The 127,589-nt window shown below is 40.9% G+C and overlaps 5 protein-coding genes across 8 annotated transcripts; 3 read left to right on the top strand and 2 right to left on the bottom strand.

Moving 5' to 3' along the window:
- Positions 1-10,784: 10,784 nt before the first annotated feature.
- On the top strand, positions 10,785-62,368 carry itga11 (integrin subunit alpha 11). The gene is made up of 30 exons (XM_018092493.2): positions 10,785-10,949; positions 20,248-20,359; positions 34,159-34,268; positions 34,682-34,773; positions 35,091-35,205; positions 35,437-35,564; positions 35,643-35,791; positions 35,978-36,122; positions 36,958-37,126; positions 37,907-37,977; positions 38,577-38,721; positions 43,796-43,944; positions 44,081-44,221; positions 44,484-44,687; positions 44,842-44,972; positions 46,679-46,845; positions 47,600-47,745; positions 48,096-48,206; positions 49,021-49,106; positions 49,811-50,018; positions 50,228-50,326; positions 52,271-52,347; positions 53,902-53,991; positions 55,417-55,507; positions 56,220-56,330; positions 56,422-56,508; positions 57,167-57,277; positions 57,603-57,698; positions 59,698-59,811; positions 60,341-62,368. Exons 1-30 carry the CDS (start codon positions 10,898-10,900, stop codon positions 60,398-60,400), a joined length of 3,567 nt encoding a protein of 1,188 aa, XP_017947982.1. The 5' UTR covers positions 10,785-10,897; the 3' UTR covers positions 60,401-62,368.
- A 7,317-nt stretch (positions 62,369-69,685) lies between these two features.
- On the bottom strand, positions 69,686-76,182 carry fem1b (fem-1 homolog B). Its single transcript, NM_001251841.1, is given in 2 exon segments — positions 69,686-74,388; positions 75,929-76,182. Coding segments are annotated over 2 exon segments (1,890 nt in total). The 3' UTR covers positions 69,686-72,752.
- A 282-nt stretch (positions 76,183-76,464) lies between these two features.
- cln6 (CLN6, transmembrane ER protein) lies at positions 76,465-85,629 on the top strand. Its single transcript, NM_001126758.1, is given in 7 exon segments — positions 76,465-76,625; positions 78,596-78,710; positions 80,535-80,633; positions 80,732-80,920; positions 82,455-82,510; positions 83,249-83,371; positions 83,941-85,629. Coding segments are annotated over 7 exon segments (906 nt in total). The 5' UTR covers positions 76,465-76,572; the 3' UTR covers positions 84,212-85,629.
- A 120-nt stretch (positions 85,630-85,749) lies between these two features.
- calml4 (calmodulin like 4) lies at positions 85,750-91,595 on the top strand. Its single transcript, NM_001011117.2, is given in 5 exon segments — positions 85,750-86,052; positions 86,895-86,925; positions 88,025-88,165; positions 89,056-89,244; positions 91,044-91,595. Coding segments are annotated over 5 exon segments (462 nt in total). The 5' UTR covers positions 85,750-86,049; the 3' UTR covers positions 91,142-91,595.
- A 2,246-nt stretch (positions 91,596-93,841) lies between these two features.
- Positions 93,842-117,460, bottom strand: pias1 (protein inhibitor of activated STAT 1). Of its 4 annotated transcripts, none has more exons than XM_002932944.5 (14): positions 117,358-117,460; positions 109,577-110,018; positions 104,036-104,120; positions 103,750-103,797; positions 103,097-103,187; positions 102,877-103,011; positions 102,375-102,480; positions 100,811-100,884; positions 100,301-100,461; positions 99,761-99,891; positions 97,526-97,706; positions 96,629-96,771; positions 96,404-96,441; positions 93,842-95,758 (listed from the first exon to the last, which is right to left on the bottom strand). In XM_002932944.5, the coding sequence occupies exons 1-14, from the start codon at positions 117,379-117,381 to the stop codon at positions 95,471-95,473; spliced, it is 1,947 nt and encodes a 648-aa protein (XP_002932990.1). In that variant the 5' UTR covers positions 117,382-117,460; the 3' UTR covers positions 93,842-95,470. The 4 variants fall into 4 exon arrangements, with proteins under 4 accessions (XP_002932990.1, XP_004912647.1, XP_004912646.1 ...); XM_004912590.4 differs by lacking the exon at positions 117,358-117,460 and adding an exon at positions 117,217-117,334 and having other exon boundaries at positions 95,397-95,758; XM_004912589.4 differs by lacking the exon at positions 117,358-117,460 and adding an exon at positions 116,601-116,741 and having other exon boundaries at positions 95,397-95,758.
- Positions 117,461-127,589: the final 10,129 nt, after the last annotated feature.

Genomic DNA, 127,589 nt, shown 5'->3' with positions numbered 1-127,589 from the left:
TTCTGTGCATCACTGTAAAGTGACTCATATACCATGGCCACAAACATATGAACATGGTGTGGATAGATCCAGGCTGTGACCACACAGTGATCTCTGACTCCCATGTGTGTTTGGGTTTGGGAAGTATATGCAGGAAGAGGAAATTTAAAGGATGTTTGTAACATCCAGTGAGAGAAATTTCATCTCTTAATTTACTTTAAGTGATTTAAACATGACAAAAATATTGATGAATGTCGGTAGAAAGAATGACAAGCTTTGCAGCTGTAGCAGAACATCTCCCACTGAGCCCAGAAAGAAACAGCAATACATGAAGACTTTGTTAATAATTAAGATTTTTGTTGTACAGCAGAAGACTGGGGGTCATTTACAGAGACTCTGGGTGCAGTGCAAGAGCACTAAGTGCCCAAAACTGTGCCCCTTCATGCTCATTATCCCTGGGGTCTGGCTGCACTGTGCCCCCTCATGCTCATTATCCCTGGGGTCTGGCTGCACTGTGCCCCCTCATGCTCATTATCCCTGGGGTCTGGCTGCACTGTGCCCCCTCATGCCCATTATCCCTGGGGTCTGGCTGCACTGTGCCCCCTCATGCCCATTATCCCTGGGGTCTGGCTGCACTGTGCCCCCTCATGCTCATTATCCCTGGGGTCTGGCTGCACTGTGCCTCCTCATGCTCATTATCCCTGGGATCTGGCTGCACTGTGCCCCTTCATGCTCATTATCCCTGGGGTCTGGCTGCACTGTGCTCCCTCATGCTCATTCACACTTGTCCCTGGGGTCTGGCTGCACTGTACCCCTTCATGCTCATTCACACTTGTCCCTGGGGTCTGGCTGCACTGTACCCCTTCATGCTCATTCACACTTGTCCCTGGGGTCTGGCTGCACTGTACCCCTTCATGCTCATTATCCCTGGGGTCTGGCTGCACTGTGCTCCCTCATGCTCATTATCCCTGGGGTCTGGCTGCACTGTGCTCCCTCATGCTCCCTCATTTCACAAATTTTTCGCCGTTTCGCGAATCTTTTGAAAGATTTGCAAATTTTTCTGCGAAGCGAAACGGGACAGATTTGCTCATCATTAGTGCCAAACACAAGCATCGCTGTATTCATCAGTTTGGCCAGTTTTTTACACTTTGTACCCTACGCTGCATTTAATAAATGTTCCCTAATTTTGTCTCTATGGTCAATTGGATGCAAGTACTGGGGTCAATATTTTTTGTTTGTGTTCGCTGATTTCTACAAACCTGTACAATGGGCTTGTTCAGGAGGTGCACAGCACAGCCAAATTGTAGCTTGCTGAATTGCAAGTGCTTGCTTCTCACCTGAGTCAGGATTGGAATGGGATGTGCAGAGCCCACCGGGGCTTCTGCCTCAGGGGCCTCTGCACCTTCATACCCCCCACCCCCGCAGGGGCCCCCAACACCCGTCCAACGCCCTCATGCATGTGTAAATTAAACTTACCTGTGATGCGTCGGGGGAGGGAGATCAGCGGATCAGGGGAGCGCCTGCGGGGATCAGGTCCGATTCTGATCTGAGTACACACAGCCAATTTACAGACGGTTTTACAGCAATTAGTGTTTTTAATTTAGAACTTTTCAAATGCATTTTATTAAAGCCAAGCATATGGGCTTATTTATCAGATTTCCAGTTTGTGACTTGGAGAGTTTTTTCAATTTTTTTAAAAAAATGTTTGCTTATGTGTTAATATTGAAAGATTGTATTAATAAAAATTTGAAAACCTTGAATTTGTGAGTTTACAAACTGGAATTTTTTTTGAAAAACTCTTGAATTGAAAATATTGCTTTGACTTTGCAAAGAGCAACTCCCATTGGCTTCTGCTCGCAAGCTTTTAGATGCTGAAGTTTTACATTCGAGTTTTCAGGTTTTTTGGGCTTAATAAATATCGGGCATTTGAGTTTTTGAATTTTGGGTTTATCGCTAAAAAACTTGACTTGTGGAATAAATTTGTTTGATAAATTACCCCCTACATTTGGAAGTATACTCAATGGTTTTCACGTGTGTTGTGAATGCTCTCTGTTTAGTTATGGGGTGGAATACATGTAAAATATAGGATGAAAACATTAAAAGGAGTATAATGAATTAGACACCTTTAAGTACAATAGCGTAATGTATCACGTGAGTAGTGAGTTGTGTTCTTTTCTGTTCTGCTTTTTCTTTATTCTCAGTCATTACCTTAAGGTTTGTTATTACCTTGTGGTTCCTACTGATGTGTATTATTATTACCAATGGTTTCCCTTTCTTTGTGCCCCCTCCTTATATTCTCCATACAGAAGATCTCCCCTTACTCCCTAGTATTCTTTTTGTCTGCTATACATTTCATCATTTTCTTTCTTCTACCCTCAATTCCCAAGGCCCATATTTTCTTCCTACTGATTCTCCCTCCCTTCTCTTGCTGCCTTCTCTCATATGGTCAGACCTTTCTCCATTTTCCGTATTTTCTTGCTTCTTCCCCATTAATAAGAATTTAGGGTGTGAAAGGTTAAAGAGTTTAAGTAACTGGTGGGCTGACGCTCAGGACATTCCACGGCTGTGTGGAAATCTCGGTTATGAAGATGAATCTCTGCTGAGCTCATATCCGTGGCATTGTGCAGCAAAGAGAGGCTTTATCATCTGTCCCTTTATTGGCACCATTTTTTTACTGATTTACAGTGGGTTCCTGTGATCCACATCTGTCCTGAGCTGCCTGTTCCATTTCTTTCCCCTGTACATTCCTGTCTGTCCCTCACATTGCGCAAGGTATGCCATAAACAGATAAAATATCCGAGTGCAGATTCTTTCCAAAACCTCACATTAGCCTGAGCCGAGAGATCCCATTAATTCACATTAAGTCCTGGGACGGTAGCGCTCATTGCTGACAGATGATACCACATGAGCAGTGCAGCTTATCCTGCAGGAAGTGGAGAGTTAATAGTGACATCATTTACGTTTCTGAGACCTGTACAGTGTTTTGCAGAGTAGAACTAGAACACATCTATTTAAGGGCAAAAATGACAGCGAGTTTAATGTTTTTTTACTTCAATACTTGCTTGGTGTGCCATATTTCTTCTACCTGTGACATATCTTCTGGGCTTACGTAGTCTATTTATTTTGGATTTAAGCCTGAAGCCTGGGAGGCATTTCTTTGACCCCTGTAATTAGCTCCCTCTTTCCATTTTTAATTCAGAGTACATGTTATAGACATTAGTGTAACTCTACCTTGGCCTTAACCCAGTGTTCCCCAACCAGCAGCTCGGGGGCAACATGTTGCTCACCAACCCCTTGGATGTTGCTCTCAGTGCCCCCAAACCAGGTAGTTATTTTTTAATTCCTGACTTGGGGGCAAGTTTTGGTTGAATAAAAACAAGATTTACTACCAAATAAAGCCCCCTGTAAGCTGATAGTGTGCATAGAGGTTGTCTAATAGCCAATCTTAACCCTTATTTGGCACCTCCATGAACTTTTATGATGCTTGTGTTGCTCTCCAAGTCTTTTTACATTTGACTGAGGCTCTCGAGTAAGAAAGGTTGGGGACCCCTGCCTTAACCGATGCTTTGGCTACTTCTAAAGCAGAACATGGTGTCACTATGACCCTCTCTCTTAGCTGCTCCTTGTGATGTTGTGTGGATAGTTAACCATTAATCAAAGTATATTGATGAGGTACTTTGAAGAAGCAGGGACTTTGAAGAAAGCAATTGGACACAGTATCCATAAGAGAGTCCATTGATAACAAAGCAGATGTATACACTGGCACTGCTGTGGAGACAGGTGAGTGGATAGGCTTAGGTTGGGAGAGCTACTCTCTGTGCTATCAATCCAATGCTGAAGCATAACAGTTGCCAGTCTTCGCTTATCATTCTTTTGTAGTTCATTTAGTGGACACCCAATCTGTACCACTTTCTGGTGGTTAGGGAAGATAGGTAACCAGTGCTGTTGCCCATGGCAACCAATCAAATCTGACAGTAGAATGAAAAATATGAATTGCTGATTTGTTGTTATGAGCTGCACTTTTTTGCAATTTCTACAAGAGCTGTTATTGTCTACCCTGTTGGATCTTCAATTTCCTCATAAACCCCGGCCATTACCCCTTTGGGGCATGAAAGAGACAAATTATGAAGACAGGGCAGGTGCCTATAACTACTGCTTCTGAACCAGAACATTTTTGTTTTATGTGGAGCAATTTCATATCACTAGAATTTGTTTTAGTGAGCCAGTTTCTTTTATAGGATATAGGCAAGATGTATATGGATTTTATGAGTAAGGTTTCTGCACCATAATCAGACTTAAAATATTTTGATTATGCCAAAATGTCCAAATTATAGCCATTACTTCTCCACATCAAACATCTCTTTGATTTGTCAGGAATGTTCTAGAAGGATAATAAAGGAAACAGCTATTTATTGCTCAATGTCAGCTGTTAACCTTGCTACATAAGCCCTAAAGTCTTGTCAGTTTATATACTGTAACTGCAATAGGTGTATGTGCACATAAGTAACCAAAGTAATTTGGTTGAAAACACAAACACACATCAATCAAGTTCAATATTTACTCAAATAATTACTATATAAGTCATGTAATTAAGTCTGGGCCTGTCTTTCCTTATTGGGTCATATCAACCTGGTGTGGAAAATGGCTGATCTAACTGGATGAAAATAGCTTGGATTATATCTTGCAATGTCAATACATTGCGACACTACTGCTATTACAATAATGCAGTAGTGCATTTAAGTAGTACATTTAAGGTATGGAGATCCAAATTACAGAAAGACCAGAAAATCCAAATCCAGAAAAACCCAGGTTCCAGGCATTCTGGATAACAGGTCCTATACCTATAATGCCTATTCCCATATGTTAAGGATAGTTAGGTATTTTGACACAGATAGAACCCTCCCCCCCCCACCCCCCATACACACACAAATATTTCCTACTCACCTTCTCGTGGTTCCAGAGGAAGGGAATCATTTCCTGTGATAGTGTCTCCATTTGGTCTAAGGAGTAAAAAAATATTTTCTGACTCAAAACCAGCAGTCTCATGATCCCCTGATAGTGTACTGTGCTGTGAGTATTCATATGAGTAGCCTTGGATGTTCTCATTAGCAGAAATAGCATCCCAGCCTCTGATCACACTATCTATTCTGTCAGTGCAGCCATGTCACAGTTCTGGCTGTAAAAAACATTTCCTCACCTAAAAATGAATTCTTCTTTCTTCTAATCTCCGGCAATGCTTTTTTGTCCTGTACAAATGTCTATTTCTGAACCAAAGAGTTTATTGTAGAGACCCTTGTATATTTAAATCTAATTAAGCATCTGTTCATAACAGAAAACTCCATTCCTTTTTTTTTTATTTAGTCACCAAAAATGTTGGACACATATCTGTCTGATTGTAGGGAAATCAGGGAAGACCTGCGTCCTTAGTTGCATAAGCTACTCAACTAGAATCTATAGCATCCTCTTAAAGCACATTCTCTAGGAAGTCACACCCCATGCCACCTATCTATGGATCCCCATAATTGTCATTTTCGTAGTCAGAGGTACGCCAGCCACCCCCCCCCCCCAGTGCTTTGGCGCTCATGCGGACTAGGGGAAGGCAAGAGAGGCTCCTGCCTGGCGCCCTCTAATCGTTGCGCCCAAGGCAGCTGCCTCTCCTGCCTACCCCTAGTTCCGGCCCTGCTTGTAGTCATGTTCTGTTGGGTCCATTATACTGACATGTCCTGTCCCCAATTAACCACTTTACCATTACTTAATTCTCTTACACCCTCTGGACAGCTAAGATCTTCACTTGCATGTGTTCCTTACCACAGCTATTTACCCATTTACCCATGGCTGCTTTCAGTTTACATCTCTTCAGCTCCCCAGCAGCTTACCCCCTCTGGCTTTACTGTGCATGCCCCTGCCCAGACCAGGATGTAGGGGAAATTCCCCAGGCTGGTGCAGTTTTTAGCAAACAGAAGCAATGGTCCAAAGTATTAGGTAAGTGCTTATAATTACTGGAATACAAATTTAGGGGCGGCATGCTGCCCTGCCGCACCGGAATTTTGGAATTTTGTTTAAATGTCTGCTCATGCACGCTCTCGCGGCGGGGGGTGTTAGCGAATGCACATGTGCGCGGGGGGGGGGGTTTGGATCGACAAATGGGGGTGGTCTCAGGGCACCTGAATAAGAAATCCGGCGCTGGGTGCCAAACATTTGGCACCCCTCAGTGGTTATAACTTTAGTTCTCCTTTAAAGGACAATGAAAGGTTAATATAAATTAAAAGTAAGTCTAAAGGCATTCTTTTTAAGTACTTACTGCATATCTAAATTCCCAGATCCCTGCTTGCTTCTCTGAGATATGGTGCTGGCAGCCTACAGCAGTGTGAAGCCTACAGTGACATCACTGAAATGTCTCTGTCCTTCCTGTGGGTGCCAGCGGCAGCCTTCCTATTCTCTGAGCATGTGTGTAACTTGATCCTGTCTCCTGTTCTGAGCTACACATGCCCACCAGCCAATCAGAAGCGGATCTGGCAGAGGGGAGGGAATGAAACACATGTGCAGTATGAAGCAAGGAAGGAAGAGAGAATACCTTTTTAGAGATGGCTGCCTGTTCTAGAAAATGTGAGTAAGTAAGTGTGAGTAAATATTTGATTAGGTGAGCCAAAAGTGTGGCGTTTTTACTAAACAATAGGAGGACTACTGGGCAGTATGCTTTTTACATTTTGACTTGCATTCTCCTTTAAACTGCCTGTTAAGGGTAATACAACCTTGGCATAGATATCTGACGGGACCATGGATATAGAGAGATTTAACCACATATGCCATACTTTATATATTACCATACATTTATATTACCGTATTATCACCTTACAGATCACAAATACATGTGTAGTGATTGAAGTCATAGCCGTCTATAAGGGCAGTAGCAAACAGTAAGATTAGTCTTCTGTATGTATGTATGTATGTATATTTTTATTTATAAAGCGCTACTTATGTACGCAGCACTGTACAGTAGAATACATTAATACAAACAGGGGGTTAATAAGATAATAGATAAATACAAAGTATAACAATAAATACAAATAAATACAAGGTACAGTTACAGTTGCAATAAGTTAAGAGTCAAAGACACAAGAGGATGGAGGTCCCTGCCCCGTAGAGCTTACAATCTATATTCTGTGGTTAAATCTTACCTACCACTGGTGACTAATCCCCCCGAAATGCCTTTACACCAGCAATAAAGGGAAGGCATACACAGCGCTTCATTTTCCAAAGTCACCCAAATTTTCCTGTGGGATTTAAAGGAAAACTATACCCCTGTACTATGTAGGTCTCTATAAAATATATTGCATAAAATTGTTTAATCCTAAATAGAAAATTGCCATTTGAAGTACTAAGAGCAGCCCCTGTGATTATATGTTACATTGTCATCTTTCCTCCTGGGCTTTTGCTGACTTTATTTGGAGATTGGTGATGATTTATCTGCTCCAAAGGGAATGAGGTTAAGTCAGCTGGAGATCTTATTCATTGGAACACCTGCAATACTAAGCCAAACGACTAGCTCCCAGAATGTAATTTAGACATTCTAAATTATAATAATAATTAATAATTAAACATTATTAAATATTAAATTTCTTTTTATAATTTTCTTATCTCTTTTTATGGCAGAGCTTTCCCTTAGGAAGCAGGTTGGCCTTTAGGCTAGTGGTGCACATGGCAATGGCAGAAGATTTGTTTGTTCTCCTCCTGGGTAAAAAACACAGACAAAAGCTGCTCATATGCCACGTGTGCCACTAGCCGTACTGCTCACAGGTGGGTATGGAGTCATTTTCCTCCTGCCAGTTTATATATATATATCACTTCTGTTAGTATAATACATGCATTCAGTAGACATAATACCATATATAATATTACCCATATATGGATATATACTTTTAGTGCTGAGTTAATAGAACGTACAGTGAAATGTGAGAGATCGGAATATTTATCATTTTTTCTTTGTGCAGCTGGGTGCTGATTTCCTCAGTACATTTCTTTATAGACAGATCTTTGCTTTGCACATAGGACTTGTCTGCTAGTAGACTGTGTATATGTACACACAGCTGTTCTTTTTTGAGGGTTGGTATTTGATGTGATTTTTGAGTCACAGCATGAGTACCTATAAACAGATCTAATAATAACACATGTTGGTCAATGGTAAGAAACAGGCAAGCAATTCACATGCCTTCAGTGTTAGGGTATACATAGTGCAGAGTTTATTTGATAAACATCAAGATGGGACTGAGCTGTCAAACACATCTATACATCTTTTCTGAGGCTAAAATCAGCTATTTAAAAAAAAAAAAAAAAAAAAAATATATATATATATATTTATATATATTATCCACCAAAAAAGTCCTGCACTCCAAACACTTTATTGTTAAAAACATATAGAAAAAATGCCTTTTTTCTATGCATTTAATAAAATAAAGTGCAGGACTTTTTTGGTGGATATATATATATATTGGCTGCCAGGGTCAGTGACCCTCATATAAAAGCTGAAAAGAGGCAGAAGAGGAAGGCAATAACTATACAAAACAAAGACCAGTTGAAATGTTAAAGGAAAAGTAACACTAAAATTTTTTAAGTAAAAAAGCTATTCTACCCTGCACCAATAACTGCCCTATCCTGCAAACCACTTAGTATTTTAAATGCTTTAATAGAAAATACCTGCTAAAACTTGGCTTTCTGTAAATTGAACTACGGCGATACGGCAAAGGAAGGTGTATGATCCCTTAACAAGCCTTCAAATAACTTGCCCACCATGGATGTCAAACTTACAGGCCTATAATTGCCAGGCTGAGATTGCAAAGCGAGTCTGAGAATATCAGAAACAGAGGCCACTGTAATTCTGCCCCTAGCTCTCTCAGTACCCGAGGGTGTATTCCATCTGGCCCAGGTGCCTTGTTCACATTAATTTTTGAAAAACCACAGACCAGATTGAGCTGAACCAACTGTGTAGCTATTGGGTGGGTCCTGGCACTCTGGCTCCTCCTTTGTATATACTGAAGAAAAGAACTGATTTAGCACATTTGCCTTTTCTGTATCAGTAACAATATTGTTACCATAATTTAATGGAGCCACACTTAACCTGCATCTTTTTACTATTAATATACATAAAAAAACATTTTGGGGTTAGTTTTAGCCTCTTCTGCAATGCGCTCCTCATTTTCTATCTTTGCCTTGCGGATTGCTGTTTTAATCCACATAGGGTGGTTCTTATCGCTTCCACATTTACTTCTTAAAGTGATACCGACACAAAAAAAATACTTTTTAAAATACGAATGTACATTAAAAGTTGCCTATAGGTCATGTTGATGGTTTTACACTGATAGGGCTGCATTTGTAAGTAATTGTTACTTGAAGTTCCTAAACCTGACTGTCCCTATAGCTTCTAATTCTAACGGACTCCTGCTGCACAAATATGGCCGCCCCCTCATAGAGGAACATGGGGATCAGACAGGTAATGTAAAAGCATCAGGCAGTACTTTTATGGTAAAATTATAAAGCTTATGCAATGACAATGTTAGAATATATTCAAATAACCATTTCATTTCAGGCATCAGCATCTCTTTAAGTGCATAAATTGAAAACAGTAATGATTTAATATCATTTTAAATGACAACCATTCTGTCCATTTTTTTTAGCAGAAAACATAATGCCCCAATCTCTGCTCTGAAAATTCAGTGTCTTTGTTGCCCCAGCATATATTTGTTTCCTGCACCAAACATCAAATGAAATAACATTATGGTCACTATTACCCAGGGGTTCAACCACTTGCACATTTGCTCTACGTTCTGGGTCATTAGAGATCACTAGATCTAGTATAGCATGGTTCCTGGTTGGCTCCTCAACAACCTGTGACATAAAGTTGTCATGCAGCAAGTTTATAAACTTGTTCCCATTTACTGCCCTGTCAGTACTATTGATCCAATCAATATCGGGGGAATTAAACAAACATTTTTACACACATTCTAATTCAGCATGATATATCATGGCACACTGCTAATAAACACCCATGTAAACATATCTACACTTGGCACAGGTGCTTTGTGTGTGTGGTTTAAAAGCCACAATTTTGCCCCTAGCTTATAGATGTAGTCAACTAACTTTTTTTTCCCCATCGCCTCTCCAGTTTGGAATTTCTACTGCTAGCTGGTTGCTAGGGGCAGTAATCCTAGCAGCTATATACTGTATGTGGTTGAAAGTCAGAAATAAACATGAATAGGAGAGGATCTGAAAAAAGCAATAATAAAAAGAAAGCTTAGCCTTTGTTTTCTCATTGCTGGGGTCAAGCACCAACCGTATTCACAGTGACGTACAGTGACATACAATTCATACAATTAGTAATAGATACAGGTGCAGACAGACTCATGTACAGAATGTGGTATAGTGTAAAGTGTAAAAAACAAATGCAAGGCACCATGGTTTTGCACTTTGCATTATGCCCAGTTGCCAGCACCAGTGGGCGCAGATCGCGCAAGGACTTGTGCTTCCACCGTAAATACAGCGCTGCCCACACTGCCAGTTGCACAATTTCATTGTTTTTTCCATCTCTAGAGTATGGAAATGTACTTTATGCACATATGATATATGTACAGTATATATATGTATCAGGTAGATTCTTTATATTTACCTTAGATTTGCCCTTAAATGAAAGCTTTGCCCCCATCTGCTATTAATGACTGTATGATTAATACATTTACTCCATCCATTCTTCTCATGTCCTTTCCCCTGTGGTACCACTTACGCCTCCTACTAAAGTCTGGTCCTCCCACTTCCTCAGTCTGCTATGAAACTCTCCAGCCTTGGAGCCAGGGAATAACGGGGACTGAAGTGGGGAAGTTGCAGCATCACCGGCTACCAGTCTGGCAGAGTGAGTGCTGCTGAGAGCATGGACCTGTGTAGAAGACTTATGGCTGCCTGGGCTCTGTGCCTGCTGCCAGGTGAGTGGGACACATACAAACTTCCCTTTCATAGATACAGTGGCATAGTGCACATTATCCTGTCCTTAGCACCCTGTGTGCATAGAGATGCATTTCTAATGTCATGCTGTGCCTGCACAGAGAGGCAGAGACTGGGATAATGCCATTGAACTGTGTCCAAAATACCATTAACGCTAACAAATATTTTCTGACCTATGCAATTCATTTGGTGTTCAAGGAATTCCCATCTAAATATGACCTTAAAGCTATCATTTTAGATGATCTTGATAAGGAATCTGCAGCCTTGTGAATTTGCAAGTAATGGTTCAACTACAACTTTCACCACAAAGTGCTAATGCACAGTGTTTAGTATTAAAATATATCCGCCGATAATGAGACAATGCTATTAGATCTATGCTTTAATTGTTTAAATTCTTTGGGGAAGGAAAGAATTTTTGTGTTTTTCCAACTTATTTTTTTATGGCAGCTGTGATACTAAATAAATCTTCTGAGAAATGCCTGGATTCAGCCTGGCTATTGGATGAGTAATCTTGCTTGTTTGGCTAGCAAAGGGTTAAAATGTTCATATATGTGGATTGTAATAACCTTGAGGAGATGTGGAGTTTGCAAAGAAAGGGACTGGGGCAAATATATGAAATGAGAAGGAGTTAGCTGTATGTGCAAGCTACCAATATATTTTATTGGAGCAAGTGCTGTTAAACCCCAAAGAAATAGCTGTGTGTGAGAGCTGCATATTATTTCAGCAAATGTCCGTCAGTGCCAAGAGCTTTCCAAGAAAAACTGAATGTCACAAACAGGCCGAGTCGCCCTATGCCCCTCACATTGCCTAAATGGGTTGCTAGCAGGCTGCTTGGGTTATTATAAGTCACAGACAGTCTGTAAACCTCATTGTCCCTTTAATGAGGAGGATTCCTCCCTTTCTCTCTGAAGCCGGACTCTCCCCGAGACCTCAACATCTGGCAGCAACTGGAAAGAAAATCTCCGTCAGCCAAAAATCCCAAAGCAAAGCAGAAATGTGAGGAGCGGGGGGCTGGAGAGATGAAAGGCAAGAGCGGGGGACAGATTTGGGCAGGGGGGTAGGGGTGCTGAGCTTGGCATCTTCTGGATATTGTGTAGTAGAATTTGGGGAGCTCAGGACCGAAAGGAAGCAGAGGAGGACAGGTCTGAAAGCTCAGGGACTCCAGGAGCCACAAATATTTCAGGAGAGATGCGGTTTAAGTCGAGGAGAGAGGCTTTTGAAAGAGGATATAGGGAGAGTTGTGAATGGGAAAGAAATCATTGGGGATGAAGGTGACAAGGAAAAGTGAATTATTGGGGGAAAAGTCTTATGGGAGCGCAGCCGGCTGCATTTACTAGAATGTGCATCTCTTTAAATTCACTGATGTCAGTGACAGCAGAAGCAGGGGCAGGCCGATGGAAGTTTTAGGGAGAGGTTATGTGGAACAGCAGGAGACGTTATGGGGAAAGGGTAGATGTGGCAACAGGAAGAATTATAGGGAGGGGTTACATGAACTAGTTAAAGGGGTTGGAAGAACCGTGCTGGGAAAAGTTATATATGAAAGTTATATAGAGCTGTTGATGGAATATAAGGAATGGTTCCAAGTGCACTTGGAATAATAGGAAGGCTTTTATACAAAGCCATAGGAATGAAAAGGAATAGGAGTTATTGAATGCATTCATAGAAATTACAGAGCAGCTGGAGGTTTTTATATTGCTTACTGTAAGATCCAGCTGTGTGGAGGGGCAGAAAGGGTATCATTGTAGTGGTGCATTAGGGGTAGTGTTAATAGAGTCTGAGTAGGGTTATTGTATGAGTGATGCCCTTAGTCTGTCATTCCATTGCGCAATATTTTCAAAAAATAGATGAAATGTTCTGGTGCTGATTCCATTATACTGGGGCAGTGGTGTAGGATATTATGTGCTAGTCTCTTATGGGTCTTATTTCTGGCTGTTGTTGAAGAGACTGGCTGGCAGTTGTGTACAGTTGCAGTTTACTAACAGCTTGAGGGCTATAAGTTGGACAACACACAATTGTGAAGCATTGTCTCCTGTCATTTCTTCTATATTTCCCCCCAAGAGAATATTCTCTCTCCTACCTTAATCCTGGTCCTGTTCAGCCATTTGTGGATATGAGTAGCTTTGGCACATCAGGGATTTCTAGATGTCTGACCCCAGATCATCAACTTTATTACTTTAGGCATTTTGGGAGGAGGTGTCAGTCCCACTGTGTTATGAATGATGGAGACACTTGTTTCTTGACAGAAAACAGCTCTGGATTCCCCACTAGAGGCATTCTCGCTCCCAGCTCTGTAATTATCCAGCTACACTGCAGCGCTGGGAAGCCACAACAAGCACCATGTAGCCTGACACATGTGGATAGATTAGACGCACTGCTGGTTCACCCGTTATACATTGCCTTTCTATTATTTGTCCTTTTATGCTTTGTTTTCAGAATGCTACTTGGTTGCTGGGGTGAGTTATGTCCAGCAACCAGAGAGCAGCTTTATTCTAAAACCTTTCTATTCTCTGCTCTGTTGGTTCTCACTTTTGAAAAAATGTAGTAGAAGCAGAGTAACAGACTTGTGAAGGTTTAGTTTCAAGAGACAGAATCAGCTGTGCACAAAGAGACAGACGGATATTTGTAATGAATGTTGGAAAGTTGCTTAGAACTTTCTTTCATTAGGCAAAACAGTTTTGTGAGTTTACGTCCCCTTTAAGGGTCGCCTGTTTGTTGGCAATTGATCGCTCACATTGCTGCTAATGACAGTGCTTCCGGAATAGGGCAACATCTCCAGCCCATTCTTCTTAAAGAATTGCATCATTTGGTCCTTATTCATTCCATACAAACTGCATTATAATGTGGGGCAGCACCCTGTTAGGGTCGAACTGAACCCCAGCAACTCATCCCTGTCAAAGAATGGCAAAAATCCCTTTTCCAACAGCATTTCTATCCAAGAGAGAATACCATGATATGTATATATTTTAAAAGTCTGTTCTCTGGTTCATTAACACTTGGGGTTTCACTCATTAGGCAGCACTTTTGTGTTGCAATTTCTCTTCTTTCTTAAACAGGGGCAGAGATTTACAGGAGGATGCTAAGCTCCCACCAGGGGTTAATTCCAGTCCAGCTCCAGTTTAGATCCTTTTTACGACATTCCTGTGGGTTCTGCAGTAGAGGTTTTCTCAGGACAGAATTCTGTATGAAGCAGTATCCCTCTCTGTGGTTGTATAATGCCTGATCCATAGCAACCATAATCCCTGCATTCCGGGTGCCCTCCACAGATATCAGAACCCCATGCTACTGTCTTGGCATCTCCAGCACACAACATGTACACGCACAGGGGTTTTAAAGAGACGCTAGAAACAAAAGAAAGAGCCAGGACTTGAGCTTTAAAACATCTAAGAAGAATAGTCTGAGAAAAAAAGCAATTAACATACAATTTTTCTTCCTTTAAAACATAAACAGCATATTTCTCATACTTTTTGGCTGACTGTCTTTATTCTCTGCAGCCATTTATCCCCCAATGTGATAAAATAGTTGGTCAGATAAAAAAGTTACGCAAAGTGAAAAGAAGCAAGCAATATCTGGGAAACAATATCTGGGAAACTGCAATTTTTTTGCATTTTGAGTGCATAGAATTGTAAGCAGCTTTTCAATAGACATTAACCATTCAATGGTAAGTGTAAATGCAATTGTGTGATTGCAAGCAGCATTTGTTCAGCTGTTTACCAGCACGCACCCCTATAGCAGAGGTTTGTTACTTCTCAAGGTCTATCAGTCTGCTGGCTAGTCCTACATTTGTTCATGAGTCAGAACCGACAGTGCAGAGAATATACAAAGACAGGTGTTGCTTTTAGTTACATTTAAAACTGAGTTTCAAATCATTGTCATTTTTAATTAATGTATATAAGAGAGTGGCTTAGAATTACATTTTCCTTTATTATGCTACAAAGCAGTTTTTGGGTGATGGTCTTTTCTAAAATATGAAGTTTTTTTTACAGCATGCAAAACTAGAGCTTAACAAAGGTATAGATGCTACTCTTTATGTTTTGGGTTTCTGTACTAGCCCAAGGCACCCATAGCCCTTTAGCAGGGAAGATCTGTGCCCCAGTTACTGAGCTTAGGGACTGACGCACAATATACTGTGTATATAAAATATAAATGTAAAAATTAAGGCTGATAAGTAATCCATTCAGAATTCATGGCAGTTCTGAAACCACCACAATTAGCATCAGACTTGAATAATGAACCCTGTATCATCAGCCTCTTTGACAGGCCAGCCTCATTTTCTGCTTGATAATTTGTGATGACCCCTAAACTTAGCTTCCCAACAGCTGCCCAGAGCCTACTGAGCATGTGCAGTGTCACTGACACTCCTAACAGAATCCAAGAAAAGGGCTCCTGTGACAACACTGAAGGTGCTGCTGGTGCATTAATCTCAGGATATAAAATATGGCATTTCTAGCCATACACATGTTAATAATAAATGGAAATTTGGGATGACTGGCAGCCACTGTAATCCTTTACCATTATTTGTGCTAAACCCATGCCATTACTTGGGCTGCATATTGCCCTCCAATTTTATATCGCCCTAGGCTCACTACCAAACTCCAAAGACTACTTTGTATGAACTATAGTTGGACTTAGTATACAACCCCCCCTCCCCGCCATGGGTAAACTGCCAGTACACTAACCAAGCTGACTATATACACAGCCAGTGGGCACAGAGCAGGGCCAGTGAGTCACCCAAACAGCAGGATAAACTGGGAGGGACATTTCTTTCTTTTAAATAATCATGTACTCCCACAAGTATGATCATTGCTCACATGGATTTACCAAGTTTGGTGGATAATTTAATCTGCCCTCTGCAACCTGCTTTAACCACTACACAGATAAAGGCAAACTTCTGTAACCAGTGCCATGCATTTAAAGGAAAGCTATATAATCTGCTTTGTCCTTGCTTAGGTTTATAGGGTTTTAGTTGTGATATTGATGTGTAGGTGCCATCTCAGTGCATTGTGCCTGAGTCTGAGCTTTCAGAAGGAGCCAGCACTTCACAATGGAATTTCTTTCGATTAAGCTCTTGTTTCTCCTGCCCAATGTGACTAAAGGAGTCACAACTTTGCTGAGCCTTGGATTTTTACTACTGAGTGCTATTTTGATATCTACCACTAGGTGGGGCATGGGAGTATTTTTAGCAATTCAGGTGTCAGGGAGCTGCTATCTTGCTACCCTCCTATTGTTCTGCTGATTGGCTGCTGGGAGGGGGGTGATATCACTCCAATTTGCAGCGCAGCAGTAAAGAGAGACTGAAGTTTAGCAGAGCACAAGTCACATGGCTGTGAGCATCTGAGAAACTAAGAATATGGCACTGAATTTCACTGAATTTCAAAATTAATTTCAGTGCAGGATTCTGCTGGAGGAGTGAAATTAACTGATGTGTTTTGAAAAAACATGTTTTCCCATGACAGTATTCCTTTAATGATTGGTTAAAGGAACAGTAACATCAAAAAATGAAAGTGTTTTAAAGTAATTAAAATATAATGTGCTGTTGCTCTGCAAAAAAATTGTGTTTTTGCTACAGAAAAGCTACTGTATAAATAAGCTGCTGTGTAGCCATGGGGGCAGCCATTCAAGCTGGAAAAAAGGAGAAAAGGCACAGGTTACATAGCAGATAACTAGTAGATAAGCCCCATATAATGGGGGTTTGTCTGTTATCTGCTAAGTAACCTGTGCCTTTTCTCCTTTGAATGGCTGCCCCCATGGCTACACAGCAGCTTACTTATATAAACTATAGTAGTCTTTCTGAGGCAAACACACCAATTGTAGCAATGCAGGGCAACAGTACATTATATTGTAATTACTTTTATACACTTTCATTTTTTGGTGTTACTGTTCCTTTAAGTTTACTATATCAATACATCTTTAGTTTAAAACAGCAGTTTCAGTGGATAATGGGGCTTTATAGCAGTGTTTCCTAAATTGTGGGCACTGGCTCCAAAGCAGTATCATGGGGTGTCAGGTCACTTACAGTGAGAATGGAAGGAGTGCATATTTCTACTTTATTTTTTTTCTTTTAATCTATGGCCACATTTTCACTTACCTGTAACCTAAAGGGTACAGCCAGGGGCGGGTCGAGCCGACGGGTGCCTTGGCAGTAGCGATAGTTATAAGGGGGTGATAGCGATAGTTATAACGGAGCACAGACTAGGGGTAGGAAAGAGAGGTTCCTGCCTGGCGTCCCCCAATCGTTGCACCCTAGACAGCTGCCTCTTCTGCCTACCCCTAGTTCCGGCCCTGGGTGCAGCACCTTGAACCCTCAAAGGTTTATAAACCTGTGCTCCAGAAAAAAGCCACCTATTGATGGATGAACCCCAGTGTCTGTGATCTCAGTTGCTTGAGAGAGGAATTTTCCTCAATAGTATTTTGGAAAGAGCTGCTCAGTGATGTGTCGGGGGAAGAGATCTTCTCTAATTACCAGCGAGAAGAAGGGAAATGTCTGACATTGCTCAACTGCTCCTTCATTTTCCCACATTAGTAAGAAAAAAAATCATTGGCGCACGTCTGCGGTCAGTGTGCAACATTTTTTCAGTCACTTTTGATGCCTTCTGTTACGGTGCAAAGGGCTATGCTCGGAATCAATAACAGCTGATACACATCTCTTTTTGGAGAATAATAAGATATTGTTTAAAATAAGACACTGTGTGCAAGGCAGGAATTAAAGGGGCACCAATCAAAAGGAAAAAAAAGCAGTACAGAGATGCTGTAAAGGTAATTTAACTCTTTTAGTGTCAACTATGTTAGCACTGTGGTAACTCCATGGAAACACTATAGATTCTACATTTCCAGGTCTCACTTTGATCTATGCTTCATTGTGTGTTTACTGGTAACCAGCAATGTAAGAAGCAAGCAGGGAAAGGGTTAAACAGTTAAAAAACCAAATCAGCTTAACATATTTACACATATTTAACAATAATGTAACCTTTGGTAATGATGCCACTTTAAAGCTAGAATCGCCTCTTGGCCTGTGTCCTTAGTGCCGATCGGGAAAGGGAAGGATCAGGCAAATAGGTTTCAGTCAACTGTAGGTCAGGTCACCAGATATAGTCCATTACTTGGATTTACTGTTAGTAACGTAAACTGGAGATGTCTTAACAAAAACCATCATGTAAGAACATTAGGGACATGGAATCTTTGTTTTATGGAGGTGAATAGAGTTTTGTGCAGGGGATTCTAGTGGTTTGGTGACCAAATGTAATTTAAAATGTAGTTTTTTAAACCTCAGCTGTGTGTATATGATATGTATTGGTAAATATTACTGTGTGAATTACATGTGTGAATTATATGTTATAATATAAGGACAGAAGATTTCCCAAGGGCAAGTACCTATATAGGAAAAAGAAACCACTTGCCTGCTGCCAGACACAGCTGAGGGGATGGGGTGGTACAACTCTCTTTGGCGATTAATGCATTTGCAATGTCCTGGGCGGTGTGGGAGGAGATCTGGTGTCTAAGGCAGCACCCAACTTGCCTGGCCCCCTGTGGGTGTTCAACCTGAAGGCCAGTTATAGTGAAAATTGGGTAGAATAGCCATTTGGTCTCCTAGATATGCCTGAAAACCAAGCTTGAAGGTCAGTTATGGTGAGAGTTAGGGTGAATATGCATTTGCTCCCCTAAATATCCTTGGAACTCTGATTTAATGACTGATACACCAATATTTTGTACTCCATACACACTTCATAATGTATGAGGTCGGGGTCCCTAAAGAAAGGTTTGACTTTCAAAGAGGGCCCTGACCAAAGCTTGGACCAAAGCATGGGGTTGTGAAATAAAAACACTTGACAACCACTGAACTAGAAACATACATTCCCAAATATGGCAAGACTCATCCAGACGAATTGCTCTGCAGTTGAAAAGCCCCAATAAAAATACATACATACAGCTATTGGCGACACTTTCTAATGCTGAGCTCTTTCTCAGGGATGTTGAACTGCTAGACTTGAAATTGTGTTGTGGAGCTTTATTTACCTCAAACTTGAGTTGCTCACAGTAACCAGTTAGATCATAGGTTATATTGATGAATTATAGCGTTTTGGTTTTGGATCTGAAAATGATGATACAAACCTCTGCTACTGCATTAACACTGAGATAGTTTCGGCCAGTAACTGCTTGGAGGAAAAGGGATGAAATATATTCTTATCAAATCCAAAATGTCACATTTTTTGGACACCATTCTAATGGCATGAGTTATCATCATTTACCCGCTTCCTAAGCAGAGTTGATTTCTCCCATATGCTCTTGGTATGTGCAAAATCAGTCGGCAGCCATTCAGCAGCACAGGAAATCCACTTAGAAGCACAGATCAGTCAGGCTGCACAAGGGGGCAATTATTTTAAAAGACCTACCTGTGTCTTTGTTTGTATAACCTGACAGCCTGCTGGTTCACAGATCCTTCTGGATTATGACTTAATCTAATCTAATCCTATGGAGTGTAAGGTTTCATAAATTCAGTGTATTTTATCACACAATTCAACTTGTTATAATATTGTTCTGTGGATCAGCTAATGCGAGGTAGGAATTATTTTATCTTTTATAGCCTCGGTGCACCTATAGAGTATGGGAGATTGTATTTAATGTACAGTGATGGACCTGTTACCCAGAATGCTAAGGACCTGGGGTTTTCTGGATAAGGGTACTTTATGTAATTTGGATAACCAAGAATAATTTAAACACTAATTAAAGCCAGTACACACACCCTAATGTCACACACTAATGATGGTCCCAGGTAAACGCGTCAATGTTTATGGCAACTTAATGGAATAATAAATATTTTGTATGTTTTGCCAAATGCCGTAAGTGCTTTGCTTTTAATCTCTCTCTCTCTCTCTCTCTCTCTCTCTCTCTCTCTCTCTCTCTCTCTCTCTCTCTCTCTCTCTCTCTCTCTATATATATATATATAATGTGTGTGGTTTATCATATGATAATTTTTCATTTTCTAGTCAGTGGTGAGTAGGATAGGCCAGCTGATGAGGAAAAAATGTTTGACTGTTACTATACTTACTACTGTATTAATTACTGAACTTAACTATCATTTCCTGGGGAGTGAGCCATATTAACAACTGTCAGTTACATACAAACAGTCATTAGATGGAATTATATTGATATTATGAAGGCAGTTCTTTCTACCTGTGAGGGTTCATTCTGTCTGTCCATCTGCAAGACTTGACACCCAACTGACATTACACAAATGACCTTACTCACACAAATGATCTTAAGTTCATGCTTCTTATTCTCTAGGCCTCACCGACACATTCAACATCGACACCAAGAGACCACGGATCATTTCGGGCTCTAAGGACGCATTCTTTGGGTACACCGTGCAGCAGCATCAAATTGCCGGAAAAAAATGGTATGTAAGAATTTGCAGCTTTGCATTATTACAATGAAATAGACATCTGGGTTAACATAAGGCAAGAATGTGTTTATTATACAAGGCATCTAGCAATTTATATGTATATCTGCATTCAGATACGTATGCATTAATGGAAAAAAATGAATGTTACCCTTTATTATATAATGTCCCATTATTACAATAATTACAGTTTATTTGGTTTGCACAAGAGGAGATTATAGACCTCTGTTACTTATGTGTCGGTTGGATCTGTATAATCACTGTTCTATAATCACTGTTGCATCAAGTTCAATCCCTCCAAACAAACCCTTTAAGAGCAAGGTTCCCTTTATACTTTGTGTCTGCTTCCGATTTAGTGACTGGCAGCCAACAAGGCAGGTCAGCTTAGTCAGCCTTAAGTACTGACTCCCCTACAGTGTACAAATGGAGTGTCCAGATTTCATAGTATGTCTGCTGAGGCAGATCTAGTTTTCCCTTTATTGGAACCAGCAGTATCAGTACAGGATCCATTGCAGATCATCACTCATGATCAGTGTGCAGAGCAGAACTTAAAGTGACACTGGCATGAAAAAACTGCTTTTCAAAATATGAATGTACGTAAAAAAGTTCCCTATAGGTCATGTTGATCATTTTTCACTGATAGGGCTGCTTTTGTAAGTAATTGTTACTTCAAGTTCCTAAACCTGACTGTTTTGCCAACCTGACTGTCCCTTCCCAACCTGTCAGTTATAGCTTCTAATGCTAACGGCCTCCTGCTGGACAAATATGGCCGCCCCCTCATAGAGGAACATGGGGATCAGACAGGTAATGTAAAAGCATTCGGCAAATACCTTTATGGCAAAATTCTAAAGCACCTGCAAAGACAGTGTAATTATATATTAAAAACAGTTTAATTTCACTTGTCAGTATCTCTTTAAATTCTGCATAGAAGCAATGAACAGGAGTTATTGGCCTTTTGTCACCAAATGCAGCTGGACATCTTTATTGGCCTCCCAGGTGGAGGAATCACTATCACCATTTTGCTGAGGTGCCACCTCTGTGTCCTTGAGATGATTTACATTGGGATGACTGGGTCACAACATGTGTTACAGTAATTCTATAACAATTTAGTGGGGTCATGTAATAAAAACAAAAGGGGGCAACGTTTGCCCAGTAACCCATAGTAGCAAACCAGATACTTGCTTTCAACAGCTGACCACTCAACACTACTAAACCTGCTAATTGATTGGTTGCTTTGGGTTATTAAACCTCTAACAAACTTTACATCTTTTAAAGATTGCTCCCTTGATCTTTATATCATGTTGAATTAATCGAATTTGTGATCACCCATATGTAGTCCGTGGTCCCACAGACAGATTCTATAGAACCCACAGAACTTCATGGTCTGATTTACATGGGAGACTAATAGAATAAAGCTGTGAGAATAGTTTATACTAATGAGCAATGTTTGTGTCTTTTATAACAAATTTCCTATGGGAGAATGGTGCTGTGTATAAATACTGACGGCTAAAATACAAAAAAGCGGAATAAACACAAAAGGCTAATACAACAGTTCATCAGTAATTATTAATATCCCCATGGATAGAGTATAAAAACAGCCCAGCTGTCAGCCTGTTATTTACAGTCCTGAATTAAGTAGCATGTAGATATTTCTCCAAAGCCTTGACATGACCCTCCGGTCCCAAATTCACTAAATCTAAAGGGAAAAATTTGACATAAAGTCTGAACAAAATCCCATCAGAGCCTCTGCGGTCAGTGCTTAGTGCAGGGAATTATATGTGCATAGCGTCAGAGCTGAGCTCAGGAATTTAGAATTCAGGAATGAATGCTTAGGCAGAAAAAACTTTCTGATCACATCTCACTATATGACTCATGTTGAGAAATATGTACTCTATATAATATGTTCCCAAACAACCAATCCAGTGTTTCATATTATCTTCAAACCAGCCTAAGATGTGGCTTTTTAAATATCTGACATATAGAGGGGAGGGGGGGGGGGGAAGGCATCAGCACACTTTTATCTTATGATGGCACATTGGAGGGCTACTGTATTTTTATTTGTAATTTCCATTTGATGCTGTTATTAAGAGGTGAGTGGGTTTTATCAATTTTAGGGGCATTTACTAAGCACTGAGATTCAAGAGCACTAAAGGGCAAAAACATTTTTTTTGAGCCCCTATGTGCTCATTTGAAAAGCAATTGAGTCTGGGTTTAATTAGGGTTTGCACCTCAAACTGGCAGATGAAAGGCAGCCCTGTTCTTATGACTTTCTATAGGGCCTCCCCCGGCCCTCCCTTCGTGGATACAATGCTGCTGAATGCAGGTAGTGCTGTATTCATGAGGTGACTGTACATGTATTGCACGTTTTGCTGCTCTTTGCACCTAGGGTTGCCACCTTTTCTTCTGGCCTTTACCAGCGATGATGTATGGGTGGCTTAGAGAAGGGGCATGACGTAGTGGGGGCAGAGTTGTGATATTGCTGGGGGGATTTACGAGGCCGGTCCGATTTCTATTTGGGGGCACACAGGAGTATGGAAGCGAGGCTATTAGGGTGATTTGTAAGTGGGCCGGGAATTACACATTTACCGGCAGGACAATGCACAATCCCCTGCCTGTCCCTTCATACATATACACATATTTAAGTTTTGAATGTGTTATTATCTCAGACATAACCTGCCTTCTATCCCTGATGTCCGATCATTAGGGATTTATTTCATGAATGTCACTGACCCACAGAGTACTCTCTTTGCATGGGCTGCTATTCTTTTGCATTGGATTTAGCATTACCTGATAATAAATATGACAAGTATGTGAAATGGCTGATTGGTCAGGAATGGATCATATAGAAAGAATTTTTTTTGCATGCCAAGCTGTTGTCTCTCAAATGGCAAAATCATTATTAGAAACTGGCATGAATAATTAAGCCTCAACTGAAAACACATAAAATTCTCAATTACAATAAACCAAGGACTTGCCCTAGGTTCAATTACTCCAAACTCTGTATTACTTGTGGCTCAATATTTAATTCATGGCTTTCATATACACAATTCATTAAACGCGACAATGTTTGGGCTTTCATTGCTGAATTAATAATGATTAGGACATTATATCAAATCCCCCTTAGCCATATCTAGGCACATATCTGAGATGAATTCTCTGTCTGCGAGTGGCACAGTGGCTAGTATATAGGAATATATAGGTATAGGACCCTTTATCCAGAATGCTTGGGACCAAGGGTATTCCGGATAAGGGGTCTTTCTGTAATTTGGATCTCCATACCTTAAGTCTACTAAAAAATCAATAAAACATTAATTAAACCCAATAGGCTTGTTTTGCCTCCAATAAGGATTATTTATATCTTAGTTGGGATCAATTACAAGGGACTGTTTTATTATTACAGAGAAAAAGGAAATCAGTTTTAAAATTCTGAATTATTTGATTAAAATGGAGTCTATGGGAGATGGGCTTTCCATAATCCAGAGCTTTCTGGATAATGGGTTTCCGGATAAGGGATCCCATACCTGTACTGGCATACTGTGTTAAGTACAGATTCCTGCAAGGAACTTGTATGTTCTGCCCATATCATCACAGAAGCCCAAACAGCTCCCCCAATAGCCTACTAAATAGTGACATCTACGGCATCTTACAGCAGCATCTCTGGCATTTGTGAGAACCCACAGTCTGGACCTACATGTCATGGTGATTGTCATCCTTCCTCCTATACCAGAAAGCCCAAAAACAGAAAGGAAGGTTAATTAGCTACTAATTAAACTGACCATAGTGTGTGTGTGTGTGTTTAGGGTAGGGACCTTACATTGTAACTGGGGCAGGGAATGGAGAATGCAACAGCCACTGTAATGAACTACACAAACATGCTGGACTTATATATTTAAAGGTTCATAAATAAATACAGAAAAGAGACAAACATTCCAGCGCCACATTGCCTAGACCATGACTGTTATTGATGCTAATCAGCAAACAAATGTAGCCACAGGATTGTATGATCTATTGCTGGCCACTGGTATCTGTAGGGTTAAATGCATCAGGACAGGAAAAGAATTCTCTATTTGTTTATAGAGTTTGTGGTGAGTTTGTATCTCTCTGGGTATCGGCAGAAATCTTCACAGCTGACAAGACTTTATTTTGAGCAGCTTTACTGAATAATGGAATTTTATTCTGGCAATCAGTCTAAATAAAAGAAAAAGGCCAGTTACCGGAAAAAATACATTATCAGCCAGTCTTACACCCACTGAAATATGCTGTCCTAAAATGTTCTATTAAAGAAGCATTAAAGCCCTATTCCCACAGCAGGCACTGAAATGTATTTGATTTAACATTATTTTTACCCATAACATACAAAACCTGCTATGCTATGCTTTGGTAGCGCCATGCCAGGTACTGCAGGGACTGTACAAGCAGCGCAGCATGACAATAAGGGGCACCTGTCTGCCTGGCTACTCAACATGTCTATTTTGTTGGTTATTTCATTTGTGTCAAATATGTATTTGACAGAAAATAAATCTTCTAAGGTACATCAGTGCTGCATAAGGATACAGATGCACTGCTTGGCCATCTAACCGGAAGCTCAAAGAGTTCCATCTGTCAGTGAAAGGTTCAGCTCCTGGGGTGGCAGGTGTCCTATAGGCAAAAAATATGTTATTCTCTGTCTCTTTCTTTTGCTCTATGCACCTTGCCTGCCATTTGTGATAAATGAGCCTCGTTGACACAGTCCTCTGGTAACTGCCACATCTCTTGAAACAGACTCTCAGTTGAGTTCCTATATACAAACCTATAGATGTAAGGCTTGCTTTTATAATACTGAATGGAGTTCAAGCCCCAGTGCACATTTATACACTTCCATATACAGACTTATCTATACAATTACATATATAAACTATGCATACCAATACCTATACTAACTAGCTCTAAATCTTGAGATAACTATATTTTTGGATATTGTGCTGTTTCAAGAACACATCCAGGCCCCTCTTAAAGGCGTTAACAGAATCTGCCATTAACCCATCACTAGGAAGGGCATTCCCCAACCTCACTGCCCTCACCGTGAAAAACCCCCTACGCTGCTTCAAATGGAAGTTCTGTTCCTCTAATCTAAAGGGGTGACCTCTGGTGCGTTAATCATTTAACAATTAATCAATTAAGAGAAATCATGTCCCATCGCAGGAACTCCAAGTTTGACAGTTTAACCCCTTACAAGTTTAGTTGCAGTCTCTGCACTCTCTCCAGCTCATTAATATCCTTCTTAAGGACTGGAGCCCAAAACTGCACTGCATACTCAAGGTGAGGCCTTACCAGGGACCTATAAAGGGGCAAAAATATGTTCTCATCCCTTGAGTCAATGCCCTTTTTATACAAGACAGCACTTTATTTGCTTTAGTAGCCACTGACTGACACTGCCTAGAGTTACACAGTTTGTTATCTACAAAAATCCCCAGATCCTTTTCAAATAAGAATGTTCCCTACACCAGCAAGGCCCCTAGGCTAATATTTTCACAGGCCCCCCTTTTGGGCTACTCCCACTTCCAACAATTTTACAAATATACAACAATTAACTTTCAAATTATTAACTCTTAGTAATAATAATAAATAAAATAATGCATCTGGCCTGGGAGGAGAAGACAGTAGGCAGGAAAAAAGGAGTGCGTGCAATCAGAGGCCCATTACAGTTTGTATTACGCTAAATGTCTAGCTCATCATAATTCAGATAATCTGACTTTTTGTTGCTTATTACTTTAAATGAAAAATAATTCTGTATACTTTATTTGTTTTTGTTATGTAAACAAAATACAGGCATGAGAACTATTATACAGAATTAGTAAATGCCAATAAATGTTTGTAGAATATTAATTGGTGCCAAACACATCATGAGTGAGGCAGGTAACATCCTGTAAGCACAAATGCCAAAGTCCTCATAGAAGCAATGAATCCCTCAATACACCCAACATCATAACTGTGAGAAAAATTCCTCAGAAGAGTTAATGAAGATGGGGGTGAGATTCAAATCAGCTCTCGGTCAATATGTCCATATGTGCATCACACATACATGCAACATATGTACATCCGAACTTTCTATGCCGGGTCAGGTTCGGCGTGTGCTAGTGATGTGATTGGTGCTCATAACCCAACCCGTCATATACAGCTCAGGTACACTCGCATTGCATGCATGGATCTGTACATCCCAGGCAGGTGCGTTATTAAATGTAACTTATTGTTTTTGAGATAAAGATTCGGAGAGAGTACAATGGGCCCCTGATCATATTGGGCCTCTAGGCTATAGCCTAGGAATGCTTGCACATTAATCCGCCCCTGCCCAACACACTACCATAGTGTATAACTCACATTTATATTATTCCTACTAAGTGCATAAGCTTGCATTTATCCACATTGAACTTCATTTACACATTTGCTGCCCAGTTCTCCAATTCAGCCCTACTTTAATAAGTCAAGCATTTGCTTAGAGCTTTCATAGACCTTTTCAATTACAATAACGTTAAAATTAAATATTTCCCAGAAATGGCAGATCTTCCATTTCAAACATCTGGGATAAATAACATATATTTGTTATTAAAAACAGTCAACATATTTAATAGAACCATTATGAATTCCAGGCTTGCAGGGCCATAAGAACCATTTGCCACTGTGAAGATGAAGCTTTGATTGACTGTTCCTTCTGAGCACAGACCGCCTGTATAATGCATTATTAGAGAGAGAGAGAATTATTACATGGCACTTTCCATAGAATATTTAATAACTAACATTAGCACCTGTATTAGTGAAACTCACAGTCTAATTTGCTTACCGAGATATCATTTAATCTGAAATCATACTGCTTAGGAGAGTGGTATATGGTATAATGTTACGGCACATATGCACCTAATGCCCATGGATACTGCAGGATGCATACACATTATTTAGGCAAAGCTGCAGTATTTTTAATATGCTCCATCTTTCTTTTCCCACATAAAACCTAAGTCTCCCTCTCAGGGTACCTGATGGAAACTACTGCAGACATATCCCATCAACTCTTTCATTTCTACCATAGAGCTGTGCCATACCAATATTATGTAATACATGCTAGTCACGTGTTTGTAGCCTTATTATATGATCCACGCCATCAAGCAATTCCCAGATAGTACTAGATAAGACTACAGTGTTTGGATGTCTGTTCAGCTTCATTCTTTTTATTTTGTGGATTTCCTCCTTTCTCGTTCTTAATTCTTGGTTAGCCACATCTAGTTGTATACAAATAGGAATTATATTTTAAGGGATACAGTCATCACCCCCTTTAATTATAATATCTTTGAATTTCTTACTCATGTGTTCTTTTATTTCTGTCACTTTAGAGGTCTGTGTTTTATATAATTATATAGCTGAATGCCTAATTGCTTCCATTGTTGTTAAACCAGCCACAGGCATTTCAAGTAGTAGTGTAATAACCGTTAGTAAGCCTGATACTTGTGTCCAAACACTTGAAAAATAGAAAAGTAACATCCAGTTTTACCACATCCCCCAAATACCAGCAAACGTATAGCTATCTGTTCTCAGCTACTACTGGCTGGCTAAGGAAGGAAGGGGGGGTTGAGGGTTATAGTTTAACAAAAGCAGGATGAGCAATATAAGGACAGTCAATTTATTCTAAGAATCAATACCTTGGCATGAGCACCTTCCTGTGTTCCATACACAGTTCTAGCACATCCTAACTGCTTGCAGGTTCTGTACCTCCTGTAACACATGCTGCCTGTCTCTGCCCCTGTTCTGCAGTTGAAATGGCTAAATCAGAATTAAAGATGGCTGTGTGTTCCACAGTTGCTTAACTGTCCCGCCAGTGGGACCTTTTCACTGGGCCCAGTCCAGGGTATTTCTGTATGGGCACCACTGAGTAATCTTCTGCTTCTTCATACTTTAAAGTTCACCTGTCACCCCTACAATAGTTTTTTTTAAAAAAACAACTATGGATCTATGGTTAACCAGTTTTATGCAAACAAATGAAGTGGCTGATATGGTCATTCCATTCCCTACACCTAAGATACTAACTTCAAAAGGGATTACTTAGCAAGCTAAGCATTCTACCATTCTACGTGAGATTTTGGCCCCTGGATGACACCTTTTTTTATCTGATTCAATGAATGAGCTGCCACTGAGATGCGTTGGGAAACATTTCTCATAAGCTGTTCATATATCTAATGATTTGTGCAGCCTTTGTGCAGTTTTTGTCAGACGTTTGTTCCACTCAACAGATTAGCCAGTGCCAAATTTATTCTGCAGAGACATTTCCTAAGATAAAAATACTTTAAATATGCCAAGTGAAAGTTACAGTAGACTAATCAACACTGTACAGTCACTGTGGCACGCAAAGAACAGATAAGGCAAATGTGGTGCCCACTGCAGGTCCTGGCATCTCATGATTAAACTTCTAAGCATATGGAAAATAGTTATGTGACAATAACATATTAGAAATAAATGTTACAGAAATATGTAGAACTGTAGTCCTGAATGAAGCCTTTTGCTCTTCTCGACACTATTATCCACAATAAATATACAATTGCTATAGATATAAAACATATCTCCTATAAACTACTTCAGAAAGATTTGTTTGTTATCATTTTAACACACAACATTGAAGTCTCAGTCTATTCATTTATAAAATAACTAATTGCGCCCCATGGTGCTCAAACAGTCAGAACAATATTTTTGACAACATCACAAACATCAATAGGCAGGCACTCCGGGATTTCAATAGAGAGAATGGCAGAAGTTCACAAAAAGTGAAGTAAAATCACAGTATATTCATTAAACTAACACATGATACAGCAAGCCTTACATGTTTCGTACCTCGCGGTACTTAATCAGCCTATGATTAAGTACCGCGAGGTACGAAACGCGTAAGGCTTGCTGTATCATGTGTTAGTTTAATAAATATACTGTGATTTTACTTCACTTTTTGTGAACTTCTGCCATTCTTTCTATTGAAATCCCGGAGTTCCTGCCTATTGATGTTTGTGATGTATCCATGATGGCTCCCTCTAGCTGAGGTCGGGGGCATGAGCACCTGGGCCCAACTATACTACGGGTGAGATCCGATGAAAAACTTTTCCTTCTTATGAGCATATGTACCTCTTTATTTGTGCTATATTAATATTTTTGACAAGTTTTCTTGCTGCATTAAGGGGATTACAACTTTTTTTTGTCTTCTGGATATCTGGTCTTAATAAATCCCAGCAAGCAGCTTCAGATGTGCTAAATCTGGAATGTTGGTTAAGTGCCTATGTGGGAAGTAACCTAGTGACATCAATATAAAAATCAAGTGTTGTTTTGGGTCTAATACTTAATACTTTTTCTGAGGATGTTTAAAATGTATGGTTAAGGGATCCACCTATTAGTATGAATCCCCTTTATGCAGCAATCCCATTTCCTACAGTATACTCTTAAGTACATTTTTTTGTTAATTGCTTTGGGTTTCTTAATGTGCAAAAGTTGTTTAGTAGATTTTAGACATGGAGCTGTTATTACAGAATGATAATTTATCTGTAGAACCTAAGGTCCCAAGCATTATATTTTTACCCTCCTATTCATATTTAACTCTCACTATTAGACAAATGCCTGGCTGCTCGTTTTATTAAACAATTTAACTTTTGACTTGTACATGTGCAGAATAAAGTGATTTAGCCAAATCAATCATCCGGCTGGACTTCAAGAAAAGATTATCTATGCAAATAAGAATTTACCTTATGTATCACTATACCCAGCCTATAGGATTGGTGGTATTATGGCCCAATAATAATAATTGGAAAAAGCACTGTAAATGATACAATATTAATATAAGAACTAAATTAGAAAACCGGCAGCCAATTGGCAAATGCACTTTGGTAGAAATAACATAAATGCAAGTTACACACTAAATGGTAGTGCATTGGGGGAATCCTTAATTGAAAAGGATCTGGGGGTTTTTGTGGATAACAAGCTGTGTAACTCTAGGCAGTGTCATTCAGCGGCTACTAAAGCAAATAAAATACTGGCTAGCACAGAATAGGGCATTGACTCAAGGGATGAGAACATAATTTTGCCCCTTTATATGTCCCAGGTAAGGCCTCACCTTGAGTATGCAGTGCAGTTTGGGCTTCAGTCCTTAAGAAGGATATTAATGAGCTGGAGAGAGTGCAGAGACTGCAACTAAACTGGTAAAGGGGATGGAAGGGTTAAACTATGAGAAAAGACTGTCAAAGCTGGGGTTGTTTTCTTGTCCACAGTGGGACATGATTACTCTTTACAAGTACATTAGAGGATACTACAAGCCATATTTCCATTAAACAGCATCTTCTTTTTCAGTGCATAGTGACAGTGGATGTTCCTAATATCAGTTTTTCTGTAAAACTTGACTCACCATTTTCCTTCTGTTACAAGGTTATAAATATAACTATTTATAACCTTGTAACTGAAGGAAAATGGTTGTTTTTAAACGGCCCACAGTACAATTGTACAGGCTGTACACACCAAAGGCCACCTTTGTTTCTCATTCCCAGAGGAATGTTTTAGTTAAGTGTTTCTATGGAAACTATAATAAATCTGCATTTCATAGAAATTCCAGTATTGGAATCAAGTATTTATTAGTAATAGCTCCAGCCAGTAGATTTCCCTACCCACTCATACAAATTCATATTTTCTATTTGTAGTCTATACTTACCATTGCAGAGACAAATTTTGATAAAGGCCTTAACTTGACCCCACACTGATTGCAAGCCGGGATATCTGGCTGATGGCCCACTGCATTGATTGGACATATAGTCGCACAAATAAGCACCACACATGGGGAAAATATAATAAAAGTTGCAGGTCTAGTATCCCATAGCCGTTATTTAGCAGGTAGCATTTACTGTTGACCAAGGGCTGCACTGAGGCAACCATTCAGATGTCACAATTGTGCTCTCAGCACTAGAACAGATGACATTCTGATTTAAAAATTGGAATCTTGTCTCTTGAATTTACCAGGAGCAGATTTTTGCTACCCCTGGTAACTTGCGAGGGGAAGGGGGGGGGGGTTCTCAACTGGCCTCATGGCAGTAGCTCCTCATGGTAGCTATGGGTTCACCAGGCTGGCCACATGTGGATCCTGGCAAATGCCAGGGTGCTGCTATAAGATGCCATAGACAGTCACTATTTATTGGGTTGGTGGGGGCTGTTTGGGCCTTTGTTTGCTTGAAATGTTAGCATACATACTTGTATGGGTTACTAGACTGGTGCAAGCTTTGTAACTATAATTACATTCCCCCATAAAAGATGGTCAAACCGCACACATCCAAATGATCTTCCCTGAGATCTTACCTGCAAGTTCAGCTCAGCCAGTGACCGGATACATTAGTGCAGCAAACAATGTCATCATTTTAGTGCACACACACATTTAAGATAGTACATTTGTGAATGGAAAAAGATCAAATAGCATCAGAATCTACATATCCTCACATTTTTAGTGATTTTGCTCAAATTCAAATAAGCAGATCAGGGTTCAGATCAGGGTTCAGATCAGGGTTCAGATCAGGGTTCAGATCAGGGTTCAGATCAGGGTGCATCCCTGGTATGGATAACGAGAAAATATACTTTTGGTGCATTACAAAGACAGTTTGGCAGCTACATGCAGGAACTGTTCTGTAGAACGGAGCATTATTTTTGTGAGTAATGACATCTCTCTGCAGCTTGGAGGAAACTAAAGTGATGTAAGGAATAGTTTGGTGTAAACAAGCCACTTGGCACTTGTGTTTGCACATGCACATTGATTCATTATCGGGCTGTAGTTTGGTGCAGACATGATCTGTGTAGCAGCGGCCCAAACACTTCTTGAAATGGAGAATCCATTGTTTCCCCTTTTAAAATAATCTACATTAGGGACAAGAAGGAAAGTTTGGCATTTGCTTTAAAGCTTTAAGTTGTTATTGGCAGGAGATCTCACAGAAAGTGCCAGTGCTTGGCCTTGTCCGTGACATCAGATAACTCCCCATTCCCTTGCTGGTTCTCATCGCGTCACTTTAGGGCCAGTGCCTGGAAACTCACAGTCACTCAGTTCCAGGTAGCGCCAGCTGCATGCAAAGTGCAGTCATTTTGCAGCACTTCTTGAAATTGTTATAACTGTTAATGTCTAGTTTCCAAAGCGGAAAATGCTATTTTAGAGTTCTGGCCTCTTAATACACACAAAAAATAGTGGTAAAAAGAGCAACCTGTGTAAAATTGTGATGAAAAAAGATGTGTAGTCTGTACTCCTATACACTAAAATAGGTGCAAGCATGGGTGGAGTTGGTTGGTGGAGGTACCAGTACAAGAACATTCTGGGATCCGATTTTAACAATAGGCAAGTTGGAATTTTAGTGTAGTGTCAAGTTGCCTATTATTGGTCTATTTCACTGAAAATCTGTAAAATTAAATGCATGTTTTTGTTTTTATGACCATTAAGGTGGCTTGGGCTCAAGTGAATCTGTCTCTGCTTTATAAATAGTGGTTTCACAATTGGATAAAATACTGGTTCCATAATATTCCCAACTATTTCTAACTCTTGAGTTTTTTGTGTTGTGGTTATATGATATTGGTGGGATCTCTGGTTCATCTTTATGTGGAGGTTTTTAGATTGTCTTTTCACTGTATCCTATGTATGGGGCCTGTGCAAAGGGCAATATAATTCTTATTGGCTGCACAAATCTAACATGCAGTAATATACCAGTGCAAAATCACTGCTGCATTCTTGACAGAATATCTTCTATAATGGAAAACCTATACGAGTAGGATAAGTACTACATTCAGTGCCACAATGAGCTCCCCATAAATATATAACCCTACCTCTTCTGTGTTCCTTTTACAAGTAAATCAATAACACTCTAGTTGCATAAGAGACCGTAATGGAGTATGATAATAATCTAGACTTTTAGCTGGCACATGGTTAGAAAACCACTGCCTTTGTTGCTCAGATTAATCCCTTGGATTGGCAGCTGGGCCCATGAGAGAGACACAGAGGGGACCATGATTTGGGCAGCTCTGTGCTGGAGTTTTTGAGTTTAACCAGTTGCCAGGTAACAGACTAGAGCGGCTAAGTTTTTCCTGGCTCAGCTCCCTTTACCCAGATGTTAGAAGGTTCCTCCTTAATGTCTGTCGGTTTTGGAATGTCCCCATTGCCGGGCCACGTGTGCAGGGTGAATGTGTGTGTAGCAGGGGGAGCTTGGATTTATTTGTTCTATTCTTTGTGCCTTCCTATACCAATATGTTCAGATGTTAACACAGTCAGGTTACACTGGCGGCTCCTCTCACAGTGTTGTACTGAGCCAGTTGTAGCTGCTGCCTAGAAGCATCTCAGGCTCATGGATAGATTGCCAAACCCACTGTGATGCTTGCATTCATGAAATGAAAACAAATACACTAAAAATGCTGTCATTCTGTTCAAAATGGAGCGGTAGTGCACAAATGGATGCTGAAACCTGTAGCCCGGGAAGCTGCTGTAGTGTCGGCACTTGTCTATGCATAAACTGACCTGTAGAGTCGCAACAGTTATTTGCACATCATGCAAGATTTAATTTTTCTAAATTGTTAGTTAGGAGGATATTTTTTTTACATATCTGGTATAAATGGGATCCATATGCCTTTCAAAATATACATAATAACATAATAAGCAATACTGTACTATGGTACAGTGCTCTATACTTAGTCTGGAGATAACATTGATATCAGAAATTTAAGAACATTTTTTTAGAAGAAAGGAAGGTTTTGATGACCATATAGTTTTAACATATATTTTTCCTATGCAGGTTGGTGGTGGGTGCCCCATTTGATGTCAATGGTCCACAGAAGACTGGTGATATCTACAAATGTTCAGTCACCAATGATACTTCCAATGACTGCACCAAGCTTGGCATCGGTAGGTGGCACAGAAAGATCATGGTGTATACAGTATATTATAGTATATTATATATATGTTTTTATATATAACTGTATTCATATGCCATTTTTGGTAGAGCTGCAATCATTAACCCTCTTGCACCTCGAGGGCCTGTCCAAGCGTCATATTTTGGGTAACAATAGTCAATATTGCTTTTCAAGGCCCAGTATAATTGTACATCCTATCACAGTGAAATGAAATAGTTTTATAAAACCTCAAGTATGTCTCTGTGTCCTTAAACTAAATATATGATTGTTTAGTACCCTGCCAATTGCCCAGATAAGGCCTGTATAATAATCTGGTTATATCTTGGATCTTTACGGAATTTATGTTTTCCTGGTCTCTGTGGAATTTTTAAATGGCTTTATGTATGGTAACTGGAAGTTTCTTAGGCAGGGTGACTCTGTCCAATGTCTCGGAGAGAAAGGATAACATGCGCCTGGGAATGAGTTTAGTCACAAACCCCAAAGATAATAGCTTTGTGGTAAGCTTTGCGCAAATCAATTACCATCATGTTCTGTTTACCTTGTTCTATTCTAATACATTCTTGCTATATTTTTTCCATCTGCATTCATGACTTTTAAACCTCTTTCTGAGCTTGTCGCATCACTCTCTACTTGCAGTGGTTTAAGCCTCAGTGTATTATGGCGCAAAGCTTAAACCTCTAACTATGGCATGCAATGCTGGAACTTCCTCACATTTTTCCTGGAGGCCGGAAATCTATCTAGGCTTGCATTTATTAGCTTTCTCTGTTCTTACACTTTGTATTATTATCTGTCATTTCAATGTTCTCCTTAATAGGCCTGCAGTCCTCTCTGGTCCCATGAGTGCGGAAGTTCTTATTATACCACTGGGATGTGCTCCAGAGTCAACTCCAACTTCCGTTTCTCCAGGATTGTTGCTCCTGCCCTACAGAGTAAGAAATAGGAGTTACTTGCCTCCTACAAGTAATGGGATGGGATCTAATGAGCCAGGCTTTGCATTTAGTAAAGAGGGATCTTGTAGAACGGGCTAACCATTTTTCTATTTACTCTAAATGATAATTGTTAATGCTATGTACTGTAAGAGTTAGAAATGGATCATGGTGTATCCCTCATGGAAGGCTCATCATATTGGTTTATATATTAATGTTTGGCTCCACCCTCAGGGTGCCCCACTTTCATGGACATTGTTATCGTGTTGGACGGATCTAACAGCATCTATCCTTGGGTGGAGGTGCAAAGTTTTCTTATCAGCATTCTGCAGAAATTCTACATCGCTCCAGGGCAAATACAGGTAACTGGATACAACAAAAATGGTTGTTGTGCATAGTATTTTGTAGCAAGCCCAAGCTCACTGAGACTTTCCCAATAGGTTGGTGTGTTGCAATACGGAGAGACCGTAGTACACGAATTTTATCTAAACAACTATCGCTCAGTAACAGATGTGGTAGAGGCTGCAAAACGCATTGAGCAACGAGGAGGGACGGAAACACGCACTGCGCTGGGGATTGAAAAAGCAGTGTGAGGAGATATGAATATTTGTGTGTGCAGACAGGGAGGGTAAACGTTTGTGTTTACATTTATATATATTTATAGAAATATAAAGTCTGTGTATACTGTAGGTTAGCTTTTTCTCTTTATTCTGATATTCTATAATACTGTCATTATCATGTTACTGTTATATAATGTTATTATGAATCTTTGCAGCACAGAAGCATTCCAGCGTGGAGGTAGAAAGGGAGCCAAAAAAGTCATGATCGTTATTACAGATGGAGAATCACACGACAGCCCCGACCTACAGAGAGTGATAGAGAGCAGCGAAAAAGACAATATAACGCGTTATGCAGTAGCGGTGAGTGTTCCTCTACATTACATCCCACAAGCTCCATCTCTATCCTTAACAATATTGGTCCTTATGCTGGCAAGTGTGACTGCAAGCTGTTATCATATCCTTCACTTCTTACAACACAAGGTTCAAGGCTTTCCATACCTGTTATTACATCTGATTAAAGCAATTAATAATACTCTGCCTACCACAGATGCATGGGATGCGAGTCATAGATCACTTGGGAAGTCTAGCAGTACTGGCTTAACTAGATGTTACTGGGCCCCAGTAACATCTAGTTACAATGTAGGTCCTTAATATATATTGAAAGTGTTCATTATTTAGGGCCTTACTGGGTCTTCTATACCCCTTGGTTCTCCTTGCAGCCTTAGGGTCTGCTTCCTTTGTAGTGCTCCTAGGAAGAGCCAAGATGAACTTGCCTTTTAGGGCTCAAAACTCTGTGGCAGTGTTATCAGTAGAGATTAGTTGCTTATCTACAGAGTATTGCTGGGTGAACGGTTGCACTATGCACCTCATGGGGGATAAAAATGTCTGGCATGAGGTGCAGCGATAGAGGCTGGAGCTCAGTCCTGTCCTTATTGCCCGCCATAGAGTACAGTGGCACCAAATGCAGGCAACAATATATACGTACATGGGGGAAGCCTAAGAGTAAATGACCCCTAATGGGTTAAACATAAACTTACCACTATGGGCTGAATGGTCTAAACGTAGGTAGAATTTCCCCAAAGCAAGCACAGAAGTGATTACCAAACATAACACATTCATATCTGTCTGCCTAATAAATAAATGTAACGCTTTACCTGGAAGATTAATGTAATTTTTATTTATTTTCCGCACCCAGGTTTTAGGGTACTATAACAGACGAGGGATCAATCCAGAAGCGTTCCTAAATGAGATCAAGTACATTGCTAGTGACCCTGATGATAAGCACTTCTTCAATGTGACAGATGAGGCTGCTCTGAAGGATATTGTGGATGCACTTGGGGAGAGAATATTCAGTCTGGAAGGAGGTAAGAGCTCAGGTTTTTAATCGCAAAGTCTTTCTTTTATAGAAATTCCTTTTCTCTTGCAGTGGATTGTAAACTATACATGTATTTTCCCACATCTGCTTCATATTCCAGCTGTATATTCCAATTTCCTTTACTACACTTCTCCATAAAATATTCTAACCCATGCTTCATGTTTAGAAACCGTGAGATACCTCCAGGGCAGTAAATAGGGGTAGAGAGAAGAGAGAAGTTCCTATGGGACAATGTTGGGGGAAGCTGGGCATGTACCGCTTCTGCCTGTCATCCCCTAGTTTCCCCTCTGTATAATGTGAGTGTCCATGGAGCGTGAATACATCATAAAGCACAGGTCATTCCATTCAATAAGCCCTAAGGGTGGTAATGTTTAGCCTGTGCCCAATTCTTGTGCAAGCAAGAGTGGCAGGAGATGCAAGAAGCCATGGGAAGCCTGTACATAACTCCTGCTAATGGCAGGCATTAAAGGAAAACTATACCCCCAGAATGAATACTTAACCAACAGATACTTTATATTATGTTAAGTGATCTATTAAAGAATCTCACCGAACTGGAATAAATATACAGTATCAGTAAATATTGCCCTTTTGCATCTCTTAAGCCACTATTATTGATGGGCTGTGAGATCTGAAACTTTGTCTACTTTATAGCTTTTACCTCAGTCAGTTTTGCCCACAACACTGATTATTTTATGGCTGCATGGCCCATTCAAGCTGTTTTTGTTATCAGTGAAAAATAACAAATGCAAACAATTGTTCTAATTTGCAGGTACGAATAAAAATGAGACATCCTTTGGTTTAGAAATGTCCCAGGCAGGATTTTCATCACATGTTGTGGAGGTGAGTGTTTAGGAGGATCACAAAAGTAGAACTTAAGTCACTTAATCATATAACCAGGTATAGCAGTAACAATATTAATTCTTCTTTTGGTTGATGGGCATTACCTTAGTTGTGTCAGGCAGTGGCATTGATATCACTACGAAGACATTTTATATTACAGTAATTGTAATGGACTATTCGGTAAGATGGAGTTAAATTTAGATCTCCGCCCATTTCTAATGCTCCTCCTGGCATGTGTTGGGCTTTGCTTGTAGCTCAGGCTTCCGACAAATCTTTTTTATTGCTGGTGCTACAAATTTGGCGGCTCTCTAGGAATTAGACAGAAAATTCTAAATCCCTTTCCACTATCACGAAAAAAAACTTCCCCTGAAAAGGTAATTTTTTCCCCATCTCACAGCAAACGAATTACTAGCTTTAGGAACAAAAATGTCATCTGGATAATGTGTGCTTTTCTGCTGTCTGAACTAGGGGGAAAATATTCCGGGTCACAAGTGCCTTCTGGCTATTTGAGGGCACTGCCCTAGTTGGTAGATCCAGCTTTGTCTTATACTTTGTCAATGGCTTGGCACCGCTTGTTAATAAGTTTCTCTTGTGCTCAGGATGGTATATTGCTTGGTGCAGTTGGCGCTTATGATTGGAATGGAGCTGTGCTGAAAGAGACCAGCTCTGGAAAAGTGATACCTCGTAGAGAATCCTACCTGAAAGAGTTTCCTGATGAACTCAAGAACCATGGCGCTTACCTTGGTGAGAGATGGACTTACATTTAAATACTATGAGAATGTAGTAGAAGGGGAATTTGATGTAGAATGAAATGCCAAGGGAAGAAAGGAATTCTGGGTCACAAGTACCTTCTGGCCGGTTTTGAGCACTGATCTAGTTGTTGAGGTGACCCATAATTTAGTGTGTAGTGTGAGAATGCTACTTTCTTACTTCTGATCTACATATAATGTTTCATGTTGTTCTAGGTATTGTGAAGTGGGCGGGGGTGGTACTGTAATAACCCAATCTTTGGCTGAATAGGGAAAATAGGTCCCTGAAGGTATCTTCAAGCTAGATCTTTACCCGATATCTACCACCTATGGGTGGGCGATATCGGGTAGCAAGTTGCTTTAAAAAAAAAAAAAATCTGATTGTTTGGCCCTGGGGCCAAACGATCGGATTACATTTGCGGCCATGGGCAGTCGGTTCAGGGACCGCATCAACGAGCCGATGCGGTCCCCGATCCGACTGGATTTTCTAACCTGGCCGATCGATATCTGGCCAATTTCAGGCCAGATATCAGTCGGCCAGGCTGCTCGTTTCTGCCCCTACGCGGGCAGATAAGCTGCCGAATCGGTCCAAGGGACCGATATCGGCAGCTTCTATCAGCCCTTGTATGGGGGCCTATACTCCTGACTGACTTAAAGAAAGCACAATCTGTATGAAGAAATGTCAGATCTGTGGTGAGGTATTATTGTCTGAAATCTGATGTTGCAATTATTTAGAGTGCACTGCATCCTAAGATAAATAAATATGTTGGTTGGGTCTGACTGTATCCCTTATAACCTGTATGTACCTTACCTATAACTCCATATGAGCTCCATAAAATTATATTTCTATATAACATTTCAAAGTTTTCTATAAGCTCTGATCATAACAACAACCCCTCCATAGCAGCTGTATCATTTTTGCCCCATACAGTGTTGTTTTCCCATCTGTTCCCTTAATTAATAATACAATATGCAACTCAGATAATGTTGCTGGCATACGGCTTTAACGTTACATAGTGGTTTATATAGTAGTTTTAAGAGTTAATGCCAGGCTTGGAATCCAGCTTTGTCTTGGAACCTTGCTCGGAAAATTGTTGGGGGGAAAAATAAGTGTTTTATATCCTTTAGATTCAGGATGGATCTTATTTCTTTGGTGCTGTGGAAAGGCAGCCTGGCCCCCTGCCTGGAGCAGCTCACCTCACCGCAGACCCTACACTAGTGGTGGGGGAATGTGTGGGATTTGAGAGCTGCTCCCAGGTTTGGGCTTCTCTTTACCAATATTCAGCGCTTGTTCGGTGATGTAATGGAAGGTTGCCATCCAGCATCTACAGCATGTACTGAAATGGTTAGCTTTCCACTTCTTCCTTTCATTATTTATTACACAGGGGTGGACTTAGAGTAGAGCAGAAAGGACATTCGTCCTGGGCCCTAGCACCTCAGAGGGGCCCCATATGGTTAGAAACACAGAAATACATATTATTACAATGTAGAAGTACAAAGCACAGCTTTCAAGAGATGCTGGAAGTTGAAGTTCCAACTTCTAGAAGTTGGAAGTCCTTCAGTTGACTGTGCCTTATAGACATAAAAAGAAAGAGTGGGGGGTTAGTGATATATATATATATATATAAAGCTGAAAACACAATTTAGAATTCTGATTTAAGCTGGAGGCCATAAGCATGACCACCTATTATTAAGTGCAGTATTGTATGAAACGCGTACGGCTATTGGTATCTTGCATGTTCTCAAAATAACTGGTTGTGGGATCTGTGAGTGCCTGCTGCATGTCTTGGTATGATTTGCCTCCTCTTGCTGCAAGTATAGGGCATGTCTGCCCAGACCCCACGCTAATACTGGTGAGCTTCTCAATGGTGAGGCTTTATCACCATTATTTGTTTTTCATAAAAATGTTTGCCAGAGCGATGTAAATCTAGATTGTACTAAACTTCAACACAGCTAATAAAGAAAAGCATTGCCCCATAGTTGCTGATCTGATTTTGTTTGCTTGGGTGATGTCTTAACTAGAGTACAGCTAACTATTTTAGCTTGTTTAGTTGATAACCAAACTTCAGTAAATGTATCTGATTTTGTCTGCTCTGGTGCTGACGAAACTACAGTACAGCTATCTGTATATACAGTATATTTAGCTTACTTTGGTAATAACTACGCTGTAATATAGCTATCTCATATTGCTTGCTCTGGTGATAACTAACCTACAGTATATCCGGCTGATTTAGCTTGCTCAGTGATGACCAAGCTACAGTGTAACTATCTGAGTTTACTTCTTCTGTTGATGATCATGCTACTCTAGTGGCATTACTAGATGTTTCTGGGCCCTAAATCAAATTCAATTTAGGGCCCTATAACATTAGTAAGTTGCCCTGTTCTACCAAGATCTATCAAAATTGCTCATTACTTGTGCCTTATTGGGCCCTCTTCACTCCTAGGCTTTACTCGGTAGTTACGCCCCTGAGCTACACTTTAGCTAAATGATTTTGCCTAAACTACAGTAAAGCTATCTGATTTTGCTTGTTCTGATGCTGACCATAGTGCAGATATTAATTTAGCCTACTTGATGGTGATGACTAAGCTATTGATTTAGCTTGAAAGCCTCTTGAATGCCAGTGTCAAACACTCACCTTTGGCTAACAATGCATATACAGAAATGACCTCCAATAAAATTTTTTGTAACTGAGGAGATTTCTTACAGCATTAACCATGAATGTTCCCAGCTGACATGCATGTCATGGATAGCTATGGCCAAACAGTTACCTTTTGGGACTTTTCAATTTTGTCTAGCCCTGATCTAAAATGAAAGGTAATTTAGATCAGCACAAATTAATGTTGATCCAATAGAATGAGCTTTTATGAGATGTAAGCACAAAATACAGGTAACAGAGCTCAACAGCATGAAGGTGAACTTACATAAAATCATTTTGAGCATGGCTTAGATCATGTATAATACATTAAAACAGTAACAGTAGTTTAGGTTGGAAAAAAGACAGATGTTCATCATGTTCAACCTTTTATGCCTGTATAACCTGCCTAACTGCTAGTTGATCCAGAGGAAGGCAAAAAACCCATCTGAAGCCTCTCTAATTTGCCACAAAGGGGAAAATTCCTTCCTGACTCCAAGATGGCAAACGGACCAGTCTCTGGATCAAATCTTGTACAAAGAGCTAATTTCAGTAACCCTGTATTCCCTCACTTGCTAGAAAGCCATCCAACCCCTTATTGACGCTATCTAATGTATCAGCCAGTACAACTGATTGTAATAAACCAGCTCTCATTGTAATAAACCCTTTTGGCATGTTAAGATGGGAACATTCTTTTTTTTTTCAATTTGAATGGATGCATTTGTGTCCTTTGGAAGGATTTACTACCAAATAAATGTTATTGCATTGGCCCCACAATGATAAATATATACATGGTTATGTCTCCTCCTAAATGCCTCTTTTCAAGTGTAAACATTCCCAGTTTAGCCAGTCTTTCTCCATAACTGATTTGCCATAACTGTAACCAGCTTAGATGCCCTTCTTTGGATTCTTTTTGTTTGAATAATATCCCTTTTGAGCACTGGAGACCAGAATTGAACAGCATATTCTAGATGGGGCCTTACCAGTGCTCTGTAAAGGGGAAGAATAACTCCCTCCTCCTGTGAATCTATACCCCTTTTAATACAGCTCAAAACCTTGTTTGCCCTTGCAGCTGCTGCCTGGCATTGCTTGCTACAGCCAAGTCTATTGGCAACCATGCGATAGTGTAGAAGCATATTTGGACACAAGTACTTTTAATGAATTGCATTAATATGTATTTTCCATTGTGTCCATTTTAGAGCCCCTGCACATGTGACTGCATTTGTTAATGACCCCTATAGTGTTTTTATGCAGGACATATGAGTAGGAAGCACAGAAATCACCTCACTATTAAATAAATTAAGTGTTTCTTGAACAAATAATAAATTGAGGTTAAGTGACTCACTTTCTGGCCAGAACAAAGCTTATGGCTATGACACACCGATCATTCTATTGCTGTAAAAATAGTAGCAATTAAACTTTGGCTTGCTTTGAATTCACTAGAGTTGAACATGTAGTCAGTAGCCAATGGCTCACCTCAAACCACTAGCATTAATGTGTCTGGAGTGGCTACTCCCTATGGAGCTACTCAATCTTGCCATCTGGTTGCTAGATTGAGTGTCTATGACAACCAGAAACCATATTCGTTGTGGGGTTATTATTTTTTGTGCTGATCTTTCTGTACAACTCACACATGATAGTGACATTCAGACACAGGGTCAGTGACCTAGCAAATACATAACAGTGTATATAACCAAAGGTCTGCAGGGAAAAAAGTATTATATTATATCTAAAAAAAAGACATTGAAATAGTAGAAAATTGAAACAGTAAAAAATCATCTGCAAAGTGCCTTGCCTTTATCCACTTTATCCACTAACAGGTAATTGAAGTTAACCCCCCTTTAATGCTTTTAATTGGCTGTTTTACCTTCAAGTTACCTTTTGTATGTTATAGAATGGCCTATTCTTAGCAACTTTTCAGTTGGTGCTTATTTTTTTAGGGTTTTTGAATTATTTGCCTCATTTTTTAAGCTTTCAAGTGACAGCCCGTAAACAATTGTTTTGGGAGACAACAATTCTATTGTAATTGTCATTTTTATTACTTAACTTTCAATTCAGGTCCTCTCCTATTCATATTCTAGTCCCTCATTCAAACCATTGCCTGGTTGCTAGGGTAATTTGGACCCTGGCAACCAGGTAGCTACTAAAATTCCAAACAGTAGAGCTGCTGAACAAAAAGGTAAATGACCAAAAAACCATAAGTATTAAATGCTGCCCTCTACATCATACTAACAGCTAATTAAAAGGTGAGCAAGCCTTTTAATTTGTGTTATATTGTGATATTATTGGGCTCTGACTTAGATGTTAAACAGTTATGTTGGGTTTGTGGCCCTGCATTTTCCAGCCGGAATTCTCTCAGTGAGTTACAAAGGAAGTGTTTAAGTAGGAAATACTGTTGGCTTGTGAGTGAATGACAAAGACAACTGGTCCATGTAGGTTACACAGTCACCTCCGTGATGACATGGCAGCGGGTCAGGATCTACGTTGCGGGGGCTCCACGGTTCAACCACACAGGGAAAGTGATTGTCTTCACTATGCATGGGGCAGAGAACATGACCATACACCAGGCCCTTCAAGGAAATCAGGTACTTGAGAGTCACCTCCATTGAGGAAGGAGTGGTAATACTTAAAAAGGGTTGACAAATGTTTGACCCCCCTAAATCATTTTCAAAGTCCACATTAACATAGTTTTGTAATATGAAGTGCTTTCTTCTGTGTCAGATCGGATCCTACTTTGGTGGTGAGATGGATTCTGTGGATGTAGATGGTGACGGTGTTACTGATATACTGTTGGTTGGAGCACCAATGTACTTTATTGATGGATGGGAGAGGGGCCGGGTGTCAGTCTTCGTTTTAAGAGAGGTAAGTATTAATTGCAAAAAGCCACAGTATTAATAAGGACCCCAGTACAGTTATCTTTAAACATATCTCTTCTGGGTCTTTGTCAGATACTGCTTCTTTCGTAATGTTCTGTGTTCTGGCTGCTTGAGATCTTCAGATCTAATGATCTCCCAACCAGATAAGCTGTCAGGGGGTGGTGTTTAGCCTACTCCTGGCCTACTGTGAATTAAAGAAAACCCTCTACATTTCACTAGTAAGTTCTGAGGTTGTGTTGTATTCCTAGAGACAATTCATTCACAATGGATTCCTGCAAGACTTAAACAGCTCCCAGAATTCACGCTTTGGGTCCTCCATTGCCGCAGTACCAGACCTCAACCAGGACCTTTACAATGATGTTGTGGTTGGGGCTCCTCTTGAGGATAATCACAAGGGGGCCATTTATATCTTCCATGGTTTGAGAAAAAACATTCTAAAGAAGTACAAACAGGTAATGACCAAACCTCCAGAATGATTCTAAATAAAAATCTTGAGTTTCAGAAATATTTAAGATTAGAACATAAGATACTTGGTACTCCTCTGGGGTATTTGTGCTTCTGTGCATTATCTGTAACATTGCTTCCTACTCTCCAATCTTCCTTTAGCGTATCTCCGCTGCTGAGTTGGCTCCAGGTCTGGTCTATTTTGGCTGCAATATCCACGGGGAAATGGATATGAATGAAGATGGGCTGGTGGACCTGGCAGTAGGATCCATGGGAAATGCTGTCCTGCTGTGGTATGTTTGTATATTGCAAATGCAGCTGTGCTGAATCAACAGCTTCTATAACATGAGCATTCTTCCTCTGTTTTTCATAATATTACAAACAATAGTTACTGTGGTGAAACAGTACTGAAAGCTCTCTGGGGCAGGGGATAACTGTGCCTGAATAGTCAGTGTACAGAGCTGTATATGAATAAAGACTGGGGTTTCTAGGCCCACCTCAAGGGCCCCCAACCCCACCATCAAGGCTCCCTATACCTGTCATGAACCCCACCCCATCGCTAACAAGTCCACCCGCCCCACCCCCACCACATTTACCTTCCTCATACCTTTGGCTACGCAGGCATCTGCCTACAAAGTGAATGGTCCCACTGCCCTGCAGATCCCACACTGGGGCCCACTGGGTATAGGGTCCCACAAATATCACTTTCTGTTCAGGGAAGCAGGTATGAGATTGGATTTATTATTTGGAAACTCATTCACAATTAATATTCACATATTTTAAGAAGCCTCAATGCATTGTATTCATTATGGTAGGACTAATCTGGAACACCCCAGGCACCTAGCATTCCAGATAATAGAATTCAGCAGTCACCCTACTATAGTTATAAAAATACAAAGAACAGAAAACAACCCCAGTTGGACCAGTTCTGTATAATTTTTTTATTGACCATGATATTCCTATTTGTAAATTTTCAAGTCTTAAACATTCAGTACAAATATTAGATATTCTTACTACAGGTATAGGACCCGTTGTCCAGAATGCTCGGGACCAAGGGCATTCCAGATAAGGGGTCCTTCCCGTAATTTGGATTTCCATACCTTAAGTCTACTAAAAAATCAATAAAACATTAATTAAACCCAATAAGATTGTTTTGCATCCAATAAGGATTATTTATATCTTAGTTGGAATTAATTACAAGGGACTGTTTTATTTCTACAGAGAAAAAGGAAATCAGTTTTAAAATTCTGAATTATTTGATTAAAATGGAGTCTATGGGAGACAGGCTTTCCGTAATTCGGAGCTTTCTGGATAATGGGTTTCCGGATAAGGGATCCCATACCTGTAATACTAAAATGTATGCCCCATATAAACACAAAGAAATATTGTGTTCATAAAATGCCACTGTTTATGTGAGGCACCTCAGGATGGGAAGTCCAACCCATGGCCCAGCTACTGATCCTAATTTTGCACTTCCCTCATCTTCTTATCAACCAGTAATTAAAGGAGAAGTACACCCCATTTTCATCATAAGCTCAGTGAATAGGGCTTGTACTGAACATACTTTCTTCCTCTTGTAATCAAGTGTAATCAAAAATCTATGGTAAGGTAAATAGGGAAACTACCTCCATTACCCTCTCCATTCACCCTGTGTTGTAACAGTTTTGTTATGGGGTTTATTATGATTTGATTATGATATGATTATCTCTGCACTCGGAATCTATTAATCTACCTCATAAAAACATGTCAAATAAGGGGGTATACTGTCATATTAAGGTAATAAGAGTTTGCATAGTTTAGTAAACCATAGCAACCCATGCTATCTGTGCTGTTTTAAAAGCAAACATATCATTTGTTACTTTGGGTTACTAGACTTGGAGCAAAACGTATCAGTTAGTGTCAGCAGCAGGATGGTGGGACTTTAACATGACAACATGAGCTTTTTTGCCATTGTTATATTGAAAGGGGACGAGTAGGACATGTATGCTCTGTTTGACAGGACACGCAGTGTTGTGAAGATAAATGCCACTATGCACTTTGAACCTCCAAAGATCAACATTTTCAGCAAGGACTGCCACAGGAATGGGCGGGAGGCCACCTGCATGTCGGCCTTTATATGTTTCTCCCCCATGTTTAAAGCTCAGCAGTTCCAAGGACAAAATGTTGGTATGTATAGTGCAAAAGTCGAAAGAGAACTATTATGCAATTTGTCCATCCTCTCATTGCATTTATTTTCAAAAGATCATTCTGTCGGGCAGCTGGTCAGATATGAGACTTATGCTGTCTTGTACCTGGCATCGATTGCAACCTGTATAATTTAATAAAGGTTTGCTCAAGGTCTAGTAACCCTTATCAGATGTTTGTATATGTTAACTGCTCCTTGGTTGGTTTGTTGATTGCTTACTAGGCATGTTGCAAACTGTGTGACTCTGCTCAGACTCCGCTCATTGAGCATTTCTCTTATGTGCCCCAAAAAGAGCAATTCCCATAGATTAATATGGTGCAGTCAAAACACCCTCTCTGACACTGAGTATAAATATATTCAAAATTGCCATTTGGATCAGCACTGTGCACCCCCTAAAATGAAATTTCAAGATACCAACTCCCAGTGTTAAATTTCAATTCCACAAATTGGTGGCTCCAACCAACCCCATAAAATAGCCATGAAGCATGGAATGTGGCCCAAGATACAGTGAACACTGAAAAATAATAGTTTTACTGTATTAAATGTAATTATAGTGACACACCCTGAACAGTATAAGAAACATGAGTTGGGGTGCCCACGGGTAAACCCTTGGTATACCATATCGCTGAATGATTACATTTGGCTTTTTATGTACACTTGTACCATGAGGGTGTTGAGACTATCACCTAATACCTAATAATTTACTGCAAATTAAAATGTTTTTCATGTTGTCAGCCATCAAGTACAATGTGAGCATAGATGAACGGAGGTACATCCCCCGTGCTATAATTGATGACATCGGAGGAGACAAACATTTTGTGAAAACCATCAGAGCCACCAGCGGGCACAACCAGTGCCAACAGCTCAACTTCCATGTTCTGGTTGGTAGGAAAACTATGGCAAAAGCAGAATGAATTGTTAATGAGAGGGGGCCTTACCTCCGGGTAACGGTGTGGGCTAATTGTACAGAAATGCATAAGCAAGCTATTGTTGGGGGGTGACAACCTCTTGTATCTGGGATTTCTCTAATTCATAGTCCCACTCCAGCTAGTCAGCACCACAGGTTGCAGATTTCTCTTATTAATAGGTTTTTTGTGTGTATAGTTTTTTTGCCAGATCAGTAAGCAGTTTCCAGAAACAATCACCTTATCTTTCTTCCCCTTCCACATGTTTCTTTTATTGATAACAAGGGTTCGTCCCACCATTAACTGTGTTTTATTCATCTTTAAAGGATACAGCTGACTATGTGAAACCCATAACCTTTTCCCTGGAGTATGAGTTGGCATTTTCAGACCAAGGCCCTGTGTTAGAGGAAGACTGGCCTACATCTCTAAAAGTTTCGGTATGTTATAGAAGACATCCCTCACTCCTATGTTATTTAAAATATTAGATAAAAGGTAACAGTTGCAAAAATACAGTTCACTTTTTAACATTTTTAGTGCCATACAAAGTAGAATCTACTGTATACATGTAGGATCAATCCTAACAGTGGACTATTAGCACAAAAAGGGTCAAACTGTAAATTTCTAACCCTTTCTTAAAGTATCATTATTAATTGTCATAAAGTTGATTTTTGACTACAGGCAACTGTATGGTATACTTTCACCTCGTTGCTGGTTGTACAAATATAGTCACTGCAAGGAAAATGCACTGTATTTGAAACACAGCCCCAGCATGCATTTTGGCACCAGGGACCAGCAAGCATTAATGCCACATTGGATTCTGTTTACAATTCCACTTATAAACAATGGGGCCTTGAAAGATAAAAGACTCCTGTTTGCGCTATTCTCAGACATCATTGGGTTTTACATACCAGTTATTACGACACAGGCTTCAGACTCCTCAAACCAATTGTTTTTATTCCAAAATGCAAGGCACTTGAACTGAATGTGCTCCCTTTTATTAAAATGTTGCCACGTGAAGGAGCTGGAATGTGGTGCGTTTTTTTCTCAAGCGAATTTGATCTGTGCATTTATTAACCCTATTTCTATTCAACATGCTGAGATGTTTGTTAATTTTATTTAGCTTTTCAGTAATCTTGGGCTTTTGGGTCTAAATGTAACCCTTTATTACCAAGGAACACTACATTTTCCTTTGTTGTAACTCTGTGTTTATAATCTTTTCTCTATCACTTCTAACTGCTAATGTCAATTTAGGTTCCATTCTGGAACGGATGTAACCAGGATGAGCGATGTGTGCCCGATCTCTACCTTGATGTGAAACATGATATCCCTACAGCACTGTGAGTGTGTAAATTGGTTATTAAATCTATTTACCCCATTAACACTGTGTGTCATGGGAAACTGGTGGCTCTCTAAAGGCTGCTGAACTACACCTTCCAGCACCACTGGCAACCTTCAGTGCCAATGGATTATAGAAAGTTGTAGTTCATCAAGCTCTGGGGAGCACCAAGGTGCCCTACCGGCTGCGAAATATGCCTGAGCTGCTTATGCTATAGAGTGGGTCATTACTGCAGTGCCACGTGGTTTTTATTGGGAGCACATGTAATGTGTTAATCAGGTAAATGTTTCCATTAAGTTTTCATCCCCACAGTTATATAAGGAGACATTATCACAGGGCACAATAGCATATAATACACAGGCTCATACCATCATGTTTCTGGCTGTTAGATGAGTTAAGGTGGCCATACACACTAAGATCCGCTTGCTTGCCGCTCCCGCTTGCTCGCTCCCAATATCCTCACCTACAGGTGGGTGATGTCAGGCTAATTCAGTCGTTTGGCCCTGGAGCTATGTTGTAATACAGTATATATGTACAAGTAGAATGCTTCTGGGACAGAAAGAGAGGGCTTTTTCTTTAATGAAACACCTTTAGGGGCAATAAGAAGATAAAAGCAAAAGTGCATTTGGTCTGTGCATAGGGAAGTAGCAGGATGAGTGACGGCCGGCACAGTCTTTCTGATCCTCAGCTGTTTGTCTCTTGCAGGGAGTACTGCCAGCGTTTCCTCTACAGAACCCAATCAGCCTGTACAGAATTTATTAGTGCCTTTGACAATTCAGTCTTCATCATCCAGCGCAGTAGGAGGCGGGTGGCACTAGAAGTGGTGTTGGAAAACAGAGGGGAGAATGCGTACAGCACCGCGCTCAACATCTCCCACTCCCAGAACCTCCAGTTTGCCAGTCTGATTACAAAGGTGAACACAAAGAGAGTTAATAAATTAAAATATTGGAGTCTGCAACAGAGAAAACACAATAAAATATTTGTGTTCACGTTCAATGGCCATACTGGGAACTGTATATACTGCATTAAATTGAACTTACAGTCTGCCTGAATCTCATTCTGCTAAACTGCATGTGATTGATGAGTGAGGTTTAATGGCCTTTAATGCATTGTGTCTTGCAGGAGGATTCTGATATTAAAATTGAATGTAAGAGTGATGACAGATTTCCACATACGAAGACCTGTAATGTCAGCTATCCTTTTTTCAGGGCTAAGGCAAAGGTAAGAGGACTTTGGCACATTGGTGTAATTTACTACTAACAGGACACACTTGCACCCATACTAACCTTATATATACTGTAGGTGGCAAGCGCTAGCACTAACCTTCTATTCTAGAGGTGATACCCATAATGTAAGCACAGCCAGATATGGCACATCAGGCTTTTCAGAGTCTGTCTGTCACAGTCCAGTTATTTAGGGTGTAAAGCTGGCCATACACGCACCGATAATATCGTACAAAACCTCGTTTCGTATGATATTTGGTGCGTGTATGGTATGTCGGCGAGTCGACCGATATCGCAGGAAGCTGCTGATATCGGCCGACTCGCCGATCGGACCAGTTTGAAAATTTTGATCGGGCGCCATAGAAGGCGCCTGACCAAAATCTCCCTTCAGCGCTGAATCGGCAGAAGGAGGTAGAAATCCTATTGTTTCTACCTCCTTACCTGCCGATTCAGCCCTGAATGGTGTGCGGCGGATCTGACGATGTTTCAAAAACATCGTCAGATTGCCACGTGTATGGCCAGCTTAAAGCTGGATATGACAATGTGCAGAAAGGTGCCCTGCTCCGTACAGAGTCAGACTGGGCCTGCGGGAACACCAGTGGGCCCTGGCCCCTTATCTGTGCTCTTATCAGCAACTGACCAATGACAAGCCAGTACACAAAATCCTGTGCTTTTGACTTTTTTCAGTCCCCTGCTTTTTTTCAGATACCGCTGGCCCTGTAGGTTTCCAGGAGCTGTGATCAGAGCTCATTTCAGGGGAATAGCATAAGGTGCAAAATACAAAGGCTTCTACTTAAAAAATGGTAGAGAATTCTTAATGGGTTTATATTGCAAATGTATTTTCATTTGGTCTAAATACACAACAGATTTACTAAGAGCTAAAGATTCCCCCCATAGGGAGTTGAGAAAAGTGCTGATATTGAGACACAATAAAAGGGGAGATAGATTTGTCACATTTTCCACTTTATTCACAAACCTCTATCTCCACTTTTGTGAATTTGTCTTTTAAACAGACAGTTTTCAGATTTTGTCATTTTGCTGACAATTTTTTATGAATTTGCCTTTAGCTCTTAGTAAATCTGTCAGCGCCATCAAACCCACAGCGACAGGAGCCTTGGAATTAGGATTTTACATTTTATTGGCTAGTCATTTCACTTTAGGGGCATTTACTGAGGGGGGGGTGTCTTAGTTTGCCTAGGAAAACTATACATCAGATTTTTTAGAACCTGGACTTTCTTATGCTTTCTATTTTTTTTTTTTTTTGTAATTCCACTTCTGTAACAAGATTTAAGGGTCTGAAACAAAGCAAAATGCTGAGCTTTACTCCATTTTGAAAAATGTTGGGAAAAATGCAGTTAAAAAGACGTATAAATGTCGTTTAAAAGACAAATTCACAAAAGTGTCTGTAAACGGTCTTTCTTTCGTCAAAAACAGAAAAATGGCAGTTGAGTCAGAGTTTAGGCGGATTCCTGTTTGTGAATATGGGGAAAGTGTTTTACACCAGTTTTACCACCACTACTACTAATACTAATACTATTACTCCAAAAAAATGCCTTTTCCATTTCCCCCATGGTCTTTCAAATATTTCCCCTTTACTACAATTTCTCCTCATCCTTAAAGTCACAGAGGAGTTTCAGTACTGTATAAAGGCCCAAGGCAAAAGGCCGAGTATATTTATGCACATTTATACAGGTCTCGGAACTCCGAGGTGACTTCTAATGTCCTCATAGTTTACAACAGGTACTTTGTTTCTTTTAATACAATGAGTCATGTGACAGAAATGACATCACTAAGCCCCAATTTTAAGGATATAATTTACAGGATATTCATGGCACTGGTGTATTATAATATTATAAATATAGATGAGGACGACTAATAAATGGTCAATGAGTGGAACTTGTGTGATGATGACACATGGAATTTATTTTCTTCTTTGAATCAGGTGGCATTCAGGTTGGACTTTGAATTTAGCAAATATCAGTTCCTCCCCTTTCTGCAAGTCCATCTCTCGGCAGGCAGGTGAGTAAAGGTCCATCTTTTTTTTTTGTCTGCTAAGCTTGCCTATTCTGTGCTATGTATATTTCCTGGTGCCCCTCTTGGGATCCAGGTCCTATTCATTCATACAGTAATCTCCAGGCTGGAGAAGTGAAGGGACAATGTACTAATAATTGGGTCTCCCTGGTGATAAGGCCCTACTAACTTAAGGTCCCCATACACGTGAAGATCCGCTCAACGAGCCGACGCGGTTCCTGATCCGACTACATCTTTTAACCTGCCCAATCGATATCTGGCCAATCATGCCCCTCGTTCCTGCCCCTACACGGCCCAATAAGCTGCCGAAACGGTCCAAAGGACCGATATCAGCAGCTACAATCAGCCCGTGTATGGCCACCTTTAGTCTTATGCGACCCCATGATTACTGATGGCTGCCCTGGTGCCAGTAACTGCAATAAATTGCCTTGATCCCATTACGACAATGCAACTGTATATCTGACCTTCTCTGGTGAATAAAAGAAGGCAAAATACAGAGCTCTCAACTAACCCATGTCATGAGGGAGATAATGATCCATTCCTGTTTTTGTTTGGCCTAAATTCTTTTTCACACTAAATGATAGCATGAAATAGTCTCAAATAGGCCTGGAAAGGATCATTATCTCGCTCATGACATGGGGTTATAGATCTGAACTTACTGCATTGTTCCATGTGAATAGCTAAAGGTGGCCACACACGTGGCGATTTTCAATCTTTTGTGCGACCATTGGTCGCACAAAAGATCGTTCCAAATGGGCCACTAACGTTCAGGGCTGAAACGGCAGATAAGGAGGTAGAAACAATAGGATTTCTACCTCCTTCTGCCGATTCAGCTCTGAAGGCAGATTTTGCTCAGGCGCCTTCTATGGCGCCCGATCAAAATCTTTTAACCCGCCCGATCGGCGATATCGGTTGCCTTGCCGACTTGCCATACACACACCGAATATCGTACAAAAAGAGGTTTCATACAATATTATCGGTGCGTGTATGACCAGCTTAAGGCAGCAGTCACATGCTTATTTATTTCTATGTAACTAAGGTACACATCCCGTTCTGGACAAGTCAGTTCTGACTTCCATAAATGCCTGTATTCTAAAGATAGTATCCCCTTAAGCCTTTCAAAGAGTCTACATTCATGGCTTAATGATTTAGTGCTATTAAATACCTGACCGTACCCTGAAGTCTTGGTATCATTAAGGCACTGGGGACTGAATCATCTCATACACAGAAAGCAAAAGTTGCCAGTCAATCAGATTCAATCTTCATGAATAGACCATTGTGTCCTATGCTACTACAGAAACCTAATTATGCTTTCCCTGGTGTATAATGAGGGACATGATTTCCTGCACTTTGTGTGCAATTGCTGCTATCCATCTGGAAAGCCACTGTCTTTGAATCAGAGTAAAATGAGAATAGCTGCCAAATGTAAAATGACAGGTAACTAGAAAAAATAAAAAGGCTGCTCCATAGTTACTTTGTGGATAATTTCCCTTTATGTGAAATGGTCTTGAAGTCTGTCATTAACCCTATGGTTTTTCACAGTGACAGCGAAGAACAAGAGAGTACAAGGTTTGACAACGAGGTTCTGTTGGACTTCCACTTGAAATATGAATCGGACCTTCTGTTTACCAGGTCTTGTTGTTTTTCATACAATTCCAAGATCAGTTCCCACACATGTAAATGTTAAAGGCGAGATACACCATTTTTATCTTCCCCACGGGCAATGGCAAAATTAGCCCTCAGCTGCAAATATCCCCTAGAAATGCATTTTGTTCTCATTTTCAAGTGACATAACCCAGGTTACAGCAGAAAATTCCCTTCTATTTACACATAATTTGTTGGGAAAATATGAAATAACAGCAACAGCTCTGTCTCTTTCCATCAGAAGACCCTATGGAAGATGACTGTTAACATGGCAGCTCCTCAGCCAACCACTCAAGGGATAAAACAAAATTACAGCAAAGTTAAACTTCTGCCTTTGCTGTTTGCTTAAAGAAAGTTATTTACCCTTTAACATCTGTAAGGCATTGCTATTCTCAGTGACCTTGTGTGGCAACAAAAAAGCAATTTCCCAGGTTCCTAGGAGCTACAGTGCATGATTCTAATGACTGCATGATGTAGCCTTTCCAAGGAAATGGTCCAATTCCAAACATATTTTAATATTTAATTTGGTTGCTTTGAAAGCCTAGAGATTTATAGGACTGTATTCGGATGCCAGCTGTTATCTAGAAAATTTCCAGTTCAGGATCCTTTGGATAACCTCCAGGACTGGGAGGCAGGGAGTTGAAAGGTAAAGTCAGTGCACACACTGAGCCAGTGGTACCACGTTATGAACACAGGACACAAACCTGCCGAGGGCCCGGGGCCCACAACCCTACCCTCACAGCCAGAAACCACTCAGTATAGATAATATATATCTATTGTGAGGATAAGGTCTTCTTAGTAAAAGGCAAGATTCTCTTATTGTTACATATGTTTGTAATCAGGGAAATATCTGGGACATATGAAGTGTTCAGCCTCTTCCTTTTAACTCCTGCAGAGCTGGAATGTGTTTGGAGCACACAGAAAGGGACTGAGGGAGGCTGATTAATTATGGTTGTATACTAGGGAACAGTCACATTCAGTTTCTCTGTTAACAATGGCCACAACAGCCAACCTTTTGATTATCTCTTCAGTTGGACCACCTGAAAGGATCACATGTTGGCCTCATGTATAGAGGGACACATTTTAGTTGGATAGATGACTATAGGAATGTGGCTATAGGAATGGAGGTTGGTCGCTGGCCAACCAGATTTTCTGTTATGAGAAGTCAGCTCAAACTTGAACATGCAGGAATCAGATGTTTCTTTAGAGAGCAACTTATGATAATGTGTGGTGTACTGGCCCTGTGGGTCTTGGCTACTAAAAATGTAGTGCACCATTGTCCTTATACGAGTGATAAAAACATTAACATGTGGGCACAGGAAAATATTTGTTGGAAATGAAGGAACTTGAAAATCTGAGTAATAGGCATCTGCCCACAGCCATTCATTAGATATGTCTACTGCCCTTTTACAGACACTCAAGTCTGAATCATTATGAAATAACCTCAGAGGGATCTGCAGACAGATACAATGCAATTGGGCCTCCATTCAACAGCTCATTCAAGGTAATGGCACCGTCAGTCACAAAATAAGATATCAACCAATAAAGTAAATGTTTTATATATTTTTATCGTAACCCTGCATGTCTGTGCTTTAGCTGCCACATCATATGGATTTTGCATTCAAAGATGCACTGACCGGTATATGTTCCTATCAGCTGAGCAGCCTGCCTGACCCCACACTGATCCATATAGTTACATTTGTGCATCTAATGGGCATTTTGGAACTCCACTTGTGGTCAAATTGGCTGCATATCCAGCTGTTTGGCAAGTGGCATAAAGAAAAAATGTATAACCTTTATCTCTGGGAAATCATATTTATCTTTTATTTAAATAGCACCATCAAGTTATGCAGCAACTTACATTTATTTCTAACAATCACTTAACATAAAGTCAGTTAGCGCAGAACCACAGGGGGGCAACGGCGCTGCTGCCATGAGGCGAGATAAGAAACTTACATCAGGCGGCATCGCCCCCAAAGTAACCAGTAAACAAAGCTGGCCCTTTTCTCTAAAAATCAACATTTCCCCCAACACCAGCAATTTAGTAAAGTGTGAGTATGACAAGTTCTAATAACTATTAGTTTATATTACTTTCTATATATCCTTATGCATTTCCCACATTTATAATTGTTTCAGCTATTGATAACAGAAAAATCACTGTACCTCTTCTGGATTTTTATGTAGAACTTACACAAAGTGTATTTGCCTTTCTGCAGATCCAGAACTTGGGCTTCTTCCCAGAGGAGATTAACCTTAAGATCACTGTGCCGGTTGCAACCCGTGGAGGGAACCGGCTGCTCTTCTTGCACAGCCTAATAAGTGACCAGGTACTGGAGAAAGGTCAGTGTTAAGAGTAGCCAGGATGTGCTATGGCAGAACTGTAACCGGTTGGCATTCTGCTCTTTTTTTCTGTACCAGGAGAATGCAGTCTGCAACATTTGGGGCAACAGCACAGACTACCGCAGGAAGCCAACGGAAGAGGACCTGAGCCGTGTACCTCAGCTGGTATGGCCTATTACTGTTCTAACCAAACAGCTCAGTCTATAACTCATGGGGAGGGAGAAACATTTACACCAATTAACTGTTTTCTCTCTCCTGCTCATTGTACTGGAATAGCTCCTTAGCACCCCCAAGTAATGTAGATCTCAATAAAAATATATCCCATTAAACAGCTCATATGTAAAAACCATGCTTTATCCATTTTCATAAAAATATACTTTATTAGTAGTATGTTCCATTGGGTAATCTAAAATAGAAAATTGCCATTTTAAGTATTAAGGCTGCCCCTTGGGATCATACAATTCACAGTACACACAAACAAGCCAAGGCACACATACATGCTAGGCCCCATCAGCCAATTAATGGACAGAGTTCTGTCTTTTGCTCCCACACTACTTCCTGTTACAGTTACATTACTGCATTATTTCTGGTCATGTGATCTCTGAGGGAACACACAGCCCATCACTAAATGGTGGATCAAGGGAAAAGAAGTAAAAGGGCAATATTTACTGATATATATATATATATACCGGTTTGATAAAACTATTTAATAGGCTACTTAGTATGATATAAACTGTTGGCTGAGTATTCATTCTGGTGGTATAGGTTTACTTTAACATACTCTTGTGCCAAACACCATGGTTTATCTCTTATTCTATTCTAGAACCACAGTAATTCTGATGTGATATCCATTGACTGTGTGCTAATCCTGGCATCCAATCAGGAGGCATCCTTTATCCTGCATGGAGACCTCTGGAGCCGATCATTCAGAGCGGTGAGAGCAGCCTGGCAAATGCAACATTTGCCTATAGACAGGCCACTATGTAACATAATAACATACCTAAAAAATGTCACGTCCATTCAACTCAACTGCCAGGTCACACAATTCCTACTTCCCAATGTGCTATTAGAACTTGAAACAACTGAATTTAAAAAAAAAATGAGTTGAAAAAAAAAAGTCCCTTTTTGGCTCTACAACAGCAATCAAACAAGTGCCTGTATCAACACTGTACTATGTGTGTGTTCTGTCCCTGCAGGTAGAAGGAAGATACATTGACTGCCCAGGCCCAATCTTGAGAGATTTTTGTTTTTTTTTGCAGATGAATTTCCGATCTGTGAATGTGGTTGTGTTTGCTGCATTACAGCGCAAGTTCCAAAGCCCCTTCATCTTCCGAGAAGAAGAGCCCACCCGCCAGGTAATGGCACGTATTATGTCACAGTAACATTGTGTAACCATTGTGATGCAATTTGTCATTTTGGGATGGGGGACAGATTTCAGTATATTTTTGGAGAGAACAAAATCTGATTATAAGTGTTGCAGGTCTGTCTCAATCAGGATGTGCTTCTGTATTCCCTGTCATGGCTTGCTGGCAACCTATATATACATGTTAATAGCCTATGGAAAGGAACTAGGAACATCCTGGTATACAGGACAGGCCTTATACAGGACAAGACTTTCATTCTTACACCATACAAATTTTGCCCCTCCTTAAGAATACCATCATCCCAACATGTCGCCTTCCTAAATATTTATAATTATTTATACCCTTCTAAATAGGACCAATGACTTCATCCTCATTACTGTTCACCAGCTCGGAATTAAAAACTACTACCTTTGGAGAAATGTGATAAAATAAAGAGAGAAGGAGTGAGCCCTGCTATTGAGATAACACAGCTTTGAAGTAGCTTCTTTTAGAGCCATTCCAGATTTCATGTCATCTCTGCTTTAGATTAAGCACTACAAATATCAGCTTTTCTTACTGGAATTGCCGGCAAATTTGTGGTTCATTATTTTGTGACAACGCTGCCCAGTCTGACTTGTGTCTTATCCAACAGTGGAGATCTGTAGACTGTATAGCTGCACTGCCCCCTACTGGGGATATGGCTCTTACAGAACACACAGGTCAGCTTTCTGCTATTGAACACTAACTATACTGGCAGTCTAGGATTTGGTTTGGGATTTGACCATTTCCTAGCAATTGCATGCAGGATTTCGATGTGGCCAAATTTTTAGGATACGGATTTGGTCCAGCTAAATAGGAATTTAATATTCTTAAATCTGAATATGTCAATTAGGGTTTGTACTACATATACATAGTTTATTTGGGTTTAAAAAACAAGGTCCATGAAGTTTCACCCCTCCAAATGAACCCCAGTGCACATCTATACACTCACATATATAAACTAAATATACACCTATACCAACTAACTGTATAGCCTTGGATATTATACTAAGAAAGAAGAAATTATCCAAGCCACTTTTAAAGCCATTAACAGAATCTGCCACCACCCAGCGGGACATTTCACAACCTCACCTACACTCAGGGTCATATTTAGGTCCGGTACCACCTTAGGCACCAGACCTAACTACGCCAATAGGTTGCGGAAGTGACATCATACATATGGGATGTGCATGGAGTCACTTCCACCAAAAGTAACATCACATTCACCAGCAAAAAATAAAAGTTTTTATTTTTTATTATTATTAATTTCAATTATATAGGCTGTCCCCCCCAAGGCTGCCCTAGCCAGATGCCCTCGGGTGCCTATATATAAAAATATGGCCCTGCCTATACTGCCTCAAATCTAAAGGAGTGGCCTCTGGTCCTTTGTTCCTTTTTACAGGGAAAAATTATTTACTGTTATCTGTTTATAATGTGCTCAACCTTCTACTTAGCTTCTGTCCTGTTTATCCTACGTAATACTTACTGTGGGACATTTACTGCAAAACACATGTGCCAGGGCTAAAGGTAGCTGGAATTATGTCATCCTGTTGTCATTAATAAATTAGCAAATCTGTGTTTTATCTGTGCATATAATGTAAGGGCATGCCCCAGGTCTCTGCACCAGGGGATGTGCCGGCTGCCAACTGCCACACTTAAGGTTCTCCGCTGGCATATTTTCAGCCAGTCGAAGAATGTTTACTGTACAATGTATTTTTCCATTAATGTGAGTAACAATGCCATTTATAAATTTTGATTTGACCCTGCTGAACTAAATGCAGATATTTACAATTTAAGTAGTTTGTGTAATTGTGAAAAATTATGGGGTATATAATTAGCAGTGATATTTTTCTCAGGGAGCATTGTGGTGCACAAATGCCAATACCTCCCTCCAGCTGTTTCTTATTGATTGGAATGGGAAATGTGCTGCCATGGCATATGCCTTGCTTACACTATGCTTTGCTTCCTTTAGATTACATTTGCTATTTCCAAGCAGGAAGAATGGGAGGTGCCTATCTGGGTCATAATTACCAGCACGTTAGGAGGGCTCCTGCTCTTAGCCCTTCTGGTTCTGGCTCTTTGGAAGGTGAGTGATCTGTCCAGGGAACTGGGAAGGAGTGTGTATTGTTGGTAATCAATAGCCACAAGCATGGAACCTTTGACTGACTAATATCTGATATGGAAAAATAAGGCCTAGAGTTTTTTATTCTAGAATATAGAAGGTTTACTTCCCCCCAGCAGCAATCACTGAATAGTATATATAGCAGTTATCCACTGGCAGAGGTATGTTATGTGTGCCAATTTTCCTAAAAGGCTAAATTCTTTCTTTGAAAAATAGTTAATTCATGGTAGAGGAAAATGAAAACTGCTGTTGAATGGTTTTTGGTCTAATAAAAGATAATATCAGTTGTCACTGTGAAGGCTTCCTTTAGTTGGGCTGTTCGTGTTGGAGTAAGCATGAATGGATCATTGGGTTAAATGTGTAGTGCAATACTGTTTTCCTCCTGAATACTATTACTAGCACCAGACTTGCAGGTCAGACTCAAAGAATTAGAATATAGGAAAGTAACATGGAGATCTAAGCACTGATTTTGTTCTCCCGTTCTTATGCTCAGCTGGGGTTCTTTAAACGCAGCCACCATGAGAGGGAGGAAGAGAACAAGGATATGGAGTAAACCATAGAGAAGCAGATGAGGTCCTCGGCCCTGTGTCAAAGCATGTCTATATTAACCCAGAATTTGGGGCTGGAGGCAAAGGCTACATCATACCCTGAGGACTTGAACCAAAAAGCAGGGATCTCTCAGAAACACTTTTCTGACAAGGCCCAACAGCCTTCCAGTAATAGAGATTATTGGCTATAGGTGGTGACTTATTGGTGTTAATGGGCCAAAGCTTTTATTTATTTCATCACTGACTTGACAAGAGACTTCCACACAAGGACTGACCCTACATATCCTCAAAGCTTCTGCTCAGGGAGCAAACCAAGGAGACCACTCTGTTTCTCTGGAAAGCAGTGCTTACGGGACTTACCTGCAATTACAGGACTTACCGTTGTCTTCTCTTGTATTGTTCAAAGCCATAGAATTTAACAAAGCCACCATCAAATCCACAAAACAAAGATCTGGATGACCGTTCTATTTTCTTATTTGCATAACGATTGCAGACCATGTATTATAGACATGGAGAGTACGACATCTATTCCTGCGTTGTTCCCTCAAATGGATTCAGGGCACACTCTTTGTTCAATGACTATTGAATCTGACTAAGGAACAGCCATGTGGGGCAGAGCGAGAACCACAGAATTACTTGCTTGTCATTACATATACAGTATAGCCATATGGCACAAAATGATTGCGACCTGAATAAGCCAAACCATTTTCTCTTTGTAAATCAGGGAATCTCATTCAGCTGGTCAGTAAGAATTCTATCTGTGCACCCACATAAACCACAATAAAAATGCTGTGGTGAAGATCTTGGCTTGTGGTACACACTGTTAAGCTTCCAGAGGACTACAGGGATCCCCATGTAGTGCCATATATCAGAGAGCCTCTGGCTCCATTGTCATGCACACTCTAATAATACACAGTTATTACTGTAAAGTATCTGTTTTGTAATGCTTCAGTACAGTCAGTTAGCGAAACGATTAGATTAAAGGGGATCGCATCAATCAACATGTTTCATTACTGAGCGGCCAGCAGCACAAGCTCATTAAACATAAACGCGACATGTATGTAGGTCAGTGCAGCAGTAAGCTGATAGCATTCTGCCTGTTACACAGCTTTCTCTTATTCCTGTTTGCTGTAGTTCTTTTCTAATCTGCAGCCATCAGTGTGCCCTGGTCTGAGCTCCAGCCCATGTGCTACAGGCATTTCATACAGTGAAAGTGCAATGGGGAAGGCATGGACGCGTGCGACATACAGTACGTTATCCATTACCAACTCCATCACCATGCTTGTCTTAACTAAGCAGCCATGTTTGTCACTGTATTACCTGGACATGGTAACTTATTATTGGGCGGGGGGTGTATATTAATATGTTTTATTTAGCATACTTGTGTAACCAACATTTTGGCCCACATTAGGGACTTTATCAAGGACCTTGATAAAGGCCTTAAATGTGGGATGAAACGCTGGATACACAAATATGCTGAATAAAAGATATTGATTGGTTCACAAAAAATGGAGTGCTGGTCCATATAAACATTTTTAAATTATAATTAGACCTAGCACCCATGATTGCGCAAGACTAGACTGCGTGCAAACACTTTCCAAATAGGTATCAGCTCATAATGATGATTAATCAAACATTTCTATTTCATGACAGTAGAGGGCCATTAGCCATGCATCCAAGTGTCATAATTGGGTATCAACTCAACATGTGTCCTAGTCGACAGTGCTGTAACTGAAATATAAAAACTACTTTTGCAAAGGCTTAAGTTAATGTCTGAGTGGGGGCAGAATTCAAACTGGACCTTCAGATTCTCTGCCGCATCTCCCCAGGCACATTCCCCGCAACACTATAAGTGGCAAGAGCTGAAAACAACAGGGGTGAAAATACTAAATATTAAAAGGTATGGGATCTATTATCCAGAATGCTTGGAACCTGGGTTTTCCCAGATAATGGATCTTTCTGTGACATACCTTAAGGGGCTGATTTACTAACCCACGAACGGGTCGAAATGAGTCCGATTGCGTTTTTTTCGTAAAGATCGGTATTTTGCGATTTTTTCGGCATCTTTACGAATTTTTCGTTACCAATACGATTTTTGCGTAAAAACGCGAGTTTTTCGTAGCCATTACGAAAGTTGCGTAAAATCTTGCGATTTTTCGTAGCGTTAAAGGGGACCTGTCACCCTAAGACCTAACTCCAAATTATTTTCTATATTGTTAGTTAAGCAAAATAAACTTTACTTACGCTATATAAATAATATAAATCTTGTTTCCTTCCGTCTTGGAATTACTCAATCACAGCAAGCAGGCAGGCACCATTTTATGGACACTGTTATTAAGGCAAGCTTTGTATCATGCCAAAATCTTGTTTATGTGACTGACTGGGGGACCAGATGCCCATGCCCATGCACTGGCTACACAATTAGATGAGGAGGAGGGAGTGGAAATGTGAGATATGCAGTGACAACTAGGAAGTGCTGAACGGAAAGCTAAAGTTATTGTCTGCCCCGCCTCTATGCCTAAGGCATAGAGGTGGGGCAAGCAATATATGATTGACAGCTGGGATTTTTAAATGCCTTTATAATGGGTTTGGATGTGTTAATATAAAAATGAATTTGGGTTTTATGTTTAATTTGAAAAGGACTTTTATTATACAACTTTTTATGTCTGGGTGACAGGTCCACTTTAAAACTTGCGCAAAAAGTTGCGCTTTTTTCGTAGCGTTAAAACTTACGCGAAACTTCGCACCTTTTAAGTTTTAACGCTACGAAAAAGGCGCAACTTTTCGCGTAAGTTTTAACGCTACGGAAAAATCGCAAGATTTTACGCAACTTTCGTAAAGGCTACGAAAAACTCGCGTTTTTACGCAAAAATCGTATTGGTAACGAAAAATTCGTAAAGACGCCGAAAAAATCGCAAAACATACAAAAAAGTCGCAAAATGTTCGTTTTCAAGTCGGAACTTTTCCAATTCGGGTTGGATTCGTGGGTTAGTAAATCAGCCCCTTAGTCTACTAAAAAAATCATTTAAATGGAATTGTTTCGAACAAGGATTAATTACATCTTTATCATTTTATTATTACAGACGAAAAGGAAATAATTGTCTTAAATCAGAATTATTTGCTTAAAATGGGCTCCATGGGTGACACAAAATTCAGAGCCTTCTGGATAATGGGTTTCCAGATAATGAATCCACCGGTATTACATTACATTGAAAAACTAAAACTGCAGTATTTAAAGCATATATCATTTACCCATAAATTCAGCAGCACAGATTGTTGCTGTGGGTGAGCGATGAGGAGGGCAGGCAGGACTGGATCTGGGTTGGAGGGGCCCATTAGGTTTTTTTCAGGTATCCCACTGGGCCAGGCTTACCCTGGCTAAATTGGAATGTACTTATATCTGTGAGAATAAAAATGGGAGAGGTGCCTAAATATAGGCCCCATACTTATTGTACAGCGCTGCGGAATATGTTGGCGCCTTACAAATAAATGTTAACAATAATAATATTGTCCCACAAGTTTAAAGGAGAACTAAAAACAAAAAGCCTAAAAAAAAACCTTACTGTACCAGCCCAAAGCCTCAGCAGCCCTATAACTGTAATGGTCCGCATTGGCCAAAGAAAGGATTATTAAATGAAGAAGTGTTATTTTACACACCACTTGTCATTTCCCACAGAATGAAGCAGCACTTGCATTTTTGGGGGCACGCCCTTAAGTGAGCAAATTCCCTGCTGAACAAGGGTGCTGTGTAATGTCCTCCTCATGTATTTGGCTGGAGAAAAAGTTTAAAAAATGGATTTAAAAATATCTGAAACTTGGAAAGGCAACGTAACAGATGTGCATGTCTCTGATGATGTGATGGTGCACCCCACCCACCCACAGTTCCTTTCTCTTTCTCTCCGAAACACTCTCATCCAGTTAGATGTCCCAGAAATAAAACATCCTGCTCCATATTTTAAAGCTTGACAGACATGGCAGACATGTATCGGTAGTACATTTAAAACATTGCTGTAAATATATATAGATGTATGGGCTCCTAATAGTTTCATAGGCAGAGTAACCCGAAAAGTGTAAGACAATCAGATGCCTATATATGTATACACATAGCTGCATGCTGCCTGAACTGCTAGGGGTACTCACACATTCACATTGATGGGTTGGTCCAAACAGTGCCAACTGGGATTTTAAATAGTTCCTGGCATTTCAAGTACATAGAGGCCAAACAGCCTCCCACCAACCCAATAAATAGTGAGTGTCTATGGCATCTTACAGCAGCCCCTCTGGCAATTGCCAGAAGCCACAGTCTGGGCCTGTGTCCAGCTTTTTTTTGAGAAGGAGCAACTAGGGGTGACAGCTGAAGTTATTAGAATGGAGGATAGACAAGCAAGATGGCAGCTGTTTTACATCAGTGTTGATGAACCAGAGACATTTTGGGTAATTTTGAATTACTTCATCTTGTGCCCACAGATATAAAAAGTTCAATCCCTTGGAATTGTAGTTCAACAACAGCAAAAGGGCCACAGGTTGGGTAATTACTCTTCACATAAATCAAGTCTCCTTTGTCCCAGGCTGATTCCCTCTAAGCTGAGCAGAGAAACGGTGCATTTTTTATGTGCACACATATTTCAGCATCTGTCTGGCCACAAAAGACAACTTTTTTTTTTTTTTATGTGGAGGGAAACGTGGCTTCTTCACTACTGAAGCCAGGCCAGAAGCATTGCTTAATTCCTTATGTACTTTCTATTAATAAATTCAGGTTGTGTACAAGTATGAACTAAAGAAAATGGTACTGACTTACAATGTTCTGCTGATATGTGTACCTTGAAATATACTCTGCGGAGAAGCTGAAAATGTACAATAAGGACCAATAAATACAATACAAACCCAGTCTGGCTTGGGGTCTTTTATCAACAGTCTTGTGCAATGAAAAGCCCATCCGCACCAGAATATTTTGCCTGCATACAGAGCAATGGGGAGAGGACACGCAGAAATGTAAGTGCTTCCTCTCCCCACTGCTCCGTATGAGTTAAGTGGCACGCATGCGCTGTGGGAATGGAAGGATGGGGGGGGGGTGGGTTGTCGAGGAGGGCGGGCAGCAAAAGGTGTTGGCCTCGGGGCGCACCATTCAGAAATCGGGCCCTGATCAGAAACCCCATATGGTGGGCAATCCAGCCTTCAAATAGACACTCAACACGCCTAAGATCTCTTTATAGACCTCTGTATTGTCATGTTGTGGGCCAGATAACACATCTATACCCGTTATATAAGCATTTAAAAGTCCCAGCTGTCAATCATATATTGCCTGACCCGCCTCTATGCCTTAGGCATAGGGGTGGGGCATGCAGTTACTTTCACTTTCAATTCAGAACTTCTTAGATATCACTGCTCTCCTCACATTCCCCCTCCCTCCTCACCATCTCATTGTGTAACCAGTGCATGGATATGGGTATCAGGTCCCCCCATACTGGCACAGAAACAAGATTTTAGCAGGGTGTACAGCTTGCCTTAATAACAGTGTCCACAAAATGGAGCCTGCCTGTTTTCTGCAATTGTGAATTCCAGTGCTGAAGGAAATAAGTTTAAAATAATTTATATAGTGTAACTGAAGTTTATTTTGCTTGATAAACACAATAGAAAACAATTTGTAATTATTTCTTAGGGTGACAGGTCCCCTTTAAGAAAACAAAAGCAAAGATCTTTTTGGTTGCTATGGGCAATATCACCGGTGATGCTCATCCCCAGTGTTAATAAATACACCTCACATTGTTTGATCACGGTCATGTTAGCAAAATGAGATTGTGTATTCAGAAAGAACATTGACACGACACTAGTGACTTATTAGTGATCTGCCACTTGCTCTTTGTGCATGATCTGCTCAGCTGAACCGACAGCCAAAACCAGGTGGTCAGTTTGTTAATCTGTGTTTATCTCCAAACTAAACACTATGGGGTTGATTTATCAAAATATCAAGTCTCATTGAAAATTAAGGAAACAATGCAATTCTGAACATTCGCATAACATCTAACGCAGCACAGTTACAGGCAGTGCCAACCACCATAACCTGCAGCACTTCTATTTGTGTCTGTCAATTACCCACCCACATATATTGTAAGCTCTATGGGGCAGGGATCTCCTTCCTCCTGTACCCTCAGCACTTATATGTAAGCATATTTTATATATATATTTTTTTTTTTTTTTTTTAAAGTTTATTCTATTATTGTCCTGACTGATTTATTCTAATATTGTACTGTGTTCTAATCAGACATCTGAGCACACTGAGCATATGCAGTGTCCTGTACTGTTCTAACAGTAGCCATGATGGGAACCTCATAAGACAACTGTAAAGTAATTTCTATTCTAGAGATGCTGAAACTTTAAAGGAGAAGGAAAGGTGGACTCACTGGGGAATGCCAAAATGTTAGGCACCCCAGTGATTGTATTTACTTACCCGATACCCCAGGCTGGTGCTCCTGTTAGCAAACTAAAAGCACCAGTCCGGGGTACCAGCAGGCCAGTGATCCTCTTATGAGTGATATTTCATAAACTGATCCATAGAGAGGCCTAAGGAACCCCTTCTGTCATAAATATGAGAAGGTGGAATTATACCCCAAAGTACTCCTGCCACAGGACACTGCCAGCCGATGGCACTGAATACAACGTACATAGTTGTACTTTAATCATAGAAAGGCTGCTGCAGACCTGCTGTGATGCTTAGGTATGCTAAACAGTAAAAGCAATGGTCTAATAGTCACGTGTGCATAGTGTGTCAATAGTCATGTGTGCATAGTGTTAGTAGAACATTCCCATTACAGAAGGCACAGTGAACTTACCCTTGCTTCTAGCCACCAGATCATTCTACCATATCAGCCACAGAAGGGGAAGCATGAAAAGGCAAACAGCTTTGTTCCATGATGCTCTTTTAGAACAGTAGAATACATCAGATAATAAGCCCAGCAATTTGTGGCCCCCCGTTCCAACATTGCTGCGGCCAAGTACCGCAAATCCTATAAAACCACTAACAATGCTCTCCATGTTTTTAACAAAAAAAAAAGCTGCATTGTAAAAGCTGCTTTTTCTTATACCTTATGTCAGTCCTTCTCCTGTCTCTCTGACCAGTTTTCTGAAGGGATGGGAGTGGCCTATTTTGAACCTGGCACACTGAACTTCCTATATGCTTACAGGCTTTGCCCTTACTTTTATCCTATTGGACATTGATACTCCCCTATCCAGTTAATTCATTGGGTGCTTACTTGTGTGCATTACTGTTTAATACATAGGCAAATGGATTTAGAATATCACAAATCTAATATTATTTACTTTCCATTTTGTAACTTTTTATATATACAAATATGCAATTTTTACTGCATACACGACCCCAAGACAAGCCAACAACCCCCACACACACCCTGCCCAACTGTGACTGACTTTTTCCTCTGAATAACACCATTCACCTGCACCCCCATGCGAAATAACTACAGTTCTCTTCTCACAACCCATCCATTACACAGCCACCCCCCCCCCCCCCCCAGACAAAAGACAGATTTCTCCCCACAGGTGACATAACTCCTTCAACCAGCTCTAACTTCATCCTCCTCACATACAGGCACTCCACAAATCCCTTCTCCCTCCCTATGAATCAGAGACTTCTCCCCTCTCTGTGTCACACCTCCTCCCAGCAGGCAGAAGCCCCTCAACCCGCACGCCCCCCTTCCCCACGTGAAAATGACAGGCTGCTCTCTCCTAACATGCCCCCCCCTCCACATTAACAGAATACCAAGTCACATAAACCTGTCCAGATAACAGACTTTTACTTTAAAGCATGCCGTAACACCAGGTCCCCAAAAGTAGGGATGCGCCAAATCCACTATTTTAGGATTCAGCCGAGTGACTGATATATGAATAATAGAGGGGCTGAATACAAAAATAATAAAAGTAACCATAACAATAAAATTGTAGCGTCACAAAAAAATCGTTTTTTAGCTACTGCGGTCAGTGATTCCCATTTGAAAGCTGGAATGAGGTAGAAGAAGAAGGTAAATAATTCAAAAACCATACAAGATTAAGACCAAATGAAATGTTGCTTACAACTGGCTGTTTTATAACATATTAAAAGTTAACCCCTTTAACTACCCCTTCAGTTTTGAGTAACCTTTTATGTACCATATCCTGCGTGAGCCACTGACCAGACTGAGCTGAGGCAACAGTGTAGCTATTGAGGGGGTCTTGGCACTCTGGCTCCTCTACTGTATACACTAAAGAAAAGAACTGATTTAGCACATTTGCCTTTTCTGTATCAGTTATAAATCTCAATCTTTTTACTCTTGATATACTTAAAATCTTTTTGGGGTTAGTTTTAGCCTCTGCTGCAATACGCTCATTTTCTATCTTTGCCTTCCGGATTGCTGTTTTACAACATGTTATAGTGTTTAAATTCCTTAGACATCTTCTACAAAAAGCAGCTGTTCCATCACCACTGAGGTGCAGCCCATCCCTGGCAAAGAGCCTGAAGCCAATTGAAAAATCTGCCCAGTTCTCCAAAAACCCAAATCCCTCCCCCTGCACCAATCTCTCAGCCACACAATCTCCCTAAGCTCCTGCTGCTCATGGCACAGGTAATATCTATGAAGCTCCTAATGTTTTCGGGGGGGAATAAAACACTAAGCTGGTATCAGAGTGGGTGTTAAAACGCCCATCCCTGTTACTGCTAGCGTCTCACATAGGTAGAGTATAACAGACAGGGAGCACTTTGGAACCCCACGGCAATCAGTACCCAACTGTCAATGGCAAAATCTTTCCAATTCATAATGGGATTAAAGGTGGCCACACACGTGGCGATTTGCAATCTTTCGTGTGACCATCGGTCGCACAAAAGATCGTACAATCAGCCACAAACCGTTCAGGGCTGAAACGGCAGATAAGGAGGTAGAAACAATAGGATTTCTACCTCCTTCTGTCGATTCAGCGCTGCAGGCAGATTTTGGTCAGGCGCCTTCTATGGCGCCCGATCAAAATCTTTTAACTGGCCTAATCGGCGAGTCGACCGATATCAGCAGCTTCCTGCGATATTGGTTGACTCGCCGACTTGCCATACACGCACCGAGGTTTTGTACGATATTATCGGTGCATGTATGGCCAGCTTAAGAGCAACTGAATAGATTTGTATCTGTAGGCACTGCATTCCCTGCTGTTGTGGTAATGGCAAGTTAAAGAGGCATCACTGTTTGTAGCGGAGAGTCACTCGGTTTGATCCAACCAAATACACTCAGGCAGACTCAGTAAAAAGAATCCCAAGAAAACAAAAAGTATCAGTCCCATTTATTTTTTCATATTTAAATGGATACATATGCATAGAGTAGCCATATCACTTGCCTTTGTCTCCCCAAAGGGCCAGTAACACCAAAAAACATAAAAGGGGAGGGAGGTGGAATTTATATTGCATAGCCAAAAAGCAGGTAAGTTTTATTATCCTATGGCTTAGTACCTAGGTGCTGATAAACGGGTCAAATGTCCTTCATGGTGCATAAATGATAAACCGTTTTTATACATAATGGGGCTGTGGTGGCTAAATGGTGTTTCCCGTTGATGGGCAGACAGGCATGATACATCTTCACAGGCATTTTCACTTTTTGGTGTTACTTACCCTTTAAGGGAATAAATTTCAAGGTGAAAACCGACTTGTGGAAATACTTCCCCTTTAAGAAGTGAGAGTTAAACAAAGTAGAGTGACATTTCATTTTCTTTCTATCGGGAGTAATGGCGACAAATGTCATTCCAATCGGAACAGAAATCATACAAAAGGTTAGCAAAATCATTTATATTTTTTTTTTTAAAAAAGAAATCAATTGTGCAAATATTAGATTGGTCAGAAGATAACGCATGAAGCCACTCGCTAGCCATACAGGAGAGTCACCCTAGCAGTGAGTATTAGATATTAGCAGATATTAGGATAGTCTATTTATAGATATTAAAGGGATACAGACACTAATGTTTCCATAATTAAGTGGTACAGCAGTGCTATTGCCAGGACCCAATACCCGGAGTATGGCACGGGCTGAGAAGGGAAAACAAAGCGTATCTCCAGGTATCAGGTCCTGGGCATGGAAATGCTGCACTAAAAGTGTTGCCAGTATTTCTTTAAGGCCCCAAAAATACTTAATATATATTCTAATATTATTCTAATCCTGATCTTCATAAAGTTCTTATCAAACCGAAAAGCAGCCAAATCCCTATAAAATGTTGCCCTTATGCTTATTAACTTGCACTGTGCAATTTACCCTGTGTAGCAGCCGTAGGCAACTTAGCTGTGGCCCTGTGATTTCCTCCCTGCTTCCATATGTTCTTATTTATGGGCTTTTTTTTATGCCTTTAGAAATGCATGCTGACTGCATAAAAACGTATATTGCATTTAAATGCTTTCTTTAAACTCACATAAGTGCTTTTTTGTCAGTTTCAAACACAAATCTGTATTATAACTGCCTTCTGGACACACATTAAAGTGCCAGAAAGTGTAGCACTGGCGTCTAAGTACAACCAGGTAAATCTAATGGGATCAATTAGATACATTCAAATCAGCATACCAAATGCAAAGAAAAACTCCCATGCCTGAAAGCCCTTAGTTTTTTATTAACTGTAAAGATCAGGTACCATCGCTGCTTGGCTCCCACTTCCACGTCTTCCTATCATCCAAGAGGTGGTTGGAAGAGAGAAGCAACAAGAAGGTACCTGGTCAAGAATGGAGGCAATGGGGCTCCACAGGGCTGCTAAACATATTCACATAGGCAAACCCGAGCACTATAGATTTTCTTTGGGTTTAACTGGCCTTTAAAATGATCACATTGGCTCAGCATCAAATAAAAACAGTTCATTTTTTTCAATATCTTATTCAAGAATCTGCACTTCAAAAAAATGGAAAAATTGATTACACACCAAATACATGCCCCTGACTGCTGGATTGATGAATATATTGACAGTGACTTTAGCCCTCCTTTATTTAAAAACATCTGCTTGTAAAAGCAAACCTGCAGACAGCCAGCCTTATGCAGCCTCAGCGATCTCACCCATCATAGCTGACTGGGATACCAGAAATTTCCCACTGCCAATACTGGTCACTTTCAGCCCCTGCTTGTACTGTGTGCCTTGTACAATTCAGCACAACTGGGTTCAATTAGCTCAGTCACACGGAACCAATTATCTATAGGCACAGTGACACATGCAATTTCTGAGCCTCAGAAACAGTAACAGCAAAAAATGAAAGTGTTTTAAAGTAATAATAATTAAAATATAATGTACTGTTTCCCTGCATTGCTTGAAGTTGTGTATTTGACTCAGAAAGACTGCTATAGTTTATATACTACTGCTGTGTGGGCATGGGGGCAACAATTCCAGCTGGAAGAAAAGGAGAAAAAGCACAGATTACATTGCAGATAATAGATAAGCTCTTTAGAACACAATGGCGTTTGAAAGAGCATATCTGTTATCTACAGGTAGCCTGTGCCATTGAGACCTATGTTATAGCTATCCCCATAGCTACACAGCAGCTTTGTTTATATAAACTACAGTAGTGTTTCTAAAGCACCATTACTTTTCTTCCCCTGCAGGACAACAGCATATTATATTTTAATTACTTTTATACACCTTTTATTTTTTGGAGTTACTGTTCCTTTAATCTATATATTATTTTTAAACGCATGAAGAAGAAAGCTTGTATGGGCCAAACCATAGAGGAAGTTGCCTGCTATAGGCTGCTCCAGCAAGTGTAGTAAATGAGCTGCTGGTATAGTATCAGTATACAACCCACCAAGACAAAAGCAATGTAAACAACTTGCACCCATTTCTTGCTACCAAACGCTGACAGCCTACTCAGCCTGGCCAATTTCCAGCACTGGCCAGCCACATTCTATGAAGACAGTTCAGCTATCCCTCCGAGGCATAAGAAGGGTAACAGCCCACAAATTCCCCTAAGTGTCAGGTGACATTAAGTCACTAGGCTGCAGTCATAACAGAATGTTTTTTTGGGTATTTCCCTGTGGAAGAAAGTTCCAGCCTGACTTCAGCCATCAGAAATGCAAAAATCAATTACCTTTGAACTGAAGTAGGTAATCAGCACCTTATCTTATTTTCTCTAAAAACCTGATCAGAAATGAAAGCAGCTGCAACGTCATGGAAGAAAACCAAAATAAAATAAGAGACCACAGCTCTCTTCAGAGTGATGGTGCACTAAAGAAAACTACAGGTCAAAATAAGTGACCATTTTAGCTTTGCCCCATACTCAAAGAAGAGACAGGTGGGCCCTTGGGAATGGTGTGTAACCAATGCTCAGAATGTTTATAGAAATACAAATGGAGTCCAACCAAAGGTTTAATGAAATTCCACAAACTCTTCAAGAGTCCTCGGGATCTGATTTTGATATTTAATGTTGTGAAGTCGCACAGCCCGGGCTGCTAGGCACTTCAGACTTAGCTTCATTTGAGTTTTCAGTAGAATTTCTGATACCCCTGTGGTGCTTCTGTCCAAAGGGGTCTTCTTCTCCTTGTTGGTCATGTCTGGGTGAGCCCCTGCCTCTACAAGACTGATAATAATGGCATGCAGGGTAAGAAAATCACTGATAGGACGGTTGTATTGTACTATAACATGAAGAGGGCTGTTACCCATCTGGTCCACAGCATTAACATTCGCTCCACAGTCAATAAGAAGCTTTGCCACTGGGGCACTTGGGAAACTGCAGACATCATTAGTGTGGAAGTCATCTACAGGCGTGCCAGAGTCCACTGCCAAATGCAGGAGAGTGCATCCGTCTCGGGTTCTAGGATCCAGGTGTACAAGGCGGTAGATTTGCTTATTAATGCGAGGCTGCTCCTCCTCTGAGCAACGAGTTTTTGTGGATATGCAAACGAGGTAAAGAAAAGTGTAGAGATTACATTCATGGTTTTCCAGTGCAGAATGGGCATCGGGCTCTTGGGGATTCTGGACACGGGATATCCCACGTTCTATTTCCAGAACACTACATTCCAGCACATGTTCCACATCCCATGATTTCACTGGCTCATTGAGGTGAATCATCTGAGAGAACACTTGAGCAAACCTCAGCAAGTCTTTGTGTGTATTGCGATTTCCTTTCTGACGCAGCTGCAGTGCATGCAGCCACAACTTGATGCACTGTTCAAATTGCATGTTATCGGCATACACTGCCCCACGGTATATTATTGGATGTGACACATCAATGTTATCAGAACCAAGGATGCGCTCACGAACAATCAAGCCCTCCATATGGAGGGCATCAGTGTTATGGATAATAGCACCTAACTCCTGCGGAGTTCGACACTCTGTTCTCATACCATAGGCCTCAATTGGAGGTAGGACCTCCTTGTGAAGAATGTTTGAGGGGTCCCGAAATCTCTCCAGCATTGCCAAGTACAAATACTGATAGGTCTTGGTGAGGTTGTAATTCTCCCTGTCATTGGCAAAAGAGGCTCCCAAAAGTTCCAGTGCCTCTATACGGCTCTTGGTATCACAGTCTGAATGGGCAAGCAACAGTTCTACCACCTCTGCCTTACAGCTCTCAGCAGCTACCTTAAGAGGAGTCATCCCGTGTCCATTAACAACCATAGCTGCTTTCCACTTGACTAGCTCCCGCACAATATCTAAGTGTCCGGCTTCTGCTGCAAAGTGCAGAGCTGTTGCCCCACAGTGAGCTCTGGCATTTGGGTCAGCATGTTGCTCCAAAAGGTAACGCACTACATCAGTGTGACCCTTGTAAGCAGCAATCATCAGGCACGTGTTGTCATATTTATTGGCAATGCTAATATTTGCATTGTTTTCCACAAGAAAGCGGACAATGTCCAGTCTCCCATCGAAGCATGCAGCTCTCAGGGGGGTAGAATTTGTGACAGTTGTGTGGTTCACATTTGCCCCATGGCTTACCAGCAACTTGACCACTTCATAGTGCCCGGCCCCAGCAGCACACCACAAGGCAGTAGCTCCATCAATGATATATCTACAAAAAAAGAATGGAAAAGAAAATATTTGAACAGCCAATAAAGAAGTCCATAGAATAAAGCAATGAATAATACACAGAGATAATAAGATGTGTTAAATTCACTCTAAATCAAAATCTCATACAAAGTAAGATACTCTGGGCACATCCACAACCTCCACACTTTAGTTATACAAGAGTAAATATAGTGGATACACATTCTCTGTACTTTTAGGGTAATTAAAGACAACAGCTGCCACTACATTTAGGAACTGCCACTACATTTAGGAAATTTTTCTGGTCACACTTTTAACTTACCTACATTATTGATGATATTGTATGTGAGCAGATGGGCAAATTATAAAATATTTCCCTACAAAAAACGAGACTGGGTGCTTATTTTCTATTTTTCAATATGAGAGATCCTGGTTATACTTAAGGTAGCCATAAATGATAAGATTTGGTCATTTGGCAGGGTCGGCAAACAAGCAAAGTCTTTCCCCCGATATACCAGCCTAAAGGGCCAGTAAAGCCTAAAGGCCCCCATACACGGGCCGACTATAGCTGCCGATATCGGTCCCTTGGACCGATTTGGCAGCTAATCGACCCGTGTATGGGCAGAACAGAGCAGCCTGGCTGACCGATATCTGGCCTGAAATTGGCCAGATCTCGATCAGCCAGGTTAGAAAATCCAGTCGGATCGGGGACCGCATCGTCTCGTTGATGTGGTCCCCGAACCGACTGCCCCATAACCTCAAATGTAATCCAATCGTTTGGCCCCAGGGCCAAACGATCAGATTATTTTTTTTTTTAAGTCCCTTGCTACCCGATATTGCCCACTCGTAGGTGGGGATATCGGGTGAAGATCTTATAGTGTATGGGCACCTTTAGGGAGAGCTACCTCCAGCTACCAATCAATAGATGGAGCAAAGCTGCTTCTTCTAGCTCTGCTTTAATATCAGGCCCAGACTGGCAATCTGTAGATTCTGGCAAATGCCAGAGGGGCTGCTGTAAGATGCCATAGACAGTCCCTATTTAGTGGGCTGCTGGGGGGCTTTTTGGGTCACTACCTACTTGAAATGCCAGGGCCTATTTTGAAACCCAGTCTAGGTTTGCTTACTATCTTATGTTCCTAAAAACTAGTCTGACAAAAGCTTGTCTTGTAATCTGGCTAAACCTCTTTCATGGGGTCCCTGTTCCCTGAACTCTTTACAGGGGGCCTGTTGACAACAGACACATTCACCTGGTTAAGAAGATGAAGATGAAGAAGAACCACCCCTTTCCAATAACTATATTAAAGTGGCACCTACCTACTGGCCAATAACAAACATAAGTTAAATACACAGGCTTCTGCCTAGTAACTAAGGGAACTGCACTTGCTGGGGATTTACACCCACTGTAAATGGAAACTCTAAGGGTCACTGAATCTCTGTCCGCCCCTATCTCACTCATTCACCCCTGACATTATTTCCTTACTTCCTGCTCTTTTCAGCCCAAGTATCTCTATCTCTGCCCCTGCCATTAGTACCGTGGCCCAAACGCCTCCCCAAGCCCCACTCACCCGTCAAATCGCACAGTGCCAGTCTGCTGCACATCCACTTTGTAATGTTCCAGAAGCAGCCGCACCACCTTGCTGTGCCCGTTGCGGGCGGCGATGATAAGCGGAGTGGATCTCTGGCCGCCGTGCTGGGTGACAGTGGAGAGCAGAGTTCGGATCTCAGGTTCGGTCCGATTGAGTAACAGGGCAGCCAGAGTAAGCACTCGGCCCTCAGCCGCCGCTTTATACACGTACCCGGCCAGCCCGTCCAGGGCCATACCTTGGCAGCTGCAAAAGGTCCTCGGCTACCCACTTCCGGTCCGTAAAGTTATTCTCCCCTGCAAACATGTCAGCTGTACTTTAGTTCCGCGATACGTATTCCTTTTTTGCTGAAATAGTTTGTCCTCGGTTCCATAGAGTGCCAACTAGCTGCCCACAACAGGCGGCCAACTGCGCGACCAACAAGAATTTGCGATTAAAAACTGCAACTCAAAGAGACTCCCGCAGCTTCATATCGGGGATCGCTTGTTCGCTTGTATATCCCGCCCCTTCTGTTGTGTAATTGGTCCATGCGTGCAGGTTGCTGGCCAATCACATTCTCAGTTGGAAGACAGGGACGCGCTCCCCGGCAGCTCTGAGAGATCGGAGGCAGCGGGTTATTAGGAAGGATGCAGAGTTCTGTTCGGAGGCGACACCAGGCGGCCCCGGGGTTCGCAGGCAGGTAGGCACCACCCCTAGCATCTGTGTGCTCTCTACTGGGTCCGCGGCGTAATCACAATCTGGGGTTTCCACCAAGATCGTATGGGAAATCGTGTTAAAAGTTATGCAAGGAAGTGTGTGAGTCGGGCAGAACTGATGGGGTCTCCCCCTTCCTACGGGTACTAAAGAATTTCCCTATTCGGTAGTTGTTGGGTGCAGCCCCCTGTTCCTGTTGGGTGCAGCCCCCTGTTCCTGTTGGGTGCAGCCCCCCCCTGTTCCACGGTTGTTGGGTGCAGACCCCCCTGTTCCACGATTGTTGGGTGCAGACCCCCCTGTTCCACGGTTGTTGGGTGCAGCCCCCCCTGTTCCACGGTTGTTGGGTGCAGCCCCCCCTGTTCCACGGTTGTTGGGTGCAGACCCCCCTGTTCCATGGTTGTTGGGTGCAGACCCCCCTGTTCCACGGTTGTTGGGTGCAGCCCCCCCTGTTCCACGGTTGTTGGGTGCAGACCCCCCTGTTCCACGGTTGTTGGGTGCAGCCCCCCCTGTTCCACGGTTGTTGGGTGCAGCCCCCCCTGTTCCACGGCTGTTGGGTGCAGCCCCCCCTGTTCCACGGCTGTTGGGTGCAGACCCCCCTGTTCCACGGCTGTTGGGTGCAGACCCCCCTGTTCCACGGCTGTTGGGTGCAGACCCCCCTGTTCCACGGCTGTTGGGTGCAGACCCCCCTGTTCCACGGCTGTTGGGTGCAGCCCCCCCTGTTCCACGGCTGTTGGGTGCAGCCCCCCCTGTTCCACGGCTGTTGGGTGCAGCCCCCCCTGTTCCACGGTTGTTGGGTGCAGCCCCCCCTGTTCCACGGTTGTTGGGTGCAGCCCCCCCCCTGTTCCACGGTTGTTGGGTGCAGGCCCCCCCCTGTTCCACGGTTGTTGGGTGCAGCCCCCCCCTGTTCCACGGTTGTTGGGTGCAGCCCCCCCTGTTCCACGGTTGTTGGGTGCAGCTACCCCCCTGTTCCACGGTTGTTGGGTGCAGCTACCCCCCTGTTCCACGGTTGTTGGGTGCAGCTACCCCCCTGTTCCACGGTTGTTGGGTGCAGCTACCCCCCTGTTCCACGGTTGTTGGGTGCAGCTACCCCCCTGTTCCACGGTTGTTGGGTGCAGCTACCCCCCTGTTCTACGGTTGTTGGGTGCAGCTACCCCCCTGTTCTACGGTTGTTGGGTGCATCTACCCCCCTATTCCACGGTTGTTGGGTGTAGCTACCCCCCTGTTCCACGGTTGTTGGGTGCAGAAACCCATCCCAGAGTTGCTGGGTGCAGCCCCCTGTGCCATAGCTGCTGGGACATTCCTCTCCCTCCCTGTCTTATAATGTTTGGGTGCAACTTCCTTTTCTCCGTACCATTGCAGAGTTATTGGGTGCATTCTCTTTTTCTCGTCTGAGACTGCAGTGCCCTTCTCATCTCTTTGCTGTTGGGTGCAGCCCTCTGCCTTCCATCACCTCCTAGGTTTTGTTTAATATAGCAACTAAAATCATGTTATAACCTTATTCTTCTATCGTTCTTATGTTATACAGCTACGGTATGGTACTCCTCATACACCAGCTGCGTACAGTGCAATATTGCCTCCTCTTCTGGACTTTTTTCTGGGGCATGCTGGGTTTCACAGAGACATGAAATCATTTAGAATGCTGGCTATGTGTGTGCAAGCAAAGGGGCTTGCAAACTTGATACTATTGAACTCAAATAATCCTTCCCTCTGCTGGATTCTCTTGCAAGAATGTATTACTGTTAGTAGGGGAATGTTTTTATTTGTATATATTTCTTATCCCTTTTTACTGTTGTATTAGAGAGATGTGTACATTTCCAGCCACCACAAGTAGTTGAACTATGAGCTACGTTGAACAATACATTGTACCCAGTAAGATCATTGTATTTATTGTCAGTTGACACCCCCACCCCATGAAATGATGTCCTTTCCAGCTTATTTTCCCTTCTTGTTTTTAAGGTTCAGCTCTGCTCAGCCGGATGATGGCTCCAGGACTTCTCGCTTCCACCTGGACCTCTGGTTTTATTTTACTGTGCAAAATTGGCTTCTGGATTTTGGACGGCCCATTGTAATGGTAAGTGTATAGTCCTAGCATATCCTCAAATAATGGTTAAAATGCCTGCCTTAGCTTCCAGTGTTCTCAGTAGGTACTCATCAACAGGTAACAGACCCCGTGCTAGCTGTACACATTTCCAAATTCAAGTACAAATAACCCGGAGAGTACAGTATATTCCTAGCAAAATATCTGTCCCACACAGCCCACAACTTTGGAGCACCCAGTATGTGGAACATACAGTGCCCAAGGATCTACAAATATTGTACAAATGTAGGTGCTTTATAAATACATAATAATAATATATTGTGCAACAGTTGCAACACTGTATCAAATGGCCCTGCACTAGCCTACTACGACTGGTGGTGTACCTGTTTATTCAGGGTCATATTTTGAAAACAGCTTTCCCTACCAATATTTGGATAGTGATAAGCTAGATAATAGGTTAGCTTAGAATAGACAGAAGGGGGTATAAGGTACTTATCAGTTATCTTAGACCTGTTTCACAGCAGTAACAACTCTCTTTTCCTCTGTCTCAATCCTTACTATTCTGAAGGTGACCACACTTCGGGCATCAATTGTAAACTGCTGATTGGGCTACAAGCTAAACTGACCAAAACCGCACAAGTGGCCATAATAATGTGCTATGCTATGCTATGTGCTAATTGCTATGTACTATGTAGAACTGCAGGAAAGGAGGAGAAGCTGCATCTCCTCTGTACTTCCTCATCTGTGGTGCACCTTGCGTCTGTGGGTATGGTACAGCAGCAGATGAGATTTTCAGACACAATCAGAAATCGGCAGAATCTGCATGTATTGTCAGCTTTACGGCGTGTTCCATGGACACTACCGTGTAGCTCTAGAGACTCTTTTCAACAATACTATTACCATATTGTCATTAAACATAGGCGTGCCATGTTTATTCCTGGTTACTGCTCAATAAGATACAGTTATAAATAGTGTTCTTTCTTTCCTACTGCAGAGGGTATGTTATTGAAACCTACCATAGAGAGTGTTAATGGAAACCTAGTATAGCATCCAGAGGTTACACTTGCTTCGTGAATGAGTGGATCTCTTTGGATACATTATCTTGTCAGGAAACCAGATCCGCTGTGCAGCTTTCACATGGTCACAGCCTGTGTTATCTGCCAAATGCTGTTAATTACATGCTAGCTGGGTTACAGCCCAACTTGGCACAGCACATAGTTCCATGTTATGCCAAAAGGGCAGTATTTCTTTAAAGCAGATGCTGTTTCAAACATGAATTGGTCCCAGAGGTGCTGTAAGGCAGTAATGAAATATTGCACCAGAAATGGCTTTCTGAGGTCGAGGAAATTAATATTGTGGACAAGTTACCCTAATAAAGGGAAATATAATATGACATGTTCAAAAATGTGTCTAGTTAATGACTGTTCAGATTTGGATATATTGTATGGTGCTTGGCTAAACTGACTGCCAGTAATCAGTTTGCTTGCTGATTCATATTAAGGCCATTTTGACCCTGAACATGTTAGAAGTTTGATTTAAAGATCCACTTTTTTGCCAGTCAGGTAGAATAGACAGATCTGTATGTGTGGCTATACTGTACAGATGTAGATCTACTTATTATTCCATATTTCCAGATGAGCAGACCTTTGATCAGATCAAACATCTGAAAAGAGATAGAGTAATGCATATAGTAATGAGATATCCGTTGAAAGAAAGTCAGAATTGGCACCTTACATCTGCTTCTGTATTAACCAATTACAGAGATGCGAGGAGGAAGACCAGTGATTGGGTATTTCTAGCTTAGCAGATACAGAATATGCCTCACACCATGGTTCCATTCCCTGCTTTCCTTTACAGATTATCCTGCCACTCGACTGGTTTCCACTTAATAAACCCAGCGCAGGAGACTACTTCCACATGGCTTATAATATAATAACGCCTCTTCTGCTCCTGAAGGTATGTTAACATAAATCCAGGCAATGGAGTAGAGATGTAGTATGTTACTTTTGTGTAAAGGGCCTTTCTTTCATTAAACAGATGTTTTTTGCTTGCAGCTTATAGAAAGGTCTCCGAAAACTCTTCCAAACTCTGTGATCTACGTGAGCATCATAACATTTGTTATGGGAGCGAGTATCCACCTGGTGGGAGACTCAGTCAACCACAGGCTAATATTTAGTGGCTATCAACTCCATTTATCTGTCCGGGATAATCCAATCATGCAGAACCTAACACCGCCAACCCTGGTGAGAAGGAGGGGAAATGGTATTGGTATACAGAGAAGTGTTGGCTCCGCAGTATATAAATATATATAGTAGGGGCATATCCATTAGTACTCCTATAGAATCTGCAATACAGGGATTGGATGGGCTGATGGCTGAAATTTTAAACTTTTTTCCAGTCTATGCAATCCCCATGTGGCTTTACTGGGACTTAAACCTCTGTAACAAATGAGCGATACTGAAAGCTGTGTGGGAAAAGAAAATGCAGGCTCCCTCCTTTCCCAAGTCTGCAGCTCACTCACTGAGAGCAGGTCCATCTGGCTAATCCAGTGTATGTCACTGCACTTGCACTGTGTCAGTGTGCTCTAAGGACATGGGATGCAGGTGGTACACTAAAGGGCATATTTATTAACACTGGAGACAAACTTCACCAACCAAACCAAACCTTGCAATAATTCAAAAGAACCACCCTTCTCATTCATACCTATTCTTACACAATAAGGGGTGTATTTATTAACAGTGGAGACAAACATCACCGTTGATGTTGCCTATAGCAACCAATTAGCAACTAGATTTGAATGGTCACCTATAAGTTAGAAAACAAAAGAAAAGATCTGATTGCTATGGGCAACATCACTGATGATTTTTTGTTTCGACTGTTAATAAATACACCCCTTATTGTGTAAGAATAGGTATGAATGAGAAGGGTGATTCTTTTGAATTGTTGCAGGGTTTGGTTGGTACCTCAATGGCGATTCAGGTGGGGCTGCTGGTACTTTGGTTTGAATACAGTTAAAGGGTTTTTTATGTGTGTACCATAGATGGCTGCTATGTAGTTTAAATCTGGGAGGATGATGGGTGAGAAAACACCTCTTAAAATGATTGCTCAGTGCCCACCATGGAGGGTCAGCGCTCTCTCACAAGTCCTATATTACTGGCACAACAGAGCTTTTGCAAGCGGGGTAAACCCTGCTAATTTATGATATAAACTGCAATGTTTCAGGGCCACACCACTCGGTCAGGCCTTATTTGAAACTGTCCACCAAATATACACACACATAAACGGTTACTTCCTGAGGCTGTGGGACGTATGTAGTTCAGTATACTGTACATTAGTGTTTTTCCCCAGATTAGACTGTCCCTAGATACAGACGGGAGTTTTCTACATGTTCGCCTTAACACCCCTTGCACCAGTGCATGTGTCTTACATGTTGCATCTCGTGCCAAAGCACTGGTTCAGCCTACTTTGATGAACTGTATGCAGAAGGTGCGAATACGGGAACCTCGGGAACCCTGGCATTAACACCAGCTTTGATGAGGTGTTACTTACAATGTTCCCTTAGTGTGTTGCACTACACATGCAATTGATTTAACTTCATTATAGGGATGCATCCAATCCACTATATTGGGATTCAGCTGAACCCCATACTTTATTCTGGGGGAAACCCCTGAATGTGGGTAAAATAAAATGTTGATTTTAGGACATTGTGCTTGCAGTTGTACAGATAGATATATTTATATGGATGCTCTTGTTCTCTCCCCCTTCTCTCAATAACAGGTTGACTCCTTTGAGTTATTGTATTACTACGATGAATATCTGGGACATTCCATGTGGTAAGGATGCACCTGACATCTGTCAGGATATTGAGACGCCTGTGCTGGGATATCAGATTCCCGGGGAGGGAGCGAGTCACAAACAGGTTATTTGACCTTGGCCGCGTGAGATCCGACTGTTTCATAACATTTCATCAGCAGTATAACAATGGCATCTTAATGAGCTGCAAAGATAAACTCCATCATCACAGACTGCATGCAGTGGAGTTATTGAGTCTACAGAATTATCGCTCGGATTATTTTACATTTACACATACAGTAAATGGTCCTCAGCTGAGCAATATGGCCGACCCGAAGACCATCTGTGGACTCTAGTGGCACTGTTATATTAATGTCTATAGAGAAAACTAGCCAGCTTGTACATGTGCCCTGTTTCTTAAATGCATGGTGAAAGTTTATTGTAGATGTGCTGCATTTTCTAGAGTCTGCTTAAAGGGGAAGTTAACCCTACTTTTCTAGTCATCTTGATATTTTTGTTTTTTTATCTAACATAATTTAAAAAAAAAAAAAAATACAGTAATAAAAATATAGCCTCCCAACCCAAAGCTGCTTTCATAGATATTAGACTGGTGAGAAGACAAATATTTGACAGAAACAAAAGTACACATGATCTTTTCATCTGAAAAATATGTATTCTTTTAAAAAATTTTAACTTTCCCTTTTAATATCCTGACCCATTGGATAAGTCAATCGGACAGCAGGGTTGTTGAATAACACAGTGTGTCTGTTTTGGCACAGGTATATTCCATTTTTCCTCATCTTGTTCATCTATTTCACTGGCTGTTTCACCAAAATAAGAGCGGAGAGCAGGATGCCGCTGTCGGCCTGGGCTTTGCTTGCTCCAAGCAGTCTCTATTACTGGTCAGTCACTCCCCTACTAAATCCAACTGAAAGATCTCTGTTTTGTTTGTGTTTTCTCATGTGTGGCTGTATAACCATTATATTCACATGATATCCTTAGATTAATGCAGTACAGGTATGGGATCCCTTATCCGGAGACCTCCAGAAAGTTCTGAATTACGGAAAGGCCATCTCCCATAGACTCCATTATAAGCAAATAATTAAATTTTTTAAAAATGATTTCCTTTTTCCCTGTAATTATAAAACAGAACATTGTACTTGATCCCAACTAAGATATAATTAATCCTTATTGGAGGCAAAACAAGCCTATTGGGTTTATTCAATATTCAAATGATTTTTAGCAGACTTAAGTTATAGAGATACAAATTACAGAAAGATCTCTTATCCTGAAACCCCCGGTCCCGAGCATTCTGGATAACAGGTCCCATACCTGTACCTGGCCATTTTGGGGAGAGTGGTTTATAAAGTGAGAAAATGTGGGCTTCTGAACTCCATAAATTGTGGAATATTTGTTTATTATGGGATTTGCCTGTTGTTGCTGACTGCCTCCTGTATTAATCCTCTTACAGGTACCTTGTGACTGAAGGGCAGATCTTCATTATCTTTATTTTTACATTTTTTGCAATGTTGGCGATTATTATGCATCAGAGGCGCAAGGGGCTGCACTTGGACAGCAATGGCCTCTTCCTTCTCTTCTCCTTCTCTGCCACTCTCATCTTTATCGCTGCCTGGATCGTCTGGCTCTGGAATGACCAGATTCTGCGCAAGAAGTACCCAGGGGTGATCTATATCCCGGAGCCCTGGGCCTTCTACACCCTGCATGTCAATAACTTGCACTAAAGTTGGTAGCCCTTTGGGGCTGGGGAATGGAGCTGACTGGAGCTATCACTTTGGGGGACAGTTAAGCAGCAACAGGACACTCCACATTTTATTTACTCATGTGTCCTCAATGCCTCTGCTACAGAGTGGCATTTATTTTATGTATAGTTGACTTCTATTTTATTATATACCCATATATAATTGTTTTGTCCTGTTTCTCCTTTATGGACTTTAGCAATAGGCTAATCTAATACAGCAAATCCAAGTCCATAATTTTAGGCCTCCTTATGTGTAATGAGCAGAATTCTTGCTCCCTTTGTAAAAGGTTTGTGCATTGTTGATAACTGAGACATAATATAAAAAATGTATGGAGACAGTGGAAGGAGCTGGGGAATGGAGCTCACTGGGAGCTAACACTTGGGACTTGTACAAGGGCAAGCGATTGTAACAACTACACATGCTGTATATGCTTCCAGTATTTTAGATTACAGGGTGTGGGACGGTATTACAAACAATTCCAATGGCAACTTTTAGTTTTGCTCCAAACAGTCAGTTTCCCCCAGCTTTAACCTAGCTGTACAGAGTATTTTCAGTAGTAATGGAACATCTACTGTTTCTGATTGAGTGTGGAATCAATGTGTGATGTTTACTAAAACAGTTCTGGGGAAGAAGTGATTAATTAATGGAATCCCTGTCACTGCTGTGTTTCCTTACTTTTATTCTAAAACCAGCAGTTGTAATTATAGTCTTCTGGGCCTGTGTAAAAACTTGCACCAGGACTTCTATTTTGCACAGGGCCCCCCTACCACTTAGGCTGCTTTGTGCTGCAATGCTGCAGGCCTCCTGGGGCCATGGCTGGCTTCACACCCCAACGCCACAGGCCCCCCTTCAGGCCCTGATACAGCTGCACCCCCTGATAGTTATTCCATTAGAGAATTATATCCTGCTTCATGGCTAAGATTTCTGTCACTGCTATCATGGATCTGAAATCCACTTTGGGGATTCCTTGGAGATCAATTATAGTGTAAAGTACCACTTTGCCATTGCTGTTAGACCCATTACTGCTTAATGTTTAATAAGTCTTAGAGATAAACTCTTTTGAAATATAAATATTTTATAAAAACTGGGTCTCCTAAATGTGTAGAACTTTACTCCTGCTCGGTCCCCATACACGGGCCGATAGTAGCTGCCGATATATTTGTGGAACTGAAAATGAAGGCTAGGCTGGTGGCCATGAGAATTCATTGTTCTTTCCTGGGCTGCCTACCAAACATTGGAAGGAGCCAATCAGCTATGCCCAAGGGTGTGGTTTTCCTGATAATTCATTCTCTCTCTTGCAATAAGAAACATCAGTCCATGTATAGTTATACTAAGGCACTGGAAATTGTACAAATTCTCTTTTAAATGTTTTTTTTCATATAAAAGCTATTTGACTTTTATCATTTCTGTCTCTTTAATGGTTTGTTTAAAGGGTAGGAGCAGCCGCTCCATGCTGACGTTAGCAACACCCATAAGCAATGCATATATAATTTAGGCTGTGCTACATGGTACAAAGGTAAAGAGTTAATCCTACAGTTGCCCATTACAAGAAAGGATTCAACTCATCTCCTCTCTCTGTGAAGCAGCTGGGAGGCTCCATTACCTTTACACCATAAATATTTAATGGGCAGGAAGGTGTAAGATAACAGCAGTTAAAGGACAGTAAGAGGAACCTGCCGTTCCTGTGACTGGGATAGGGAGCTTGAATCCAACCCCGAGCTGCCATAGCAGCAGGATATTTGCTTCTCAGTGTTTCACATTATTACTGCGTGGACTTTGCCTCCTGCAGAAATCAGGAAACAGCAGCTCACTAGAACGAGATGGTAAGTAACCTGCGGCAGCACTAAACTATATATATATATATATATATATATATATATCCTATAAGGGAGACACAGGGCTTTAGGGTGCCACTGGCGTGTGTATACAGGACAACCTGTACAAACCAGCACATGAAATAGGCCAATGGGATCAAATATCCATCCTCCGAGTACTGGTATTAGAGGGAGTGTTCCTTCACCATTCTGTTTAGCCAATTCATCGTCAGTTACTATTCTAAACTTGTGATCAGGCCTGGACTGGCAATCTGTGGGTTCTGGCAAATGCCAGAGGGGCGGCTGTAAGATGCCATAGACGGACACTATTGGGCCTTAAGGGCTTGAAATGCCAGGGCCTATTATGAATCCCAGTCTTGACCTGTTACATATTCACTCTCAAAGAAGGTTTGTGGCTACTGAGCAGTTCCCTTGTGTGTTTGGGGAAATAATATGATTTTGTTAAAGAAATTTTTGGTGGCAGTGAGACGGGCAGAGTACAGATTAGGCAAAGCCCTGCTGTGTACTTATCATTTACCTATGGCTGACCTGACGGATCAGTTGTGTGTCACACTTCAAGGGGCCAAATATGAATTATTTATTCTGCTAATCTTTGGCCAAATCCATTCCCCCCCCCCCCGCAAGTGACGGGCAGAGCAGAATGAAAATAGACTAAACATGGGGGGATTTCTAAATGACCCTATAGGATATGCAATTAAATCTGACACCGGTTGTTCATCTTACCTGTACAGAAAATAACAGTTATTTGTGCACAGAAACAAATCCCATGTGTGAATGGGCAATGGCTACCCGGCCCACAGGTTTACTCACATTTCTTTCTCTCTTTGCAGGCCAAGTTCCTGTCTCAGGATGCAATTCAAAGTGAGTTAAACATGGGATATTGGGAAGGGGCTTAATGGGGGAATAAATGAGCCCCACCTCATATGCCAAAAACCAAACAAGAAGAGGGTTTGGGGCCAATGGCACTTGTTGCCACTGTTTTAATTACCTCTCAATTTACTTGGTTAACTGGCTGGACCTGGTAGTGCACTTGTACTTTCCCCTTATGTTGGTAATGTTTCAGAACTCTTTCAGGTAATTAAATCTAGGGTTCTGCCGTGTGTCAGAGTAACAATGTACAGTGTATTACATGTAGTATATATATATATATAACAAGTTTAAAAGGACAGTTAACTTTGTAAACTTGAACTTTTTGAGTTTTTCTAGTTTGTAAACTCAAGTTTTTTCTATTTGAAACAAATTTTCTTTATTAATAAATAAGCAAGTATTAAATATACGAGTTTATTAGATTTAAAAAAACCACTCAAATTCACACTCAAAAATGGATAAATAAGCCTAATAGTGTTTTTATTCATCACAAGAGCCTGTCATTGTAATGTATGTATATGTTTATTTATAAAGCGCTACACTGTATGTACAGTGAAATAGATTAATACAAACGGGATTATTAAAATAATAACAGATACATACAAAGTATAACAATAAATTCAATTTAAAGAAAAAACTGTGATTTTCTTGTTTGAGAAGAAGGGACTGGCCTAGGCTGCCACCCAGCTGTCTATAGATGCGGCAGATTGATCTGTCTCATCATTCCTCTGCCATAGACTCCATCAGGTCCCACTTTGTAAGATAAGTAAAGTCATGTGATACAAATGCTGAACAGGCAGGCCTCTGTGGTATCTGCAGCAATGTCATTTTCCCTGGATTTTAGCAGTACTATAGTAAGTTTGCACTGCCTTGTTGCCCAACCATGAGTCTTTTAGAATATAGTATTTTATAGTACCCCCAGATTACTAGATTACCATTCTGGAACCTTACGTTCATCAGCTGAAAGGGTGCTATTTTATAAATAGATGTCATTATGGGATAGAAAATAGCCTTTCTGGAGTTCTGGCATGCATCATTGCCAATCTGAAGCCATTCACGTCCCCTTTTCATCTCTTTTTTTTTTTCTGCACAGAGTTCAAGGAATGTTTTTCTCTCTATGATAAGAAAGGCAAAGGTAAAATCCCAGCCGGGGATCTCCTGACTGTCATGCGATGCCTCGGCACCTGTCCCACGCCGGGGGAGGTCACACGACACCTGCAGGTCCACAAAATCGGTATGAACAATGGGGGGTAAATGGCAATACTTTGGTCCACCGATGTGTACCTTGCAAAGGCAGAATTCATTTGTATGGTAGGCTGGACCATCATAAAAGATATTTAATATACAGCAACTTTTGTGTTAAGGAGGGTTTGAGATCTATGGCTACTGGAAAATTAAAGGCAGAATAGAGCCTGGCAACCCCTTTGCTTTGACTGGGTTTAAGAAGGTTCATCTAAAGAACCTAGTGTGTTCTGTTCCTCGTAAGGGTGGCCATACACGGGCCAATCAGATACGTTCTCTCTGTCCACAGCCCACAGGCAGAACAGAAGGAAAGTGTATGTCTTCAGAGCCTCAAAACCCTCCACACTGGGCAGCTATGTAGTGGGCCACATGGGGCAGGATAGCCATGGCCACCCCTCCTAGAAGAACCAAATCCACCAATTAGAACTTTTCTGTAAACATTCAGTAGATATATTGGTGGTGGCTTGTCCCCTCAAAACAATGGCCTTACCTGTTAATAAATGGGGTGAAATCTTTTTGCAGTTGCAGTTGCTATCTTATGTCATGCAGGTTCCTTTTTGGAATATATTTCATAATATACTGTAATATGTTGAGCATATGAAGTGATGACCTTAAATTTCAGCTCCTCGTAAGGAACACATTTAATGTTCCTTTAGAATGTGACCCCCCATCAATCATATCAATCACACTTCTGCACCCATTCAATGTTAATATTCCGCCTGCTCTCATATGTGTCATTAATAGGCATTCAGCAAGGAAATGAATCTGTAGTAGCAGAAAATACTGCAGGGAACATAGGTTGGAGGACAGGGACAGGTTAATATACCAGGAGTTTGGATGAACAACAAGAAGATTGTGATTTTACTTGTAATTTGCTTCCAGGCAAGGATGGGGAAGTGGATTTCTCTACCTTCTTGACAATCATGTACCGCCAGCAGAAGCAGGAGGACCCAGAGAATGAGATCATGGTGGCCATGTTAATGTCAGACAAGCAGAAGAAAGGAGTCATCCCACTGAAAGAGCTCAGAGCCAAACTCACTCAAATGGGGGAGAAGCTCACACCAGAGGAAGGTACCTGTGTCTGGCAACTAATAAAGGGTCCAACTCAGTTTTTCTCCCACTTATGGCAATGCCTTTCATATACATGCATAGGGAATGTTGGTGTCTCTTTAGCCAACATCTCACAAGTTGTAACACTATGGCAACTCACACAATATTCTTGGCTCCTATCAAATGCTGTATTGCTACAAGTACATTTCAACTTAATATATACAATATATATATAATATATATACAATATCCAATTCTATACAAATGAGTGCTTGGGAAGGAGATACTAGAATGGTGGCGCAAATTCTACTCTACTCTTCTTGCCACATAGTGTAAGGTTCCTGACCACCGACTGTAAATTTAGTAATCCAAAGGGAGACCTCCTGGCAGGACCAAGGATATTATATCAAACCTTACACATAGAGTAAAGGGTTCCAAGATCCGAGTCTTGCTTCTATTTAATCTTATGTGCATAGATGTGTTCCATACCTGTGTTTAGCTGCATTACATGTGCTGCTCTTAGATGCAGAACAATAGTTAAAGAAATAAACACTTACTTTGGGCAACATACAACCTCACACATTAAGTTTAACCCCCGAATTTCCATAGTTTAACTATAAATTAATCGCAGTTAGTGCAGCTATGCCGCACACCCTTGACCCGCAGGATAGTAACCAGTGACTACAGTCTCTGGCTGGATCCCCTGGATCATTCTGTGCTGCAGTTAGATCTGGGCTCACAAATCTGTCATCTAGTTATCTGTAGCAGCGCTCTCACTGCTCCTGCATCCAGAGTGTGGCCCCCTCCAAACCATCTAATGTGCTACTTCCCAGACTGGGATTGTAGAGATCAGCTCTTCATCAGCCTCCCTCTCCCTGTGAAATCTCCTGTGGATCAGTATCTATGTTGCCCCTCCCTGTGGCAGCTGTTCCACACACACAGCACATCAAGCAGCAGCAGCAGCAGCAGACGGTTTGCCAGATTATTTCTAGCACATTTTATTGCTCGGCTTAGGGCTGCTACAATAGTGAGAAGCAAAGAAACCAACCTTGTTAGGGTAAAAAGGGCTATAGTAGCAAATGAGCCCCATGCCTTGTACACATAGCACTGCCTTAAAGGGGAACTCTGGCTTGTTAAAAAGCCCCACACAACACAGAAACCCCTAATCTACCCATCACTGTAATCTGTTCCTTCAAAAAGTATGAATAAATACCATTTTATATGCTCAAATCCAGCAGCAAATCAGTCCCTCTATTTCTGCTTCACTTGAAATCCTGGCAGGGGAGGAGGGACTAAAACATTGGTTACAAATTGAAACAACTTCTCCACAGCTTACAGATAGCATACAGTGCCTACAAAGCCCACAATGCATTGCACTATGATGTGCCTTTCCTTATTGACATCACATGTGCAGGGAATTGTGTTATTTGGAGGATGCAGGCTAGAACAGTTGACTACTGTTACATTTTATTTGAGTCCCAAAGTAGTCAGTCTGATCAGCAGGGGAACAGGGGGCCGGGCTTAGGGAACTGCTCCAAACTATATCATTACATTAAAAGTCTGCATATTTTTTAATTGATATATAATGCAATGTTTCTTGAAATTATGGTTACTTTTTAAAAAGCTGAAGTTGTGTTTGGGTGGAGTTCCCCTTTGAAACCAAAAATGAGAGGTTTTAACTTTCACATAAGGAATTATGGGTGGAGACATGTAAATCTCTTTAATAGCACAGATACAGCCTAATAATTCAGAACCATATATTCAAACTTGCAGGCAGCCAGGTATGAATGAGATGTTTGTTTCCTATTTTCTTTTCTCAGTTGATGATCTCCTAAAAGGAGTTAAAGTGGGACCAGATGGGATGGTGAAGTATGAAGAGTTTGTAAGGCAGATCACACTCCCTGTGCCTGACTACTGAACTGCAACAACGCTGAAGATCCGAAATGTGTGTGGGACCAGTTTTAGATCACCATGTGTTGTTGAGCCCTGCACTCAGCTTCCTGAATGGATGTTAAAATAGCACTCCCAGCTTCCTCAGCCACCCAAAGCTGCACCTATCAATATAATCTCAAATAATACCACTTTACTTTCTCAGCTCAACTGTTATACTCACCATCATTTTCCCACTGTTGCCAGTAAAACACCAATTGTCATCACTGAGCTGACAGCTCTAGCCCTGCCTTTTAGTTCTGTCTACTGGATAGATCTTATAGAAGAGGGGAATTCAGCGCCTTATAATAAAGTAATTACCAGAAAAAGTGCCATTTGTGTATTTAATATAAATCTTTAATATAGAATCTGTACAGGTAATTATCTCTAAGCTAAACAGGTGTAATATATGCCACCAATAAATGAGAGCTGTTAGTGCAGAAGTTCCACTGTAGACTTCTTTCTCTAGGAATGATTGTGACAAGGTTATAGGTATAAAATGGTGTAGCCTGATTTCAGAAAGCATCCATATGCCTCCCACTGGAGAGGGTGTTTTGGCACCCATAAACCTTCCTACATACATCTCGCTTGGGCTGGCACTAGCTATGATATGGGCTGGTAGCAGTAACACTGCATCCAAGGGTTCTGAAACTCTATAGTAGGAAAGATATGTATTTGTAAGGTTCCTGGATACTGCATGATATGGCTACCTTTCCACTTGAGCCTTAGTGGTGCACTGACAGGACCATATGAAGTTGCATTCAGTGGGCATGAAGTACACAAATGGAATGAGCCAATCAGAAGCTCTCCAGATGACAATAAATGGGGTAAAGCTTCCTGCCTTTATAATACTGAGTGTGCAGCTCTTGCATTGGGTTACATGTTTCTGGCAGCTGGGGCATCAGCGCCATTACTGTAGGGCTGTAAATAGTGTTGATGCAGCTCTAAGCGGTATCCTGGCGCTGCTCCACTGGACCACACAAGATTAAGTCACACAACATCAGAATGCTTTTTTTATTACATCTAAAGACTTCTACAGAAACAGATAACATTCAATAAGTAAACAATTTTGTCCAATGCAAGTAATAAATATTTTCACTTGTTACTTTATACAAACTGACATTGGCCTACTATACATGTTTAAAAGCCTTTCAGCTGGTCTGGCATGCCATATGGAAACAATGTTAAGGCAATGAGTTACAAATTCAGTCCACAGAAACCAGCAATAAGATCTGTAATATTTACATCAACTCCTGCCCACTCTGCTGCTTATGAACCTAACCAATAAGCAGCACCATGTCCCCAACACTGGCAAACTTAGCTTAAAGAAATAAATGAAGTCACACACACAATCCTTCTAGTTTATCTAGACAGCATGCCGCCATCTCACTGCACTCTCTCCCATGATACCCAGGCAACCAACCAGGGAGCTACCTGGCATGAGCTTTACGGATAATACGGATATTGTTATTGTCCCAGCACCATATCAGTCCGTGCATCACTTATAATGACCCCCACAAAGAGCTCTCTGCTTATGGTTATTACGGAAAAGGGCTTTGTACATGTGCTTGTCCAGACAAAATAATATTACTTCATTCAAACAGGGAAAGTTGTAATAAGGATACATTCAGTAATGGAGTCCTTTATGCTTATATTTCTCCACTTGAAAGGCCAATTGTCTCCTTGCCTTGCTCAGCAAAGCCTATTGCTTAGGAGGAACTGGAGCATTTTTGTTACTAATCCAAGAGAAGTGTTAAAGTGTTCACCCTAAAATTAATTCATATTGCGGTACATGCAGAAGTTTTTGAAGAAAATTTGGAATTCAGTTTTTTTAGATCAACACATCTGTTCTGCAACAATGAAGGAAGGAAGGAATTTAACTGCTATCTGGTGCTACATCTTAAAGGAACAGTAACACCAAAAAATGAAAGAGCTTTAACGTAATAAAAATATAAATGCACTGTTGCCCTGCACTGGTAAAACTGGTGTGTTTGCTACAGTAACACTACTATAATTTATATAATAAGCTGCTGTGTAGCCACGGGGGCAGCCATTCAAGCTGGAAAAAAGGAGAAAAGGCACAGGTTACATAGCAGATAACAGATAAGCTCTGTAGAATACAATAGTGTTTTATCTGTTATCTGCTATGTGCCTGTGCCTTTTCTCCTTTGAATGGCTGCCCCCATGGCTACACAGCAGCTTATTTATATAAATTATAGTAGACTTTCTGAAGTAAACACACAACTTTTACCAGTGCAGGGCAGCAGCACATTATATTTTAGTTACTTTTATACACTTTCATTTTTTGGTGTTACTGTTCCTTTAACAGGGTAGGTCACCTTTACATTTACATCACTGATATAGACAGTATCATAATCAGACAATCTGCAATTGGGCTACATTTCTTTTTTTGTTACTATTTGTGATTGTTGAATTATATAGGTTTTTGTTCAGCTCTCCAGTTTGGAATTACAGCAGCTATCTGGTTTCTAGGGTACTATCTACCCTAACAACCAAGCAGTGGTTTGAATGAGAGACTGGAATATGAATAGAAGTGGCTTTAATAGAAAGATAAGGAATGAAAAGTAGCCGCACAGAGCAATTCTTTTGGCTGCCAGGGTCAGTGACACCCCATTTGAAAAATGGAGAAACTGAAAATGAGGGCAAAAAAATTAAAAAGTTGCTGATAACAGGATATTCTATAATATACTAAAAAGGAATGAACTACCCCTTGGATTTACTTAAGCAACCGAACACCACTTTGGGAAGAGCCAGATTTCACAGTAGGGAAGAAGAGGCCACAGACAAATTATATTTGCACGATAAAAATAACAAAATGGAAGTCTCGCTGTAGGTTGTAATGGGGTTTCTGTGTGGCACAGACAGATTACTTTTCAATAGGCACCAATGTATTGTTCATAGGGTGCCCTGTTTAGTTCATGTCTCCCACTTGTGTGTGAATGCAAATATGAAGAGCAGGTTATTTGGACACAGTAAGCAAGATCCTTATACCTTATGTTCTGCTTTCATTAAACTAAATGGTAAGTCCTACCTAACCCTTCTGCCTCCCATAGAATAAAACTAGCACGGAGACGCTGGTCAGACAATGGCTGCATGAAAACTTTCTAGTGTCCAAACCCTATGTCCCATAGCCCTAAACCTTTCTTAGAAACATTTCCCTTTTAAGTATCAGGAGCATCTGTATTGGAGGAAAAATATTAACTTGTCCCCAACCAACACAAAGATGCTACACAGATCCTGGGCCAGACAAACCAATGACATCCCTTCCTTTACCACCATTAGACCACATATGAATCTTGTTTAAAGCGTCAGATAATTATACCTATACACCAATTATTTTCGTTGCAGTAGGGATTCACAGATGCATTACACACTGGAGTGAGCTCAGGTCACACTTATGACAGAACCCAAAGGATAGCTAGACAGACATGATGGAAGTTTTTTGTAGTCAACTTCCAAAGAGAAAGTAACAATGCCTAAGTGAGATTTGATTGGCACCAGACTCCAATGTGTTTTGCAGAATGCTGCAAGACTGATTGAGGAGATGTAGCTGGAACTAAAATCTTGACAGCAAGACAGAAAAGGAAGGGGGCAATCATCTTATTGTCATTTACTCAAGTGACCTAAAATCATGATGTATCTGTAACAATGAATAAAATCCAGCTAGAGCAAATTACAGATACACTATGACATTTATTTAGTGCTGATTGCAGACTGAAGTGCTTTTTTTCTGAAATGTCCATTTGGCAGCAAAGCATTTTGAAACTCCAAAGTCGTTCTTGGTTTAAAAGGGGAAGCCAATGTCTGAGTTGCTGCCTCCGAGCTAACCTGGATTGCCATAAGGAAGTGCAGAATTTAATGAGCCGGGGTTCATTCAACAGTCTTTGAATTTGGATTTCTAGAAGCATCAAAATGGTAGAGGCATCTCAGGCCATACCAAAATGGTGGCTGCTGTAGAGTGCAGTGGGATGAGTGATGCTGGGAAGCTTTATTTAAAAAAAGAAAAGAAAAAAGAAAAAAAAAAAAAGGTCAGAGAAGTCTCCAGACCAAGAGTCAATCTCTGTGATTAGGTTGAAAACTTAAAATGAAGTGGGGGGAGAGTGAGTAAGAAGCGGGGCCAGGTTTCAGTTTTATCAGATGAGTAAAGTCTTCGGTTTATATACAAAATTAAAACTGAAAATATAGTTCTGTTCTCTGTACATGTCTTTAGCTTTTTTTTTGTATTTTTAGCATTTCCCTTAAAAAACAAAAACAATAAAATAAAGAAATCAGGTGGTAGGGGTCCTGTATCTGTCAATCAGTCCAAGGAGATAACATCTGGCATGATGCCATAAAGTGAGGAGCTGTCTGCTGGCCCGCGGCTGGGGGCACTGTGGGATTCACGAAGGCTGTTCGACGATACCAAGCTGCTGTTACTGCCACTGTTGCTCCCGTTAGTTGCTGGCAAAGAAGAGCTTGCACTTGCATTTAACTGGTCCAAGAAAAGTTGGGAAGAAGTGTAGGGGAAGAAGCGGGAAGAATGAAGCAAATCTGGCTCTTCTGATGCTGCAGCAGCGGCTGCCGCCAACAGTGACGTGTTGTAATGCTAAAGGAAAAGAAGCACAATTAGAAACAATAATAGAAACCAAAACACTAATTGCATACCACTGTGGCTATAGAGCTCACTCTTTCTCAAAGCTGCTTTAGAAACAGAACAATAATCTCTGTGCCAATTAAAATGAAACAACTGTTGAGAAAATGCATCAGCTTGAAGAGGTCTATAGCAGACCAGTTTCATGAATAATGGGATACAACCCTCCTTAAATGGGCCGCTATAACCCTCAGATTTAACTGCAGGTTGGTGCTTAGAACAAGGTATTGCCCATGCCACCACAGTGTAATAGATTTTTCTGTACAGACGAAGAAAAAACCATGGGGAGATGGAAGAAAGGTGGGCCCAGCTGGCCTGAGGAACTGCAGCTTCAGCTAGTCACACCATTCTAGAAACTAGTGTGAAAAGAAAGCAATGGGAAAAATCTTCAATTTTAAAGTGAGCGTTCATTAAAAAGGGGATGCATAAAATTTTGGCATCTTAAAGACTTGTTATAAAGACCAACTGCAAATGAACACTGTCTTCACCACACTAAAAGTTAATTTTAAGATGATCAACCCCTTTCAATGGAAACTGCCTGCTCTGGGCTTAATGTAGAGTGGCTAAGACTACATAAAGAAAAACAACAAAGCTTCTCACCTGGTTTTCTCCAGACAGGAAAGGAAAGAAATCCAGGCCTGGAAAAAAGAACATTGTATATTGTAATGTCTTAGGATAAGGAAATGAAAGGTGACAAAAAGGTGCAAAAAAGCCCAAGGTCTTAACTGAGCAAATTCTATGCAGATTCACCGCTAGCAGTAATTACCAAGGTCTCTAGAGACAGAAAGAATAAATAAATAAATATACTGCTGCTAGTCACTATACCTTGTAAGTCATATGGCATGTGTGTCATGTGGAAGGGATGCCGATAGTCCTGAAGTATAGGTGCATTGATGTATGTTGAGTCAACAGGTGGCAGGCTGGGAGTTCGAGAAATTGGAGAGGCCTGATGCTGGAGATTTAACATACTGCAAAAGATTGAGCAGAATATTTTAACAGCTAAATGGTCCTTGAAACCGAAAAAAAACCCCAAAAACTCAAAACCAGAAACTTTCCTCCTGTACAACAATGGAGCAGAAAGTGAGAGTGTTGCCAGATTCACACTGGTATACACTGTAAATTCACTTGTATGATAAGGCTACCAAACAGGCTGAACCTTCCCCAGATTAAACAAATCAGACTGATTGGCATCCAAGGCAATGACTGGATCCACAGGTGCCCCTGTAGGTCTGTTAGGAAAGATGGCATTCATACACTGATTTTAATATAAGCAAACCACTTTCAGTTTCTAATGTTAACGGCATTTATAGGGTTATGGTAGAGGTATGGGTAATGCTACAAATTTGAAACATCAGCTGCCATGACACCGCTTCCTGCTGGCCTGGGTGGTGAGCTCCCTATGTTTTTTTGAGGACACCTGGCCAGAAACTGGGTGCACATACAAATTCTTTCCAGATAATTCAGTAATATTACAACCACTGTAAAAACACACAGAAGAGCATGCCTCGAGCAACCTACATGATCACTTCTTTTTTTCTGCTAATGCCCAGAGACTTGCTATGGGCCCAAGATTGCAAAACTACACAAAATACACATTAATCTGTAGTTGCTGTGTTGACTCCTTTACAAGCCAAAATAATTAGATGTATATTCTCCAAAAACAGTTTAGCAGATGTAAAGCTTGAAAAATGTAATTGAAAGTGATACAACTTATGTTCTCACCCCTTATTGCTGAGAGGGGAAGCAGGAGTAATGGATGGGCAACTCCTCTTGGGACAGGGTTCCTCTTCCTCCTCATCTGAAGAGCTGTCTATTGTCAGGTCAATCACTTCCACCTTTTTGTTTTTGGAGGATTGTTGGTTGGAGGAAACCTGATGCTCAACTGAGCTGCTGATGCACCCACCTGCAATATTAAATAATATTGTTAGAAGGCAGTACCTTCTGTTACTATTGGTTCTACTCTCAAAAATGGCAGACCGCATATAATCTCCAATGCCAGTCATAAAAGTAATCAGTGCACCAAACCAGAGACACCTCACTATTATAATGTGAATATCAGGTCTGAAATAATTCAACATATGGCCAATATATAATCATTTATTTATAAAAGCACTGCACAATGAGTGGGCTTATACAGTGGACGTACGTAGTTACATACAATGCAACCAATAACTAATACAAGAGATGAAGAGGGCCCTGCCAAAATGAGCTTACAGTCTATATACAGTGGCTTGCAAAAGTATTCGGCCCCCTTGAACTTTTCCACATTTTGTCACATTACAGCCACAAACATGAATCAATTTTATTGGAATTCCACGTGAAAGACCAATACAAAGTGGTGTACACATGAGAAGTGGAACGAAAATCATACATGATTCCAAACATTTTTTACAAATAAATAACTGCAAAGTGGGGTGTGCGTAATTATTCAGCCCCCTTTGGTCTGAGTGCAGTCAGTTGCCCATAGACATTGCCTGATTAGTGCTAATGACTAAATAGAGTGCACCTGTGTGTAATCTAATGTCAGTACAAATACAGCTGCTCTGTGACGGCCTCAGAGGTTGTCTAAGAGAATATTGGGAGCAACAACACCATGAAGTCCAAAGAACACACCAGACAAGTTATTGAGAAATTTAAAGCAGGCTTAGGCTACAAAAAGATTTCCAAAGCCTTGAACATCCCACGGAGCACTGTTCAAGCGATCATTCAGAAATGGGAGTATGGCACAACTGTAAACCTACCAAGACAAGGCCGTCCACCTAAACTCACAGGCCGAACAACGAGAGCGCTGATCAGAAATGCAGCCAAGAGGCCCATGGTGACTCTGGACAAGCTGCAGAGATCTACAGCTCAGGTGGGGGAATCTGTCCATAGGACAACTATTAGTCGTGCACTGCACAAAGTTGGCCTTTATGGAAGAGTGGCAAGAAGAAAGCCATTGTTAACAGAAAACCATAAGAAGTCCCGTTTGCAGTTTGCCACAAGCCATGTGGGGGACACAGCAAACATGTGGAAGAAGGTGCTCTGGTCAGATGAGACCAAAATGGAACTTTTTGGCCAAAATGCAAAACGCTATGTGCGGCGGAAAACTAACACTGCACATCACTCTGAACACACCATCCCCACTGTCAAATATGGTGGTGGCAGCATCATGCTCTGGGGGTGCTTCTCTTCAGCAGGGACAGGGAAGCTGGTCAGAGTTGATGGGAAGATGGATGGGAAGATGGATGGAGCCAAATACAGGGCAATCTTGGAAGAAAACCTCTTGGAGTCTGCAAAAGACTTGAGACTGGGGCGGAGGTTCACCTTCCAGCAGGACAACAACCCTAAAACATAAAGCCAGGGCAACAATGGAATGGTTTAAAACAAAACATATCCATGTGTTAGAATGGCCCAGTCAAAGTCCAGATCTAAATCCAATCGAGAATCTGTGGCAAGATCTGAAAACTGCTGTTCACAAACGCTGTCCATCTAATCTGACTGAGCTGGAGCTGTTTTGCAAAGAAGAATGGGCAAGGATTTCAGTCTGTAGATGTGCAAAGCTGGTAGAGACATACCCTAAAAGCCTGGCAGCTGTAATTGCAGCAAAAGGTGCTTCTACAAAGTATTGACTCAGGGGGCTGAATAATTACGCACACCCCACTTTGCAGTTATTTATTTGTAAAAAATGTTTGGAATCATGTATGATTTTCCTTCCACTTCTCACGTGTACACCACTTTGTATTGGTCTCTCATGTGGAATTCCAATAAAATTGATTCATGTTTGTGGCTGTAATGTGACACAATGTGGAAAAGTTCAAGGGGGCCGAATACTTTTGCAAGGCAGCGTAAATACCACATTGCAGAATCACAGCTTCTAGTATATGTATTTTACACACAATGGGCCCCAACAACTAAAATATGCACAATAAATAATAGGAGCAGCCACTCCATGGATATTTCCAATATTAAACTTACTGTCCACTCCATTATAAGAGGTTGTGACCTCCTGTACTTCCTTCTTTGATCGCATGGGTGACCAGGAGCCATCTTCCTTAAACTGTATTTCATCACAGTCTGTGCAGCATTTCAATATCTCCATAAAAAGACTGAAAACAAAAACACAAGAGCAGATACTAAGAAGATGCGTCTCAGAGAATAACATTATAACACTTGAGTGTTCAGTGGATCATCTATTGCAAGTGCGATTGCACCTAGGCCAGTAGCCCTATGGGGCCCATTGCACCGCCCTTTGCAAGAACCGAGGGGGTAAGATAGTCATAAAGGGGTGCATCATTTGTGGAGGGCCATCAGGGTAGCGGACTGTTTGCAAATTCTACACCCAGGTCTTCATGACTCTGGATACACCACTAGGAGGAAAACCTGGGCTCAATTAGCTATAACTAGTCTTTAACCCCCAAAAAATAATCCAACAAGGCAGGCTCTTCTATTAAAATAACACTGCGGTAGCAGAAGGGGCCACAAGTACTGGCATATTTTTCTTAAGCTTTCACTTACCCATCTATGATTAAATGCTCATATGGGGCCTTCTTGTCACAAACAGGACAAACCCAGGTGGGCTTCTTCTCATTCATCTGGATGTAGAGTGTGGCATCAAAGCACTGAAGGTGTGAGCATGTAAGGGACCGGCAGGGAATGGTCAGGCGCATCTTACCAAGCTGAAATGAAAAAGCAGCAACATGACAGATTGTTGGTTAAAGAAGGAAGTGTAATTAAGTAGAATTCCAAATAATTTTCTAAATAATTGGCATGCAGGTTTTTTGATGAATAAATACCAAATCCAAATAAATTATTTTACAGAAATATAAAGATATGTTTTACGGAGCCTGCTTCACTGCAGAGTAAAATAAAATGATTCACAGAAGTTTTAGAACAGAAGCATGCAAGAAAATTATGAGATAGATAGGACACTGCTGTCAACAACAGGTCAATTCTTACAATAAGAGATTGGATAACAGTCAGGGAAAGGTTTCAGATTGGCTACAAAAGTAATCAAAAGGCTTTTACCGGACACAGAAGGGAGACACGTAAACTGGTTGTGGCGATTTCACTGTCTGGATCAGCTGTGAGCTTCTCCTTAACTAAAGGGAAAGCAAAAAGAATATATAATGTAATTATATAAGTACAGGCATGGGACCTGTTATCCAGAATGCTCAGGGGGTTTTCCAGATAAGCGATCTTTTTGTATTTGGATCACCATACTATAAGTCTACTAATCTACTCATTTAAACATTAAATGAGCTCAATAGGATTGTTTGGCTACCAGTAAGGATTAATTATATCTTACTGTTTTATTATTACTGAGAAAAAGGGAAATTTCTAAAAATGTGAATTATTTTGTTAAAATGGAGTCTATGGGAGATGACCCTTCCATTATTTAGGGCTTTCTGGATAATTGATCTCATACCAGTCATTTGATTTGGGGAAAAACAGTTTACCCACTAGGATCACTGACCCATAGTAGAGAGAAAAAAAAAAAAAAAACTTGTAACAATCTCAAGCTGACTGATTCCTTGTACAATTCTTGCATTGATATATTTTATTCACTTTTCATTTCTAGAGCATTTCAGATTGTGTAGTCATTATGGTCAAGATCACATTGTCTGGCAATGTTTTCCGGTTTAGAAATTACAAATCTACTAATATATTTTGGTTGTAGCCTTATTTATAAAGCTTTGGGTAGGATGCAAAGAGGTGGAATCATCTACATTTTGTATTTACTCTATTGTTATATTCTTTGTTCCAGAAAACTCCTACCATAAATCTAAGGATCCTTGGTATTTGAACTTGCTGCTATCACATCTGTCTGGGGTAGACCCAGCATGCAGACAACGTTCAGTAGCCAAGCCTCTTTCCTGGCATTAGAGTAATCACTAGCAAGTCAACTGTAGAAAATGGTGACCTGTAGTACTAAAAAATTCTGTGTATGGTGCCGCCACTCAAGAAAGATTCTCTCAGGAAAAGAAAATAAATGGCTTGTGTAAACCCAATTTAACTTACAAAAACAAATGATGGTCCTAGTGTGGCATGCCCTCACTGACAAAACAGCTGGGCTACTACAGAAGACCCGGTAGCTCAGACAATGCTTTAAAAACGAAACAGAAACAAAACAAAACAAAAAAAAAAAAAGGATTCCTGTATTCAATATTCATAAAAGCCTCCTGCCAACACGATAGAAATTAAAATTAATGTTCTCTTTTTCTTAAACTATGCTATATAGGTAATTTCCCCTGGTGTGTTTCGGTTATGGTAGAAGGCATGAGGTTTTTGCCTTTAGTTTTGATGCCTATTTATGGGACGTATCGTTCATGTGCCTCTTTAAAAAGGCATGAGTACGGTATGATGAATCATTAACATCAAATAAAAAAAAAAAATATACAATGTGCAATGATGAATAGAGCAAGGATGAGAAAACGAATAGCAAGATGTTCTACTTTGTATTATTTCCTAGTCAAAGGGCTGCAGAAAAGAGAAAAGAAAAGAACCTAGTTGACAGTGCTCATTCAATCACTTCAGGGAACAAAGGAGAAAATAAGAAGACCAGAAGCAAAATAAGCAGTTTATTTCTTACTCAGAGCCCTGGAATGGTCAGGGTTGCGGATTCCTTTTGCTCGCAGTCTCTGAAGCAAGATGGCCGATGAAAGCTGCTTCACCAGATAAACAGCCAAAGAAAAATTCTAAAGATAAATAAAACTCAGTAAGCAACAGAAATCTACACAACACTGAATAAGGTACTGCTCTTTTATATGAAACTGGAAATCCTTAGAAGTAATTTATAGTTGATGAGAATATGTATCTTTCTGTCTTTTCCCACTCAGTAAACATTAAGGAAAGGAATTTATAAAAAAAAAAAACAAAAAAAACAAAGGGGGGGGGGGGGAAGACCTTTAAAAGAAAACATAATATAGCCAGACATTGGTCACTGGCCATTTAATGTGAACTAAGTCATAAACCTAAAGAAACGGAACAGAAATAACCATTTATCCAATTCAGTAAAGACAACTGTGTCTTACTAACCTAAAACGCACAATACACATGTAGATACTGGCTGTTATGAGTTCTGGAAGTCTTACCCTTCCAATTTCTGCAGTCCACGACACCACAATTGTGTTTGGGACTGTTGTGGAAAGCCGTACAAGTGAGGTAATATTGATTGGTCGACTAGGTCGCTTTGGTTCAACCCCATTTTTAGTTGGTGGAAGATACCCCTGTAAACAAGGCAACAGCAATGAAAGTCTTTGTATATGAGACACAAAGCACACAATAAAAGAAAAGTCAAGGAGATTCACTTACTGGAAGGTTACATGGTTTTCCATTCACCTTTACACACAGATTTGGTGGAAAATGATCTTCTTGGGGGCAGCTTGTCTCAGAGAGACAGAACCTAAAAAAAGAAAGGAGTTTACCCCCAGGCTGATGGATTAAAATAGTGGCATTGATAACACTATGATTGGACCACTAAATTAAAAAGAACACTTTACATCCTTTTCATGGGCTAAGAGAAGACTAAGATACTTAAATAACCCCAGCAGTCTGATCTTAATTTAGTCATTTAACTTTATTTCTAAAATGATGCAGATTATATCAAAGGAAAACTATACCCCCAAACAATGTAAGTCTCTATAAAAATATATTGCATAAAACAAGATCATATGTAAAACCCTTCTTTATCTATGTAAACCATTTTCATAAAAATATACTTTAGTAGTGTGTGCTATTGGGTACTCCTAAATAGAAAAATGCCATTTTAAGAATTAAATTAGTGGACAGAGTTCTGCCTTTTACATATAGATATAGAGCAGTTTGGAGAGATTCCTTAATAGGTTACTTTACTCCCAAAATGAATACTTAAAATATAAACTGTTGTTACAAAAAGAGACATCACAGTGGAAAGTGAAAAGACACAAACCCTTTTGCCACAACATATTTTGTGAATGAAAAGATACCTGAGCTGCACTTGTACTGTGAAGTCACATTTTGTCCCAGAGATATCCCTGGAGAGGAAAAAACAAAAGAATTAATACAAAAGATTACAGGCCCGTGTGGATCTATGCAACTCAGATGATGCACCAGTGCATGAACAAAAGGAATCCTTTTACTACCCACAAATATCAACACACGAGCTACAAAGTCTCCATTCCTACTAGAGAAAGAGTTTGCCATTTGATCAGAGTGTATGCACTTCTCCCTCACAAAACATCCAGAGCTTGAGTATGAGAAAGACAGACTTACATTGAGCTGCTTATCTGTTGTACTTGTTGCGGTGTTAATGCAAACGCAAAGCAGGTTTCTTGAAAGCGCTGACTATTATCAGATGCTGCAAAGACAAAAAGGATAATTTATTAGAACCTAGGCACTTGTTTTCCAGTACTGACAGCTTCCATTATACTAGATTATTATACTCTTTGTTCATTCAACAATTTCAGGCATTTACAGAGACAGAAAATGAGTGCAATGTGCAGAGCCAGGAGAGAATGCACACAAGGGACACTGCTTTTGGTACAGCAACTGTTTTTGAACCCATCCAATGACAACTGTAGTAGGTGTTACCGATGTGCACAAGTGCTCCTCCCACTTACTACGAGTTGTGTGAGCCGAGTATCATCACAAAATTGCTCTTTTTAAGTAATTGACAAAACCCATGAAACGGTTACTAATAAGGGAGTACAAAAACACAACCTCAGCCCTTCCAGCAAATGCTTAGTCATTCATTAAACTATACAGCATATTGCACAGATCAAGCTCAACTGCAAAATTAGTAAAGGTCCAAGTGGAGACTTTGGTCACATATTGGCACTAGCAACTGTTACCCACTCCCACTCAGAAAAGGCTGTTTTCAGCCTACAGATAAACGCAGGCAGAGAAACAGTCTAAACGCTCACCTACACTGACATGTCTGTACCTGGCAGACACTGTCCCTGCAAGTGCTGACACATCACGGAGCGGATATAACTAGGCAGGCTGTTTCTTGGTCTGCAATTTAAACATCCTCATCTAGCCATAGCCTTTTTTGAAAAGGTCCAGTTTCCTATTTTTTCTTTGCATTGAAATGGGATTCCAAAAGATTTTAAAAAAATGTGTATAACAGTAACGTGTAATGTGTATAACTGCCACCCATGAAGATAATGGTGCGAGGGCTGGGTGCCAACTATGATTAACATGGGTGTGCCTAGAGGCTTCTATCTTGGGGTGGTTCTAAAAAAGCCCTATCAAACTTCTACAGTTTTAGGATAATGTCCCAAGTAACTAGTTGGCCGTGACAGATCTAGTGATCTTTCATCCCGACATTAGTCAGGCAGGTTTGAAAATTTGTCATTAAGGCTGAGGGCACATTCCCATATGAGAGGGAAGCAAATTTCCTCATGCACCTCAGTAAACTGCACTGACAAGTACAGCTTCAGAACTAGCTACACGAAGCAGGGATTAGCCCAAAAGCGCATTTGGGTCAATCGCCACTAGGCTTTGCTTCATGTAGCCGAGCAGTCTGAAGTTGTACTTGTCAGTGCAGTTTTACTGGGGTGCAAATCAGGCTGAGAGCAGCAGAGCATATGCTCCATGTGACCTCTGCCTTAAACCTGGGGCAGCTGTAAAACACAATAGGGTTGATTCACTAAAGTGCAATAAAACGAGCGCTATTTATAGCATGCGTTAAAATTTTTATTGCGTCTTATTTTTCGCAACTTAATGCACAATTCACTAAAAGGATACTTGTGTTAATTTAGACGCGATGCTATTTGCATTATTTAAGTCGTGAAGACTATTTTGGTGCGGTATTTGACGCAACATGCGCTAATTAACGCAGCACACAAATTGTCACCGCGTGTGAAAAAACGCATGCCATATTAGCCATACACGCCATTACTTTCAGAAAACTACTGTTCTGAAAATGTCTGCAAACTGGAGGCTGCATCACTCTAGGGCCAACACAGACTTGAATAAATCTCACTGCAAAGTCCATATTGTGTTGGCAAAAGCTCATGAACTGTACTTTGCGAAAATTAACCCCTGCTTGGGGCAGGCGGTAATTATAGAATAGACTAATGCAATATTTAGCGCGTTTAACGCTTCATATGTATTTGTGAATCATGCGTCAATACTATATTCGCTAATTAACGCAATGCGTTAAAATGAACGCATGCGTTTGCACGCTATTTAACACGCTATATACGACTTAACGCATGCGATAATACTTAAGCGAACCACACGGTTTTTTTTTTTGCGTCAATTTTACTGCAAAAAAGCATGCAATAACGCTTATCACACTTTAGTGAATCAACCCTATCTTTCTAGAGATAAAAGTACGCACATCCTCCAACAACTGATGAAAACTTTTGCCACTTTCAAGTGTCATTGATAGGGCAGTACAGTTACCTCAAGGAGGCCCTTACTATTGTTAAGCTGCGAAATTTATCAGCATAAAATCAGCACAAAAAATAAAAGTTCCTGCCTTGATATAATTTCAGCAAAAATGCAATGTATTAAACAAAATGGAATATGAATGGGAGAGGACTTGAATAGAAAAATAAGAAAATTTAGAAGCTGGTTTCCTAGGTGCATGGTTAAATCTCTGCTGCAGTGGGCGATTAATTTCCCCAAATTGCCTTCTCACCAACAATAAAGCGATTCGCCGGTGGAAAGGCATACCTGGCACTTTGTTTTCTGAAGTGGCCCAAAGTTTCCTGCGCAGGAAACTTCGGGCAACTTTTTAGAACATGGGGCAGATTCTCGGCCTGCGAATCAGCTCCGTATGCCAGTGCCCTTACAGTGGAACCAAAGCACAGTAGCAAATAAAATAACACAGGAACAATACCTGCGTGGAAGCACCATCTTTCATTATATTTATCCAAGCATTCCCTGCCATTCAATAGCTGAAAACCTCAAACATGATGACAATGATCAGGATGTTTATCGCTAAATGGGCCGCCGATATCTATGAAATTAAAGCCAACTGCTTTAGAAAGCAGGTACCAAGCCACAGCCTAAGGAACTATTTTTAGGCATTTTACCTGCCTAAAATTGTGGCATTGAAATGGTTAAATTAGTCCCACCATTCACAATTGGGTTTAATGGCATTTGACTTGAAGAGCCAGTGCTGACGCTTTTCATGTGAATTTTTCCTGAAAACACACGAGAGTTAAGCAGATGAGCAGAGAAATAGCAACTGCCACAGTTGTCATGAATAACCCAGTTGCCTGCACTGGAAATACTTCCTCTCAGCAAACTGCATAGAATGTTCAAGTACGTACTCTGGGTTTACTTTTAGTATGTTATAGAATGGCCTATTCTTAGCATCCTTTCAATCGGTCTTCATTTATAGCGTCTGAATTTTTTGCCATTGTGTTCTGCCTCTTTCAAGCTTCCAGAAGGGGGGGGGGGGGTCACTGACCCCAGCAGCCAAAAAGCTATTGCTCTGTGAGGATACAGGGTCATTGTTAGTTTTATTGTTTTTGGTACTTTTTATTACTAATCTTCCTATACAGACTCTCTGCCATTCATCTTCATTTCAATCATGACTACCACTCCCTGGGATCCCAAACTGCAGAGCTGCTGAACAAAACAGCTAATTAAAAAAACTTAAAAAAAAAAAACAAACAAAAAAAAAAAACACCACCAATTGCAACTTCTCTCAGAATATCACGGTCAAAATCCTACAAAAAAAATCTAAAATAGCCATAAACCATATAACATGCACTGCTGAGAATTCCAGGGAAATTATCTGGAAACAAGAATACTGTATTCTATAACATGCCCTGGAGCAGGAATACAGAAATAAATTGTAATTGGCAAGCCCCAACATTTCAGGGAAGAGCATGAGTGGAAGTTTATTTATACAGAAATATCAATTTAGATAAAATGGTTGACTTAACCGAGGTTGATGTCAAGAAATACTTATAAGGAGTATAAAAAGTAAAAGTAACAAGAGCCGAAAGTTAGAAGAATCCTTAAGCTGAAGGCCTTATATATTGGGAAAAGTTTATACAGAACAGTTTCAGGGGTTAAAGCAATACACAATTGGCCATTCCACGTCACTTAATTTAAGTACTACGAATGCTTTCAAAGTGTTACCATGTCAGCTCTCAAAGCTGCTTCAGCCATGGCTGCAGTGTATGTGATGTTCAGTTTAGAGATAGGGACACTGCCCCACCCTCAAGTCTATCATCACTACTGCAGCAGGCATGGTTGAAAAGGTATAAGTCAGAGAATCATTTCTGGAGAAAATAAAGAAAATGACATCATAGGGGAACGGTGGAGGTCTCAGAAAGACTACTGTAGTATATATTATATCTTATTTAGACTTGAGCGTGGGGCAGTGGGCCTTCCGCATGATGATCAAGAAAGGTGTATATATAGTGTCTTTCTGTAGAAAACACACAACTTTTACCAGTGCAGGGCAACAGTACATTATATTCTAATTACTTTAAACCAGTCATTTCTGGGGTTACTGTTCCTTTTAACTACTACTTTACAAAAAGAGGAGCACAATAAGAGCAAGCTAATACAAGCAAACAGTAGCAGTAGTAGAGAAGGCAAATACATATGGGAAGAGTTAGAGCTCGGAGGAGCTAGAGAGATAGTTTGAGACACCTGCAACCCAACATACTAGGTAGGGGTGATTTTTCAATGGTCAAGTTTAATATTTTTTTCTCAATTCAAGTTTTTTTGCTCTTTAAAAACTGTTATTTGAGTTATGGTTCAAAAACTTGAAGGTCTCTTATTTATTAAATGCAAAAAACCCAAAAAGTCAAATGTAAAAAATTTGCCATCTAAAAGCTTGTAAGTCGAGCCATATTCTCAAAATCAAATATTTTTATCTTCTAAAATTAATGAATTTGAGATATTAGAGTTTCTTATTCAAACTTTTTATATGTAAAAAGCAAGAACACAAGACAAGATAAATTCATGCAACTTGTGGCTCAGGTGTTTCCAGCACAACGAGCAAGTGCTTGACATTTTGCTGCATATATGAGGTTTTCCAGTCAATCTGTGTTTTCTGACAATAACCACCAAAATTTTTATGAGCACAGTAATAAAGCACCCTGCCCTTACCAGAAGAGAGCAGTCTTGGTAGGAGACAAAACACTACCAGCAACTAGAACATGCAATTATCTTCAAAGGGCAGGCTCCCTAGCATGCATTTAAACAATAGCTAGTATGCTAGCCCAGAATCATGACTATCCCAAGGATGAAAACAAGATCAGAATAAACAAAGTAGTTATATATAAAAAAAAAAACCTTCTTACAACATTAAAACAAAATGATTTAATGTACCATCTCTTTTCCAGCAACGCGGGGAGAAGAGTCATATTAATTTACACAATTTGCTGTGGTTGCACAGGGAACATACCTCCATTTGCTTACTTTTATTATAAAAAAAAAAAAAAAAAGGGGTTGTTCACCTTTAACATTCAGTATGTTATAGATTGACCAATTCTTAGCAACTTTTCAATTGGTCTTAATTTTTTATTTGCCTTATTTTTCTGACTCTGCAGCTTTCAAATGGGTAGTCACTGACGCTGGCAGCCAGAAACTATTGCTCTACAAGGCTACAATTTTATTGTTACTTTTTATTGCTTATCTTTCTATTTAGGCCCTCTCTTATTCATATTGCAGTCTCTCATTCAAATCAACACTTGGTTAGCAACCAGATAGCTGCTGAAATTCCAAACTGAAGAACTGCTGAACAAAACATATCAAAAAGATCTCGAATAAATAATGCTAACTTGCAAAAAGCACACTGGATTACCGAGGCCCATCCCCAAGTTCCCAGCTTACCTAAACTTGTGGGTTTGATAAGTTCATCCAGCAGGTCATAGAAGGGAAGTTTTTGCAGTTTGACATCCGGATGGACAGGGTGAAGATTTGATGCGAGGTGTGGGAGATCCAGTTCATGTTTGGGGAGGAGGGAGACTGGCATTAATGGAGAAGAAGCTGGATGACCATCATAAGAGAGCTGAGGAATGGAGGATGGTGACAGGTTGACTGGCATAGAGCTTGAGTGCACACTGGGCAAAGAGAAGTCAGCAGGAGTCAAAATTTTCAAGGGGAACCTCCGCCGATATAATTCCTTGATTTTCATTTGCACAGCGGGGCTGCACCCAGTCTTAAGCAAGTGAAGAGCTTTGGTCAACAGTTCGTGTTTACGACCGTGTTTGTTGCGCCCAGCGTATCCCAAAAGCACTTGCAGCTCGGAAACTCTAAGACTCATAACCATTTGCTAGAAAGGAAAAAGAGAACAACTGACTGTTAGAATATGAATCCAGAATACTTACTAGTAACTTATACTTTGCATTTGCCCTGGCAATTTCTCTTTCTGTTCAAAGTCTAGGATAGATGGCACATTATTTAGATTGGTGGGCCTATATAAATGCCTTGTCTGTCTTGGACTTTTACAGCAGACTAAACACATATCAAAGTGGCTTTGGGCAAAGGCAGACAGGACACTGCATCACTTGCAGGTAATCTCCTCATCCATGGGCAAAAAAGCACCCAATAATAGCTTTTGATTTTGAAGAATAGAAATCACCACATGTAAAACACTTCACCCTTAGTGCAAGTGCTGCAAATGAAGACACACGGAGCTACTAGAAGCAGCTACTTGTCACGGTTCTTAGAAAAAAAAAAAAACGGTGATCATTTACAGATAACTGTCTCTATGTGCATTTTAGCAGAGGTAATTCTCATTGTCTATTGCTGGGTATTTTCTGCCGTTTAGAAGCCGTGACAAGTAACTGCTACTAAGTAGCTCAATGTGTCTTCTCCCTTAGCAGGAAAATGTGGAAGAATGTATCTTTCACAATTACACAGGAAAATGCCTTCTTCTGCGATTACACTATATTGACTGTTCTGCTACAGTGGATGTGCAAACTTCACTTTACTGGCATATCATAAGAACAAGAGCAAGGAGTTCTTTTGGGTCTCCTACCATACCTTAAAGCAGATTGGATATCAAAGGTCTAAGGTCTGTGTAGGCAAAGTGTTTTGATGACTGAGGAGCTCTCAAGAAGATCTAAGGAAGGCAAAGACACCCTTTCTCACCTATTGCATTTTCATTTACACAGGGAGGAATTCTGTAGCAAAATCAAAGAAAAGCAGTGAAGGGAGCTTTCACCGTCATGGATCATTAGAGAACTGAGATTGGCAACATCTCTTTGAGGCTTGTGGCATGAGGTGTTCTATCATCTAAATAAAGTATTCAGTTTAGTAACAGCGGCATAGGGAAAAATTGGTACACCTGGGTGTACTTTGACTATGGCTCAAAATGCAAGTTGTGTCATCTGGTTACCAGCAGCAATCAGATTGCAATCTATAATAATATGCTTCTGTATGTTTTCTTCCGGAGTTCGAAAACAGCTATGGGATCCGTTATACAGATACCAGATATCCCTAAAGCTCTAAATTACCGGAAGGCTCTCTCTAACAGACTCAACTTTATGGACATGGCAGATGAGAGGATTAGTTGCCTGTGTAAGATCTTTGCTCCCTAACATGCCATCTCACTGGTAAGAATGTAAATCGCCAGTGGGATGGTATACGCATCGCTTCGGTTTTTTTCACCCAAAGCTTCCTTGTAAGGCAACTTCCAAAAACCAAAGCGACATGTATGCCATCCAACTGATGATTTACATTCTTGGCGGTGGGATGGCATATTGGGGAGACTAGTCGCCCTCGGCAGCAAATATTTATCGTGGGCAACTAATCTTCCTGTCTGCCAACTCCCTTAAATAATTCTAATTTTTAAAAAAAGATTTCCTTTCTCTCTGTAACAAACATAAAATAATAAAACAGTACCTTGTACTTGATTCCAACTAATAATAAATATTTAAATGACTTTATAGTAGACTTAAGGCACAGAGATCCATATTATGGAAAGACCCCAGGTCCCAAGCATACTTAGTCCCATAACTGTATAGGCAGATGGCATGAAATTTTTTTTTTTTTTTAACAGTTAAAATCCACAAGTGTTTTTCATCAGATTTTGTAGGACAGATTTAGATGTGATCCTCAATGCAACAGCACAAGATTCTGTAGGATTTAAAAAAAAACAAACCTGATCTCCATAGGCTGTAATGTAAAGTCAGATCAGATAAAGTGTTTTGTTCCTGCATTTACACGTGACAGTCAATGTATTTCAATGTTAAATTCCAACTGGATGCAACAATATCTTGTTGATGCAGACGCAGCATGCGTGTTTGCATCCAACAGTTGCATTGGAAAAAATTACATGTAGTTTACACATCAGATGTAGCCATGTACATCACACTATAATGGGGCTGATACAAACATCTGATCTGTTGCATGTAGTTTTGTTGTCCCAATAATTTTTCGTACCATTCATCAACCTTTAGTCGATAGGACAGGTTAGAAATTTTGGTTGGATGACGATAAAAACTGTGCATGTATTGTGTATTTGACAATATGCTTGGGGGACCTACAATGCATTTCCAGGAGGTCATTTTTGTATGATTGGAGTCTGCCAACTATTTCATGTTCAGAATATCCTTTGATTTGTTATCCTTTTATTTGTTATGTTAGCTTTAGATCGTTGTATTTAAATGTTTAATCGATACACAAACGTTTGTCGGAAGAAGACTAAAATCTGAACGAGTATGGCTACCTTAAGGCTAATGTCCCAATGAGAGATTAGTTGCCCATGATAGATTTCTTCTACAGCAGGCGACTAATCTCTTCGAAATGACTTTCCACCAGGGATTCTATTTGTTACTACGCATCACTTTGGTTTTCCAAAGTCGCGTAACGATTCCTCCTGCAGACTAATCTCTCTGTGGAACATTAATCTAAAGCAGCAGATAAAAATTAGAGGCCTAACTGCTAAGTTTAAAAAAAAAAAAAAAAAAGCTAAGATCAATAATGAATAAAACATTCAGATCTTAAAGGAAAATGATAATTATTAAACAATTTTAAATAGCCATTTGGTCCTCAAAAAAAATAACATTTGATATGAGCAGTTTTATTATTTGTTCCTCCTAAGCAAAAAGCACATGTGGCACAGCAACACAGTTGAAGCACCCACACATGAAATTTAATCACTGTCACATTAATTGCCAGCAAAAGGAAGATGCTAGCAAAGGCACATACATCTCATCTTAATAACAGCCTGGTCTGTCTCTCTGAATCAGATATTAGTGCTGTAAATGCAGTCTAATACTTATCTTTAAAACAACCATCTGTAACAGGGTCTCAAAGGTCTACATCATGTACAGCATGTTCTATAAAGCTGTGGTCTTAACGTTCCAGCGGAAGAACAGAAACCTCAAATTGTTGTCCCTCTACAGTTCAAATGTCTGAACCCTGTGTTCCAAATATTGCCCGGGGTGTATATGTCAAGAGATACATTCAGAAAGGGGTGCTCTTAGGGCACATTTTTTTCTACATATTTTTCACAGAAAAGAAACCGAACAAACTTTAGGAAATGCTCCTGGAAACTCATAAGCTATTATGCTTATGTAGCACCTTTACACTACTTTACAGAAATTGCTAGCCTCTGCCCTAGTGGAGCTAACAATCTAAGGTTCCCATGACATATACACTAGAGTGAATTTTATTAGGAGCCCGTTAATCTGCCCTGTATGTTTTTGGACAGCACGAGAAAAGCCATGGAGACAGAACATCCAAACTCCTTACAGATAATGCCCAGGTCAGAACTGCAAGGCCACAAAGCTACAATTCTGTAGGGATCCAGTTATTTGGGCCAGGCTATTTAGAGATAGCCTAGATAGACTATGCATATCAGTAATATATAATATCCACAGACACACGCACACACACACACAATGAAGGTGGTCCACATGCCAAATATCCATGTTTCTTAAAGTGCATTATTCCATAAGTTTCACTGTGTTTCAGCTCCTGCTTGGGGCCTTTTTCAATGTTTCAAACATTTAAGGCAGCGACAAAACTACAGAATTAAGTTTCAAAAAACTTATAAGAAAGATATTTTGCTGCAGCTGGAGATACTGCTCCATAAGTCCAGAGAGCAATGCAGACCTTTTAAGGTTTTAACATTTTTTGTTATTAAAACAAAGCACAAAAAATGTAACTAACTTGTAAGCCCGTTTCGGCAGGATTCTCTTTACCTCTTGTTATGGTTACTGGTTGTTTTTGTATATTGTCTTGCATGTTTAATGTATACACCCATTTATTGTATTCCACTGCTGTGGAATAATGATGGTGTTTTCAAAATACTATTATTAAAAATGATATAATACAAATACTGTATTAACAATAATAATAAACTGGTCTGGGGATTCAGAGTAGGCCCTGGCATTTCACACAGAGTACACAGAGACCCAAACAGCCCAATAAATAGTGACTGGCTAGGATATCTTCCAGCAGCCCCTCTGGCATTTGCCACAATTCACTGAACTGAACATCATTTAAACTAAAATTTAAAAACTACAAATTTCATAGTGAACATCTGTGAAGTGTATTTAGTGAGGGGGGGGGGGCTGAAAGAACCACATGGTGAACATGGTTCTGTTCATGTCAGTTACACCTGTTCCAGAAATCAAAATCATCTACATGGAATTCAAACATTTGGCCCTGCCACCATTAATCAGAGTGCTTGTGTTTGCATGGACCCCTAGACTTCCCATTAAGCTGACTAATCTGTAGTTAAACAGCACATGAACTGAAAAAGTTAAGCCCATTATGGTTTGTGTATATTACGTTTAACATCAATATGGTATAATTTGCCAACATTTCTTATGAGCAGTCAACTAGTTCACCTAACAGGAAGCTATTTATAATTTGCTAATTGCTGGACAAAAATAGTACAGTCATAAATATAGAATCCAAATATCAGCATACATAATGGACTACCAACATATAATTACAATATGATGTTAGTGCCATGAGCATCTGATGAATAGTCACTATGCCCATGCTTCATTTCCTCATTGTAACTAATTCCTCAAGTATGCACAAGGCATTTCTTAATGTTTAGAACAACAATACCTAAGTCCTCCTGCATATATTCATCTACTTATGTCAGATTGTTTATAAGCACCAGTATATTAGTCATGTTATTGTTTCAGAGGCAGAACTGCAGTCAGAATCAGGCCCTACTTAGTACTTGCACATAATTACTTGTATGCGAGCTTTCCATGCACAGCTATAGAGGTTAATGAAAGTTATTAGCTTGGTCAGACCAAACATTGCAGCATACATCGTGTCCTCAAATGGTAGAATCATGCCAGTTAATGCCCACCAATTTAGCAGACAAGCAGGATAAGCAGCTTATCCACCCATGTATGGGGTCCCCACGACAGGGCCTACTCAACCGATATCTGGACAAAAATCAGGCAATATGTCAATCAGGTAGGTTTGATTTCCCCATAGGATTGAAGGCCACATCTGTGGGTTGACTGGGTCCTCTATTCGACTGCCTACATGGTGACAATTATGACCCAATTGTTGGGCCGAGGGCCAAGCTATCAGCCTGATATTGTCCACCTCAATGTCATCATGGCCATCTTAAATTGCAGAGAAAAGTATAAAAACTAGCCATGCATTCAAAAGGGGCAGCAAATACCATCATCTTATATTCCTACGCTACACAGGGCAAAATTTAAAAATGAAAAGCGTGTTCTAATTCCTGATACCTACATGCACAATCAAAACAAGTCAGCACACCACTGGAAAGCCTTCTGTGTAAACAAACCCCATTCTTTGCTCAGCTTTAGCCTGTCAGGCTTTCAGATACAGAGCAGAACATAGCCTGCCAAATTTGCCCACTGATTCATAGTATCAAAGCAGCCTGACAGGCCAGCAATTGGATTATACTGTGGGTCTGTGTGCTTCAATGCAGCTCACTCCTGTCTGGAGAGGGTATACACATTAATCACACAATTACTGACTGATTCATTAGGTAAAGAAGGCTCTGCCTGTTATATCTTACAATATCTCACAATCTAAAATGCATACATTACAATGTATAAATATATGAATTACACAATTAAAATTACAAAGTACACTGAATATATACAGGTGCAACAGGCTATTCTTAAGCACTTACTATAGTACAACAGTACTAATGCATAGCCTTGATATACCAAAGTCAATAAAATGACAACTCCTTGCCTCAGACTAGGGATGCACAGAATCCAGGATTTGGTTCCAGATTCGGCCAAGATTCCGGCTTTTTCTTCAAGATTGAGCCGAATCTGTGGGCCTGGCTAAAACAAATCCTTCAAATTATGTGACTTTTCACCATATAAAAGCTGAAGTTGAACATTTTTCACCACGTGCGGTTGTTTTTACACCTTCTGTGCCTTCATTTTCATAGGCAAGTTAGGATTCGGTTTAGTATTCTTTCATGAAATATTTGGGGGATCAGCCGAATCCCAATACAGTGGATTTTTGAGAGATGCAAGTTACGGTACAGCACATCTGTGTGTTTATCAGACAGCACACAGGCTCCCAGTTAAGAGAAGATGGTACAGCAGGAAGAAAGTTTGCTGCAAGCGGTGCCCAATGCATAGAGGGGAAACTTGGAGGAGAAAGCATTCTGTGAAGCCCCTCTATCAGCTCTACAAGGGATGCAAGCCCACCAGGTACTATCACTTCCTATCAATCAGCAGAGCAACATGATGTCTGGGGAGAGAGACAGGGCCATGCAGAGGAAGGGTGGGGGAGGGGAGGCGAGTGGGGGAGGGGAGTTAGCGGAAGGGTAGCAGGCACAGAGGATCCCTGAGCATGGTGACAGGAGATAGGGACATGTAAAATAAACGTAAAATAAACAGCAATTTTATAAGAAATAGAAGCACCTCACACGCACCCCAGATCTCTGTATGAATCAGCCGAAACAAGCAGCTCAACCCGGGACTCTGCAAAGTGAACATCAAGCCAAACGTTTTTAAGATCCCGAATAAACGCTGCTTATTTGTCAGCACAAGATAGGAATCCATCCCCGAGAAATGTTATTAAATGAGAACTGTTGCTTGGCAACCCTGACAGCCCCCCCCCCCCCGTCATTACGCCGGGCTTAGCGGGCAGGACTGTGTGCGATAAAGTATCCTGGAGCCGACAGATCCCCGAATGAAGCGGAATAAAGTCCACACGGCGCAGAAACTTCCTTTCATTAAAGTATCGCACATCCCCTGACAGCCGCTTGTCAGTAGTGATGGATTGGGGGGTCGGGCAGCAACAGGAGACGCGCAACATCGCTTATTAAAGAGACCAAGTACCAAGTAGGAGCATCTTCCTCTCACTCATCCCTTGGGAGAGCTCCCAGCAGCCCCTACCGTGCGCCCTGCCCGGGCTGCCGCCGCTCACATTCCCTCGCTCCGTGTGTGCATCAGGACCCTCGCCCTCCTACCAGCCTAACCAACATGCCCTCACCAGCCCCCTCCACCCGGGCAGCACCAACAATAACAAGGGCCCCTCTGCCTTACACATGCAACATAACTCCCTCTGCTTCCGGGAGCCGCTTCTGCGAGTTCCCCCGGCCATTCGCTTCAACACACCCGACCTCCCAATTGCCAATACATAGCGGAGACCGCAATCCCGGTCCCGCAATTCCAGCTGCGCTTTACCTTCAGTTCCGCACTGTCCGCCATCTTGCTGCTTTGCGCGCAGGCGTAATGAACCCGCCGCGACGTGGCTCGGACGCGACTCGTTGCGTCACTACGCAGGATTCGAAAAAAGGCGCCAATTGCATAAGCTGCGAGTTGTATAAGAGCGGTGCTGCATTCGGGTGGGGAAGAAGAGGGGATACGGTGCGGCTCACATTAGCCCCTCTTTTTGCGGGGAAAGTGTTGCGGTCCTATAGCTAGCCTAAGTGCTGTCGGTAACACAAAGGCTAGGTAGATTGGTGGAATAGACTATACTTATATTTATCATGCTGTGTAAAAAGTGGAGTGAATCATTACTGGTGATGTTGCTCATAGCAGCCATTGAGATGTTTTGCTTTGGTGTTCTTGAAACTTGAAATCTAATAGCTGATTGGTTGCCCTGGGCAACATCACAGGTAATGCATCACTCCACTTTTTGCATAACATGATTAATATACCCCATCCTGTGTTCCTGTATCAGGCCCAAGCATCGCGTTTAGGGAGTTTACACAATACGAGTCCTCCAAAGCAAAAGTGAGACATTTTTGTCTTATTTTAACTTGAAGGCTGACGTATTAAAAAATTTTGTCCATCATTGCTTACAGTTCTTTAACATAGGTGCCTCCTGGGAGAAGGTGTGTTGCTAGATTTTGCCTCAGTAGAAGCACCAAAAAAGCCACTCATTGCTCATTGTCACAATTGGTGACACACATTAATTGTGTCCAAGTGCCTCTATTACCTCTCTGGTAGTCCTTCCTCCCACTAATAGCTATTGTTGTTAGATATATACACTGTACAAGCTGGAGCCTGTGTGGCTTGTCGGCTTGCCCAGACACACCAATTGGCCTATGGCACAGGGGTTTATTCCTCACTGGTTAGATTGTGACCATTCTGCCCGTCACTCAGTTCATAGATATTGAATGGAACTGCTGGTTGCAGGCAGAGCTTGACCAGAAAATTGTTTCTAGACAAAATCTGTCTGTCTCTGCTATAGACAAGACAAATGGAAATGATCAAACACTTCTGCAACAGCAGACAATATGCCAGTGTGCCCCAAGCCTTGAAAGACAAGAAAGCCAAACTGACTGGGGGGTAAAAAAACTGGTCACCCACCAGTAACTCTAACCTAGGACCCCATGGCCAGTGTTCTTCTTCTCTAAAAAATGCACTGGACCTAGGTACTTTTTATTGTACCGCTACACTGCACATGCATTAAGGTGTGATCCACTACAGTCATTTGCATGTGTAGGCACAACACTACCCTCCTCAAGCCCTGTGTCTATTCCAGGTTCCTATATATCTTATTAAATTACACACAATGAATCAAAGCAGGCTGAACCTGTGGATGTTTGTTAGGTCAGTGCTATCCAACTTCCGTGGTACTGAGGGCTGGAATTTTTTTGGCCTACATGGTGGAGGGCCGATATTGGAAGCAAATTTTGACCACTCCCTTTTTTAAACCACACCCATGTTATCACAAGGGCTTTAAAGACCATATCTACATTAATGGTGGCAGCATACCAAAAGAAAACAAATGGTTGGTGTTCACTGCAGGGATATTACCCATAACTCATACAGTATGTGAGAGAAGTTTATTAAGTCATATTAAGACATGCCCTTACATCCATATGCCTCCTCCTCTTCCCATGTGGATAGCACAGCAACCCCCATCACATAAACACCTTAGAAACTTTTTCCAAATGCTAACAAACTCCCAGGACAAACCCCCACTGGTTCGCCTCCCACAGGCAGCATAGGGTAGGCAGAGTATGGCACACACAGGCAGCATAGGACAGCCAGAGTATGGCACACAAAGGCAGCAAAGGGCAGGCAGAGTATGGCACACACAGGCAGGGTAGGGCAGGCAGAGTATGGCACACACAGGCAGGGTAGGGCAGGCAGAGTATGGAACACACAGGCAGCATAGGGCAGGCACAGTATGGCACACACAGGCAGCATCGGGCAGGCACAGTATGGCACACACAGGCAGCATAGGGCAGGCAGAGTATGGCACACACAGGCAGCATAGGGCAGCCAGAGTATGGCACACACAGGCAGCATAGGGCAGGCACAGTATGGCACACACAGGCAGCATAGGGTAGCAAGAGTATGGCACACACAGGCAGAGTATAGTACACACAGGCAGAATATGACACACCCAGGCAGCATATAGCAGGCAGAGTATGGCACACAGGCAGCATAGGGCACAGGCAGGCAGGGTAAAGCAGGACAGGCAGAGTAGGGAAGGAGACAGAAAAATCTATCATGACTGTGCAAGTAACTGATTATGACCACTCCAACATGAACAGTTTGTACTGTACTACATACAGTGACACAATGCCGGCACTATTCCGACAGTCTGTCTGAGGTCTTACAGGTGTGAACAATACAAGATCTTACAGGTGTGAATAATAAAGGGGTTTACAGCCTGAATCTGAGGTGTGAATAATGCAGGGGCCAGTTAATCTTAGTACTGATACAATTTAAAGCTTACACAAAGGTAAGCAGTCACAGCAGAAAGACAGATGGGGGCCACACAAGGGGCCCCTGGCTGCCAGTTTGACAGCACTATGCTACGTGAAAGTTGTAAGGATTGTTTATAGACACAGCTATATGTGTGAATTGCTTAAAGAATGTGCAATTTTGTGCAATATTTCACAATTTGTAGCTTGTGTCTATATTCACAAAGGACAAATCAACAGTGCTGCGGAATATGTTGGTGCTTTGTAAACATGTTAGTAATACTAGTAATGAAATTAACAATCAGTAGGGGGTGCCAAATTGTTATACACCCCAACCCTCCTCCAGTGACTATAATTGCTCAACTTTTACCCTGAGCTGCCATGTCTTATTAAAAAGTGATAAGTAACAGTAACAGGGCACCTTTATATATTTCCCTTTTCCCTTGCATTGATTTAAGTTAGGCACGTGCACACTATATTATGCTCCCAATGAGTTCTATACTTAGCATGCACCCAGGACAGTGAAAGGGAAAACAACATCCCAAGAATAAGTACCCTGGGCCAATTTGTTTTTAAAAAGGCATGAGATTCTAGTAACTGGGGGTCTCAAATTATCAGTGTTTGTAACTTTACCTCTTCTTTCTAAATTAGCACAGATGAGTATTAAGAAATGCTTGGATCAGAGTAATGTCTGAACATTATATTGGAAATAATGTAATACCCTGTTCATTACATTTATTCCCAATGCCTTGCCCTGGACTTTAACTTGTATTTTTTTCGAGTGGATAAAGGCATTATGTAGTGCTCAGATAATCTGATTTAAAAGCTGATATAAATTCAAAATGATGTATTGTTTGTAAACATAGCTTGTCATAAACTGACAAGATATGTCTCTCTAAATATTATAAATATTATATATAACCATATTATATATAACCAATGATCTATATAAACAGTTGTAGCTGTATAAGCGACCACAGCACTTTTTTTTATTGCAGTGCTGTCACAATGTTATCCTTCCAGAATGTTATTTATTAGCCGCACCACATTGTGTGTGTGTGTTTAGCACAGGACACAAGACCTCTGCAGGCAGGTTGCTATGGTAACTGATCCCTGCACTAGTCCATCTAGGTAACACCAATGCTGGCCTCTCACAGCTGGGACCCTGATATAGAGCCGGAGGGGTTCTGTCCAACAGCTCTAACCATTGTCTCCCTGTTCCACACCATTCCGTCATCTGTTCCCAGAAATACATGCACATTATTAAACCTTTGTCCCTATTCTCTACTGAATAATTCATTTTGGTTGGTTTAATAAAAATGGACTTTTTTCAAGATAAGATGTTTGGGGTAATGACTAGTAACTGGTAGTGATAGAGTGAGGGTGTTAGACTGTTGTCAATTATGGGGCCAGAGAAAAGGTTAAATTGGTTTTATCATGTGTTTCGAATATATATATTTATACACAAAGAAGGTGCTCATCCTGTTGAGAGGATATAAATATATGGAGAGAAATATATAGAGAGAGCATGAAGGCTTGTGGCTAGTACATACATATTCTTTAGCTTTCCAGGAAAAATGGCTGCATGAAGTGGAAACTCATTTGGTTACACCATTTGTGCAAACATGCATGACTTGAGGCACCCCATCACGCAGGGGTACTACTGTAGGGAGCCCAGTCAACTTTGGTGAGAGAAATTAGCCAGTCCCCAGGAGGATAAGGCTTTCCAGGTAGCAGGAGGCCCTTGCCACTGTTTTAAACAGTCTTCCCCCACCTTTATCCCCTGGTACATCTTATGATGCACTTAAAAAAAAACCCTGACTTGTTTCTTCAGCCCAGAAATTCTGCACCTATATTTTTATTGTATGGGCAATGTGCTATATCTGTTTTACTAGTTTTAGTTTGCTGCGCTCCTTACAACTGAGGGAGATGGAGCAAAGTGCTCTCAATAGGAGACTAGAGTAGCATAAGGGACAGAGTGGGAGGACAAGCATTTCATAGTATATAATAATATATAAGTACTATATACAGTGGAAGAGAAAGTTTAAGGGGTAGGCACAGAGAATGTGAAGGTAAATGGGATGAGAAAAAAGACATCATAGGAATATCAAAAACAGAAACAGGCAGGCACTCCGGATTTTTTCAAAGCGTAGAGAAAAGCAGCCAAAAAAGAAGTTTACATTAAAAAAGTATAAATTTTATTAGATCCATATGTAAAAACAAGAAGCCTTACGCGTTTCGTACCATGAGGTACTTAATCATAGGCTGAATACATTATGCACAATACACACTATTTAAAGGCAAATTGACCAATAGAAAAGGTTTTACAATTAACCAATCAGACCAAAGGGTCTTGTGGCTAGGGATGGTGAATAAAAAGTCACTAATTTCACATAAGGATACATTAAGCACTATATACATTAAATTAGGATAACTTGATGGACGTATGTCTTTTTTCAACCCAACTTACTATGTTACTAATTTCACATAAGGATACATTAAGCACTATAGACATTAAATTAGGATAACAGTGTAGATACAAAGGCTAGATCTGTTTAAACGTAGCAAGTGACATCATAATCAAAGTTTAGGCCATATGGTTGTCGGGTTTTTAAAAAGAAGATCCACTTGGTTTCTTTTCTGATTAGAATTGAAGAAATATTGCCCCCTCTAGGGTTGGGAATTACTCTGTCTAACCCTATAACCTGTAGGAATGATGGAGATCTATTCGAGCATTCATGAAAATGTTTTGCAACAGTTGTATGGCTATTAGCATTAGTGATATTTAACACATGTTAACACTAATGCTAATAGCCATACAACTGTTGCAAAACATTTTCATGAATGCTCGAATAGATCTCCATCATTCCTACAGGTTATAGGGTTAGACAGAGTAATTCCCAACCCTAGAGGGGGCAATATTTCTTCAATTCTAATCAGAAAAGAAACCAAGTGGATCTTCTTTTTAAAAACCTGACAACCATATGGCCTAAACTTTGATTATGATGTTACTTGCTACGTTTAAACAGATCTAGCCTTTGTATCTACACTGTTATCCTAATTTAATGTCTATAGTGCTTAATGTATCCTTATGTGAAATTAGTAACATAGTAACATAGTAAGTTGGGTTGAAAAAAGACATACGTCCATCAAGTTCAACCATAATGCCTATATATAACCTGCCTAACTACTAGTTGATCCAGAGGAAGGCAAAAAACCCCATCTGAAGCCTTTCTAATTTGCCACAGAGGGGAAAAAATTCCTTCCTGACTCCAAGATGGCAATCGGACCAGTCCCTGGATCAACTAGTACCAAGAGCTATCTCCCATAACCCTGTATTCCCTCACTTGCTAAGAATCCATCCAGCCCCTTCTTAAAGTTATATAATGTATCAGCCAGCATGACTGATTCAGGGAGGGAATTCCAGAACTTCACAGCTCTCACTGTAAAAAATCCTTTCCGAATGTTTAAATGGAACCTCCCTTCTTCTAAACGGAGTGGGTGCCCTCGTGTCCGTTGGAAGGACCTACTGGTAAATAAAACATTAGAAAGGTTATTATATGATCCCTTTATATATTTATACATAGTTATCATGTCACCTCTTAAGCGCCTCTTCTCCAGTGTAAACAGACCCAACTTGGCCAGTCTTTCTTCATAACTGAGACTTTCCATACCCTTTACCAGCTTAGTTGCCCTTCTCTGGACCCTCTCTAACTCAGTAATGTCCCGTTTGAGCACTGGAGACCAAAACTGAACAGCATATTCTAGATGGGGCCTTACCAGCGCTTTGTAAAGGGGAAGAATAACCCCCTCCTCCCGTGAATCTATACCCCTTTTAATACAGCTCAAAACCTTGTTTGCCCTTGCAGCTGCTGCCTGGCATTGCTTGCTACAGCCAAGTTTATTATCTACAAGGACTCCAAGGTCCTTCTCCATTATGGATTTGCCTAGTGCAGTCCCATTAAGGGTATACGGGGCTTGCATATTTTTACATCCCAGGTGCATGACCTTACATTTATCCACATTAAATCTCATCTGCCACTTAGCTGCCCAGATTGCCAGTTGGTCAAGATCCTGCTGCAGGGATGTCACATCCTGGATAGAATTGACTGGTCTGCAGAGTTTTGTGTCATCTGCAAACACTGATACATTACTCATAATACCCTCCCCTAAGTCATTTATGAACAAATTAAACAAAAGTGGACCCAGTACAGAACCCTGAGGGACCCCACTGAGAACCTTATTCCAAGTAGAGAATGTACCATTAACAACCACCCTCTGTACCCGATCCTGTAGCCAGTTTTCTATCCATGTGCAAACGGCTTCACTAAGACCAATAGACCTTAGCTTAGAAAGCAGTCGTTTGTGGGGAACGGTATCAAATGCTTTGGCAAAATCCAAATAGATGATATCTACTGCATCCCCACTGTCCAGCTTCTTACTTACCTCATCATAAAAAGCAATTAAATTGGTCTGACATGACCTGTCCTTCATAAAGCCATGCTGATTACTGCTCATAATGCCATTCTCCACTACATAATTTTGAATGTGATCCCTTAACAAGCCTTCAAATAACTTGCCCACCACGGATGTCAAACTTACAGGCCTATAATTGCCAGGCTGAGATCTTACTCCCTTTTTAAATATGGGAATGACATTCGCCTTCTTCCAATCCCTAGGTACCATACCTGATGAGAGCGAGTCTGAGAATATCAGAAACAAGGGCCACTGCAATTCTGCCCCTAGCTCTCTCAGTACCCGAGGGTGTATTCCATCTGGCCCCGGTGCCTTGTTTACATTTATCGTGTGTAACCCTTTAAGCACCATATCCTGTGCCAACAGGCAACAGTGCAGCTATTGGGTGGGACTTGGCCCACTGGCTCCTCTACTGTATACACAGAAGAAAAGAACTGATTAAGCACATCTGCCTTTTCTGTATCCGCTGTAACCATATTGTTATTGTAACTCAATGGGGCCACACCCTCAACCTGCATCTTTTTACTATTAATATACTTAAAAAACTTTTTGGGGTTAGTCTTGGCCTCGGCCGCGATGCGCTCCTCATTTTCTATCTTTGCCTTCCGGATTGCTGTTTTACAACACTTGTTATAGTGTTTATAATCATTAAACGCAGCTACTGTCCCCTCTGACTTATATTTCTTAAAAGATTTCCTTTTTCTCCCTATTAACTTCTTTACCTCAGAGTTAAGCCACATAGGGTGATTCTTAACACTTCTACTTTTTCTTATTAATGGAATAAATTGAGAACAGTAATGATTTAATATCATTTTAAATGACAACCATTTCTGCTCTGTGTTTTTATCAGAAAACATAATGCCCCAATCTATGCCCTGAAGCGCTGCCCTTAAGGAGCTAAAATTTGCCTTCCTAAAATTCATTGTCTTTGTTGCCCCCGTGTAAATTTGTTTCCTGCACCAAACATTAAATGAAATAACATTATGGTCACTATTACCCAGGGGTTCAACCACTTGCACATTTGCTATACGTTCTGGGTCATTAGAGATCACTAGATCTAGTATAGCATGGTTCCTGGTTGGCTCCTCAGCAACTTGTGACATAAAGTTGTCATGCAGCAAGTTTATAAACTTGTTCCCATTTACTGTCCTGGCAGTACTATTGCCCCAGTCAATATCAGGGTAATTAAAATCCCCCATTATTATTACTTGCCCCAAACTAGCAGCCTTTTCTATTTGCAACAGGAGCTGGGCCTCCTCCTCTTCGCTTACATTAGGGGGTCTATAGCATACCCCTACAATTAGTTTGGTAGCTTCTTTACTATCTGTGAGAAGCTCAACCCATAAGGATTCAGCTCCCTCTGTTAACCCCATCACTTCCTCCCTAATACTTGCTTTTAATTCCTGCTTAATGAACAGACACACTCCTCCTCCTTTTCTATTGCCCCTGTCCCTCCGAAACAATGTATACCCCCCAATATTAACTGCCCAGTCGTGAGACTCATTCAACCAAGTTTCAGCAACTCCAATCACATCATATTTCCGCTCCAACGCCAGTACCTCCAGCTCTCCCATTTTACCAGTCAGACTCCTTGCATTGGTAAACATACATTTAATACTGGTTCCGGCGTGAGAATGACGTGTAAACAACTTATGGGCCTCCCTGCCATTATCAGTATCCCGAAGCAAGTCTCCTCCCCCATTTTCCCTTACTATGCCCACTACCTCATCTATCCTGTCTACCACAGAATTTCCCTCTGCACCCTCCCCCCCCCACTCCTAGTTTAAAATCTCCTCCAACCCTCTAGCCATCTTTTCCCCCAAAGCAGCTGCCCCATCATCATTGAGGTGCAGCCCATCCCTGGCAAAGAGCTTGTAGCCGATTGAGAAATCAGCCCAGTTCTGGAGAAACCCAAAGCCCTCCTCCCTGCACCAATCTCTCAGCCACGCATTAATCTCCCTAAGCTCCCGCTGCCTTCTTAATGTTGCTCGTGGCACAGGTAATATCTCTGAGAAAATTACCTTGGAAGTCCTCGCCCTCAACTTCGCACCTAGCTTTTTAAAATCGTTCTTGAGGACTTCCCCCCCTCCTCTAACTTTGTCATTGGTACCTATGTGTACCAAGACCGCCGGGTCTTCCCCAGCCCCTCCCAACAATCTGTCCACTCGTTCCACCACATGCCGAACCCTAGCACCAGGCAAGCAACACACAGTTCGGCATGTAGGGTCTTTGCGACTTTTTATTCACCATCCCTAGCCACAAGACCCTTTGGTCTGATTGGTTAATTGTAAAACCTTTTCTATTGGTCAATTTGCCTTTAAATAGTGTGTATTGTGCATAATGTATTCAGCCTATGATTAAGTACCTCATGGTACGAAACGCGTAAGGCTTCTTGTTTTTACATATGGATCTAATAAAATTTATACTTTTTTAACGTAAACTTCTTTTTTGGCTACTTTTCTCTACGCTTTGAAAAAATCCGGAGTGCCTGCCTGTTTCTGTTTTTGATATTCCTATGATGGCTCCCTATGCTGAAAGGTCTGGGGCATAAGCACCCGGACTCACCGTAACTGATATTTATACATTTAACTACGTGTGATCATCCCTTTATTGTTTTTGGATTGAGAAAAAAGACATACCAAAGCCAAGATTTCAAAAATAAATATGAGGGCACACCCTTGATCCACCCAAACCCCAAACACCTTTCCAGGGAAGCCCACTCTCTTGTCTATGATTTGGGTGATTTAGGTGTTAAGGAATAATGGGGCAGAAATGTAACTGAAGGAGAAGAAAATAACATTTGGGGAAGATAAGCATGTAAGGTGGTGTAATATGTTTGGTTTATATTGCCCAGGTTGTAATAAAGTCTTTTTTTTTTGAACGGGAGTAATCCAGGAAGTAGGAAGGCGGCGGCCATTCTGCCAGTGGTAGAGACAGGGAAAGAAGCTATTCTAAGGGAGAGTTAGGATGGCAGAGACTTGGCCAGTATAACAGCCAAAGGTGTACGGATCCCAGATTGAGTCCATGAATGGAGTGTGAAACAATAAAGCAGAATCTTGGTTGTGTGACTGAGCCTTCCATATGTTCCTTTATAACTTTACAAGCCTAAAGGTTTACAGCAAAGGAGAATAGCTTGTGGGGCAGACATGTCGGAATGGGGAAGTGGGAGACAACAGCACGTGAGGTTTACAGAAAGGAAAACAGGGAAGAATAACCTTCAGCTGAAACTACTTTTTACTTTCCCATTGTTTGGGTCACAAGCCCAGCTCAGAAATA

The sequence above is a fragment of the Xenopus tropicalis genome, chromosome 3 (genome assembly GCF_000004195.4).
Source record: "Xenopus tropicalis strain Nigerian chromosome 3, UCB_Xtro_10.0, whole genome shotgun sequence".
Classification (NCBI taxonomy): domain Eukaryota; kingdom Metazoa; phylum Chordata; class Amphibia; order Anura; family Pipidae; genus Xenopus; species Xenopus tropicalis.
This window is presented reverse-complemented; position numbering and strand designations above follow the sequence as displayed.

Bases quoted from the DNA above. Each gene is read 5' to 3' on its own strand.
- itga11 (XM_018092493.2), top strand. From the start codon at position 10,898: ATGGACCTGTGTAGAAGACTTATGGCTGCCTGGGCTCTGTGCCTGCTG. The intron at 10,950-20,247 runs GTGAGTGGGACA...CTTATTCTCTAG, and splicing joins GGCTCTGTGCCTGCTGCCAG to GCCTCACCGACACATTCAAC. The intron at 49,107-49,810 runs GTGAGTGTGTAA...TGTCTCTTGCAG, and splicing joins CATGATATCCCTACAGCACT to GGAGTACTGCCAGCGTTTCC.
- pias1 (XM_002932944.5), bottom strand. From the start codon at position 117,381: ATGGCGGACAGTGCGGAACTGAAG. The intron at 103,012-103,096 runs GTAAGTGAATCT...CCTTGTTTACAG, and splicing joins GAAAACCATGTAACCTTCCA to GGGTATCTTCCACCAACTAA. The intron at 97,707-99,760 runs GTAAGTTTAATA...TTAATATTGCAG, and splicing joins CTCTTATAATGGAGTGGACA to GTGGGTGCATCAGCAGCTCA.